This window comes from Talpa europaea, assembly GCF_964194135.1.
Source record: "Talpa europaea genome assembly, chromosome: 5".
Taxonomy (NCBI): Eukaryota; Metazoa; Chordata; class Mammalia; order Eulipotyphla; family Talpidae; genus Talpa; species Talpa europaea.
In genome coordinates this window covers 22768265-22912443 of record NC_140071.1, presented here as the reverse complement: position 1 = coordinate 22912443, position 144179 = coordinate 22768265, and the positions used below count along the sequence as shown (strand labels likewise).

At 36.1% G+C, this 144179-nt stretch overlaps 1 protein-coding gene across 1 annotated transcript; it reads left to right on the top strand.

Annotated features, from left to right (window-relative positions):
* Positions 1–32324: 32324 nt before the first annotated feature.
* FGF10 (fibroblast growth factor 10) lies at positions 32325–101451 on the top strand (the record flags this gene model as incomplete). The annotated part of the gene is made up of 3 exons (XM_084233071.1): positions 32325–32652; positions 96240–96343; positions 101254–101451. The coding sequence occupies 3 exons, from the start codon at positions 32325–32327 to the stop codon at positions 101449–101451; spliced, it is 630 nt and encodes a 209-aa protein (XP_084089197.1).
* Positions 101452–144179: the final 42728 nt, after the last annotated feature.

Below are 144179 nucleotides of genomic sequence, written 5' to 3'. Positions count from 1 at the left end.
CTGTGTTTGTGTTCTATTCCTTTCTTTGGATAAGTTATTCTGACCAGGAAAAAATGAAAATGTAATACACCTTCTTTCCATAATCTCTTCTCTTCCATTTTCATAAATCTTCCTCTAAGAAACTTTCATTTATAATTAGGTAAGTCCCTGATTTTTCCCTGGCCCCTTGCTATTGATGTTTCTTCCCCAATAAGTAAAAAAGACTTATAGTATTAACAAACCACTGAGCTCAGAAATGCTGTGTGAAATGTCTTCTCTAACATTTTTTTCTTAAAGTAGGAATCCACAACTAGTTTAATAGCATATTACCAAATCCCACTATAGCTTCTTTATCCTGTTGGTTTTACAAATATTTCATCTGTTCCTCCAACAAGCTTACTATAAAGAGTAGTTGCTTTCATTGACTGGCCACAAAAAGCCATCATGGTTTATGCTGGAAGGTTTCACAACATTAAGAAACTATCAGCATATACAAAATGTCCGATTTTCTTCTTTTTCCATGGTGCTGGTCTGTGTTGAATTTAACTGCTATTGTGTTGTTCAATTACTCTTTCTAATTTTCCTCTGGGATATTTTTCCCTTTACTCTTTGTTAGGCTAAACAGTTTGTCATCAACAAATTCTTCCCCCTTACTGTTCTCATGTTGTTCATGTATTTGGCTTATCTGATCCAATTATTCCCACAGGGATACCATTATAACATCTTTGCATACTCAGAATTAGTCAAGCATTCATACTATTCATTTCTTATTTCATAATAAATACAAAATCCATAATTTGACCTCTATTTTTGCCCCTGTGGTTACCAACCACCATTCAAATAGCTCTTCTAAAGACATTAATTTAAAGCAACCTTTCAACATTACCATAAATTCTATTCATGAATATTCAGTAGTCACCATTATTTATTCTTCTCAGAAGATTCTAACACCTCATAGAATCATGAAAACAAAAATTATTCTTCTGAGGTCATATAGTCCATGTTCTTTCCTCTTAGATTATACTATCCCAAAGCCATTAATTTCCCTATGCTTTTAATATGAGGCAAATAAATAAACTCATTTTCAGTTCCTATTTTTGTCTTTGGATTCCAAGACTCTGGAAGAGTGTGGGTGTGAAGTATACTATATGCCTTCCTGTGTGCTTCTGGTGCTAGGTGCTATTGTCAGGACACCAGACATAAACATGATTCTGAAATACCACAGAAGTCTTGTATGTGTACTAGAAATGAATGCTAATAGAGATAACATCACTTCCTTTCTGTAAATAACATCATCAATAATAGTTGAAAGCTGGATTATTTCATTGAGTCAATCAACTAACCCAATTTATTTATACAAACTAATTTGCCTGTTTCATTACATTTGTCATCAATTTTATTTTGCTCTCTCAATGTCCCAGGTTGGTTGGTCATGTCTCCTTTGACACCACCAATGGTTAAATATGACTACCGTTTGTACATAAAATGGAGTTATACATACGGCTTACATATAAAGTCAAAATTCTTAGAGAGGCAAATTTGCTGCAAACAGAATATGATAATACCACACTTAATACTAATTCTTACTAAATCCACCTCATTCTATTTTTCTGTTGAAAGGATGACTAGCTATGCTTTGCTTTAAGTGATTATCTAATAATAATAAGGCTACTTGTGTTTGAAAGCCAGTAGCCAAGATGTACAAAAATTATAAAAATAAATATCAAATTGGAATTAAATAGCATTCAAGATTCTTAGTTTACAGAACCATTTAAAATAAAACTGATTGGGATATCAGCAAAGCCATCTCTTACCCGATGCTTACTACTGGGTGTGTGCCTACATACACTGAGAGAAATGCCAGGCAGAATTGCCATACTATTTACACTAAAATAATCATTCTTACTACTATTATTATTTGACTGAGGGCATCTGACTGAATTCAACTAGGTAAAATGCACAGCGTATCTGCATCATAATTTACTGGGATTGCCCACACATAAGCCACCAGTGATTACCAATGTATTATAATTCTTACTTACTGGAACTCTATAAGAGTTGACACTACTAGCCATTTCTGTTTTTATTAATACTATTTTCCCCAGTATCTTTTTTGAATTACTTCTACTGAATCATTATGGACTTCTTTTCTGAAACCAATTCATAAATATTACAGTTTCCTTGATTCTTTTCTTCTACTTTTCTTACTTGTGTCAGTTCCATCATACCACAACTGCTAAATGCATAATCTGTAACCTGAGGTTTTTTACTCATAAGTCTTTTTGTCCATTTAACATATCCATCTGGATATCACACAGACATCTCAAAACTAAGCTGATGGTATTTGCTCAAAACCTTCTCCAAACATTTCTTTTTCCATTAACAATTCTAGTTTGTTTGATTACTCTAAGCCCAGAAAACACAATCATTCCAATTTCTTTCATTCTTTGGCATCAAACCCTCAATAAAATTAGCCTCTACATCGTGTAAAAGTGACCTCTTGAAAATTTCTCTGTGGCTATGCTCTGTGGATATTGCATTAGTTCAAGCTAACATTGTTTTCTTTTTTGGATTATGACAAGACATCCATCTCTGTCCTCACTGATAACCAATATGTTCCTGGACTAGCCAACTACACTAATGTCACCAGGATAATCTTTTGAAAATTTTCAATATAACACAATTTTTATGGGTTGAATTATCTCCCAAAAATCATATGTTGAAGTTCTAATTCCTAGCACTCAGATTGAAAAGTTATTTGGAAATAGATCATTGTGGATATTAATTCGTTAAGATGAGGACATACTAGAATAGGTGGATCATTAATCCATTATGACTGGTGTTCTTGTAAAAGGAGGAAATTTGGACAGGGACCTAGGTATGTACCTAGGGAGGATACCATGTGAAATGGTCAAAAGATCAGAAACAACTACAGGGAGGGTGTGGAGAAAAAAATAGCCCTTGTCCTGTTGGTGGGAATGTGGACTGGTCTAACCTCTATTGAAAACAATACAGAGGTTTCTCAAAATATTGGTAACCTCTTTTTTAGACCTGGTGGTTTTGTCTGGCTTCTCCTTCAAACTCTCTTTAGAATATGGAGATTCCTGATGTCTTTATCCACAACTTTAGGAATTTAGTTGAAATCCAGGTACACTACACAACCCCCCACCATACACATAAACACACACACACACTTCAATAGCCTTTTTTATATAAACATGGAGAAGCAAATTTACCTATTCAGGACTTATTTTTACTTTTTAACCAAGTATCAAAGCCACAAAGACAAATGGGGAGACATTTTGAGCAGAAAATGAGGCATTTTGATACTGCATTTATTTGCATATTAGTAAAAAGGGTAGAACTTCCTTTGAAAAGCTCAAAACACGTTTTTGAACCATTGAACTTTTGCCTTCAGTTTAGAATGGCATTTCATGCATCCAACAGTACCAATCAAACATGTAGGTCCCCATTAGGCCAATTTTAAAACCCTTCCAATTTTGTGAAAACCATAATGCTTATGCCTCAGAATTTTCCATCCTCAACAACTCCTTTCACGTCATAAGAAATATACTTCATTTAAAATAAAGAAAAGATTTTAAATTAAGTCACAAAAGATTCAGAGAATTGTAAATTCAGTCCAGTTCTTTGAGACCACAATTGATGAAAAAAGTTATTTTGCCAACTTCGGTTTGTGTTATATTCTTAATTTTATTTAAATGTAGGTATTTTGTAATTTCCGTTTTCTTTCATATTTAAAAAAAAAAGAGCTGTCCGCGGGGGATTATGAACAAAAAAATTTTGTGAATGAAATGCATCTTGCAGAATCCAGTTAGTGCACATGCTTGGCCTTTATGAATAGCTCAAAATAAATTTTATCTGATACAGACACTCTGGGGCTACCATCTACCATCGTCTTGTATTCAAAACATATAACTTTAAAAATTCATACGTTACAAATTACAAAGGGCACATAAAGTGAAGACTCAACTTCCCACTGAAAAAATATAGGAACATTTCTAGTTTACTTTATGCATTGATAATCTTATTTCAGGCTTTATAGAGGATTATTTTCCACTTCTGAAACAATATCACAGTAAACTTGTCTCTGTTTAACATGTTCCCTGCCACCTCTGTATTATGTGAAAATTCCCTTTTAATATTATCAATCCTCAATTGAGAATATGTAATTTTCAGCTACATAGTAGCTTAAGTGGTTCATAAATATGCACCATATACTAGGAAGTAACATTTAAGAGTTGGAAGGAATTTAGGTCAACTAGGAGCTGGTGCAACAGGTTCCAGAAAAGTAGAATGAGTAAAAGAAGAGGGAAGAATTGGTATTTTTAAAGGTTAATTAATTCCCTCTTTTGTTGGTTGTATTTAATATTTGATAGTTTTAAAACTACCATACTAGTGGTACGTTATCATCAAATTCATACAGGAAGCTCAGAAGGTGAGAATGCATAGAGTAACCTGAAACAGTTCCACATCCTACTTGTTTATTCATGTAGTTATCCGAAGGCTTGGGCAAAGGGACAGTTAGTATAAAGACAATGTTAGTTTTCTTTCTACAAAGAATCACAAAATATATTGGTAGTTGCAACTGATAAAATTTATTTTTCTATTAATGAAATTAAGAGATCAAAAGTAACCCATTGTCCATTGTTATAGTAAAAGAGAAAATTAGTTCCTGGGTAACATAAATAAACAGCCTAAATAAGAAATGGAATGGCAAGAGGTTATGAGAGAGCAGAAGGGAATCAAACCAGATCAAGTACAATGAATAGATGAATATTACACAAAGGAAGAAGGGAAGAAGAGGGAAATTTAATCCATTGGAGAGATCCTTTGGGAAGAGATGTATAATTTCTGTAAAGAAAGCAATATGCCCTATTTCTTTGAAAAGACAGAAAGGTCTTCTAGAATTTGGAAACATAAAGAACTTAGTTAATGAATCTACAAAGAAGAAATAGGAGAATGGAGATTGCCATTTGTATAACTTACCTGGACAATCAGTGATTGTTCTCTCATTCTGAAATAAATACCATCCTCTCCATAGAGAGTCAACTGGGACTCACACAATTTACTGGCCTAGCACTGTACCTGAAACAAAGTTCAGTCAATAAATGTAGCTTGAAGATGAATAAATAAATGAATGAATCTTCTGGATCACTATCACTTACTTAAAATGTTGAATGGGAATAAATGATAGAAATAGAAGAAACTTGGGATAAACGCTATAAATTATAAATACATAAGCAGAAAACAAAATCATTTATTGATAGCATCTTACCCTATTTTAGAGTTGGAGCATTTTTTTTTTGGTAGAAGATGGGAAAAATAAGTCAGCTAAATAAGTAGAGGTACAGAAAAGGATCTGGTTGCAGCATCAGGAAACATTCTACTAGATTAATGGCTCTAAAATACATTATCCAGAATTATCTGGAAATCTTCCAGGTTTTTACTAATTTTAAAATCAAAGTCATGGGGGAGGAAAATCATTATCAGATAAACCTAAAAAAATTGGATATAATGAAGGACATCAGTCATTACAATGAAACAGGGTAAGCAAGGGCTGCAGAAAAAAGGATGCATCGTCAAGAACTTCAGAGAGACTCCTGTGTGCTCAAAGTCCACACCAACATTTGGAGTATAATTCAATGCAGTAAACCCTTAAGAGTTATCATTTGAAAACATGACCATAACAATGACAAGTTTGTTTTAATAATAACTTGGAAGAACTAGACGAACTCTACATATCACAAAGATAGAAATTTCTTCTCTAAATCTATATTCTGCTTTTTGTGGCATTAAAGAAAACATCTCAGAAGGTAAAATAATAGAGAACAAGGGAAAATGTTACAGAGAAGGTTAATGGCTTAGCTACTGAAAGGGAGTCTTGTAGAATGTAGACTCTTGGATTGTGCCTAGAGGTGGTTTCCAGGGCTAGTCCTATCAAGAATAGTATCTACAAAGAGAGTTAAATGCCTTATAAATTCTAGAAGAATCTGGATCTTATTTGAAAGGAAAACAATACTGAATGGCAGATTTAAAGATCAAGACAAGGCAGAAAAAAGGGGTGGTCAGAAGCCGGAAGGATTAAGGGTGAGGTAGTATGTTATGGAAAAGTTTATGACAAGCAAATCACAAATAAAGCAATAGACAGAGAGCAAGAGTATTTGGATTTCCCTTACAGAGGATGTTTAGTGTGAAAGGGGTGGGTGTGGGCAGGAATATTAACAGGTGTCAGAGGCAGCAGCTCAAAAGAATCAGAGAGCAGACTTGGAAAAGAACACAAATATAATGGTGGGGGGAATTTTCAGCTTCCTGAAATCTGTTCAAAGTGTCATTTAAGAACAAACAAATATCTTTATGATATCATCACATAAAGCATAGATTTTAGAATCAAATAGGTTTAATTTGGAACTTGGTTCCTCAGGCCCCTGTGAAGTTAGGTAAGTGATTAATCTCCACATTGGCCTCAAATTCTCATCTGTAAAATAAAAACTATCATAACGTATTTACATGCCTGTGATATCAGGAAGAGTAAATAAATTCAGAGTTGAATCATGCATATAGTGATATTCACGTAGATGTTAGCCTGCTCTTTTTTTTTTTTAAAGATTTATTTATTTATTCATACAAGCACTGGGTACAGTCACAAGAGCGGGAGGGTGACAGAATTCACCAGAGCCAGAGTGGGGAACAGAACAAGCAGACTGATGAAGTACATTGCTGAGGGGAGCAGCGGGTGGCAGGAGAGTTCTGCGCGCCATGTGGGACCCTAGCCCAGCGGCCTGGGATTGAACCGGCGCTGCAGAGGCTGCGGGCAGCTTCGCAACCCAGCACTCAACAGCTGTACCACCGAGGAGGCCCAATGTTAGCCTTCTCTTAATATTTTCAACTAAAACAAATGATCTAAAAAGTCTTTATTTTGCCTTTAAGTAATTTTTCCACCAGAAGTCAATCTGATTATTAAGGAAGACTTGGTTAAAGAGGTAGAAATGAGAACTCTGGAGAAAGTGATGTTACCCTGTCACCTTAAAACATTGCTTCTCTAATTCAATGTAGCTGTGAAGTATCTGAAGTTCTTTTGAATATACCCATTCTGACTCAGTTTACCTAGCATAAATGTGAGTATTTGTTGTGAGCGCCAAGGTGATACTAACGCTGCCTGTCCCTGTAGCACATATTGAGCGTCTGGGCCACAGAAATTCCAGAAGTTAGTAAAGCAAACATGCAGGAAGTCACACATGTAACTTGGATTTTAGGAAGGCAAATTTCAGAGGCAATAGACATACTGATAAGATTTCTTAGATAAAGACCTAAAAAGATGACTGAAATCCCAAACCAATGATTAAGAGATGAAGTTCTCAAAAATGAACTCACTGTTTATATGAAATTCAAACTTTACTGACCATCTTGAATTTTATCTGGCAACTCTACACTTAGAAAAAAAAATCTGAGGGCAAAATTATGGGAAATCATCAATATTTGCTTAAAATAAAGGAAAAAATAAATTTTCTTCTGTGAAAATGTTGATATCAAGAAACCACAAGACATATATTTAAAAATTAAAACTAGAAAAACATCAAGAGGGATAAGGGCAAAGTCTCTTTAAAAATAGTTAGTTGTTAAAACTTGCCAGACTTCTCAACCTATTTAGACCTATCCTGTCACGTGTGTATGTGGGTGTATTTTGGGGTAAACCCTAAAACAGCTTTTAAGTGTTTTCTATACTTTGTCCTTCCTACTTGGAGGTCACTAGTGGTAAGTTGTTATTGTTTGTGAGTATGGCCCTACCCATTGGGTTTCATGGTGGAAACTTAACAGAATTACAACACTAAAAGTAAAATAAATTTTGATCCACAGTGCCAAACCATCAAATAGAATTCTCATTACCAATACTGAGATCTCTCTACCTGACAATTCTCTAAATATTAAACAAAACCCTGATATCAAGTCTAGTGACACTAGCTCATTCTTCAATTTAGCAATTAATAACAGTAAAAAATACTATTTGTGAAATTACATGTCTCCCTAATATTATCACAAATTTCAGAAATACTAGGAATTAAGTCTGAATTGTTCACATTTTGTGTACCTGAAGTTAAGCATAGATTCCAACATATAATGGGGACTCAATTATTTTTGAATGAATAAAATTTTAGGACAAAATGAAATGTACACAAGAGCATCACCTATCTTTTCTGTCTTTTTAGTTGGCTTTTCATAAGTATGTTCCCTCACACCTTTTTAATATTTATTAAATGATAAAGTAATGAACTCTTATGTCTCAGTTTCTTCATCTCTGAAATGGGGACAATAGTGTACCTATTCCAGGTTGGTTATGAAGATTAAATGAGTTGCATAGGAGAATGCTTGGAATTCTGCCTGGCACATAGTAAATATCATCCTCCATCTTCATCATCATCATCATCATTGTCACCATTAGCTGCAGCATTAACATAGCTGGGCCTTTTTTCCAGTGAGAATTCAGCCCCTGACTCTTTGGTCCTTGTTAGTCACTTCTCTGTTAGAAGATTGGTCTCAGGCTGGATTGACTCTTCTTTAAAAGTCTTGGAAGAAAAAAATTATCCCTCTGGAAGATGCTATCCTAAAGTGTTTCCATGAAAAGTAATGTTTCTCTCTTTATTTGATTGTTTACTACCACCAACCTGCTTTAGAATCTTCTCCTAGCCATTGGTTATCATAGTTTAATTGTGCCACATGCAACCTCCTCACCCCCACAATTTTCCCCTTTTATTCTAAAAGCCTATAGTGGTGTCATGGTCTCTGCTCCTGTTATTCAAACTGGATCAATTGAAAATGGAGAATGAATCACAAGTTTTCTTTTAGAGTTCAACTTGTTTAACACGAGACAGCATGTTTTATACTGTACTGACCATTTAACTATTATATTAGAATTCTCTGCCATCTATTGCTTAACAGATAAACAGATTCAGATATAACATTTCGTATATATTAGGGCCTGAAACATATGGAATACTAAGCTACTTAATAATCTTGTTGTATGTATCTCATTCCTTCAGACCAAAGTTATACTAATAAATGTAATTAATGTAAAACCTGCTTAACAACATTAATTGTGGTCATTAAATGAAATCCCTAAGCTCTTTCCCACATATTACCAAAAGCTCCCCCCTGAATCACCTTATAGAATGGTTAACCACGCAAGACTATTTCTGTTGGGCTTTGGTGCTATAGGAACATGTCTTCCTGATGAGATCATGTTCCAACCTGTCAAAAACGTGTGTTAGATTCCCTCCTTGTTACCTCTTGGAATTGAAGGATGGTGATCCCCTCATCTGGCAAACTTAATTTACTCCTTAGTTTCATATAGGGTTTTCTCCTGCAATGAATATATAAACATATGTAATTTTTTAAAATATTTTTTAATGCTAATAAAACTTTCATTTTTTTAACCTCTAATTAAATTTATTTTCTTACATCATTGCTCACTTTCATACATTATATGACTGCTCCTCTCAGGTGTAGTCCCCATAGTTTTCCCATCACCATAGAACATCCCCAAAGTCCTGTAGTCTTCTGTAGGGTCAGGATGGACACAGAGCAGATTTTCTCTTCCCATGCAGACCCGGTAAAGGAAGAGTCAGAGTCCTCGGTGGTTTTGCAGGTTTTTATTGGGATTACCAGGTACACGGCAGGCAGGGGCGCTGGGGGGCTGGTAGGCTGGCAGGCCTCCCAGCCCCCAGCAAGTCTTCACTCTGGGCTCTCCTGCATTCTCTCACATTCTCTCTGCTTTTCTCATGGCTCTGCTTCTCTCTTGGCTTCTGCTGCTTTTTTCTCGGCTTCTCTTTCAGCTTCTGCTGGTGTCCTCATGATACCGCCCTTAAAAGCCCAGTCTTAGCCCAGGTGAATCCCATCTACCTATGCCCACACCCTATTCCAAGTGCCCGCCATCAGGCATGCATTCAGGACCGCAAGGATCCATCATCTATCCTGATGGCGTGAGGGCAGAAAAGCCTGACATTTTTCACTTACCCTACATTTTCCCTCCCCTGTTTTACCCTCCTTCATCCCCTCCCTTGTTGAATGCCTCAGATCTGTGGTCAGATTGCAAGTTTTCTCTTTGTTTGGTTTCTCTGTATTCTACATGTAAGTGAAATCATCCCACATTTATCTTTTACCTTCTGAGTTACTTCGCTTAGTAATGCTGTTTAGTTCTTGATTGTAAAAAATATATAAAATAATATATATATAAATACATGGTAATGGCCATTTAATTAAAAAAATATGAATGCATTTTTTAAAAGTTATTTGAATATGTAAAATTTTCATTTTTATAAAAATGTGGAACTGTATCTCTTAATGTTCTTAATTATCCATAGTCCAGATTATTTAATCCAATAGCCCTCAACCTTGATGGTACAGCTTCTTAAAATTGCAGATGTTCTATCTGATCCCAGAAAAGTCAACAAAAATTTTGAGGATGAAAGCGAGGCATTACATTTTTTAGCCCTAAGCCATATAATACATTCTGATGATCAGTCATGAGACTCTTTCCATATCATGCTAATTGAAAATATTCAACAAATCAACAATATTACATTGTTTTATTACAGGTTGAAAATAATAATAAAGATAACAAAAATAATCAGAAAAAGTCAAAATCTAGAAATGAGAAAAAGGCATAGATCACCCTTATTCCTGTGTATCCAAACACATCACCTTATAACTGGGAACACTTTGCTCTTAGAAAATCTTGATCTCTGGTAAGAAATGGTGGGATTGTAACGTTGGAAAATTGCCTGTAGTACTCTAAAATACTCTGTACATGAATGACATTAGAGTTTTGTGCTTTGAATGCCTGGTTTGTTTTTTCTGGCATAAGTATTCTGCTTGATGAAAAGGGGCAACCAATGTAGCAGTCACATTATGATAATAAAGTTCTCTAAGTTAATTGCTAGTAATAATTTGAAATCTGATGAAAAGATGTATTAATTTGAATTCTATTGATCAGTTTTTCCTTATGTAATTTAAAAATAATTCACAGCTTAAAGGAAAATAGAATATATGACTGCATTTTAGAATCTTTTTCTTAATCCCAAACATATTGCATACATTTTAAATAATGCTAGACAGAAGATACCATAATGTGATGCTTCAATTATCCATTTTAATCTTAATAAAAATTCAGAGAATTTGCTAATCAATATGCACAATGATTAAACAGATATATTCCTAGTAGTTTTAGAGCCAAAACTTCCAGAAGGATCTTAGTAGGGGGGAAATAGCCTTCTTGGAAAGGTTATAGCCCTAAGTTTAAATAACTATGACTGTTCTGAATCATTTAATGTATATTAATATCTATGTGCTATAATAAGACCTTAAAATGGAATGTGGTCTGTCGATTCCTAATATCTATTCAAATATGTTATTAACTCCATTGTTCAGAGAACTATTTTTCAGTTTATGAATTATTTATTTCCTTTGTCTTGAAAAGGTTATTACAACTATTGGGACCAAGACAATATTAAAGGTCCAGACCTTGACGATAATGCTCAGGAGATATTTAAGCATGGAAGAGAGGCACTGATTACAAAAGCAAGTAACTTTTAATTTGAATGAAGAGCCATCACAATGTTCTTCAGAATTTCAAAGACATTCTACATGGATTATTGAACAACAACATGAAATGAACTCTCTAAGAACCCCCATGTGCTTTTAGTTTGATGTGAAATACAGCAGACAAGATTTTTGCCAACATTAGATCTAGGGAATGGGGTGATATCAAGAATTATAGCCTTGACTTTTACTTGTTATCTTTTGCAAACCAAACCAAAGTTCTGACCATTAATTGGCTTGAATGCGCTGAGTTCATTAGATTCCAGGATGATTTAAAATTTTCCAAAGAACATTCTGTATGGCCATAGGACATAAACCCTAATAGATGCAATAGGATTTAACCCTTTATATAAGAGAGAATTTTGAACTTGGGGTCAAAATAGGTTTAAAATGAGAAACTCATATCAAAAATAACAACCAAACCATGTACTAGCCACTACTATCATTAAAATACAATTTGTTGCTTTGTAGACACAAGATTGTACTATTGGCAAGTGTTTTTTCATGGCAAGAACCAAGCTGATATAAGGAAATTCTATATGACTGAAATTTCTGTGAATGATGTTCAGCTAAAAGCTATCATCCCATGGTCAATTAAAGAAGCTATGAGATTTGTAACTAACTCAATTTTACATCCATTATGTTGTCATTTTATCAATGGCATCTGAGTACCATTAAATATTAAGAAGAAGGATTAATAGCCACACATTCATAGGGAAAGTGTATTTTCTATTAGAAAATAGAATTGACACATTCTTTATTATAATACAATTTCATGAAACTTACATAACAAATGAAGAGTAAACTAATAGCTGATGCAATCCTGTTTTGGAACATTCGACACCTCCTCCATCATCATCAGAAAATCAAGATCTTCATAGTATTAATTTAAGTATGTGAAACAGTTATTTTAAATTTCCTTGCAACCTCCTAAATATTAGTAAATTTCAATTGAGACACTTCTAGTGAATCATACATTATTCTGCCTCACATAAAGCATTCTTACATGAAAAGCATAATGACAATAGATTATTCATGCGACTGAAGGAAGAACTCAAAAATAGGTCACTTATCAGGCATCAATAACAAATTTTATTGCTGGACTAATATAAACCTAGAAAACATCTGTGAAAAGTGCCCAATGGAGTCTGAACTACACATAAAGAACTTGGTTTTCTTTAAATCCTTATCCTGGAAATACTTCTTTTAAAGTTTATGGAGTGAAACCAGAGATAGGTTTTACCTCTTTTATAGTTCTATTATCCCAGCAAAAGTAGATACTTAAAGAGTCAGCTATTATTTCAAAAAAAATAGCTTCAGCAATAAATTGTCAATGATATCATTGCCAAAATTAAGCTGTCATTAAAGTTCTCTGTACATTTTTACCAGAGCATTTAATTAAATAAAATATTGTGACTATAATACTAAAAGTAGTCTTTTCTCTCAGATTTCAAAACCAGTGAACATTGACACATTTTGAGTGGAAAATTATAGACCCTTATGATAACTTAAAAGAATCCAATAAAAATTAATAAGTGCATAAGCTAATTAAGATGTTTAAGTGTTAATAAAGAATCTAATAATATATTTTCGAAGACATCTATTTCAACTTCCTATTTGCTCATTCAGGAATTCAAATGCCTTGACTTTCCCCACTGCCTCAGCAACAAGGGCCATTGTCAGTATGGACAATAATCCCCCTCTGTGCTCTGCTACTCCAAATACTACTTTCACCATAACTGCTAATTTGATTATCTCACAGGAACCTCTGTTCCTTTTTATTTGCAATATAAATTCTCTTATCCCTTACAGTAACACAATGTATTAGTAACCTTTGTGATGTTTCACTATATCAAAGTCAATTGGAAGCAGGTAAGTTTCCATAGCAGGATGGGTTGGGCATCTGTACTAGTAACAGTAAACTCACAATAATTATAACAAGTTGACTCAAAACTGTATAAGATTCAAAAACAATAGAAGTGCTAGATGGTATAAGATGAGACATTTCTAGATGATATAAGAGGTGTGGAGGGGGGTCAGGAGGGCAGTCATCTCCCATATCGTCATTCAGAGACCCAGAGCGATGAAAGTTCTGCCTTCTCCAGCATGTGCTTCCAAAGTTTTCTGGGAGAGACCCCCCCACTCCCTATTATAGGCAGGTCCACTGAAATAGTCACTGCTATGAAGTGATTTCAAACTTCAGTAAAAGGAAATTTTATTAAAGTTATTATTCAGAGTCAAACTGAAGGCCCAGACCCAAGATATTAATATTATATTTCTCTGAGTGAATGATGCCAACCCTATAGTTGTTGGCTTCAGTTATATAGTTAAGTTACAAACACAGAAATAACACATAATTATTTTTTTCCTAACAAAGGAAAGAAGACTTCTAGTTAATTTCTAACATTTTCAGTTAACTAAAATTGTCATCACCAACAACTCAATTAACTTAGTTAATTGGTAAAGGAAAAGCACTTCTCATAACTTCAAAGCAATCCCTTCATCTTACAGAGCTAATTCAGTCAAAGCTATCTGTGTTTGTAAAGGTGCAAAGACCTGAGATTATTTGAGTATCTTATCCTAAAACTACCTCTATAGACCTGAGAGCACAGTAAGTCTTTTATCTCATGCTCCTTCTTCCTGCAAAAAAACATGACAGGAACTAACAGATTTTCCCTACATTTCCTTTGTTTCCCACACAGGATCCTTCATTGTGAACTAATCACTGCCTCAATCTCTATCTCAATAACTCAATCTCTAGAGATGGTCTAGGTGAGACAGAGATCAAAAATATGGGATTTTCTTTTCTTGGTCCACAGGCAGCAGGAAGGGGGAGCATGGAGTTATACCATGGGCATGTATGAACCAAACCTGGAAGGAGCATCTGCTGTCATATTTCAAACAATACAGCTGAGTCAAGTGGTAATACCTAATGATGAGGAAAGTTGGAGAATGTGTGCTTTCTTGGGAAATCACTTTTAAGTATGAATTTTGAAGGATAATTGACTACACCTGCCACAGCCCAAGGTGCTTTAGACTGCAGCTCTTCCAGTCCACATAAAGGACTCTTCATGTCCCCAAATCTGCACATGCTTTTAGGGCAGTCAGACTACAACTGATTTCCAAACTAGGCACGAGACCTACTTTTCCACTCTGATCTCTCTCTTGGTAGCCTTCTATGGTATGTATTCTAACTTAAATATGCTAAATTATATATCTGTTTAACACCTTGGACCAGGTACTGATAGCCATCCCCAAAGAAACTCAACCTCAAAAGAATATAGGAAAAAAATAAATTTTCTGATAAGTATGTTCTTTTAAATTACAAATTAGACCTAACTCATATCTCAACTCTAACCCATCTGGTTTCCTTGATAGGAATGTGAGGTGATTTTGAATATTAGTTGGAATTTATGCAGGCATAGGAAGTAAAGAAAGAGCTCTAGATATCAGGCAAAATTTGAGCAAAAACTGACATGAATTCATTCATTTATTCATTCATCAAATAGATACATTGCTGAATCTCAGAGAAAACACTGACTTTTTTATTTAAAAGCTCAGATATTATATTCTTTACATAGACTATAAACTACCTTATGGCTGGTGCTATTTGTTATTCTCTTGGTAATGTTCATAGAATTGATTGCAAAGTCTTTGTCACAAAAATTTTGAAAGTACAACTTAGAGCTTAAAAATAATTTATTGGTGGCTTTACCTACTAATTCTATCAATGAAGATCCCTTGAAATCAAGATCAGGAAGAAGATTAGAACAAATTCAAATAGATTATAGGTATTTTCAAGATTCAGGAAGCAAGCAACTAAAAATGAGAGTAATGTATTTTAGATTTGTATCCATAGGCAAGAGCCCAAGATTCATGAAACTCCATCTTCAGAATACTGGTTAAGCAATGACATTTGGAAACATCAAGAACATCAACTCTCCTATAATCCTCCTCTCTGAAAAAGTCTTGGCTAGGCCCAGCCCAGCTGACTGGATTTGAGAGGCTGCCTCAGAAGGTAGATGTGCCTCTTGCTTGCATCTGTAATGCAGGATGCCTTAGCACAAACACCACTAGTGTTCCAAGAAGTGATGCCAAAGGTCAATTTGGAGAAATGTGTCCAAATGTGCTGTAAAACCAAAGAAACCTGAGACTCAAAGCCAAGACTGCCAAGAATCCAGGCAAAGCTACACCAAGAAACAATGGGTAAGAATTGGGAACTGGTGGTTAGTAACTGGTATCTAATGCCTTTGGCTATCCTTGTTCTATATGGGTGTAAGGTGAGACAAAGCCACTATGACAAAGGACCTAGGCCAGAGCGGAAAAAGCAAACTGACTTTAAGAAATTAGCTAGGGGCCTCCCCAGTGGCGCAGCGGTTGAGCGCTGGGTTGCGAAGCTACCCGCAGCCTCTGCAGCGCCAGTTCGATTCCCGGCTGCTCCCCGGCCACCAGAGGAGGGTCCCACATGGCGCGCAGACCTCTCCTGCCGCCCGCTGCTCCCCTCAGCAGTGTACCTCGGTCCTTCTGCCTGCTCTGCTCCCCGCTCTGGCTCTGGTGAATTCTCTCACCCTCCTGCGCTTCTGACTGTACCCAGTGCTTGTATAAATAAATAAATAAATCTTTAAAAAAAAAAAAAAAGTCTAAAAAAAAAAAAGAATTTAAAAAAAAAAAAAAAAAAAAGAAATTAGCTAGGATAGAAATAAGTGCCACCAAAGAAGATTTCTAGGATGAAATCTGTAGTAAGTTCTAACATGAAATAAGTGGTAACAAGTATCACTTGATTTGAAAAAAAGCTGATAGATCATGGCTATGTCCTAAACATATTCATTCTTTTTTAATTAATTAATTATTTATTTATTTAGTTTTTAAATCATTGTTCATTTTTAAACAATGTTTGCTTCTGCCCCTCAGGTGTAGTCCCCACAGAAATTGCTTCACCAATGCACCCGTGCACCATCACCACAGCCTCCTGTGTTCCTCCCTCACTCTCTCTGATCCCTCGCCCTCCTCCTCCCCTGCAGGATGTCTCTGATTTTTTTTTTGACGATTTTTTTTATTTATGCATACAAGAGCTGGGGCACAGGCCAGAGATGTGGGGTAGGGGGCCGGTGAGAAGATTCACCAGAGACAGTGTGGGGAACAGAACAGGCAGACTGATTAAAACACACTGCTGAGGGGAGCAGCGGGCGAGACAGAAGTGGTCTGCTTCACCATGTGGGTTGCTTCCTGGCGGGCTGGGGATGGAACTCCTGTGGTAGAGGCTTTTTCGGATTGCTTCATAGTGCGGTACTCAACCCCTTGCGCCACCAGGGAGGCCCAGGATGTCTCTGATTTATAATTGTCTGCTTGTTTTTGTTTTGTTGTGCTTTGTATTAAACATATTCATTATTGACTCAATTTTCAAATAGAGTTTTGAATTTTAACCATGAGAATCATTGGTATAAAGTAAGCAAAACCTAAGAACATTAATAGTCCTGAATCCCCTTTGAAACAGTTTAATTGGTTGTCTGTCACCTAACAATCTTATCAGTTATGACAAGATAGGAATTTATAGCTTTTCCTTCCTTTCTTTTTTTTTTTTTTTAGTGTGACTTTCTTAGATTGAGTTTCCCTAAAACAGGCTCAGATACACAAATCTATGGGTGAGTGATTTATGAAGAAAGTACTCCCAGGAAAAACCAGTAAGGGAGTGGGAGCCACAGGACAGGGAGGGGGAAAGCCAAACAAGAATGCAATTTCAGCAAAGTTCCCTGCCCCTCAAGAATAGGTGCAACTTGATTCCCCAGGGGTCTCTGGAGTGTAGCTATTGCTGAGTTGTCCTGTCTGGGGGCAAGAGAGCTGCCTTTCAAACCCTTGCATTGCACAGACCAGTACAAACCAAAAGTTACTCTGAGCTGAAAGAAACACCAGAAGCTTTGTCTTGCCCTTTTCACAGCAGGTGAAGGTCGTCCTCTTTTGAACAGTCCTAGGGACAGCTGTTGGCAGCAAGAGTGTGACGAATTCAGCCCGGACTCACCAAATACTAAAATGATAACCGAGGGAATCTGGACAGAAGACTGATTTGGAGAGTACTACACATGATTTTAATTTATATATGTAAACTCTATTCCATTAAAAATGTTTACATCACAATATGTTCATTTTTTATAAGAAAAAGCAAAATGTTTGTTATCTTGTGTTTATATTCACAAGAATATAAAAACAAAAAAGTCTAAATCTCCCACAAATTCTTCTCCATTCTACTCCCTCATTAAAATTGTTATACATATATATCTTTACATATATATGTGAATAAATATATGGTCATGCATGTAAGGTTTGTTTTTGTTTAGTAAAAATATCAAGAGTATGCTCAGTACATCATTATTTTGTCTACTTAAAATTATCACTTGGCTATCCTTCCAAATAAATAAAAAATATATGTATTTAACTTATTACCAAAATAAGAAAAACATTCAATGAATGGATGACCCAAAATATACTAAAATGTTTCCTTATGGGAAATAAATGTTTCCTAATATGGAAAAATATTTACTTAAGAATAGTAGACATTAAAGATGATTTTTAGGTCACTATAAATAATGCTACCTATGTCTTTCTATGGAAGTGTTTTATTTCTATAGGATAGATACCAAAAAGTGGGATTTCTGGGCCAAAGGGTAAGTAGATTTCTAATTTTAAAAGGTAAAAAGAAGATTAGCTGCTATTACCTTGCTTTCTATTTCACTGAGAAAACAGAAGCAATCAGAAGATAACCCTTGCAAGCAGCCTCAAGCAATGTACCACTTGCCAGGATCTTTATCATTACACTATGTGCTCTTTCCTATCAGCAGTGGACTGTCTGTTCTCCTCCTTAAGTCTCGTCTCTCCTTCTATACGCTACAGAAATCCCCCTTTACTACACAAGGTCATTTTTACTGCAGCAATTCTTCCCATTTTTTTCTCTCTCTTATATTACTTCAATCTTTCCACTTGCTCAAGACAAAAAATCTTGACAAATAGTGCCATCCATGACCATTCTTTTTTTCATGCTAACCATACAATGCATCGGCAAATCAAGTTGATTATAGTTTAATATATGTCCAGGACATAAACACGTCGCACAGCCTTCAATGTTACAATCTTTGGTCCATACAATCTTTCCCACCCCAGATTATGGCCCTGCCTGCTGAAATAGTCTCTCTGTTTCCTCCTTTGTTCCCTTACAATCTAGTCTCTACAGAGTAGCCAGAGTAATCTGTTTTCATTAAAAATAAATTAGGTCATTCTTCTGCTCAAAAAATCCCAATGGTTTCCTGCTTCTCTGAGTAAAAACTAAAATATTCATATACACACACCCACAGGCCTTATATAACTGCCAACCTCCAACTCTTTACCTCTCTGATTGGATTTTTGCTTACTCTGTACTCATGGCTGATTCTGTTCCAGCCATGCTGTTCCCTGCATTCTCTGTTGAATATTTGGTCATGCATCTACCGCTGGATCTTTGCACTTGCTATTATCCCTGACTAGAACAATCTTCCCAATTTCTGTTTGCCTAATACCTCCTCTCACCTTTAATTCTCAACTCAGATGCGATCTTAAAAGTAAAGACCCTACACATTCTTTAAAATTGTAATGACTGCTTCTATTTTGTAACCCTCATTACATTCAAATACAATGTGCAATTAAATCACTTTGGATATTTTAGGATTTTCAGAATTAACCATAACACCTGCGAATTAAAGGAAATTTTATTTTTTTCCTAAATGATCTTTACATCTTTAGATTTTTATTGCTGATCTTATTCCAATGACTACGATTTACCATCAATTTTGAATAGAGATGATAACCGCATATTTTTTACCTTGTCTCCAATAACTGGAGGAAAATAATCAATACTTTATCATGGTGTATGTTAGCTATAATTTTTTACATATGCCTTTTATCAGATAAAGGAAATCTCCCTTGATTCCTAGCTTGCTGAGAACTTTAATCATAAATGAAATGCTTTTCGAATGCTTTCTCTGCACTTACTGAAATGATCATAAAATTTTTTTCCCTTAACCGTCTAATATGGTGATTTAGATTTATTTTAGATGTTAGACCAAATCGGCATTTCTAAAATAAAGACTGTGTAGTGAATATTTTATTATGCTAATACCCTGATAGTTATTTTTGTGTCTATATTCACAAAGGATATTGTCTGTAATTTCTTTATTTTGCAACTCTAATCAGACATTTTATTAGCATTTTAATTTGGGAGAAATTTGTTCTCTTTTTCATAAAATATTTAGCATAGTTTTGGGGTTATTTCTTCATTAATGTTTCTCAGAATTCATTAGTGAAACTATCTGCGCCTGTAATTTACTTTGTAGTAATTTTTTTTAAATAATTCGACTTAATTAAGACTTATAGGGCTACTTTTCATAGGCGTTTGGGAGTTATAAAGTTTTTGTGAATCTATAAATTTCACAATTTTTGTTATTGTTTCTTCTTCTTCTAGCCAAATTTTATCTCTTCTCTCCTCTGAGACAACAATTATATATATATTAGAATTTATAATATTATGCTATAGATCCCAGAGTTTCCTTTGTTCTTTGAAAATAGTTTTCTATTATTCAGACAACTGTCATCGACCTAATTCAGTTTCCCTTGAAATCTCCAGTCTATTATTAAGTGAAATTTTTCTTGATAATATTGAAGACAGTAGAAGATACTATTAGTGGAGATAACTAAGGCACAGGTTTTCAAGTATTTGTCATTCCACATCTCAACCTTCATCTGGATAGATTCAGCATTCTCCAGCATATGAAAGCTTCAAAGGTAAAAGCTGAGGAAATGTAACTTTCCTATAAGAAACAACTCCAGGAAATACAGCTTTCTCAGAAAATAAACCCGGAATAATAGTACACACATCTGCTGAGGCAAAGACTGATTTGAGTTTTAAAATATTGCCAGGCCTCCCTGGTGGTCTAGGGGTTGAAGTCTCAGCGCTACCACTACATTATTCAAAGCAGCCTGCGTTCCATCCCAGTCAGGGAGCTGACCCATATATGAGGCAGCAGACCTCTCCTATCTCACCCGCTGCTCCCCTCAGCAGTGTATTTCAGTCAGTCTGCCTATTCTGCTCCCCACTCTGTCTCTGGTGAATCCTCTCACCCCTGCACCTCAGTTCTATGCAAAAATAAATAATAATCTTTACAAAAAAATAGTGCCCAATACAGAACACATTACTTTTGCATTCTATAAATTTTAAGAATTCACTTAACAAAAATGTATTAAGATTTTACTAAAGATTCTTTCCCTCTCTAACAAAAGCATAGTACTTTCACTAACTTTCACAAAATACCCATACAATGCTGTTGAAAATAACACATTATGAAAAGATAAAGTGATGGTTATGTAAGGCACCTTAATGACATGGCTTTTGGGTCTTCCTGCCTAAGATACCAGCCTCTCTCACAGGAACCTCACACACTCAGGGAAGGGAGCAGAGCTTCGCCCATTTCTCTCCACCAAAGAGGAACTTGACTGGGCTCAGACCTTCAGTCTTGCTGCTGCTTTGAGGAAAGGCAGGGATCTGATCATGGTCATTGGTCATTTTCAAGTAAATGGAGTAGTTAGGTAACAAAATGCCCCACTTTACCTCCACCATCCCCTTCAACTATAACTTACCTCCTCTGCCCTTTCCTGATGGAAGCTGGGGGAGACTAAGCTTTCTCTTTCCCCTCCACTATCACATTATCCAAAAATTTCCAATTTTCCCTAATAGTTACTCAGTGATGTGGCTTTGGATAATTCATTTGATAATAAAGACAATTCAATAGAACAACAACAACAAAAAAGATTCCCTCCAAATGACTGAAGCAAATATATTTTTTGAGATTTATTTTTATTTATTTATGCATACAAGAACTGTGGTGTAGGCCAGAGGTTGTGTGTGTGTGTGCGTGCGTGTGTGTGTGTGTGTGTGAGAGAGAGAGAGAGAGAGAGAGAGAGAGAGAGAGAGAGAGAGAGAGAGAGGGAGGGAGTATTCACCAGAGACAAAGTAGGGAGCAGAACAGGAAGATCTACTGAAATACATTGCTAAGGAGAGCAGCAGGCAAGGCAGGAGAGGTCTGCTGTACCATGTGGGTTAACTGCCTGGCCTGGGATCAAACTCCTGCTGCAGTGGCTGTCAATAGTTTCTTAGTGCTGAGACTTAACCCCTTGTGCCATCAGGAAGGTCCAACAGAAGCAAATATTTTTAAGACAGAAAATATTGCAAATGAAACTGGCTCTCCAAACTTTATACAACAATTAATTTCTTCCTAAAACATTTATCTGCTGTCATGTGGCTATATCCTTGTGTATTTTCAGTAAGCCTAAAAGGGTAGTGTTTATCAATAAAACGTTCCTAAGTACTAAAACTAATTATACTTTATATTGCTAAATGTGGAAGTTGCTTTATTTAAAAAAAAAAATCTGAGGTTTCTATCTTTACCAAATATGTGGCTTCCTTGCTGTCTGTATTTCATTTCCCTTGCTTATTTACCAAAAGATAAACTAGTCACTTTTCCCCCGGCTTTGCTTAGCTATAAATTTTTTTTACCCTTATGGACAATTTTATTTTGGATTTTGATAAAGGGAGATCCTGTCTTTAGGTATACTGTGTTTGTTCTAACTTAACATTTTACTTAATTTACCAGTGCATTAACAAAAATTCAATTGACAAACTCAAAATATAAAAACAGAGTTGAAAATGACGGCAGTTTGTTACCAAAATTGTAACTCTTAAGCAATCAGTAAGTAGGGATTTTTTTTCCCCTCACAGCCCCCTTTGTTCCTTAAAAAAAAAAAAAAAAAATGTTTGGCATCACGCCTCAGAACTTTAGTGGTCAGATTGGGATCTTGTTTTAGGAATTCTCACTGAAGGACGCTCCAAATGCTCACTGGGAATGTCCTCAAGTAGCTTGAAAAGTTTTTTCTCCACAAATGATGTAGAAACTACACGCAGTTATCCACCAGAGCAAAATAACCACATTTTTTTCAACTTGGCACAAAACAAGCACAAGAATCAGGTCTCCACCCCAAGGGAAAAAAGGAGAAAGGTAACTTGACACAGAGCACGGTGGCCCCCAAGTTAAAGAAAAAGATTCCTTGCTATTCCTATTAGAATATCGATAATCAAGTGAAGAAGCAGATGCACAGAATGAATCTCTGCTTTTTGGAAAGGAATAGAGAAGCAGAGGACATGCTTTTGAGTATACATTCACTACTCAGAACTTTCTGGAAGAAGTACAATCAGGCATTTTAAAGAGAAAAACACAAGAAGACATCAATGCAAAGATCCTCATCCCTTAGGATCTCCCAAAACAGATTCCTAAACTTCACTCCCTGATGTTTCTCAGGTTGAAACTACCAGTCTGGGCATTCAGGCCTTTTTTATTCAGAATATTGTGTCAGAAGCTGAGACTAAATCCTGGTTTTCCCATTTGGTCATGTTCCTTTCCCTCCTGGATTTTATCTAGCAAAGGAGATTACCCCTTTCTACATCTTCCTCTGTCTTGTTTGCCAGGGACAAAGAATCTGTATGTCTATCCTTGTTACACTCCAGTTTCTTTGATAAATCAAGTACCTATAGCTGCCTTCCAATTACAGCAGACGAATTCTCCTGCTCTACAAAGCAATTCTTTTCCTGGGGTTATTTCTGTCAATCCAGAAATTGACTTCTAAGACAAAGAGAATCTAGCACTGATGCGTATAATTGCCATTAATTTATTATTTGTAAAATTTAACTTATACAAATGAAAGTTGTTTATTTAAATCTTTGGGCTTTTTAAAAAATATTTTTCAGTAATTACAAATGATCTGACAGGCTTTATTTTTCAAGGTTAAATGTGGAGGGGGATATGTGTGTGGTGTGTTTGTGTTGTGTGTCTGTGTAAATGTGAACATGTCTGTGGGGAGTGTGTGGTGAGTGAGTGTATGGTGTGTAAGGGTGTGGAAGTGTCTGTTTTGTGTGCGCTGTGTGCATGTGTATGTGTAAGAGAGTATGTTGTTCATGTAGATGAAATGGCAGGAATGAGTAAAGTCATTTCCTACAATTATTTTCTAATTTCAGAAAATACAAGATTAAAATATTGTTTGTATATATTTTTGGATTTTTACCCATGGCAAATATAGTTAAAATAGTAACTATAGGTAAAACAATATCAGCTACATAAAAAAATGCAGAAAGTATTACTCCCAGAACTGTAAACTAGGAAGTATACTCTAATCCATCCACAAAGACCACTACTTTGGTTGAAGGCAAAAAAATATTTTTTTCTCACAAATTAGTAGAAGAAATATTTCCATGTCCTTTCTCCCTATATGTCTGTAAAATTTCAATACAACAAACCAAAATATGCTAATCTCAATGGTAACTGAAATAGGAATAGGAAAGCCAAGTGGGATAGACATAAAGGAGGCCTGATACATTATTGATACATTATTGAGCAGAAATGAATTTTAATTTTTTATCTATTAATTATTTTAAGCTATTTTTCTGACATCAGTCTCTTTATTTCTTAAGTGGGACTCAAGGGATTTACTGAAGAGCGCTCCTAATTTAGGGGTAGGCAAGAATGTAGGAGATGCTCTATGCTAAATGTCTGGGAATTCTTAAATGGGGTCCCTTTTTCCTTCTGTGCCACACAACCTCAATCAGGGGCACTGTTGCTCTTGCAAGTGTGTTATATCCTTTAAGTACCTAGAGGCTGAAATCCTTGCAGTTTATTGGTTTAGTGTACGTAGAAGCTCATCATTACTGGCTCTGTCATGTCAGGCATCTTGTTTTGTCCCAGCCTTTTTTTTTTTTAAAGATTTATTTATTTATGCATACAAGAACTGGGGTACAGGCCAGAGATGTAGAGGGTGAGAGGATTCACCAGAGACAGAGTGGGGAGCAGAACAGGCAGATCTACTGAAATACACTGCTGAGGGGAGCAGCAGGTGAGACAGAAGCAGTCTGCTGCGCCATGTGGGTCAGTTTGCTGGCTGGGGATCAAACTCTTGCTACAGTGGCTGCGGATGGCTTTTTAGTGCTGTGATTAAATCCCTTACACCTCCAGGGAGGCCCTGTCCCAGCCTTTTTTTCCTTCAACTTTGGTTGAAGGCAAAAGAATTTTTTTTTCATAAATTAGTAGAAGAAATATTTCTGAGTTCTCCCTCTATGAAATTTAAATATACCAAGTCAGAATATCCTAATATCCTTCTTCTGTTTTCTAACTACAAAGTAAGGACAGTAGAGCTAAAGTCTTTTTCTAGCAGTAAAGTTTCAAACTTTTAGCATCATTCAGTGTGTGATAAGGATCTGGGTTTCATAATTCTAAACTATATTGCTTTCTGTAAAAAATCATTTATGAAATTTGTGGAATTGCCTGCATAGCTATCAACCCACAAAATGATCAGTTTACGTATTTCATCTTGGTATTTGGTCCTATAGACAGCTTTTATGCTTGACTGTATAATTTAAGGCTGCCTACCTCTCCATTTTTAAAGAAATGTCTTCAATAAAACAATATAGGTTAAAAGACAATATTATTAATTTCCCCCCTCCCATTCTATACTAAACTATAAGCAAAAATCAGTATAATATACTTACTCACAAAGAAATTAACGATTTTAAAGATTAGTAAAAACATTATATTAGAAGACATTTAAAATTTTCATAGTAAATTAAAAAAAGAGCTTATTTTAGTATGGAGCTTTTTACTACAGCTTTCTAGAAAAGCCATTTATAAACATAATTTCTACTTTATTGAATTTATTATTAAAAGTTATACAAAAACATTTTATCAAACATTGAGCAATTAAAATATTTTACTCGTGATTTTAGAAATCAACATCATTTATTAAATAAGAAAGCCTCTGCAATATTTAATCAAAACTCAAATCTAAAGGATGTATTCCTTGAGGACAAATGTCATGTGTCATTATCTACTCTACCACTCAAAGGAGGTGTCATGTCATCATGAAAGCAAGTGATGTTCCACATTGTCCTTTGTATTCAATTATACTCCCCCATTCACAGATCTCAATACACACCCTTATTATTATGCACTGCTTGCTTACTGTGGAAGATGTACATTGTACTCAGTGCCCTGATAAGAACACAGAATTCACCCCAATAACCCCAAATAAATTCAGAAGAGATTTCAAAGGAGCTACCAGTTTCAGGTAGGTAACACATGCAAAGGATGATGGCAGACTAGTAATACAGAGTTGCTGTTTCCACCCCTTGAGGATAGGAGACAAGGGGAGGAAATATTGCAGGGACTCCAGTGATAGCTGGAGCCTCAGAGGAGGGGTCGCCCAGCGGGAAGTGTGACTCTGGAAAAACAGCCACTGCCAGAAAAGTGACACTGAAACAAAGAGAAGGAGAGGAAGAAACACCCTCACAGAGCTCTCTCCTTTTGTGCTCTCCTGCTCTGAATATCCCATTCTCCAACTGACAAAATCAGCTGCAAGTTATCTGTCCAAGGGACACTGGTGATGCACAGAAGTCAGCACAGCACTTAGCAGAGAAGATCAGAAAACAGATCTGCAGACCTCGCCATGCAAAATCAGCACTGTGACTATTGTATTCCCCCAACACAATGATATTCCTATTAATACCAATTCATAGGGAGGAAAAAATCTTGTCAAAGCCTATCTAACAGAGGCAAAATTTGTCAAATAGGAGGAACAGATATCAGGTTAAATTATGTTTGAAAATATGTATGTTTTAATAGGAAGCACATAGGAAAGCAGATGTGACTTAGGGAATTGTTGTTGTAAAGGAACTGAAATATACTTGTAGGAATATGACAGTAGATGGGAAGGAGAGTGAATGAAGTTGAGCTGGCAGAAAGGATACAACCAAATCCCATGACTTCAGGAGAAATCTATGAGAGATTGTGCCAGGGACACACACACACAAAAAAAAAAAAGCAAAGAAAAAAAATCCTTTTGCCCCTTCATGAAGCCAGGAATAGAAGTCACGGTTTCCTTCAGCTCATTTTCTAGGGAACAGAAAAACCAGAAAGACACATTAGGGACTCTTATTCTTCCTCCAAATCTCTCCATTTGTATTCTATGCTCTAAGATAAACCTATTTTCTTATACCAAAAATAATAAAAATGCCTAAGGTAATTCATTCATTCATCATTCATTTTTCTTCCTTACAAGGTAAGTTGCTCTGTCTTAATTTTTGGTAAAAGGCCGCACCATGTACAATGTCTAAATATTACTGAACATTTGTTAAATAAATACCAACTAAGTGAATGGATGAAAAAATGAACATATTACAAATGTTTGTTGTTGTAAGACATTGAAACTTTAAAGATTATGACCTGCCACTTAACTCAAAAAATGTAAATGATTAATATCAGAACTTTTAAATTTTTCCTTTAGGATACAGGGCTAAGAAACCTAGAGGGCTTAAAGTGGAAGTTGGCACAGATCTAAAAAGGGACAGCTGGGACCACAGAAAACAAACAGAACCCTTCAAAGACTTCACAGCTTTGTCAAGGAAGGTTCTGTTTACCATCAGCTGGGAGGAGACAAACAGCAGGTTTATTGAAATATATTTGTTGTGTTGGGTGCCTAGATAGAGAGTTCAATTTCCAGGAATTTTTAGTGATTTATTATATGACTTAAACATTCTTATATAGAAATATTTTTCCCTTTGAAAAATCCTTTTCACCCATCCCGGTCAATGATAGATCATTAAGTCTGTTTGAAAGCTAGGGACAGAAAATTTACCTTCAGTTTCAAGCTCAAAAAATATTTTTGTTTATTAAATACGTATGCTTTAAAATATTAAGTTGCTTTATGGAAACTTAACATTAGAACACAGAAAGTGGAATCAAATTAAAAATATACTTTTTTATAAATGCCATAAATTTCCTCAAGGAAGTTTATATATTCAACTTTTATAAGAAAAAAAAAAACTCCTTGTATATTCTAGAAACATAAGGTATGTATTGTGTTCTAATTGTGTTCAATTCATAAGCTTTGGTAAAATAGGCCTCCTTGCCAAACATATATCAATATTAATTTGGCTAATCAACTGGTACTTAATGACTCAACGCGGAACTATTTTATTACTTTTCTCTAGCTAATCTATTGCGGCAAAGATATATTGGTTTTCCATGAGTAAAGCCTTCTAACTCTTCTTATCACTTCCACCCTCACATCTCAGACAGAGTGATGAGTGGTCAATGTAAAGAGATGAGAAGCAGGGAGGAGAAAATGGGACAGGTGTTACCAAAAATGTGAGGACAACAAACTATGGCCTAGCACTGGAGCCCTAAACTGTTCTCTGCATGATCTGGCCATCAGCTCTTCCATCTATAATATGAGTAAATTGGATTCAATTATTGCATTTCCCACTGACTCTGAAGTAGTGTGTTCTACTTTTGTTTGAAGGTCCTCGTTTAAAAAGAAGATGTCACTCTTTTACTTGCTTCAGATGTCACTAACTGTAAGAATCATGTCTAGCTATATTCTGGAAGACCACATTCCCAAAAAAGACTTCACAGTGGCACCGTCCCTATTCAAAAGGGAAATTGAGCTGAGACATACTAGAAAGATCAATACCGAGGGCCTGCATATGTCTACATTGTACAACAGCCTGGGTGACTTTTGACCTGAAGCAGCTTACTGACACAGCCAATAACATCACACATAATAGAACACACATCTTGTACGTGACCCACAGCTAGTGCTGAGCACCTTAAAGAATCCAGGAAATACATACTTAAAATGTAAACTGTCTAAACAGAATAGCTACCGAAGGATCTGAAAGCACATATCCAAACTACTTCTCTGGGGTTAAATAGGCACAATTTAGGATTCTTCAATGGTAACTACAGTAGTCTTGCTTTTAAAAGCCTCAATAATTTTTCAAGACATGTTTACCAAAAGACCACACCTATTTCCTCTAATAAAAATTTAGCCTAATATTACTGGATCTGTTTAGGGCATAGAAATAAAGCATGCCTTCCAGAGATTGGAAAAAAGGGAGAAAAACAGCCTTTTAGAATTAGAAGGTACCACTCTAATCTGAAGCTTGTACTGTCCTTTTCAATCGTTGCTGAGAAACAATTAATAAAGGAACCCATTAAGACCTGATTATTGCCGCTAAAAAAGGAAGGTAGAATTTCAATCCTTTGAAGTAACTGAGAATGATTCAGGCCTCATTACAGAGATATAATCTACATTCATACATTTATGTTAGTGATTCAAATCTATTGGGAGAGATTGAATTCCGTTAAATAGTGCATCTTTCCTGTGGAACTTTTCTCAGGCTTTCTAGGGCTAACCTAAGAGGCGACCTAACAATGCAAAGCGGCTGAGTATTTAGGGATTCAACTGTGCTATAAAAGAAAGGCTGTACAGAAAAGAAAAAGAAGAATGAGATATAATCTAAAAAGCTATGTCAGCTTTTCCTTTGGGCTATTTTGTAAATGCCCTTCCTGTCATCACGCTGTACAGAAGAGAGGCAAAAGGCTCTAGAACTTTTAAACACTGCACCTGCTGCAAACTGATTTTAATATGGAAGTTATGAGGATGCGTGTTCCCCATTTCAGACAGAATAAAAATATAAAACTTCTAACTTTAATATCTGAATAGCTTCTTCTACTGGAGAAGAAAGTCGGTAGGCTTGTGTGTGTGTGTGTGTGTGTGTGTGAGAGAGAGAGAGAGAGAGAGAGAGAGAGAGAGAAAGAGAGAGAGAGACTAAGGATGTAGTGAGGGGTTCCATTGTAAGTTAAAAAAAAGCATCTCAAGTTGGCATCAATAGTGTTGATGCCCAGTGTAGAGAAACCTCAAAATAATAACTTCCTGTGTTTTGTAACTTTTCACAGTAGAATCTTTATTGTATGGTTTCATCAAACATAACTTTAAAAAAAAATGTAGTTTTAATTAGTTGCCAATTCGACATTGACTTCTGCTGAACAATTGGGCTGAAACTCAAGTCCCTTAGAAACACTATACTCTTTCAAGCATTTGTCAGCTCAGGTACAAAACTGTGAACTAGAAAATTGAAATTAACACTAAGTGTTCATCTTTAAACATCTATGTTTTAATGAAAGAACAAGACTTGTTTGACGTATGCTCTTTATTTGCTTAACTCTCCAATTAACAGCTACAGAAATCAGAGCTAATTGTATTAAATTTAAAAATCGACTGTGGTATTCACCACATTGTTGAAATCCTCTGAATAAGCACTGCAATGGGTAATAAATAATGCAATTAAAATGCTGATTCTACTATTCAATGGTTCTATTTCAAAGACTGAATGCACAAGAAGATATAAGGGCAATCTAAAGTAATTTTTCAGGTCACTACACAACATAATTGGGCAACTATTCCTAATGTCCATCGCTAAAGCGAGCTTTTACATGTCTTTCTATTTTCTCCTTTTCACAATGAAGACCGAGAGAGCAAATGCACACTAGGGGGATTCTGGATCTTTGTATATACATTAACTCTTCTGATTGGTTACCTTGGGATTACAGTTGCACAAGAGAAACTTCCACCTTCACCTTGAAGTTATTCTCCCTGTTAGACTAGCATTCTCAATATTAAGTTGAACCATATAAAATTGCCACTTTTAAACGTAGAAAATTATGAACTATTGGCAATTTCATAGGTATCAACATAACACAATGTTCAGCTACTGTATATAACATAAATACTTCATATCAATACATCTTTAGGTATAAACTGTCTTCCCCTAGTTGAGAGTAATTAAAAAACTGATCCTCCAGGAACTCTCTTAGGCAAGTTGGTAAACATGACCACAATATTTCCCTCCTGTGCCTCTTAATTACTGACAAAGTCTTCCTAGTCAGCACTTGGTTCTGTCTATACCAGGGTGGGTGTGAACAAGTCTCTCTTAGCCATGAGGGAGTGCGATGAGGTGGTGAGTGCGTGGCTGGCGGTGCAGCTACAGAGTGAAGCAGAACCCCTTAAACCTTAACTTGCAAATAGAAAAGAAAGAAAGAAAGAAAGAAAGAAAACGCCCCTTTATGGTAAAGCTCAAAGGCAATTGCACAGAAAAGATAACAGTCTGCAGAATATTCCGCCCAATGGTGCGGTTAAATCATCATCTCAATAAAGTGCGTTCGCTTTGAAGTGGACGCGTGATTCAGTAACGACTCATGTTAGCAATTAGAAATCGGTCATTTCGGTCCCCGATTTCATTTGGGCCAAGAGGGAGACGACTTTTAAGGGTGACAATAAATCTCCCGGAGCTTAAAAGGCAGAGAAGGCCAAAGTGTGAACTTTTTACTTCAGCAACGGAAGCGAGAAATCAGTGATTCATTAAAGCAGAGACCTCCTTGGAAGCTGGCAGCAGCGGAGGAAAGGAAGCTAATTATGTCTCCCTTTTCTGTGCTCGCTCCCAACAGTTTAAAATCTGCCGCTTTGCAGGGTTTTAGCCTCAGCATCCTCTGCTTTCTCCCCAGCCCTCCCCTCCTCCTGGGAGCGAGAAGGGGGTGGAAAGTCAGCCGCGCACCAGGCTCCAGGTGGTTCTCCAGCACACCCCTGCCAAAAGAGGGGCGGGGGGGGGTAATCTACGCTGGAAAACAAGTGAGGAAGGGCTCCCCAAGAGGGGATTGGTTCAGGCTGGAGGACGGCAAAATTCGGAAAGCAGGAGCTCGCAGCGCGCGCGGGCGGCCGGCGCGGGGAGCACCAGGAGCCTCAGCAGCAATTAGCCGGGGCTGCAGGCGCCGGCCGAGACCGCAGCGGCGAAGACCGGACCCCGCGGCCCCCCAGCTCCGCGCCGAGGCACCGCGCTCCGCTCTCCCGGCTTCCCGGCCCTCCCCGCCCGCGGCCCCCTCCCCCCGCCCCGGCGCTCCCGGCAGCCGAGGGTTTCAGATGTCCCACCGCCGCTTGACCCCCTCCCCCCGCCTCCCCACCCCTGCAAGGGAGGCTTGACCAGCAGAGGCAGAGCCCACCTCTGGCTCAGAATCACTGACATTTAGACTCCAGGCTGCAACCTGTTTACAAGCGGGCTTTGCAAAGCAGGGGGGGGGAGAAGGAAAAAAGGCCAAACAAAACACCCACCGCCACCCCACCCCCCCACCCCCAAACAAGAAGTGACTTTCTGGAGACTTCACATCAACAGGCACCACCAAAAAGAGAAAGCAAGACGGGGAAGAAAACAACGGAGACCGGGCAGCTGCTCGCAGCTCTGACAACTCCAAGGGGACGCGCGTCCAGAGCTGCCGGGCAGGCTGGGGCTCTGCAGAGAGCGGCCAGAAGGTGCCAGCAGCAGAGGGGCACGGAGAGCTCCCCCGGCCTCCCCCCCTGTCCCGACCCCTCTGGGTTTTGTTCACCGTGCTGTCATCTGTTTTTCACTTTTTTTTTTTTTTTAAACATCTAACATGGTGAAGAAAGGAGTGAAGAAGAGAACAAAGTAACTCCTAGGGGAGCGGACATCGCTGGTCACCAACACCATCACCGCCACCACCAGCTCCTGCTCCTGCGGCCACCCACGTCCACCATTCACCCGAGGCTGGAGAGGCGCAGAGGACCCCAGACAGGAGCCCGGAGAGGCAGCCGGCCCTTCTGAGGAGTTATGGATGTTGGTGCATTCACTTCTGGCCAGATCCGTGCCCAGAGGGAGCTAACCAGCGACCACCACCTCCGGCTGTCTCCTTGCCTCGCACCAGGTCTTACCCCTCCAGCATGTTCCTTCTGATGAGACAATTTCCAGTGCCGAGAGTTTCAGTACAATGTGGAAATGGATACTGACACATTGTGCCTCAGCCTTTCCCCACCTGCCCGGCTGCTGCTGCTGCTGTTTCTTGTTGCTGTTGTTGGTGTCTTCCGTCCCTGCCACCTGCCAAGCCCTTGGTCAGGACATGGTGTCTCCAGAGGCCACCAACTCTTCTTCCTCCTCGTCCTCGTCCTCTCCTTCCAGCGCGGGACGGCATGTGCGGAGCTACAATCACCTCCAAGGAGATGTCCGCTGGAGGAAGCTATTCTCTTTCACCAAGTACTTTCTCAAGATTGAGAAGAACGGGAGGGTCAGCGGGACCAAGAAGGAGAACTGCCCGTACAGTAAGTAACAAATGCGCGTTCCCCTCCTTCCAATTATCCACCCCCACCCCACACGGGGGTAAAATCTGTTCCAGATGTGGCCAGCTAAATATTTACGTCCCCAACCCCTGTAAAATGATTAAGTGGAATACTTTCACACTAAATCACCCCCCCCCCCAGTGTATACATTGTGCTGCTGCAGCCCCTCCCTTAGACCCTTAGACCCTTAGACGTGCTCCCTCCACTGCCCCCATCACACACCCAGTGCCACCCTAGCTGCCCCTTCTCTCTGGCTTGTCAGTCTCCGGACCACGCAGGGCGCCCTGGAGTTGCTGCAGAGCTTGGATGCCCTTCCTGGCCCTTCCCCACCTCATCTGAAGGTCTACTCTCCCTCCCTTCTGGAAATGACTCAAGTAAACACATTTTGTTTCTTTTCCCTGGCAATCTTATTAAAAGTTTTGGGACAGGCTCCTCAAGCTGAAAATAATTATCTGCTGTCAATTATAGGGGCTTTATGGGAACTTTAAGAAAGAAAAGTCAATTCTACTCACTCCCCACCCCCACCCTCTTTACCCCACCACCTCTCTCTAGATAGGAGCTAAAGCATTTTTCTGGTTTTGATTTTTTTTTTTTTTTTGGTCCCTCTCGTTGGTTTGAGTGATTGCAGTCCATGAAGTTAGCTTTTCAGGCACCACCGCTGCTATTTGTCTTCTGCCTGCCTTCTCTGTTGGTAACATGATGCTCATGTCTGCATTGTCAATAGCATATGCGCTGCTTTGTGGTGTCCTGTTGTACTCATTTCTTCTAAAACCTCTCATATTGCAGTGCTATACTACGACAGCATTGTAAACATCTGGGGCTGGATCCACACAGACCTCACACAAATTTCATTGTCATTCTTTTATTTTCAAAGTAAAAGTCATAAGTCGGTTTCCATGGCTATAGTTTATCCCATAAGATGAAGTTTTCTCCTCAGTACAAATTACGCCTCGGATCCCTGGGTTTCTTTCTTTTTTCCTTTCTCTAGCTCCTTCTCTAGTTCTTTTTCCTCTTTCTTTCTTGAAGGGGCGTGGACTGGGCAGGGGGCAGGAGAACCAGAAGAGGAGGGATGGATACTGTGTCTCTTCTTGAATCAGTCCAGCAGAGCCAGATTACTGTTGGTTTTCTTTCCTAGTTTCTTTCAAGTGGAGAGACTTATTCATCCTCTATTGACTGCTGTTTGAAAGGTTCCTGAGGCTATGTAATGGCGCCCTGAAGACAGTAGACAATGATATTTAAACATTTTTTAATGACCATTTAGCCTTATCAAAATGGTACTTCCAAGTCACCTTTCCAAGGAACTTTTCTGTTTCTGGTTTGGGAATATTTCCCTCATATATTTGTGGCTCACTTAAATACATATTTCATATATCTCAAGACTCCTTGGTCATTCATGGGAATGACAATTAGCCTGAATTTAGCATTTTCTTCTTAAATAAAAATTTGCAAGAATTAAGACTAGTGTCCTTCTTTCAGGACTCACCTCCATTCAACATTAACTTGCATTCTTCTTCAACTGCTACCTACATTTACTAAAATTATCAATATATTTACAAGTAATAAGCATATTTACAGAACTATTTAAAGTGTTCCATTCATGTTTAATATTAGAGCTATTATATACTGAATTGCCTTTTCTCCCATTCTGATTTATACAAAGTAGTGGCGATAATGTTATTTATGATGAAGAGGTTTCTTTTTCAAAAGCCATAGGTTACTTGAATTCATGGGCTACTGTGTATAGATGTTATAGTTGTTGCTTGAAAATTTAATACCAGTGTTTACTTCTAGAATGAAACAGACATGGTATCATTCAGGTAGGATGATGAGGAAGAAATGGTTCAAACAGTCACTGAAGGGTGAGCCAGGAGTTTTAAAAGAATAACTATTACCTTGGACTGAATTTTTTTCTTTTATTTTTAGTTCAAGGAAATAAGACAAAGAAATATAATAAAATTTCAGTGTGTTCACATTAAGAAAACTTTCTTCCTTTTCCCACTAATTATTGCTATATTGTGTCTCCATTATGCGATGTAAGGACCAATCTGCACTAGTTTATTTATGCAACATCAATTACTATTTCCTAAAATAATGATCACTGCATGATTATTTAGTCAAATGATTTCTAGGATACACATTTTTACTTTAAGAATTATCTGCAAGGAGAAAAGTGTACAATTTTTATTGAATCAAAAGCAAGTATGGAGAGTTTTCTATCCTACCTGTTCAAAATATATTAATATCTCTTCCATATAATAAAGTATACTAATAGTTTTCGTTAAATGACAGTATCTTATATGGTAGTACAATCTTAATCAATGCTTGAAAATGAAAGTGGAGGGGCTTACTGTGCTAAATAAAATCAAACCATAAATAATTTAGGTTTTCTAAGAACATCTGTATCAAAACATAGCAAGTGAAAAGTGGAGGTTGAAAAAGCCTTAATTTTACATGTGGCAGGGTAATCAGAATGCTGCTACAATTTCCAGCTGGACTGATTCAGCTGAACTACATGGTATCATTAAGATATTGTCTAAATGTTGCATAATTACATGTGAACAAACTTTTGCCATGCCTGCAGGGTACCAGCCAGCCAGCCCACCAAATGGTAGCCTGTTAAATATTAGGGTATCTAACCTCTGAAGAGTGTCAGTTCCTTGTCCAAAAACCACATTTCAGTAACATTTTCCTAAACAAGTTATTAATTATTCTCAAAACACAGAGCTGTTCTTTTGAGGTTTGCTTATTTGAAGCTTAATTTTCTTTGTTACTTTTGACATTAATATTATTGCTGCTAAAATACAGTAATAGCTTATCTAAGAGGTTACATGTTTGTGATGTCCTGGGTAATTAAACAACCGTTTTATTGGCTTGTTGCCAGCAAAATGCTAACATAAGGGAAATAATGAAATCACTCATAAGCATTGCAAAATCATTTTTAACTTCTACCTCCAAAGCTGGTTCCCGGAAATTGGATAGTTCTAAAAATATTACATGTGCTAAAGAGTGGAATAAAGGGAGCAGAGATGAATTATGTTTCTCCTGTTAGAAGTCTGAGAAAGCTTGAATAATTTAGAATAGCTGTGGTGTATCTGTCACTAGATATGTGCAGGCTCATTTAGGTTTTGCTTTATCATTCTTTACATCTAGAGCTTTGCCCTTGAAACATTACCACTCCAGTTCTAACCTCAGAGAAAGGCTGGATACAGCTGTTAGGGACCCTTGCAACTGGGACTGGTGGACTTATTTCTGGACATAAGTAAAACAGCTGTGGGTGTCTCCCATGGCTGTCAACTTGCAGAAAAGGGGAGTTGAGTGAAAAGAAAATGTATTTCTAAACTCCCAAAGTGAAAAGCCATAGAGTGTAAGTGTCTTTCCAGGAAAGGAGGGTGGGCCTCTAAAGAGAAATCAGTGGCTAGTATGTGCTCTGTCTCCTGGACTAAATATCTCCTCTGACACAACAGTCCTATGATTTAAACACAACTAGTCACAGTTTTCAGAATAAAAATTAAACCTGAAAAAGTACATTGCCTAAGGTCACCCATCTAGAATTTGGCAGAGCCCTTATTCAAGTCTAGGTCTATTTGGTTATGTCATGCTTTCTTTCTTTTACCTCTCTGCTACTGGCAACAGTGAGGTCAATATATTAGGAATAGATACCCCCAAACCTTACAAATTATCCCACACCTTAACTACTTCTTACTGTGAACACCAACAGTTCCTCAAAATTAAATTGGAACAGTAGTAAAATGATAATGGAACAGAAATGAAAAGGTATCATTACAGGTGATGACATGGTATTAGGCAATATCTGTGCATTCTCTAGGTGAAATATCTTTTGAGATCTTATGCTTGGGAATATAAATGCTTCTGGACACACACAAAAATCACAAATATCAGTTCATTTTTATTTTAAGAGAGGGCATTAGAAATACATAACTATTTAAGAAAAATCCAAGTATGTCATTATATATAGTAATTGTTTACAGCTAAGGACCAAATATTTAATTGATCCCACATGTAGTAAAATAATTTGATTGTAAACACTAGTGTGAAATTGTACTATTGCAGAAACTTCTGATATATGATTCTAAAAAGGGCAACATTCTTAGAAACCTAAAACATACACACAGAGGGAGAGAGAGAGTGTGAGACAGGGAGGAGGAGAAGGATAGAGAAAGGGAACCTTAAATTAAGTCTGCACATCAAAAAGGTGCTTCACCACATAAAAGTGACAGATTATTGTCTAGGATTAATGATTTGCATTATTTCATTTTAATCAAGACTAGAGTTCATTGCAGAGAGTTAAATAAAGTGAGAAAGTAATTGTAAAGAAAAATAGGGACTCAAATATTTTCTCCTAATAAATATACCAGAGTTTTCTGGGAAGAACACTTATATACAACTTTTGACTTCCACTTGTGTCTTATTTAAGTTGTGGTTATTTCTAGTCTTTGGTTGAATAATTTATAACCAGCAGCATTTAATCATGAGCATGGAGGATTTATGAAGGTGGAAAGCACTGTATTTAATGTTTACGTGACACTGTCCTGTTACCTTCACAGCATCCCTACCATATGGACCCTCCACTTGGATGGCCTTATCATAAATCCGTTAAAATGCACAATTACAGAGAGTTTCCTCTTCATAAACCTGATTTATCACCATCTACTAGTAGAAACCCAAGAAAACAGTTGGCAGTGATCACATGCAGATTTTGGAGCATGCCTTTGGCCTCTTGGCACCAAGAGTGTGCACCAAGCTTTTAAAACAGGTGTTTTCAGAATGATGTTTAAGATCAGAATTTAAAAGAATTATGTTTTGTAGCATGATGGTGACCCCAGAGGATGCATTTTTTTTCTTCTACCTTTTTTCCTGCAAGTTTAGAGTGATAAGTCTCACTCCAGTTCCTTCCTTTCATGTTTAATGAACTTATAGAAGAACATAAATGTTCACTTAAAACTCCTGTGCAATCACCTTATGTTCAGAGGCAAACCCCATTTATTATCCAAATATCTGACTTTCCACAAGTCATAATGTTGGGGAAAAGTTGACAGCTCATTTGAAATGGAGCTAATGTTCCTCACATTTATGAGCTGCTTATGAATACATCTTTCCTAAGCCTTAAATATCCATATGCATATCCAGAATTGTAATATAAATGATAATTCTCTATTATGCTTCAGGAGAATAGTACATGTATTTAATTCAAAGTGATTTTAATCTATCTTAACATTAATTCTGTGAACATTGCAATCAAGACTAATTCAGATGACAGACATTTTTAGTATTACTGTTCCAACATTTGTCAACATTAGCAGTTGATGTTTTCCTAATGTAAGTAAAATATTAGCATTTCCATTCAGAAATTAAAGATCTCTTTCAATTTTCCAATAATCTGGTTTATAAGATTCAAGCTTATATAATTTTAACAAAGTCTGGAAAAGCAATGAATCTCTTGTCTTGTCATTTATGCAGCATATCTCACTCTCTCATAATATATTACAATGATTTAAGAACTTTTACACTTACTAGCGGTGATTATGACTCAGTTTTGCATGTTTTCTTTTGCAAAATTGGCATTTTTTTCGATGCTTGGCACCTTTACCTGTGTCTGTCAGTCAACATAACATGTGAAAACCTGGATATATGCCTTTAAAATTAATGAAGGAAAATATATCTGCATCTTGGGAAGCAACCTGTGGTGCTCTGATACTAACTGAATGCATGCAAAACATTGCTACTTCACATAATCCATTTAAAACAAATTATTTAATTAGTAAAGATTTTACACAAATAGAAAGTTTCAAGATATCTAAAAGGGAGCCGGGTCACCCACAAAATAATGGCCTTAAAGACTCCCTTGCTTTTAAATCAAGTCAGTTGTGTTCTTTCTTTGAACACTGTGTTCTAATTGGAACAATAAATCAAAGAAGACACTCAGAGTAGATTCCCATGTAAGGTGGACAACTGGACAATGACTTTTTACTGCTGCTAACACGTGCATCCAATTACCATTTGATAGATTCATAGTGCTGGCAGTAAAGCATTGCCTCATTTTATAGTTCACCTAATAATTCTTCAACCTAAATCTGTCCAACTTTACCTATATCTAATCTGTCAGTGTGTGTGTTATCATTAATGAGGAATTTTCAAATGTTTGGCATGCTTCCTACAATGAATGATGACACTGAGATATTAATGAATTATTTATTTAACCTTAATGGGAGAGGTATTAAGTGACTAATCCCCAACTTTGAGTAATCAACTAAACATAACCTAATAATTTCACTATAACTACAATTTAATTATGAATAGTGTGAATTAATTATAATTAAACTCTAAATGGCAAAATGAAAAGAACTTTTTAAAAAAGGCATTTTTCTATAATTGTTTACTTTTGAGAATCTTGTGTTAACAGGATTTACTGAAAAACACATCCTTATCCTCATCCTTAACCTTTTCTTGAGACATTTCCTTTGTATGAGGACAGCTTGACATACTCATAGTCTTTAGAATTCAAGACCCACCGACTGCTAATAGTCTATCTTGAAGCACTTATGCACCTGAAATGTCAGTCATCTGTAACAAGCCCACTTCTGAGTTGTATAAATCCCTGCTACTTTATCATCCCTTTACAACTCCATTATGTTTTTTTATTTTCTTTTTTCCCTTTTCCCTGACTACTGAACTCTTTTTATGCCACTGAGACCAGAGAAAGTCATCCACTCCTATTGTTTTGTATTCCCTATTACATTTAAAGCCAGTGGCCTAGACTTTTTTAGATGTACAGCCTCTGAAACATATAGTTTTATATACATAAAAGTTGTTAGCGATGTAAATTCAACATAGTCCGTTAGCAAACACCTCTTATTTTGAATTTCCAGAGAGTTGTCCCTTGGTCAGCGCTTAGGCCTAGATTCTTACAGCTTTACCTTCAGTGGACAACCCACAGATAAGCATCTTTCTGAGAATGGATGTTGTCTGATTAAATATCCTATTCTCAATAACTCTCCCTGAGGTTCATTTTGCCTTTCTTTTAAATTGTTTTAGTATATGCAACATTTACTAGCACTTTGTCATTTCCCTTATTTTTTTTGCATTTGGACTCTTGTAAGGGAAAGTGAAGATGATTTAGGATTCCAAATATTTATTTTCTTCCTACTTTAGTCATCATTTATTTCAAACAAGATAAATACTTGTTTGGTCTTTAGTATTTCCAATTTCTAAAATTTCACTAAGATTATGAAACTTCTCTGTATACCCCTGCCAAATGTAGTTCTTTAAAATGAAACTCATGTTCACATGGTACTGGTTATCATTGAGGAAAAATGTAACATATGCAAATATACTCTGGGTTGACCACATATAGGAATACACATATCTTTATTAGAAAGACACTGAGACAGAAGTTAGACTCTGAATTAATAGCATACGTGTGTTTACATGCTTCTTTCAAGGAAAAACCTTTTGGCACTGATTGCTGAGTTAGATTTATTTTTATTATATGCAGAATCTGACTTTACACATATGTTACATTGATCTGTACTATCATAATCATTAGAGGCAAATAAATTTTATAATTGATTTCGAATTATACACACATATCATTATGTCTCATATATATCCAAAGTCTAAATAACTTTAATTTATTGATAGATTAAAAGAAAAATTAATATCTATAACATGGGGTAAAGAGTAACATATGATACCAATTTACATAGTATTTATGATCTAAAGTGAGATACATTTACAACATTATTAGTAACAGTAGTTACCAATGTAGTAAAACAGATTTCTGGGGCATTTTTTGGAACATCTCTCAGTAAAAGGGTAAGTTTCCATAATTTGAAAAAAGGGTACTGTGGATGTTAATTAAATTATGGTATAAAAACATGATCAACAAAACTAAAGAAGTTCTACAAGGCTGAAGCAAAGGAGATGTTAAAGAACATATCATTTAGAAGCCAGAGGGAAAATAGAAGAGGCGCTACAGCATTTAGACACACACTGTGAAAGGTGGAGGAGATGCTTTACTGGAGTGATGAGGACAAGGGTTTTGAACTCCCCGGAAAGATAGCAAGCAAATGAGTAGCACTGAAAAGGGCTGACACGACGAGAAAGGTGTAAGAGAAATATAACCCAAGCCCTGGCATTCGACTGGATGTTAAATTAACTGAAATAAGAACCTATGACCTAAAAGGAATCACACAGAAGTAACAGCAGCCATGGTCTCAAAGTAAGAAAGGCGCAGTCGGAGTCCCTGCTAAAGAGGGAGTAGAACACAGGGATTAAAAATGTGGATATTGATTAAAAGTGATTACAAATGTAGACCTGGATTGAAAGTGGGTTTTGAAACCAACAGATATGAAAGCAAAGTGCCAGATGAAAGTGTATGACTTGGACAAGTTGCCATCAATAGAATAAGGATATTACAATATCAATACCTACCTCTTTCCTACAAGGTAAAGATTATATGTGATCATGCATTCATTCATTCAACAGAAATATACTGTCAGCTACCGCATGACTCTTCAGTACAATACTGAAAAAAAGATTCTAGCTTTGTTGTCACAAAGGTTCACTCCACTGACAGTCCCATAAAATAAACAAATAAAGATATCTGTGATGAAAAATTGGGGCACATGCTATGGAGTAATCTAACAACAACAAAAAACAATTGGAACCATCATGACTAGAGGAGGCTTTTGAAGAGGTGGGATGAAGGGAACAGTATGGAGAAAGTTGGGTGTCTCCTCCCAGAAACACACTAAACATAGGATTTGGTGAAGTCAGAGCTGATGCTTGTAACAATCGAATAGAGCCAAGCACTTAAGACCCATCGAATGGGTCTTCATAAGGAAAAAGTACATGTGATGTTTCCCCTTGTTTCAAGGAAAAGCACCAGGAAATCAATCGTTTTTTGATGAGGTGGAAATTTAAAATATTGGAATGAAAGAAAAAGGCAGAAAAGAGGAACACACCTGGCATTCTCTAAGAAGGAAAATACTAGAAAATCTGAAGTTATTAAAGATTTGGAATTACAGTGTTTATAATATTCTGAAGTTTAGGAGAAAGAGTTCTTTAAGAGACTGGTAGCAGATGGTACTTAAAAATTAAAGATAACTAAAGAGAGTGAAGAATTGAAGAGAGATGACAAGATAAATGTGTATAAAGACAGAACCTTAAAAAAGAATAAAAGGAAAAAAATAGGGACTAAATAGATAACCATGGATACTGAAAAGAAAGATTATTGCATAAAAGGCAAAAGGGAAATCAATTTTTGAGTAGTTCCTCCAAAATCTTATATTTCAAGCTATGATACAGGTTTTGAACTGGGATTATCACAGATGTTCAGCTCTCAGTAAATTCTGTAAAGTTTCTTGTTTCTCATCCCATGACTGTGACCTTTCCAGCTCATAACTACTAAGGGCTTGCAATCTAGGGATAGAGGCAGTGCATGGTCACAGGGAGATGAAAGATAATATAAGCAGTTTACACCAGAACAAAGAAGCAAGAGAAAATGGAAGTAAAAGGCAACCTCTTAACAGCAGAAACGCGAACAACATAGGGAGAGCGTCACACTGAGTATCGGGGACTCCAATAACACATCAAATTAGATAAAAAAAAAAAAAAGAGGAGCCAGAGGATTCTAAAAGAAGGCACAGAAGTATGTGGGTGGAACAGAATTCACAAATGGGTAGGTATCTCATGAAATACAGACAAAATATATTAGAATGAGCACTCATGGGAAAGATCTGTAATATTCTTATACCTAAGAATTTAATATTGCATAGGGTATTACATTTACACAGTTGCCATATAAAGTCAGTCTTCTTTCATTGATTGATTTTTTTAAAGATTTATTTATTTATTTGTTTGTTTGTTTGTTTGTTTGTTTGTTTATACAAGCACTGGGTACAGTCAGAAGTGCGGGAGGGTGAGAGAATTCACCAGAGCCAGAGTGGGGAGCAGAGCAGGCAGAAGGACCGAAGTACACTGCTGAGGGGAGCAGCGGGCGGCAGGAGAGGTCTGTGCACCATGTGGGAGCCGCCTCCGGTGGCCGGGGAGCAGCCGGGTGGCCAGGGAGCAGCCGGGGATCGAACCAGCGCTGCAGAGGCTGCGGGCAGCTTGGCAACCCAGCGCTCAACCGCTGCGCCACCGGGGAAGCCCTCATTGATTGATTTTTTAAAAAAACTTTTTGCAATAAAGAAAAAACAGAAAGCAGGGCAATATTTGGAAAAAGTAGAAGCTAGAGTATAAGTGACCTAACCTAAATATAGTAGAATTGCAGCTTGACCAGAAAAACTAAAAACAGAATTTTATATGAGGTGCATGAAAAACTAGTTCTGATTCACACCAAATGATTTGCTAAACTATCACTGCTTAAAAAATGTAAACTAGGGCCTCCCCAGTGGTGCAGCGGTTGAGCGCTGGGTTTCAAAGCTGCCCGCAGCCTCTGCAGTGCCAGTTAGATACCCTGCTGCCAGGCGAGGGTCCCACATTGTGTGCAGACCTCTCCTGCTGCCCGCTGCTCCCCTCAGCAGTGTATTTCGTCGGTCTAACTGTTCTGTTCCCCACTCTGGCTCTGGTGAATTCTCTTACCCTCCCGCACTTCTAACTGTACCCAGTGCTTGTATAAATAAATAAATATATATATATATAAAGTAGTCCATACTGCAGAAATCTTACTATATTCATATTATTGGGAAGAGGTTCTGAATTTTCCTAGCATATTTCCAAAGGGAAGCACTCAAGTGTTAGTATTCCTTGCTCCAGTTGTGTATTTTTTCTTGTCATTTCTGTTTTAAATTGTCTTAGATTTACTGGGTTTAGGTGATTAGGAAAAGAAACATAGTAGATTACGACTATTTTTCTTGCAAAAAGGTATACTTAAATATTTTAAAAACAAAACTAGGAAGGGGATACAGACAGGATAAAGACAACTACACCCGCTATTAAGATCATGAACAATGGAGACAGGTGTCCAGGTGTAGAATCTGGGATTCTAAAACCATAGCTGGGGTGGCCTTGACAAATTACTCCCTGGATCTTGATTTCTGCAGTATCAACCACCTCATTGCTATTGGAAGTATGAGCTTGTAAATTTACAAATGGGACTCTAAATGTAAAGCTGACAATATAGCCTCTTTTAAGAGCTCAAAAATGTTAACTCAATTTACTGTTTTATACTATGTATTTTTTTTAAGATTTATTTATTTATTTATACAAGCACTGGGTACAGTCAGAAGCATGGGAGGGTAAGAGGATTCACCAGAGCCAGAGCGGGGAACAGAACAGGCAGACCAACGAAATACACTGCTGAGGGGAGCAGCGTGTGGCAGGAGAGGTCTGCGTGCCATGTGGGAACCTCACATTGGCGGCCGGGGTCGAACCGGCGCTGCAGAGGCTGCGGGGAACTTCGCAGCCCAGTGTTCAACAGTTGTGCCACCAGAGGAAGCCCTATACTATGTATTATTTTTAACTACAAAGACAATCAGACCAGGGCCTCCCTGGTGGCATGAGTGTTAAGACGTAACTTATGAAGCTATCTGCAGCCACTGCAGCACGAATTTGATTCCCAGCCAGCCAGGGAGAAACCCACAGGGCACAGCAGACCTCTCCTGACTTGCCCGTTGCGCCCCTCAGCAGTGTACTTTGGTCAATCTGCCTGTTCTGTTCCCCACTATGTCTCTGGTGAATCCTCTCACCCCCCACCACGCCTCTGGCCTATACCCCAGCTCTTGCATGCATAAATAAATAAATCTTTGGGGAAAAAAAGACAATCAGACCACAAAAACTGATATAATACCACCTTACTTTATTTTATATTTTATAAAGCATTGGCTCAATTGTGTCTCAGAAAAATTCTGTGAAATGGGCACAATAGTCCTCATTACCCCCATACCATATTTAGTTGAGAAACCTGAATCTAAAAGTTATTGTGCTTTTAGAAGTTAGTCATTATACCTTGAGTCAGGAATAAAACCTAGGCCAGTTGAGCTAGGCTGCCCTTCTGTCTTGGTTTGCTTGGGATAGTCTCATTATACACATCTCATTCTGGCATATTTATAAAAAGCATCCTATTCATAGTCTAAGCACCCTGTCACAAAATCACTCTGGTCTTATTCAGTCTATTCTGTGTGAGGCACAAATCTAAACAAGTCAGTTGCCTAAAGAAACTTCACTTTCCTCCTAATACCCTTAGGATAGTATCTCCATTCCTTTCCATGCCATGTAAGGTCTTCATACTTTATTCCTTTTATACCATACTCTCCATTATGAACAGAGAAAGCATATAAACTACAAAGTTGAGTTTGGTTCCAGAATATGCCTTGTCCCCTGGTGTGTACCATGCCTGGTTAGAGTGATATTGCTGCCTTATCCCCAGCATGCCATCAAATTTCCATTACATGTCAACTCTAGGAAATCTTCCCGATCACTCTATTGTCCTCACAACATCCTGTATATCGTATATTAATAAAATTCATATTTATTTACTCATATATTTTCATCATACACAGAAAGTTTCTCGAAGGCAATATCTATCAAATTCACTTTTGCATGTGAGTTCTTAATGTGGTGTCTGGCATATAATGGATCCTTTCTCTATATTAATTAGGTTACTGTTCTTTTAAACTGCATGTCCTTGATCACTTAAGACTCTCAATGGTTCAGTCATCTCGTCTGTAAAATGTGATTAATATGCTATCTACCTAGAAAAAAAAGACCTGAAGTAAATTCTCTTTTAAAATTCCATGCATTATCTTTAATATTCCAAACTTACTTTCTAAGTTCTACAATTCTGAGAACTTAGAAAATAAGTTAGGGCTAACATTACTTAACCGAATGTTAAGTTTTTAAATTCATACAGACTTCTGAATGGAAATATTGTGTAATTTTTCACATGGGTTGATTCCATGTTTCTCCAATTTGCCCAAGGCTACTACTATGTTCAGTAGAGAGATAAATGATGACTTTACTCTCTTTTAAACTTGAGGCTGACTGTGAGATAGTTATTTATGGGTTCAGATTTGTATTTGGGTTCTGGGGTAATTTGGTGACAAGAAATGAGCAATTCTTGGTAATACATTTAGAGAAGAATAATTACTGTAATGAGTGGGAGTAAAGGGATGTGGTTCATAGTCTTGGCTGTGTCAAAACATTAGCTGTGTGATCTTGGGTAGGTCAGGTCATTTTATCTTGGCTTCAGAGACTTAACTTATAAAATGAGTGTATTAAACGAAGTTATTATTAAAATATTTTTATTTCAATCTACTCATTTCCTAGGTTAAGGACAAGTTTCCAGAAGCATACCAGTATTATGAGTTTATAACTGTAGTATACTGAATTACAGCTACTCAAAGATATCAGGTCTTAATCCCAGGAACCTGTGAATGTTACTTTTGTGATAAAATGTTTGGATGTATAATTAAGGATTATGAGATGGGATTATCCTGCATTATGCATTTGGGCCCTAAATAATATCACTTGTTCTTATAAGAATGAGACAGAGAGAGATTAAACATGGAAAGTAGAAGGTGACCTGATGATGGAAGCATTTGAAGATGTAGTGCTTTGGTTTTAAAGACAAATGAAGGAGCCATGGGCCAGGGAATAAGGCTGTACAAGTTGATTCTCTTCCTAGAACTAATGGAGGGATCTTAATCCCATCAATACCTAAATTTAGGTATGAAACTAATCTTGGACTTCGGACCTCAATAACTGTAAGAAAATAAATTTCTATTAAACCACCAACTTTGTGGTAATTTGTTACAGCAACCATAGGAAACTAACACAGATTTTGATACCTCAAGGTGGGGTGCTATTGTGACAAATACCTAAAAACGTGGATGTAGCTTTGAAACAGGATAATAGTATAAGCTGGAAGAATTTTGAGACATATTATAGAAAAGGCCTAGATTGGCTTAAATGGATTTCTGGTAGAAATATGAACATTAAAGGCAATCTGGGGCCTCCCAGTGGTGCAAGGGTTTAAGCACCACACTGTGAAGCAATCCACAGCCTCTGCAGCACGAGTTCGATCCCTGGCCAGCCTGGGAGCAACCTACATGGTGAGGCAGACCTCTCCTGTCTCACCAGCTGCTTCCCTCAGCAGTGTATTTCAGTCACTCTGCCTATTCTGTTCCCCACTTTGTCTCTGGTGGAGCCTCTCACACCCCGCATCTCTGGCCTGTACCCCAGCTCTTGTATGCATAAAAAAATAAATCTTAAAAAAAAAATAAAGGCAATCTGGTGAGAACTCAGAAAGAAGGGAAGAGCACAGTAGAGAAAACCTAAGTCATCTTAGAAAACATGTATCTTCCTTTTTTAAATGGTAGAAATATTAACATTGAAAACTTTTCCAGTGTGAGAGTCAGAGAAAATGGGGAACATGTCATTGGAAAATGGAGGAAAGGCAATCCCTATTGTATAGTAGCAACTGTGTCTTACGGTTGTATAAAAAACAGAACTTGTATGTGCTGAACTTGGAAATTTGGCTGAGATTTCCAAGAAAAGTGTTGAAGGTACAGCCTGATTTCTTCTCACTGTTTTTAGTAAAATGTGAGAAAAAACGGAGTGAAGAAAGAAGTATTAAGCAATATAGAACCAACACTCGATTTGGAAAATTCTCCGCCTATCCTGATTGCAAAAGATGCTCAATTAGGCATTCCCTGTTAGGAAAGCCTTCTCTGAAGAAAAGATCAGAGCTGATCAGTAGCTGAACAGCCTAATGCTATTACTGAAGAAATTAGATATGTCAGTAATGGCTTCCTTCAGCCATCTCCACAGAAGCTGGAATAGAAATAAGATTACTCAAGAAAGATCTCAGGAGGACCCTCTTGCTTAAAGACATGAATTCCTGTGGTATACACAGGAGATACAAAATATTTTTGAGAATGTTATATCAGCAAACTCAGACTGAAAGAGATAGAGAGAGGAGAAAATGAAGGAAAGCTGTCAAACTCAAAATTCTATAGCCTGATTAAATTGTTAACTGTCAACACATGCTAACTTTTAAGAAAAAGGATCACTATGAAGATAGAGCATTGTACACAAAGGACAGAGCCACAGGGGTCAAGGCGGAGATCCTATTTGTGCATTTAGATACAGGAAAGCCACGTAGGATCACTGCAAATTCCCAGTGGAATTTGCCCTCCTGAATTTTTAAATTGGTTGAGATCAGCTGACTCATTTCTTTTTTCCATTTTCCCCCTTTTGGAATGGGGATGTCTATTACTGTTGTAATATGCCTGTCCTACACTGTACAGAAAACTTACATTCTAATTTAACAGATCTGGCATGGGGAGGGGATTTGCCTCAAGAGGGATCAAGTCCAGAGTGTCACCCATATCTGACTTATTTAGATGAAGAGACTTGGGATTATTGACATGATGATATTTAAATGAGAATTTGGATGAATGTAGATTAAATATGTCAATTTGGAGTTTCTAAAAGTAGACTGTGTTTTGCCAAATAATGACCATCCAGGGACGACTAAATCCCTAGAACTTGTGAATGCTATTTTAGACAGTTAAGTACTGCAGATGTGATTGAATTAATTATTGAGATGAGATTATCCTGGGTTATCTATGTGGATCCTAATACCATCACAAATGCCTTTATAAGATACAGAGGGAAATCAGACATATACACAGAAGGCAGAAGGTGGTTTGACGATGGAAACAGAGAGGAAGAGATTTGAAGATGCTCTTCTGTTAGCTTTGAAGATAGAGGGAGGGCCGTGAGCTCAGGAATGGAAGTTGGAAAAGGCAATAAATAGTTTCTCCCCAAAAGAGCCCTCCCAGGGAATGTGACCCTGCCAACTTCTTGATCTCACCCCCAGTGAAACTAATATTGAATTTCTGGCCCCCAAAACTGTAAGGGAATTTAGTCCTGCTGTTTTATATCACCAACTTTGTGGTATTTTGTTACAGTAACCCCAAGAAACTAATAGATAGAATAGGCAACAAGAACTCACATGGCCCAAATTAAATGTAATTTGTCAAAAATAAAGCAGCATCTTATGGTAGAAAGCAGTGAGCATGGACTCAACTAGATATGTGTAAATTCAGTTTATCTATCTTTAATTAATTTATATATGACTAAGTCACTGAGCATCTGTTTCTTCAGCTGATATGATAACTAAAATAATTTCTGTAATGATATCTAGCAGAGCTTCAGATTCATAACAGAACCTCAAATTTTATTTGACTCTAAATGGATGACAAGTTTGAAAAGATATAGTTTATTTGCACCTAAGTGCTTTGATTGCTGGGCACTACAAGAGCAAAGGAAGGGCTTTGATTATTAGATGCAGAACATGGCTATAAAGGTGGTCTGTTTTTCCAGTGGGTAATAAATTCAAGCTGGATTAAAGAGTGTTTGTTCTCTTCCTCTTCTGAGCCCAGAGCTGCACTCCTGAAGATGCATGCTAAGCCCGTGGGAACATTTCCAACTTTAAGTTTTATAGTTAAGGATAAAAGAAGTTCTGTTTAATGAATGAATAATTAGTATCTTTAAAATATAAGTACTTCAATGCTTAAAATTTGCAATTACTGTATATGTGCTATTTGAAACTGCATCATATCTTCTTTTCCTGAATAGAATTCATATAACCCATATTTGGACCCATTATACCTTAGAAAATTTCTATAATAGTGCAACTCTCCCAAAATTAATCACCTAAATTTTTAAGGTTTACAGAAAACCATGATGCTAAAACTGGCATTTCCTCTTGCAGAAATTAGTTTCTCACACAGTAATAAAGTCTTAAGTTGTAGACAATAGAGAAATATATTGTTGGCATAGCTTAGCATTAGATTTTTTCCAAGCTGCAACTGATAGTGACAACTTCCAATTTAGTGTTATGGAGCTCAAGCCTTTGTCTCCGAACATTCATTGTTAACTGAGGGCTGGAGCTATCGTAACTTGAGGAGCAAGGTAATGGTGTGATATTGAGAAAGGCAGGTGCAATTAGGAATAGTGTTCTGGTGTCAGGGAACTAAATAATAGCTCTGACCCAGGGTTACCTTGAGCACAGTGAGGATCCACGGCATTCAAAGATTTTCACTTACAGAGACCAGACAAATAACATCTAAATCTACAGGAGTTTCTGACAGTTTTTTGTTTTAGTATTAAAATGGCCACAGAGACAGTTGTGAGTTATAGCTTGAGATCTTGTCACTACTCTTTTCTCTTAATAAAAATAAGATTCCTTCTAAGTACTTTGAAAAGAAGGAGAACAAGAGGAGAGGCAGGCCAGATTTGAAATAGCTAATAAGAAGAGACAGTGTTTCTCTAAGTTGGGGTTATGATCAGAATGAACCATAAGGTTTTGCCCAGAATGCAAGTCATAAGGGTTTCTGTTCAAGAAGTACTACATGGGAGACAAGGGGACAGATAGAGGTGCATGCACAGGAATCTGAACTTTACTAAACACCCCAACCAATTTGTAATGCCAGCAAATCTCTAAGAAACAAGAAAATAAAGAGTGATGCTATGTTATATATGGGGATGATGGAAGGAAAAGGTGTTCTGAGCTTGAGATAATCTGAAAAGATTGGCAGAATGAGTTTCACATACATATTCCATGTTAGTTCATTTCCTCTCATTTTTGCACATATTCTGGGAAGGGAGAAAGTGCCATGTATTCTATAAAAAGGAACAAATTTTTAAAGTAAGTTAAAACAAATGCTTAAGTTTAAATAGTCATCTGTTGATGGAAGATTTTCTCATAGATCGTAGATCAGGTCAATTTTCAGCTCACTGTTGTAAGTGCCTGAGCTGTAAGAGGGCTATCTGGGGGGAGGGGAAGTAATGGGTCCCATGGACTTCCTCATGGCAGAGAGCGCTGCACTGCAGTTTATGATAAAGAGCTAGAAATGCTACTACCAGTGGCAATTGTGTAAACCAACTTTGAGAGCTGCAGGACTCTGCCCTACTTTTTTTAAAAAACCATAGGAATTCATGCATCAATACGTGCACTCCCAGGAGTGTTGGCTGGACCTAGTTCTCAAAGTCATCACTTGAGTCTGTAGCACTCCTTCCAAAACTGGAAACATCAGAAAGGAATCTTGAGATTCTACAGTTTCCTTAAACTCAAGTCACTCTTTAATGTCATGCATTATTGAGAAGAGTTCCTCCTGGTTTGAGGGATTATTTCCGTTGTGGAAATTGAATTTCAGTTCATGCATGGACCTTTTGATCAGATAATTGGGGCTGGTGCTACAGGAAAGTCTGGGACTAAGTCCACCTTGGGTGTTCCATGAATGCAAACAGGCTCCTCCTGGTGTCAATGATTTCTTTATATTTACAAAAGACACCTTAGACTAAATTTATAATCTATATACATCATGGAATGTCTCTTGCAAAGTCACATGGAATATGAACTTGAAAATGTTAATAAAGAATTGACAACAAATGCTCTGATGTATCATTTTTGTGTCTTTTGGTACATATTATAGTGTATTATATATGTTAAACTGTATAACATATATACATTTTATGTTATATGTACACATATGACATATAACACACATGCATATTTATATATAATATATACACGTGTGTGTGTATAGGCTATTTGTACTGAAGGCTTCAAAGGGCTTTAATAAGATTAATAAGAATATTCTCAGCTGAGCTTAGCAGTATGTAGCCAATGACCTAGTCAATGATTTATTAGTGTGAAAGATTATCGTACTGATGAGCAAAGTTGGGGTTTTGTAACCCAACAAGATTTTATGGGGTTTGAAATCATTTGTTTTATCCCGTTGCACTATATGAGGCCCTTGGTCAAAGGCATTTTTGCTATAATGTATGCTCTGAAGAAGGCATTGAATTATTTCAGCTATTAAAGAATCTGAAATTTAGCACTGTATTTTATTTACCAGGAAAATGCCATCCACCATTTATCAATATTTTCCCTTTTGGTCACAATGATTATGGAAGTAAAGCATGTTGGGCTAAGCCTCCCAACTATCCCGTGTCCTTATGCAGTGACTGAAATTTAATTGAATTAGCAAAGTTTTCAACTAGTAAGAGTGACCTTTTGTTATGCAACAGAGCAGGGATCAAGAAAGGGAAACATTCAAAATTTAAAATTGTATTGTTAAATTAACTCTCATTTTATATTTAAAATAAATGAAGTGGGCCTCTCTAGTGGCATAGGGATGAAGTCTCAGCATTATCACCACTGCGGCCTGAATTCAATCCCCAGCCAGGGAGCTGACCCACATAGGATGCAGACCTCTCCTGTCTCACCCACTGCTCCCCTCAGCAGTGTATTTCTGTAGATCCACCTGTTGTGCTCCCCACTCTGCCTATAGTAAATCCTTTCACTTCCCCACAATCTCTGGCCTACACCTTAGCTCTTCTACAAATAAATAAATCTTTAAAAAATAAATGAAGAATTGTGTAGTATTTTTACACTCTTAAATTAAATGCATAAATACCCTTGTTTTCCTGTGAAAACATGAAAATATTCAAGGCAGTTTCAGTTTTAGAACAGGTAAATATTTATTAAAAAAATAAATAACAAGAATTTTAGTAAGCACCACTGGATGATTACTGCAAGCTGAGTGAAAAGTCTACACTACTGATATCCAGCTCCATGATTTTAGATGTTGTTCCAGCTATGTTTTCAGAATGTACTCAGAACACATAAAATAGTACTAGCGAATGGGATTAAATTTTTAATTAGTACTAAATACTTCAAATGTGTATTCACTTAATTTTCAAAAAAAAACCCTAGGAGATGAATACTAGTCATTTCATTTTACAGATGGGAAAAAAATGAAGCCACTAAGATCATGTGACTTCACTGAAGTATACAGTCAGTAAGTGATGGACCTAGGACTTGAGGCCTGCTAAGGTAGCTGCAGTACACATGAGATGAATCACTATATCATTGTGCCTTTCAATAAGATAAAACATATAACCAGTCTAATTTGAAATCCTTTAGCCAGGCACAGGCAAAATGGATACTGTAGTATATCTGCAAATTAAACTTTATAGGTGGAAGTCACTTACTTTTTCTTGATTTGACTTTATATAAAAACCAAAAACTATCTCTTCTTGCCTCCTCAATATATACCTGCAGCTGCAAAAATATCTGGCTCTTGATCACTTGTCTTGATGCTCATGATGGATAACAGAGAAAAAGATCAAAAAATATCTGTACTATTCCAGCAATAACTTTTTCAAAGGATGATAAACTGGAAATGTTTCTGTTTTCTTGCAGTTTGAGAAATATTTGTTTTGATGCCAAACTGCCTGAACACATACTATTTCACAAAGAGAGCAAAAACATAAGAGCCATTTACTTAGGATTGCTGAGCTTTCCCTTTTATTTAATGTTCACAGAGTTCTCAAGGTCAAGACTTAAAGTATTCTCTTTTTAAAAGAAAATCATTCATATTAAACTCCTACATCTCTATGAGCCATTTTTAAGACCAACTATTGAATCAAATAAAAGATTTATTTCCTCATCTTAGTAAATGTCTTTTCTAATGAATTTCAACCAAACTAACCTAGAACCAGCTTTTGGTATACTTCATGCTAATGGTAGATTTGCTTTCTGCTTTTGAAGGCGAATTGATATTCACAAATCAAATGTCACAAGCTACTAAAAGTGTCAGAATCCCACAGCAGGCCCTTGGTGGCTTGTTAATCTCTCCTGTTTAAAGGAAACAGACTAATTCACTTAAATATAATGAAAGCCATGCCTGCTCCAGCCCAGTCCCTCAAAGAGTGTCAGCTGATGCAAGTCCTGCCTTCTTTCTTCACCTCCTTTTCTGGCTCTGACAATTAAACATGAAACTAAGAAACAATGATTTTCTTAATGTTGCCATGTCTGAGTTATTACAGATGTCACATATGTACAAAGTGTAGAATGCCATTTTTTTTTTGCATTTTTGTGTTGAAAATGTATACAGGAGGCATCCACCTTTCAGCATTGTTCTCAACAAAGCGTAAAAGATAAACCAGGAGGTTAAATGGAAGGTCCAGATGTATCTATAACCTTTTGCCCTCATTATTCTAATTGGCTTCCATTAAGGGGAGGGAGGGAAAAATAAAACAGTACAAAATGGGAAATAATTGATATACACGTGTGAAAGGGAGCTTTTACAGTGGATTGACAAAAATTGGAAATATTATGATCAGAATGCTAGATGAGCAGTTTTCAAAAAAGATCAAATCAGAACAGATTGGTGTAATATCAATAGAAGGGAGGGGAATAATTTATTAATTCTTTGCATTCAGTAATTATCCAACTGAGCTTAATTGTGCCCAAGCTACATTATTTTTAACATTTCTCATTTTATATTTATTTTTGTGCTTTGAAAAAAAGAGTCAAATATTCTCCAACTCGTATTGCCCAGATACACACCCCCAAAACCCACACACTTTTGGTTAATTATGTTTGTAGTTAGCTTCCCTCTTCTAATTTTGGGTATTTCCCCCTTCAAAAGAGCATTAGCTGTGGCTCTCTGTCCTGAAACTAACTGTAACACCGAGATTAGTTCTTCCTATCTAAGACCCTTACACAAAGGAAGGAACCTGGGACTCAGATGAAAATTTCCTAGGATGAAACAGATTTTACTTTTAACTTATGTCTTAATCAAGGCTTAGCAGCATAAGAGTGAAAATCTGGAGTTAGGATATTTAGGGGGGGAAACGATTTTCACTGCAAGCATACTGTACAAGTTAGTCATGGCTCAGTGGAGCGGGGATTTTATGGAGCAAGAAGGGGGAGGTGCAAGAAGACGGTTTTGAGTTTCCCTCCAAGTGTATTTTTAAAATAGCATTATAGAGTAACGATTTAAGAAAAAAAGGAAGACATTAACAGAAAGAGAGCTTTTTTGGCAAATTATTTGAGAACTAATTTGACCACCAGGAAGGGGCATGAAGAAACCAAAGGACATGACTGACTGAAGAGTTCCCAAATGTGGCAATGTCTGGATTCCCACAAGACAACCTGCAGGAGTCTGTTGACAGCTAATTTTGTGGTATAAAGTCTGGGTGGAGACTGAAAGTATGGAAGCAGCCTTCAGAGGTCATTTAGTTCACCTCTATCCTCTCTCCACAACCACACTCTTGGTCATTTTAGATATCTCATACCCACAGTGATATTTGACAATAATGATCAAAATCAGAGAACCCACAGTACTCATTAATAGCCAGTTTAGTCTTTGGACATAATATCTGGGTATTTATTAAAATATTAAACATTGATCTCTGATTCTTTGAATATAGTTCATTTTGTCTTGGTTTCTCTTCAGTGAGCATAAGAAACATTTTATTCTAAATAACCTACTAAACATCTTTACATTTTCCACTTATATGTGTCTTCCTCAATTCTATCATGAATGTCTTAATCGTTTTCAATATCATCTTCTTGATTAAATCAACTCCTAAGTATTTTATGACTTTCGATGTTACTGGTAATGAGATCTTTTTCATTTCTTTTTTAGTTTGTTGTTAGTGACTTTTGTGTTATAGTACACTAACAACAAACTAAAAAAGTTGACTTTATATCCTCCAACTTTACATTTTTATGCAAAAACCATCTGCACACATTATATTTCTATGAATCAAAAAAATCATATTCTGATTGAATACATTCATTTACCTTATTTAGTTTGCCAAATATTTCATTTAAATTATTTGGGATACTTTTACATATAGGATCTTCTTTGAGTTTAACAATAGCTCTATCAATTAAGCAAAGTAGGTGGCAGTATCTTCTTTAAGTATGTGAAAAAAATTAGTCATTTGGCATTTAAAGTAGAATTCTCTTTCTCTGAATTTTAATAAACATTTTTTCTACTCCACTGTATTTCTGTTTAATCAGGGTTTCTTAGCGACAGCACTATTGATATTTTGGATTGGATCATTCCATTTGTATGTGGAGCTACCCTGTGCATTGTAGAAATTTTAGCAGTATCTCTGGTCTTTATCCACTAGATGCCAGTAATACCCTTTTTCCAGGTATCACGACCAAAACTTGTCTTCATCACAGCACTGCAGCCTCCCCCTGCTGCCCAGGCATGTCATTTCCAAGGGCAGAGGAGACAGTCCCTTGAAGCCCATATTTTCTGTGACTCTTTGGTGATGCGTATGCCCCTCCACCTTCCACTAAACAACTTCCTATCCCTGTCCTGCTGCATGGTCTGGAATCTGGGACCTTCTTGTTTCTTTGTTATTTATGACCCTGTTTAAAGAAAAATAAATATCTCCCAACCTTTAAAAAAAAAAACAAACCACTTGTCATTATCATAGGCTATGGATTGACTGACAATCTGATCATATCTAGAGAAAAATGTGTTGAATTACTATTTGATATCATGAAATTCTCTAAATATAGGATGTTTTTAAATATAGCACATTTTTTATAAAGAATGTTACCAAATCAGTAATGCACAAAAATAATGCATGTTATTTTCCCATTTTCAGAAGAATTAAAGGATATTTGTTTAAGTTGATAAGGACAGTGAGTAACAGGGAGACATAATACCAAGCTAGTTCTGCTTGAATCAATTCATTATGGGATATTGTCTCTTTCTTCTATGTGTGTTAGCTGGTTTGGTAAGATCTTTAAGAGAGAGTAGGCTTCTCAAAGGACCTTCAGAAATGGAAGCAGAGGTATAAAGTCATGAGATTTGTCTGAACAAAATAAATATGGATCATCTTTCTGGTTATGGGAGCAACTTAGGGCTGGTAGGAGGTGGCTTTGTATATATGTGTATTCGAGAACAAAGTTTTTGTAAATGAAGATAATAGGAAATGAGAAATGGTAGGTGCTTAGGAAATGGAGACCACAAAACTGCTGAGCGGACAAACCAAAATCAGTGAAAATTTTCAAATAAACTTACAGAAAATATCAAATGCAGATTTATTAAGTGCAATATAGTAATGAGTTTGTAAGGCACAAAGAATCTGTAGAAGCCCAATGTTTCTAAGTCTTGCCAGACTATGCAAGACAGACTTCTCTCTCCTCCCTGGCTCAGCTCCTAAACAGAGCTATTATCTGGAGAGATAATTCCAGATGCTCTGACCCTTCCAAATTCTTACTTGATGATCAGTCATCTGGAGTAGAACTCTTACTCTCCATTGGATTTTCAGTGATACACCACGCTTTGCTCTCCTAATTAACATTATGGGTCATCTCCATGCACCCAGTAGTTCTTGGAGACTGTCAGATTCTCAAATCTATGACATTGCCCCTGGGAAGGAGAAGGATGGGTGGACCCCTTGAGTGGCCTTCAAATGCCTCAGCATTAAAATAGAAGTCTCTTGTGAGTGTCTGAAAAATCTCAGCTGTTATTTCTCCAACTTAAAAATTTTTTGAACTCAGAAAGCAATAAACTACAAGCTAAGAAGGTCCAGAGAGCTTCTGTGGGAAAGCAGAAGCTGTTTTTAGCTGAACTAGCAAACTCTCAGATTGTCATCATTCCAGTCAAGATTTCAACACTGAGGAATAATCTTGACACAGAGTTGCCTCTGCAAAGCAACTCTTTCCATTTAAATTCATTATTGTTGCTTGTAAGTGTATAGAGTACCCTTTAATACACATCTCATGGTGCTTTGGTTGGTGTTCTCTACTGTGTCAATGAGATAAGTAGGAGGACATGCTTTCAAAAAAAATCTAATTTAAGTTGGGGAAATTAAGGAATTTCTCATCTTTCATCTTAATCAGGAGTCTTTAAAAGATCCAAATATTAAAATATCATTAAGACAGAATATGTTTGAGATAAAGTCATGCACTTAGACTTTGGCAGTCAGTTGGTGATAGGGTTGCTATAGGTATCTTGCTTCTTTTAGCAGTGGTGATAATGATGGGCATCATGTGCTACAAACACTCATTAAAGTGCCTGCAGATGTAACATAAAGACATACATGACTACAGCCCTCAAGCATGAGTCTTGCCATCTAATTTAGGAAACAAGGCTATCAATCCAGCAATAAGTATCTATAAAAATTACTAATTGTTGAGTACAAATGGAATCAATACAAAGGCAGACATGAAGAAACCAAAGAGGTAGATAATGGAAAGATGCTTTTTGAAGAAAATATGCAATCTAGAAAGTGGCTGAGAAGGGAAGGAATTCAAAGTAGTGACTATAGCCTAAACTAGAAATATGGCAGTATATTCAGGGATAAAGGACCAGATGCTTGTGGTAGCATGAATATTTGCTGCAGGGAAGGAAATTTAGGATATTAGAAGGAGAAGCTGACTGGGTCTATTTAAATCCTTCAGAAATCTCAACTGTCAGGCTAAGTAGGAAAATTCAGTTAACACATTAAATGTCTTCCCCTTCAAACCTATTTTTCTCTGAGGAATATATTTTTAAAAAATAAATGAAATATGTTTTAATGAAAGATGACTCTTATGTCATTAAGATAATGTCATTTTACAGTGAATTATTGAATTGCAACAATTGGGCTTCAAAATTCTCTAAACGTGTCTTGGCAGATGCCATCCCATGAAGTCATGCTGTGTCATTATGAACCAAAACATTGAATGAACATTGGTTAATGTCAAGCCTTCTTGTGGTTTTGAGGCTGTTAAGTATTGAGATGATTCGAAAGGCAACTCATAGAGTTCATAAAAGGATACAGTTATCCAAGAAGGTGATTCAGTGAAGAGTATGGCATTTTCTAAACAAACACAGGGCTAAACATAGATCATGTGTATTCAAGACAGAATTAAGTTTTCTAGTCTAGTCAAACTAGACCATCATTAGCTAGGCCACATAAGCTACCTTGGGAAAAAAAGACACAGTAATCAACCATTAAAGAGTATTTGTCATATACAAATGATTTACATGGGATGTTGGCTAGGCCCCCACTGAGAAACACAATGAATAACACCCTCCTTCCATTCAGTTTGTAGGATTAGCTCAAAGATTTATCTAATCTAGACTTCCCCTCTCCCAGATACTGTAGAATATTTTGTTGATTCCCTGGAAAGCTGAAAAATTGCAAATGCAGGTAAAATAATTAAGGATTATTTCCCCCAAGAGATCTACAATATTGTATGGCAGTATCATTGAATACACATTTGACTTTTACAATACAGGTAGAATGGTTTGACTTATTTTTATTTTATAATAGTGCAGAAGTTATGTCTTCTCAATGGAAACCTTACTTTGAATTTCAAAGTTTAACCTTTTCCCAGGCCAGCAATAAGCAGTGTGGTCCTCTCTGGTGGTGCTGGATAGCAGCAGCTCGCCACAGCTCGCAGTCAGCTGCATGGCCACAGGGGAAACAACACATGTGCTATAGTCTATTTTTCACTTTCAATACAGTAGTCCATAAATTACATGAGCTATTCAACAGTTTGTTAAAAAAAAAAAAGGCTTTGTGGTAGACAATTTTGCACAACTATAGGTTAATGTAAGTGTTCTGAGCATGTTAGGGTAGACTAAGCTAAGCTATGATGTTTGGCAGGTTAGGAGTAGTAAATGCATCTTCAGCTCATGATATTTTCCACTTGCCAGGGGTTTATTGGGATGAAATCCTATCATAAGTTGAGTAAGATCTGTTTGATGTATCTAATATGCATCAATTGTAAAATCCCTATGTAGATATGTACAGGTTTAGCGCATACCTAAAACAGCAGGGGAGAAAAACCTTAAGACGTCACTAGCATATACACTAAATATAATTCCTTTACAAAGTACTGTGGATGGTTCAAAAAAAAAGAACAAAAGATGTATTTATTAGATGTTGAATCTTGATAGGAAGCTCCATTGGGGTATAAGATGGCATATATAATCAGTTGTTGAAAGGCTCGAGCCTTTGTGCATAGTGAGGTTTGAAGGATTGAACCTGTGTGTATTGCATCACAGAAATAAATGTACCAACTTTCTCAGAGAGTATCATTCTGAAATTCTCTTTTTGGGGAAACTAAACCTGTTAATTACATAATTTCAAATTTTTCTTGCTTTTAAATCCTATTTATCAATTTAAGATACAGTGTACTAACTCTCAGTGTTGTCACGGGTAGAGAGTGTACCATTAAAACTGATGCGTGGAGATAATATGCACCACATGGTTTCTTACTGTCTATATGTCTGGCTTTAATCACAGATTCTTCATGAAATGTTGCAATCCGGGGTAAGCTAGCTGTGAGATTCTTCTGGGGTACAAGCTGGACTGTGGAGTATAGGTGAAACTGTATTACGAGGCTACTGAGGTTAATTGCATCTGAAAGTTCCCAGTACAATCCACATCAGTTGACACTCTTGTGCACTACATAAACAATCTGGAGGGAGTCCTTTATTAGCAGAGCAAGAAAGCAGCTAGCTGTCTGTGTTCTATAATGTCCGTTTGTTTTTTAGAGCTTCTGACTCAAATAGCTCTTCCATTTGCTTAATGTATGTACTCTTGTGTGTTTATAAGTCAAATAAGACACAAGAGGATCAAATCTTGAACATAAATTCTTTATCTCAAAAAAAAGTTCTTAATTTAAGATTGTGTGCGCCAGGATAAAGGCCTATTGCACTACAGGGGAAGCATCCCAGCATTTACCTAGAACTTGAAAATACATGGGGTAATGCTGGAGCCTGCCTAACCTGCAGTAGTCTTCTGAAGTTAGTGAATCGACATAAGTTAAAAATTTCCCTTGAGTATGCTGTAGCTTATCTTCTGGAACTTCTGCCACAGACAAGCCTCCTAATTCTCAAGAAGGCACAATTCTCTTATCTGTAACACTCTTTCAGTTCTTCTACAAAGTCTGGGGACCCAATAATCTTAGCTCACCAGGAAATGCTATTGCTTTCCATTGAGCCTCTTGACTCTGAAATCGCTCAGCTTCTGGATTGCACCCTGTTTCACTTTCCCTCACAGGGCCCTGCTTCATCATCTCATTATTTGATGGTTATGGGAAGTTCCATTAGAGGGAAATGTATAATCCCTATAGGGCTTCTTACATACCTCCATCAGAAAAGACTTGGAAGTTTTAGGGTCCCAATAACTTTGTAAGTGAAAGGGCACTATATTTAGCAATAAAGGGAAACCTATATTCACCAAGATGTTTAGAAAGCTGGAGAAATTTGTCCCAAATTGGCATTTTTGACATTAAACTACTTAAGCACCTTACAAAGAGAGATAAAATAACGTTTAAAAGCAGAGGACAATGGCTTCAACCTTTTACCAGATATGTGACCTCAGACAAGACACTGCACCCCTGATGTCTCACTATTCAGTAAAAGAGGGTGCCGATAGTATCTTACTCACAGGATTGTTAGATGATCAAATGTCTTGATATGTGTCACCTCGTAAGTTAAAATGAAACCAAAAATTCTCAGTCCCATCGGTTTTTTGATGTCAAGTTCATTGCTGGTCATTTACATAAAGATACAATTTTTATATCTGTAAATTAATGAGAAAAGAAGTACACACCAATTTCAAGATATCACAGCACTGGGAAGCTGTGTGTGCAATTAATTCATCTTTTGGGGTTCATCTCAGTTGTAAAATGAGGGTGTCAGAGTAGATATTTCTACAGGCCCTTTTGGGTCTAACATTCAGTTTCTCCAACTTTAGAGTTTTGTTGTTGCCAGGCCAAAATAACTCATGCATCCAAATTGCCTTCAAACGATTGCTTTTTTCATAAAATATTAAGAAATTAAAGGTAATGTTAGTAATATAAATGGCATCCCTTACCTGCACACACATATATATATGCTTCCTTTTTAACAATCCTTTTTCTAAAAGTTTTGGCAGTTGGAGCAGAGAGAAGTGAAACATTAGAGTTTTGAAAGCCAAGTATATTGAGGGGAAAGGGTTATAAGGTCGCCCAGTTAGTCTGAAGTGTGTAATTCTTTTCTCTCTCACCTCATTCTTGCTTCTACAGAGTAGCAGTTGAGTAATATCGCATCAGTTTGATAAGGCTCTCTTGCCCTTCCTAACAACTAAAACCATCCTGGACACCTTTTCATGGACACTCCCTCCATTAAAGTATCAGAGAACTTTAGAGCTGCTTTTAAAAATAACAGATAAATTAATGATTTTCTTGAGAAACACTTTTCACTAGGATAGTCTGACCGAGACACAAGTTGATAGTGACATAGATACTTATACTGAATAAAGATATGGAGCATTTCTGCCTCCAGAATCATGCTCAGAAAACATCCCTAGGACATTGATATTAGAAACGGAACAGACACAAACTCCATTGCATTTGGCTGCCAGTAAAGAGCTTGTTTTGTTTACATTATTACTCTCCAAAGAAGACAAGATGAGATTGTCATTATCCAAATGTTGTCCAGTGTTTTCCAACTCAGTTCCTGAGCTAAAGTAAGAGACTGCCAAAAATCATGTTTACAACATTGAACGCATTGTGTAATAAAGTGTTAGGTAGATCAGTTAATAAAATTACTTATTTTAGACTTAAATCTAAGTTGAATTTGGGTCTAATTCTCTTCCCCATAGGGAAAAAGAGAGCCGATTTTCCAATAAACTGAAACATGCCCAACTTTTTGTTGATAATAGGGGATGAGATCTCTTATCTAGAGAATGCTCATGGGAAACACTCCTTTTCAAGTGAGAGAAGTTGGCCAGTCTCAGCTGAATTACTATTGGTCATCTATCTATTTAATTTTGATTCTCAAATTTGTTAAAATGAAGTTGGCAACAAATATTCTATATTGTCCCTGTTGGCTGACCTATGGACTCTGAGCGGGAATGAAGTTGGTGAAAGTTTTGGAATGAAGCTGAAATTGAATCCTGAGATTCCCATCACTGATTTCCTCGGGGAGATTGTAACAACTTCACCTCCCACCCCTTCTTGACACTGAGAGTTGTATGATCAGCATTCCCTTGTTAAAGCATTAGTGGATCAGGCCTTCTGGGAAAAGCAGTGATGTGCTTTCAGAATTTGGCCCAAAGTACAACTTAGGATCATTTATCTCAATTTGTGCCACTTATAAAATGTAGAGTAGGAAAAATAAATCGTGATACTTTAAATGTAATTGCACCCTACTCTCAAAACAGCCATGCAGCATATGTAAAGAGGTCTCCTCATCTGTGCTATGCTGTACTTACTTCTACTTACTGCTACATTTTAGTGTTGCTAAAGTGCTGCAGAAAAATATAAGCCATTGTCTTCTCCTTGTCTTTTATATGTACCACCACATCTAATTAATTATGCTCTGGAGCTCAGGAATCTAACGTGCTTGTTAGTCTTCTACTTCCATGATAAACTGATATCATTTTAATGTCATTGTGAGTATATAGCTGGATATATCTACATATCCAAGTCCATTCATGTCAGATCCTTACAAGTTGTTTTTTTTTTTCTTTCTGTTCACTCTATTATCATGTTCATAACAAAGACATTACCCTAGATAGGCAGAGAATACACTTTAATCTTTTAGGAGATCCCTTGGATATTAGATTGGGACCACGTAATCAGTGTTTGGTATGAGGTTTTCCACATGAAGAGTCCAGAAGACAATGGCTATGCTTCCTGAATCAACTGTCTTCTCCCCTACTCTATTTTCCCAACTATAAATACAAGTGAAATTAATGTTCTTGTAAGTCCTGTTTTCCTTTTCTTGCCATTGAGACCATAGTTTGGCATTATAGTATGGATACATGATTTAAAGATTGGGTACATGCAAAAAGGTGAAGTCACTTTGTGAAATCTGTTTACATCGACACTACTTAGACAGATAGGAAGTATCATGAATGGAAACGGGAATTGGTATTACAATGGTAGTTAATCATGAAAGCTAATGAAACCAAGATATGCCAAAGCTGCATCTGGGAGTGAGGTTTTAAGGAGCAGGCAGGAATGTGTACTAATTATCAGACTGTTAATATGTTACATATGTTTTGGAGAGGAGATAGTGTGACTCAGGTCAGGCAGTAGCTGAACTAGTAGCCCTGGGTTTTATCCATCACAGATTTAATATAGAAACACCAGCTGCATTATAACTGTTTTTTTAAAGATTTATTCATTTTTTATACAAGAACTGGCGGGGTACAGGCCAGAGGCGCCAGAAGATGAGAGGAGTCACCAGAAACAGAGTGGGGAACAGAACAGGCAGACCAACTGAAATACACTGCTGAGGGGAGCAGTGGGCAAGACAGGAGAGGTCTGCTGCACCACGTGGGATTCTCCCTGGCCGGCCAGGATCAAACCTGCGCTACAGAGGCTGCAGGCAGCCTCACAGCACTGCACTCAACCCGCTGCACCACCAGGGAGGCCTGCATTATAACTTTTTAATGGAACAAATTCCCACACATGACCCAGTGCTTCAACCAAACACACTACCACTTTCAAAGATTTCAACATTTATTTGAGGACTAGGGTCTATCTTGGGTCCTTTGGAACAGAATGGAAAATTTAGATGTAACTATTGGGTGATGTTTACAGCTGTGCCATGACAATGAACAAAATTTGGGGACTCTCAAGACTTCAGATGTCATTAGATTTAAGAGTAAATTAATAATCTGAGTTTAAAAAGGCCAGTGTAATTGACCTTGAGTATGAGATAGAGAATCAGGTAAGCCATAGTATATTAAATGTAATATAGTACAAAAATATTATATTTACATTTAATAAGCACTTATTAAAATATTAAATTAAAATCTAAGCCAGTCTGAGAAATTCCACTAATTACAATATTAAGACAAACATTTTAGCAAAAACCGAGAACATTTAACATGTTAACCATTCTCTAACTTCTGTTTAAGAATTTTACTTGAAAAGCAGATTTAAATATTACTAGAGATGTAATTTAAGAATCTTGCAGGTTCTTTGTTAGTCAGTTTCTTTGTATTCTCTTAAAAATATCTTTCTAATATTAATATCTTTCTAATATTAATATTTCTAAAAATATCTTTCTAATATTCAAAAGATTAGGCTATATGTTAGAAACCATAGAAACAAATCCCAGAGTTATAGCTCATTATTCATCATCTTACTCAATTCTATTGCTTATTTGTTTGGCTTAATTTGTTGTATTGCTACCTGTGAGACAAAAAGCAGAACAAAATATCTTCAAATTATTTATAGATATATTTGTTACAATTTCATTTCAGCTGGATGAACTAGAAGTACTCTTTTCGAGCTTAGCTGCATTCTAGAAAAAACTGTCTTTTTTTCATGACAGTTTACTGTCCTCTTTTCCCAGTGATGACTTAGTAGACACTTCATTTTAATTTGTTGAGATTATGGTGCCTCCACAAACTTTCTTACTTCCCAGTTCTTTTGCTGAAGAAAAAACTTTAAGATAGATCCCATTTTCTAATAGAATCTTCCAATTTAATAGGTATCTGAGATGCCCTCATTATATTTGGTAAGTACCCTCAGGATTTCTTTCCTTTCCTTTATTATTTCTACATCATTACCAAAGGATTTGAGGCAATTTTAAATAAAATACAAATCCAAAACAAAACCACTAACATAAGGAAATAAAAATAAGAATTATATAATAAAGATTTGGTTACAATAGTTATATCAGACACTATGCTAAGGGTTGTTTGTGAGCATAATATTTAGCTCTAAGCTCATTAAAATGTAAAGAAAAGAGAAAAACAGAAGAAAGCATATAGCTCTCAACAAAAAGCTAAACAAAAAAACCCTCTAATAATAGAGAAATCATCTGGACAATAAACATGTCTAGGTACTATAATCTTTTAAAGACACTAAAGAGGGAGTCTGAAATACAGTTATGAAAGCTAATATTAACTATGAGGAGAGTATCAATTAGACATATTTCCAGATGCTTTAGCTATATAATCTAATTTATAATCATCAGAAGATCCCTATGAAATGAGTGATATTTCCATTAGAAATATGAGGACACAGAGTCTATTATTCATAGCACTATATCTCATTTAAATAATCCAAAATATTTTTTCTAAGAAAGTTTGTTACCCATTGTATGATAAATCAAGGCTGTAAAACTAAGTATAAACCTAAATATTTATTTTTATGGTAACAAACTACTTCTGCTAATATTTCTAAGCATATACTATACACTAATTTAAATCGCAAAAAAAAACTCTTGTGTTAGGTACTATTAACATCCCTATTTTAAATTCAAAGTGTACTAGAATCAGCATTCTTTAAAAAAAAAAAAGATTGATTTATTTATTTATACAAGCACTTGGTACAGTCAGAAGCGCGGGAGGGTAAGAGAATTCACCAGAGCCGGAGAGGGGAACAGAACAGGCAGAGTAACGAAGAAATGCACTGCTGAGGGGAGCAGCGAGTGCAGCAGGAGAGGTCTGCGTGACATGTGGGACCCTCACCGGTGGCCGGGGATCAAACCAGTGCTGCAGAGGCCGCGGGCAGCTTCGCAGCCCAGTGTTCAACCGCTGTGCCACCAGGGGAGGCCCAGAGAATCAACCGTCTTTAAAAAGATAATTATAATCTCATTTAAAGCATGAGTCAAATCAAGAATTACTATGATGATTTCACAAGTTCTTTGTTAAACCCAGATGCTGATATTTTTTCCATGTAATGGACCATGAATAAAGATATTCTTTCATTTTTAAAAAAATTGTGAGTGACCATTTTAACCTAAATATATTTTTTAAATTATATATAAGATATATATAATTATCTATAAGATATATATATAATTTAAGAGCATATATGTATATTATGTATACATACTAATGGGTTACACATGTGTTTTATACATACATAGGTTTATATATAACACACACATTTTTTAATTGCCAATAATAGTGCATGTTCACTTCTATAAATATGTAAGCTCCCACTTACTATTTTTCAATCAAACAGACAATATATTGTCAATAATTCCCCACCTTTTGGCTTTTGAAGATCATATTGAAAGTTAAGGTATTTTGCAGATTCCCACATGGAATCATTATACATAAATAATGATAAAAAGGTAGTATGAATGCTTCAAAGTAGATTTTAACTTTTTTATCACTAAAGATTATCCAAGTTTTTGAAAAATAGTGTAAATGCACAAGCTATGATGCTAATTCAGGCTATCAACAATGTGTGTGATTGTTAAAATTCACAGCACCTGAAATCCTTCAGGCATAAATGGCTACATATTAGAGGCACATATACAGTATGGAAAGAAGGTAGCCAACAAATGGTTGTTATACTACTGTGCCGGAATCAAGGAAGTTAGTAGGAACATGAGTGCTTTTATTCAAATTCAAAAAGTTATTTTTCAAGTGAAATCCTTTGAAAGTCCAAAAACTTCCTTTCCTTTACTGACCCCTAGAAATCACTGACCCAGTACATACCATTACATTAGAACAATGCTGAAGCGGACTGTTATTATTAGCAAATGTTTCAAAGAAAGTCATCTTCAAGGAAAATATCTACTCTCAATTCTGAGCACTGGAAATACAAAATATTTGTCCCTAGAAGCAGAAGTGGGTCATGGAGTTGGTAAAAAGAAAGTCAGCAAAATCCTAATTTTGGTAAAAAGAGAAAAATATTTAACCTTTGGCCAAATTATAACTTGGCTTAAATCTGACATCTTTACTATATTCATTTTAAATTTAGAAACAAAAGCATTTATTTTAATAATCAAATTATATATCCTGTGGTTTTATAGAAGCCTAGGGAAAACAAACACTACAATTACTATTTTCCTAATTGTTTTTCATTGAATATGGTATCATCATCTTCCTGAGTTTATCCCCATACAGGAATGAACTTCAGTTAAGACTCAGAACTGGAGCATGATAATGGAATGCAGTAAAGTCCTTGATCCGGGAAAGGCTCTGCCTCTATCATGGAGTTGATGCACTCTGCATTGTCATGCCCACCTGGCTCAATGTTCTCTAAGGACGTCCCTTTGTTTGCTCTCTGACCAGATTTCTGATCATTCAGTTTGGCTTGTCCTTTTGGTTTCACATCTGTCTGGCTCACTTCTCTGGCTCCTTAATCATAGCCTTGCCCTGATCTGTCTGCTAACAGCAGAATGTTTCACTATAAGAGTGTAAAAGGTGACACATTGAAATTTCTAGACATCACTGCAATCTTCTACAGAGAAAGATCCCTCAACCTAAATCACCAAAATAGTTCAAAGTATGTAACCAATTTTTTCAGTGTAGTTGAATTTTAACACAGGCAAAGTTTTAAAAAAAATTCTTAATATTTTCTCTTTTTTTTCTGTAAGGGTTCCTTAGTTCCTTCCTTCTCCTGTCTTTTACTAGAATGCTTGCTAGTTGGCATCGTTAAATATTTTGAATAATGGAGTCTGTCTTTTCCTCAAAACCTACCGTAATCTTCCTAGTCAAAACTCCTTCTTCCCTTGAACTCTAAATGAAGTTATTATTTATACTATTTGACAATGTATATTTTATAGATAGCTGTGGATCTGATTCACAGAACACACAAAAAAGTAACATAATATGGTCCTTTATATATTCAGATGATTAGGTAGGTAGGTAGGTAGGTAGATAGATCAGTAGAAAGGGAGGTAAGGAGATAGCTAGTCTGAACTAGTCCCAAAGAGACCCACAATTCACCTCCCCACATTAGAAGGCCCAAAGACAAGGACATAAAACTTACCAGAGTTTACATCTGTGACATCTATACCTAACATCTGTTAACTTTTCACAAATCGTATTGCCCCTTGACAGGATGTGCCTACACAGTGCTAGGTGAATTTCAGTGACTGAATTAAGAGCAAGATCCAGATGCTAGAGTGTGACTTCAACTTCCTTGTAACCTGTAGTAAATGCATAGTGGTACTTGACAAGTGGTCATTTGTCTGTGATGCTTATTAAGATTAAACTGATGACTAAAATAATTTTACTGAGGAGACAATGCATTAAGGAATAAATAGCAAGTGGCATAAAATGAAAATATAAATTCATTAACTTCTAAATAGGTTTTACTCACAAAGATTATGGTATAGTGGGACTACTAAGGGATAAATACCTACTTGTTTTTTAAAGCTTATGTTAGAAAAGACAATGTTACTTCTTAACTCTCACTCCATCATCACCAATTAGTATTTTGACAGAATCCACTAGATTAGTTAAAATATAGAAATAATAATAGCCATTCTTTGTTGAATACTTCCATGAATTAAATGATAATGTATTCCTTACATAAACTCTATGAAGTACAATGTTCATTATCACCCAAAACATTAAAAGGAAGACCTGTATGCGGGTCTTGATTTGATTTTAAATTCTATGATCAATCCACTGTCCATGATTTCTCCCTAATTATTTCAGGTCATGTTCAGGAATGTTTAATTTAAGATATATACTAGTAGTACTAAGCAATCCAAATAGTTGCCTAAGTCAAATCAGGTCTTCAAATAATGGTGCTAAATCTTTGTCAACATGATTCTCTTATATTAAGGGTGGCCTATAATATGGACTTCATAGAGTTTTCATTGTTTTGCCCAATGTCCTGGGTTTTAAAGTAACTTACCTACTTGTAAACTCTGGTTAAGTTTTATGTCCTACTCTTTGGGCCTTCTAATGTGGGGAGGTGAATTGTGGGTCTCTTTGGGACTAGTTCAGACTAGCTACCTCCATACCTCCCTTTCTTTTGATCTATCTATCTGCATACCTACCTAATCATCTGAATATATAAAGGACCATATTATGTTATTTTTTTGTGTGTTCTGTGAATCAGATCCACAGCCTAATGAAGTAGAACTGAGTGATGTAGTTTTAGATTTTTTAAAACTTTGCTCATTTATTAGAATTCCTTAAAAGTTAAATCTAACCAATGTTTATTTAGCCCAGCATTTATTACATATATGAGATTTCCAAGAATATGTGTTCCATGAATCTATTTAATATTAGCATGAAAGAAGCGAATGTTATTTTAAAACATTACAGTATAATAGTTACTAGGCCAGCAGACATTTGTTGCTATGTATTTCACCTAGAACTCACACAAACTTTTACTCTGGAGTTTAGAGATCAGACAGATCCCAGAGAAGCCAAAAAATAAAAAAAAAAAGGGAAGAAATTTTACAAATAAATTCTCTTTTACTAGTCAGTCTATTTTAGGGATCATCACATCAAACTATCTTTTTTTTAGAAGTGGGGTACAGGCCAGAGTCACAAGGGGTAAGAGGATACACCAGAGAAAGCAGGGAGAAGAACAGGCAGATGTACCCAAATACACTGCTGAGGGGAGCAGCAGGCAAGACAGGAGAGGTCCACCACGCCATGTGGGTAGCTCCCAGCAGGCCCGGAATAAAAACTGCACCACAAAGGCCACGACAGCTTTACAGAGCTGTTCTCAACCACTTGTGCCACCAGGGAGGCCCACATCACTCTATTTTAATTCAAGTGCTTCTCATATTAATTTCTAGGATTCATATAGGAGTTATTTTTGGGACAAGTCTAACTTTGACTTCCACAACTTTTTATTGGGGGGTGGTATTATAAAAAAATGCATAAAGTCTTATTCTCTTTTCTTCTTTCAGAATTTTTCCAAGGTGATAGATTCCAGAAAGAGGATTAGCTATTTATCAAAACAAACAAACAAACCAGCTATTCCATTGGAGTCTAAATGGTTTCCTATTTGGTAATACTCTCCAATTATAAAGTGAGTGTTACAGGCTAACAATCGTTTATGTTAACACTGACAGAATATGAAAAGTAAAACTGTCATACTGACAAAAGACAATACATGTAACCATCATCATAAAGAAACATTTAACTGTGTCCTAGGATTAACATTTCTTAACCTAATGCCAGCACATGCCACGTTCTTTAACTTTCAAACTTTCATTGTCTCAATATTTTGACATTGGGTCAGCGCTGTGTGTTTTTAAAGACTTAAAAAAGAACATCTACAAGTAAAAAGATGGGCATTTATGGACACAAAGGTAGATTTCAAAGGTTTATGACTCTCAAGTTTATAACCTAGGAATCCTGGCAATATTGGGAATAAAACAAGTCCAAGAAATGTAATTTCTTTTTTGGGGGGCCAATTTAATTTTATTTTCCAGGCTCTGTGCTGATTCATACTACTGCTTACCCCCACCCATTATTTCATCTTATCTGCTGCTGTCATTTTTAGTATATCCCTGTCCTTTCTATTGACAATCCTCCTCAACTGCCGAAAGCTGTAGATGTATGTAAACTAGAAAAATTCTATCATTTTGGCAGTGGTGTTGGTTGGTGTTGGTTGGTTGGTTCCCTACATTCTGATTTCTTACCATTTTCTGCCTGTTAACAAAACAGTAGAATAAGAAATGTAAAGTTAAGGGAAATGAACAGTTATAACTTACTCTAAAGAGCTGTGTAAGAACAGAAACCTGAAGTCTCAGAAGATGGGTGTGCATAGTAAAAATTGTGGGCGCAGAAATCCTGTAGTGGTAGTCCTTTGTTCTAGATAATAAGGAGCCTATAAGAGAATTTAGGCAAATGTGAGAAGGTGAGAACTAAAGAACAAAAAGCAGAAAGCAAGATATTGAACATTGGTGTCAAATGGCCAAAGGAATCCTTGAAGATAAGACGACACCATTTAAAGAATCACAAAGTGGAAAAAGAATAAGTAGAGATTTCTCAGCATGGGCCTAATAAGTTACTGTTTCACATTTAGAGTGTTGATAGGAGGTTATCAGCACATTTTAGATAACTTGCAAATATACAACAAAGAGAATTCTCTTGCTAGAATAGAACATAGTACATTCATATAACGAAGGATAATTTCCCTACCAGGATGCCTTATGCTCAATTTTTGTTTTTATTTTGTGTTTTGTTTTTCTATTTCCTGAACCCCATAATATTTTTATTAAAGAACAGTGCTATCATTCATACATTTAAAAATTAAAACCAATTAAATTGTAACATATATAACATTTAAGAGGGGTGTGTAAATTCCATACTTGTATTACTGAATTCTAATATGTTTAACTATTCTGGACATATCTTTACAACATTTAGAACCTACCAAGAACAGACCTCAAGTCTAAATAATGAAATAAATTTTAAAATATTCTTGGGCTTGAATTTTAATATCGGTTTTGGGATAGAAATGTTATAAATTTAAAAGAAATACTATTAAAAATCATATTCATTATTTGCTTTGATACTTTTAGAAAGGAAAATAATGAAAGGGGAATTTTAAGACTAATTATACTGGATCCTAGATGTACAGGAAATTAGATTCACTGATTTGGTTTTACGTGAACATTTATCCACATTCTAATTGACATTCTTAACATGCTATAAATTCATTATTAAGTAGCTGGTTAGAAAATGACAATCTAAATATAGTTTGCTTTTCTACATTAATTCCCTAAGTTATCTTCTTACATTCCTTGGAGAACCACAGTAAAATGTCTCAATTATTTGTCTTTGATACTTGAACCAGAACATAAATCACAAACAGCTAATGAAAATTAATAGAGTACTTTAACTCAGCTGTTGGGGCATTTATGACAAATAGTTATAGATAAACTTTACATTGTAATTCAAAGCTGGGGAGGGGCTTTTTTTGAAATTTAGTCTCTTTTCATAGTAAACATTTCTTTGAACTTGTGCTGCAATTAGGAAAAGCAAAGGCAAAGCTGGGCTGATCTTCAGGACACATTAAAGTTTAGGAAGTTAAGCACGGTGGACAGATGCTTTAGTCAATCTGAATGGGGTACATGTCCCATCTTCCTATGAAGATATGAAATTCATCCTTTCTAAATGACAGAAAGTATCTCTTATCACTGCATGATCTCTCAGACAGGTACACAGACAGAGATTCATATTTTTTTTTTCTGTTGGCATCCCTTGACTGATTACTAAGTATTCTTTTCTGAAAATTAATTCCATTACTCAGAAGAAAAATGTTCTAAGTACTGATTGTAAAACAAACAGAAGACTATAAAGGAAAAAAATAATTATCAATAAAGCTATCACTCAGAAATAATTGTTCCTTTTTAGATTATTGCCTTACTATCTGAGATGCAACTATATATTACATATAAAATATATGTTGAATTGTAGCTTTTAAAAAATTGGAATCATATAGCATCCGTCTTAAAGCTTACATTATGAGCATTTCCTCAAATCATTAAGTAATGTTACTTATAACATTTAGATAACATAATTTCTATGACTGTTAGTGGAAATATAATAATTAGGTGTTAGAATAACAATTCATTCAACACAGACATTTAGACATTCAAATTTGTTTATAGTTTGTCAATATTGCAAATAATGATTTTGATGTACTTTTCAATTAATACATTTATTTGAGGCATTTCTGAACATTTCTTTAACACAAATTTCTAAAAGTGAAATTATTTAAATAAAGAGTATGACAGTTTGAAGTCTAATCTAGCAAGTTCCCTAGTCACTTTAGAATGTTCCAATTTACAGATCTATCAGTAATTTACCAAATTCATACCAAAACTATTATTGTATTTTCATTTTATCTAATAAGTATTTCATTTAAATTTTCTTTTAATAAAGTATTCTTAATATGAAGAGTGCTTTTTAATATAATATGCTAAGTTATATACTAATAGAACACTAGTTATAATCAGGGTTGGAGATACAGCCAAAATAGAAGCGTTTCCATTATCAAAATTTCTTGATATAAAAAAAGTCTAGAGACTTCTATTTAATAACATTTGTTTGAGGGATGGTAACATAGGTCAGTTCTTCTCATCCTTAAAATGCATGAGTGTCTCCTGATCAGCATCCCTTTTTTTGCTCATTGTTATGTTGTGATCTACACACTCACACCAGGAGGCTTGAGTCCTTGTGTCAGTGCGTCAGTGGTTAGGAAGATGAGTTATTTAGATTTTTAACTTACTCTTCTGCTGCTATTCACCACTCTGCTGGAGTTATTTTCTGAGCCTAGCATTATGTGAAGAACATGAAATTAAACCAAATACAATATCACATCTTTAAAAACCCTTTAATGCTAATGGGGCGAGGGATGTTCTAGTGACAATGACTCGGACAGATAGAGCTAAATTTTTGTGTTATAGTTTTTTCTCATGCTCAGTTAGGATTCTCCTCTTCCCTCTCCCCCATACCCAGCAGTTATGATCAATTTCTGAGGAGCCTTCTAGGGTTTCTTTATAGCCAGTGTAATTATTCCCCACCTGATGAAATAATATGATGTGTAATTACCATCTTAGGGGACAGCTGAGGTATACTTTGCATAGCATCATTCTTCTAGAGCTAGTAGAAGGGACATTAGACTAGGAGTGGAAAACACTGGGCCAACCACCAGTTGCACAGAGCTACGTAATTCATTTAAACATTGGGACTCTCTCTTCCACCCAGTCCAAATTACTGACATTTTAAAGGCATTTCTATTGATAGTGGAGTTTCAAGGAATCTTTGTAGAAGAAGCCTACAAATATTCCTAGCACTTGAGGAAAAGGCTAGAAGTAGTCCTATTTTTCAAATGGGCCCTCACTCTAAAGTACAGGGATAATATGATAAAGTAGAAGATGGAAAGCTTAAAGTTATGGACAAAGTAATAGGGCATTTCTATCCTCATTCAAAAGACATTTGGGGCATCACAAAGTTTCAAGACAACTGAAGCTTACTCAGAACAGAACACTAGGAAGATAAATTCAGAGTAGCGTTTACCATTATTGTAAGGGGGGGGGGGTCTCTTAGCTGTCAGAGCAAAAGAGATGAGAATCACCTTTAGCACCATGTGACTGTGACCAGAAAGAGAATATGGCACATAAGAGTTAGAGAAAGGAAATTCAGATGAAGGCGTAGGATAGGGAACCAGATCTAAAAGACAAAAGAGAGTGTCAGGCTCTGCTTTCCCTCCTCTTTCCAACTCCTTGTTCCTCCCCACACATAGACTACAAATGCAGAGATAGTGGCAGCTAGACACACATCATTTATTATTAAAACTGACAGCCTCAGCATCACCTCCTTCCATTGCACCAAAGAGGCAGCAGTTGAGAATATGCAATCCAATCACCAGAGGACAAGGACCCCTTTCAGCTACTAGTCAACTGCAGTTAACATAATGAAAATGAATGAAATGTGTAACATAGTCCAGTGGTTAAGAGCCTACACATTTGATGTCATGTAAAAGTTTCGACCTAGACTCAGAGATCTCTCAGTTGCAGCTTCCTTATGTATGTAATGGGGTATATAAAGGGGTCATCAGGATAATGATCTCAGTATAATTAGCACAGGGTCAAGTACATAGAGGAACCCCATAAATTGGAACTATTATTAATCTCCGATAAGTGCTGTTGCATCCTGTCATAATTATTTGTTCATTTTTCTCTTCACCTCTATGAAATCAACATACGGTAAAACATCACTTCTGCCTTCTTCAGGTCTATGCTTTTAATACTTAGCACAATGGTTTAAATGTATATATATATTTTTTTTTATTAAAGCCAAACCATTTCATTGCCTGGACAGAAATCCCTCAATGCAAGAGTTCAGTGAATCTAACCATATGTGTTCAGTGTTCCATCAACACAGCTAACTTCTGTAATAAATTACACAAAGATGGTGAATATTTTCTGTCTAGACGGACTTTAATGTGTTTTACTTAATTACAGAAATATAAAATCTTGATTTAGTTTCAACTAGATCTAAATTTGTGTAGACCTGATTTGTTCATTGAAAGTTACTAAAATATAATAAAATATTAGAGGGACACAATTTAAGTCCAGATGCACATACTGTCATATTAAACCTAGACTTAGGGGTCTCCCTCGTGGTGCAAGGGGTTAAACACCACACTATTAAGCAATCCACAGCCTCTGCAGCATGAGTTCGATCCCCAGGCCAGCCAGGGAGCTACCCACATGGCGCAGCAGACCTCTCCTGACTCACCCGCTGCTCCCCTCAGCAATGTATTTCAGTCAGTCTGCCTGTTCTGTTCCCCCGCACTGTCTCTGGTGAATCCTCTCACCCCCTGCATCTCTGGCCTATACCCCAGCTCATGTATGCATAAATAAATAAATCTTTAAAAAAAAAAAAAAACCCTACACTTAGACAGTGAGATGGCCAGTGATCAAGAGCAATGTGACTTTGTCCCATGAGCCCGTTCAATCTGGTGACTCAATTTTCTCCTTTTCCTTCTCCATCCCACCAAGTACCTTATACCCCTGCCCCATCCTCCTTCTCTTTATTCTCTTACCTAATTCATTTCATATTCTACTAACTAGAAACTTACTTAGCAAATGCTGACATTTCCTACCTTACATGAACCAGTTATGTACCAAAGAACACCAGCAACTTACTATTTAAAAGTGTGGTCCCAGGACCAGCAACATTGAAATTACCTGCGAGTTTGTAATGCTGAGACTGAGACCCACCTCAGGTGACTGGTATCAAGTTTGAGAAGTGATGTCTTCACCCATCTTGTGGGTGATCTACAGAAGATATGGTTTCACCCACTAGAGGGCAGTAGGACATGTGCACCATTAGACTTTGCATTTATTTTCCAAGCATGATTAAAAGTTCTTTTAAGAACCACCTGCAGTTGCCAAAGCGATAGTATGCTTAGCTCCTTTAAAGGAAAAGCAAAGTCAAACCAGGTTACACAGAGAAACTCAACATGTGAGATTAATGAAATAAGCATTTCCATGGCACTAGCATAGTATAAAATCAGGTGCCAAATCCTAAATTGTAATTTTGGCACTTGTTCATAGATCATAGACTTGTAAAGCGAGAAAAGGCTATGACAATCATCTCTGGGGCAACCTCCTTATTTTACAGATGAGAAAGGGGACTCTGAAAAGTTAACTGACTCTTCCAAATTCATGCAGTTCACTGTTTGCTAAGCCAAAGCTGGCGCGACTAACAACAGACTCCCCACCAAGAGTAAAAAGAGAATTTCACAAGACAGTAAACATATCTCCACAGCATCCCATGGCAAAACAGAGATTACATTTGTACTTTACACATAGAGTGGGTGATGCTGATAGTTTTTTCTTAAAAGGGGAAAGATAGGAGAGGAAAATTGGTCGACTTTTCTCTTCAGTTATTTATATTCAGAACAGATCTAGATGTCTCCAGCAATCCAGACCCAAATTGACCACATGTGAATATCAACCAATCACTAAGTATTGAGTAACTGTAATATTCATGGCACAATTTCACATTCCTTTTAGCTTGATCTAGCATGATTTCTGCTCTTGGTGGTCTTTGGTTGTATTTTAGAATAACTTGGCTAGTAAATGCTTTTTAATTTCAATCCCACATGGATTTTTGCCTACAAAATGGGATCACGAATATTGTGTCATACCCGAAGACAGAGAAGGTGGTGAAAACTGAGCTAGTGGATCTTCATTCATCTAAGAGGCTGGCAAGGCTTTACAGAGAAAGGAAGCCTAGCTGCACATACAACACCCAGCATGACTTGCTCACATGTCTCCAAAATGACCTTTTAAAGAATGCTTTAAATGTCAGCGATTTTTTAGAAAACATTGAACCAAACATTAATATCACATGAGAAAAATTTCTTACTCTCCAATTAAAGACAGAGTCACATTTTCAATTTCCTTTTCCTATTTTCTTTCTTTTATCAATGCAATTACTTCATAAAAGATAAAATCACATACAGTTAGTAAACAGAAGTGGGCCTCCCCTGTGGCGCAGCGGTTGAGCACAGGGTAGCAAGGCTGCTCGCAGCCTCTGCAGCGCCAGCTCGAACCCGGCTGCCAGGTGAGGGTGCCACAAGGCGCGCAGACCTCTCCTGCCGCCTGCTGCTTCCCTCAGCAGTGTACTTCATCAGTCTGCCTCCTCTGTCTTCCGCTCGGACTCTAGTGAATTCTCTCACCCTCCCACGCTTCTGACTGTATCCAGTGCTTATATAAATAAATAAATAAATAAATAAATAAATAAATAAATAAATAGATAGATAGATAAATCTTTAAAAAAAGAAAAAAAAACAGCAAAACTCTGTAAATTAAAAAAAAAAATTAGTAAACAGAAGCACCTGGCTGTTGATGGACACAATGCAGTTTTTTAGAGAGAGTCCCAGATGTTAAGCAAATTTCCAAGATGAAAAAATGTGATGAAGCAAATTCGTGATAGCAAGAAAGAAACTCCTAAAATGTGTACTCATTTAGGTTAGGAATAGCTAATCTTGATTAATTTCTACTTTAACAAAGGAATCAAAATCTAGTCTTCAAGTTTCAGTCACTTCCCATCTATACATCTCTCCTTTTACCTTTAGCTAGGGTATATAAATAATGCCTTTATCTGCCGTCATAATTTTACCAGTCATAAAGTTTATAATGAGTTGTACTCAGAAACCCAATTTTAATATGCACAATATTAATGCAAAATACAGTCTCTAAGATTTAATCAGTGGCAAAAGTAAAAAAATCCAGGTAGCTTTTTTCTATTTTAAACCACAGAGGCAATCATCTTAGCATAAAATGATGTCTGAACAGTTGAGCAAGTAATCCAAAATCTCTAAAGAATATAAGCTATAATTTTAATATTTTTCCTAAGGGATAGACCAGATCATATAATATTTGCATAGCGTACAAGTCTTCTCTACCATAACAATACAACAACCATAAAGAAAAACAACCGTATTTAATAAACTTTATTTTTAGCATTCACATAAAAATGTGTATTCAGTTATTTTAGGGGAAATGTTATCATTTGAACCTATTCTATCTATTGCATCTGAAAGTATCCCTTCTTTCTTCCCCATTATCATAAAAGAACAGCTCTCAATTATTGCCAGTATTATTAGTGGCATATTCATGTTTATATCTCAAATATGTTTTTAATTTTCTGAAGCAGAGGCAAATTGCTGGTGATATCTTAATGTTTTAAGGTAGTTAATGCCAAAAGGCTTGGACCTGATCTTAACCTGAATATTTCCCAGATGTGTGGCAGGGTGAAAGGTGGAACATCTAACAGAAACCAACATCCTATTTATGTTAGACTTACTTAGGTGAATTTTAAGTAAGGATTAATTAGACAATGAGACCTTATAAGCAGTCAACTTCACAGTTCCCAGAGATAAAAGCTGGGGCCTGCTCCTTTGTAACATAAGCAAATACGTTGAGAAAGAGAAGTATCAGCTACCTTTGTCTCTCTGCACCTTGTTTATAATGTGCATTTTAGCCAATTTTCTTTTTGAAAACCCAATACTTTTGGAAATGTTGAAAAGCTTAAGGGCATAAAGATTAAAGAACTTAAATTTTTTGTATGAGTATCAGGTAGATATGGAAGTAACAAAAATATATGCAAAACATTTAACTCACATGGATGAGCTCATCAATATGAAAGACCAGCTTAAGAATGACAAGAGGAAACTGCTATTAGTGTGGCGTTTCCTACACCAATTTTGTACTGGCAGATAACGTGAGGGCAATGAAATTCTTTGTCTCCATGGGAAGCCCTACTGCCAATTTTAGGAAGAGGAATTTGGCACAAATTCACAATTGTTTGTCCAGATTCAGTAGAGACTAACGATGAATTGGAACAAGATCTTGCCAATTATCCATTCTTAAGAGTTGGGGTGCTTTAGTTTGACAAGATTTTGCCACCTAAAACAGCTGTTTTGTGTCGGAGACTAGATGGTAATTTTGCCAGAACTACTTGGAAGGTCTGAGCCATAAATGTCATAGCAAATGTTTCTGCTATTGGGTGCAGGTTCCTTTTGAGATATTTTTCATTTAAGTTATCCTGTGGCTATCGTGCTGGTTTAGGTTGGAAGTGTTAATGAAGTAGAAAGCAATGATGTCTTGTCAAAAGTCTATGATCAAAATACGCCAGCCCATTAGGGATTTTCTTCAACAAATAAAGAAATCAAGACAAGGTAAAGTCAAAAGAAATCGATGAGCTGTACCTCTTGCCGACAGTAACAGCAAAATCTTCATCAATGTAGCAATTCTTCAAATATTTCAATAAGTCATTTTGGATAGGAATCTCATTGAAATGTGTTTTCATATATGGTTTTCACCTTCTTAGATTTTTAAAGAGTATTTGTTATTACAGGCTAAATTGTATAGGAATAATAAGGATTAAAGGAAACAAAGATTCTATGTGAGAAAGTACCTTGCAAAGAAAATTGCTGGTTATAGATTTTTTTCTCTGCCTATAAAAATTTGCCAGAAAATTCTGTCTATTAAAGGAATTAGTGTGTCAATATTTTGCTTCAATTTAAAAGTCAAAGATATCTTTGACTTTCCAAAGTGATTACCTTACATAGCAGTTAGCTAGGAAGGGCAATGAAAAAAGAAAACTATCAGATTCCAATGAGTGATACACTCTTCACTCTACAGGGATGCTGATATTTTTGGAAGGGTTGAATGAAGGTGAACAAAAAAAAACATAAAAACTATTTTCAAGTACGGCCCTTTAGCAGTGTAGTATGCTCATCTCTTGAAGTTTGTTGAGTGGGAAGAAGACTAAGAAAATGTCTGTGAAGTGCTCTTTTTGGAAATCAAGTTTGTGTAACTGGACAAGACATGTGGCACAAGTCTGTGCAATTAGATCACATAGCCTCGTACCACAAACATAATCATTAGCGGCTGTTCTTGTCAACTGGCAGGTTAGAGAAACAATAAAAAGAGGAGCTGATGATGATGAAAGAGGAAGGGTGTGAAATGGTCATACTATTCCCAGGACTTTTTAAAGTTTTGACATAAAGAGAAGACTGTCCTCTTCTCGGGACTTAAGAGTGTTGATTGAGAAGGCAAAGAGGGATGAGAGAGAGGACTGTTTGTTGGCTAGAGGAATAAAGACAGGATCTCCCACCATGTCAGAAAGCCGTTAAGCACTCAAGATGAAAACATCCATCAGGGTTTTAAAGTCAACAAGTGATTGTTTATATTTGGAATCTGCAACAGACCTCGTTACCTTAATCCCCATGACCAAGTTTCTGAGGCAAAAAACATCCAGGATGTTGGACTTTGTGGTCAGGGCACTTTTTCTTAACTGTTTTTACACAAGCTCTGATGACTGCACATGGTGTGTAAGGAAAGGGAACAAAGTAGTTGATGGTTTTGTTGTGGTTGAAGCAAATTGAAATTAGTAGGAAAAGATTGAGCAGAAAAATTCTGGACTTGGGCTTCGAGTCCATTTGTTCTTTCTCTGCCTATAACATTTGAGTCACATAGCTCCTCTTTTTTGTTTGTTGGTTCATTTGCAAATCCAGCCCATGACAGCTTATTCTCATGATATACAGTCAAATAACACTAAGAACACTATTAGTAAAAGCGTAACTACTGAAATCAATTTCAAAGTATTTGTTATATTATTTTTAATTTATTCAATCCAGTTATTTTTATTCTTAGTATATATGATATAATTACGATTTTTTAAAAATTTATTTATACAAGCACTGGGTACAGTCAGAAGCATGGGAGGGTGAGAGAATTCACCAGAGCCAGAGCAGAGAGCAGAGCAGAGCATGCAGACTGACAAAGTACACTGCTGAGGGGAGCAGTGGGCACAGCAAGAGAGGTCTGCGCGCCATGTGGGACCCTCACCTGGTGGCCGGGGATTGAACCGGCGTTGCAGAGGCTGAGGGCAGCCTCGCAACCCAGTGCTCAACTGCTGCGCCACCGGGGAGGCCCTATAATTACTATTTTAAATCACGGGAAATAGTGCCTCTTTGTTAAGCTATGCTGCTAAATCAGTGTACAGTTAGATAGGTATGCTTGGTTCATTTTTTCTTTTGGTTTTTTGGTAACTTTTTATGGAAGTAATGTTGGTTTACAACACTGTAGATGATTTAGGGGAAGAGGTTCACACCCCTTCAGATGTATGTTAGCATAACACCTTACCTCTCATGCTCAGTAGTTTTCATACACATCATAAAATATTTGTCAGTCTTATTTTTCAGTTTCATTTGATAATCAATTTCTCGGGGTGACTTTTATTACCTTAACTTGAATATAAATACCCAAAATAATGTGAAGTCAGTCTCCACGTTGGAAGCCACTTTAAAGATGAAAAACAAATGTGGGACACCAGGGTATTCTGTATTCTTTTTACCCTGGAAGGAGAAAATTAACCAGATGCTGATTTTACTCCACTAAGTATCCTGCATAAAGTTGGCACACTCAAATTAAGAGGGGTAACCGCTCAATGGAGAATAGTTTTCCTTTCTTCTTTCTAGAGATAAATATTAATACATTTGCCAGAGTTGAAATGGGTAATTTGCACATAAATTTCTTCAGATAAATTAGTTCTTCCACGACTATAACTTGGGCACCTGCTGTGGGCCCACAGGAGCACAGTGCACATGTGGCCCATATGGAGAAGTAGAAGAATTATACTTTCTATTGTTTTTTTACCAATACTTGATATTTTATTTATTTTGCATCATTGTTCATTTTTGTAGATGGTACGCTTGTATGCTTCTTCCTTTTAGGTGTATTCCATGTAAAATTCCCACCACCAATTCACCCATGAACAATCACCATAGTCCCTTGAGCTCTTCTTTCACCTGTTGTGATTCCTCTCCCTCCCCCTCCCCTGCATAATGTCTCTGATTTATGATTGCCTGCTAATTTTGTATGTATGTATGTATTATTTTTTGTCCTGATTCCTTAATTGGTTCACTTATATTCTCCTATAAGAGAAACCATCCAATATTTTTCTTTTTCCTTCTGGCTTATTTCACTGGACATAATCCCTTCTAGCTCCATCTATGTTGCTGCAAATGGCATGAGTTTGTATTTTTTTGATTGCTGAATAGTATTCCACTGTGTATATATACCACATCTCTTTGAGCCAGTCATCTATTTTTGGGCATTTGTGTTGTTTACATATCTTACCTTTTGTAAATAGTGCTGCAATAAACATAGGGGTGCAGATATCCTTTTGAATTAATGTTTTTGTGTCCTTTGGATAGATTCCTAGGAGTGGAATTGTTGGGTCATATGGTAGCTCCATTTTTATTAGTTTGAGGAAACTCCACACAGCCCTCCATAGTGGTTGGACCAGTTTACACTCCCACGAGCCATGTAGGAGAGTTCCTTTTTCTCCACATCCTTGCCAACATTTGTTGTTGCGTGTTTTTTTAATGTGTGCCATGCTCACTAGTGTAAGGTGGCATCTCATTGTGGTTTTGATTTGCATTTCCCTGATTATAAGTGATGTTGAATATTTTTTCATATGCCTGTTGGCCATTTGCATTTCTTCTTTGGAGACCTGTCTTCTTAGTTCTTCTGCCCATTTTTTGTTTGGATTGTTTACTTTGTTTTTGTTGAGGTGTGAGCTCATTGTAGATCTTTGTGTCAGTCCCTTATCAGTTGTATTGTGTGCAAAAATTTTCTCCCAATCAGTAGGATGTCTCTTTGTTTTGGTTAGTGTCTCTTTGCTGTACAGAAGCTTTTTAGTTTGATGTAATCCCAGTTGTTTATCTTTTCCTTCATACTTTCAATAAACTAAGGGCAAGTTGAGTGTTTCAGTATCCAGCAAAATTCACTGTCCTATTTCTTCACCATAGTTCTCATTTCTGCCAACTGATCAGATAAGAGTTTTGAAAGGATTTGAAATCTACATACTGAACATTTTTCTCAGTGAAAATGTGCCTAGTTCTTGTATCAGCATATTAACAAAAAAACTTAGCCTCATAAGTGAAAATTGACAATAGAGTTTGATTCCAAACTAACTTAATTAAAAGCTTTTAAAGGTCTTATCATTTTTGTTCTTTAGTTGGATTCTTTTATAATTTTTAAAATTGTTTTTCTCACCTGTTTGTGTGTAAAAGTGTTCATGTTTCTATTTATCTATTTAATTGTAGTGATTATGAAATAGATACTTTAGTATGGGTCCTGAATTTCTGAATCTGTTTTAGTAAAATAAGACTTCCAATATCTCCTTCTAAAATTAAATTACAGCACTAAACTGGACATCTATTTGGACATCATTCATAAAGATTCTTATATGGAAACAAAAAGGGTTTACTTTGAATCTTACCCAAGAGTAATCTATACTGAATAGTAAATTCAATTATATTATGATCAGGTGTTTTTTTTTTAAACCAGTCTTCTAAAATTAGTAGAACAGGAGGAAGCATTTGTAGTAGAAATTGAATAATATTTAACTGTTGAATGTTTCTCATTCCACTTTATAAATGTTTCTATTATTTTATTAACCTGACTGCCTGAAAATCCCACCAATTTATTTGGAATAGCTTTGCTATTTTGATGGCTATTTGGCAAATTATTTTCAAATTTTATGCTCCACTTTAGCTTCTGATTTTCTTTATTCCATATCTATGCACCAAAATTTTAATCAACATAAATTCAATTAGTTATTTTATTTCAGATAATTGAATATTTATTTGACCGTACTTTATAAGCTGGTCAGAACTGAGTAAGTCAACTCAAATTCCTCCTTGCAGCTGATTATATGAGTTACATAATATTTAGAGAGACTTTTTGAGGGAATGTTTTCAGTATTGTCAAATAAATGAAATATTTCTTTAAAATATACTGTGTGAATTTCAGCCAGGTGAACTGAAGTATATTATAAAGAAAGTTAGGGTAACATTTCTTTGAATATTGTTCCTTTTTTCTAATTTTAAAGATTCAGCAATTTTGGATAAAATGCAATTGGTATAATTAGGTAAGATGAGACCTTGCAACTTGCATAGTTTAGATTTGTATTTAATGCAAAACCAAGTCAGTCTAATGTTATTCTCTGTGTTTCTTCTCTGTTATCTTTTAATTTTTGGTTTCCTTTTTATCTCTTTTTTGGCTGGAAATAACATATGAATGAGAACTCAAGTACAGAGTAGTGAAATCTTAAACACTGAATATTCAGCATGTTTTATTCAGAACAGTTTACTCAGACTTGCTCTAACACAAGTATGAAATGACCTTTGTATGAAATATATTCTTCCATTTGTCTCTCAGCATTTTTTAAAGCTTTAAGTGTTTGGTTGATTATTTCAGAGCACAACTTACATATATAATGTTCTCTTATTCATCAGTGTTCACTTTCAAACTTGAATCAGAAAGATTCTAGTTTTTCATAAAACATAAGTGCATTTTCTCAAGAGCATACTCTTTTAAAGGAATTTAGACACTGGGTTTTTAAATTTATTTTTCACACTGGCAAAAGTTTTATTACAACTGTGCTCAATAATCTGTTTTTTAAACAGGACACAAATATATATATATGTATATATGTATTTAAATAATAATTTATTCTTTTATTTGTGGCAACATTAATATTCTCTCCATCAGGTATCAAACTGTAGGGTTTTCACCATCAAATCACCCATTAGTCCACCACCATACTCCATTGTGCTTCCTTCCCTCTTTGTTCTTACTCCTCCTTCACCCTTCCTTGCTTTGGCTGCTTTAGTTCTGTAGTCAATTTTCAAGGGGTCGCTTTTATGCTTGATTTTCTCTGATTCTCACTTTGGTTTCTTTATATTCCACTTATTAGTGACACCATCCAGTATTTATCTTTCCTCTTCTGACTAATTTCACTTAGCATTAGCTTTTCCAATTCCATCTATTTTTGCTTCAAATGTCATGAGTTTATCTTTTATGATGGCTGAGTAAAATATTCCATTATAAGTAAATATACCAAAGCTTCATGATCCATTCATCTCATTTTTGGGCATTTAGGCTGTTTCCAGATCCTGGCTACTATAAACAGTGCTGCAATGAACATGGGAGAAGCACTGGTTTTTAAATAAGATGTGATGAGATAATTCCTGGTCTTTGTCCACCATGAGGGAAACAAGTATAATGTGTCTGGTAGAAATTAGCCTTTCTGGTAATTTCTTTATAAAGTGCTAGCTAACTCAAGACTTAGTAATGTGAGAAAAATACTCAGCAAGCGTTAAAGAACTATGCATGGCATTCCATTTCTATGTATAATTACGAGGTTCGATAAAGGATACATATCAGCTCTAATAGCAATGGTCATTAGCATCTCACTAAAGAAAAAGGAACAATACACTTCCCTCCATATGTGGTTAAGGTAATAATCTGTTCTTAGAATATCTCTCTCTCTTGTCTAATATTGTTTACCCCATGTTGTCTATACTAGAAAGTTTGACTCTTATACTGAGTTTTAATCTTTGTTTTTATTCTCAAAAATATTATTTTTAGTTCTAGTGAAGCCCTTAACATTTATTTCTGTAAAAATACTCCCTTTAGAATGTAGACTGGTTCAGCCCCTATGGAAAGAATTGTGGAGATTCCTCAAAAGACTTAAAATGAATATACCAAATGACCCAGTAATTCCACTCCTAGGTATCTATCCAAAGAGCACATAAACACTAATTTGAAAGGAAACCAGCACTGCTATGTTTTTAGCTAAGATATAGAAACAATGTAAATGCCCCAGAACAGATGAGTGGACGGAGAAGATGAGGTATATATACACATTGGAATACTACTCAGTGATCAAAAAAGATAGGCTCATGCCATTTGCGGCAACATGGATAGAAATGGAAGGGAAGAGAGGTGGGCCAAAAGGAGAAATACTGGATGATTTCACTTATATGTGGAATCTAGAGAAACTAAATGAAGGATCAGGAAAAGAAAAACTGTAAGACTGACTCTTGAAAGCGGACCTTACATCTGAGGTATTCAGGAGGGGGTGAGGAGGGGAAGGAAGAAGAGGAAAGTCAAAAACAGGGAGAGGAAAGCACAATGTAACTACAGTGAAGGACTATAGATAAAAATAAGGGGCAATCCCTGCATGCCTATTGCTGCTGGAAAAATATTTACAAAGTGCAAAATAATACTAGAAATGGTTATGCACTAATACAAGCAACCAACTCTCTCGGCATTATAAGTTATTTTGAGAAACATCCCTTGTTTAATAAATACTTCTAGTCAGTCTAATTTAAAGCAGAGTTTCTAAAGTCTATTACCAAAATGAAAACTAAGTAAGAAATCCTAGTATCCTTTATTTTAATGATAAAAGTCCAGGCCATTAAAGGCTTACGAGAAAGTTAGGTCTTATTTGTAGTGTTACAGAAAAGCTTGACAAAAATCTAAAGATTGCCTGTTCATCTCTGATGCCCTTCTGTAACAGATGATACTAGAACAGCCTTGGACATCAGGGGACTTGTTGAAGCACCTCTACACAATTACTTAGAGCCTGAAATAAAGTCAGCAGATGTTCCTTCTACCACACTATTGGGTGCCTATAAACATTTACAAACTGTTGGCAGTCAGGCAAAGATTTTATATCTACTTCATGTTTTATAGACTAATTTATCTTGTTCATTACACAGAAACAATTCATTCTAATGTTATGTCAATGGTATTACTATCTGTTCAATTAAATTTAACCTTAAATTGAGAAATGCTTTAAAATTTGCCATTGTATTAAGCTATGAGGCCAATCTAATGACTGAATTTCAAAATCTATCCAATCACTTGAAGTATGAGGTGAAAATGTAGAAAGTCAGTTTGGTTTTTGGCTGATTGAAAAAAGATGTACCTTCTTATGTAGAGGTAGTAAGAATTTTCTGATAATACAGGTCCTATTTCTGTCTACAATTCTAAATGAATATCAAGGGTATCTGAAAGAACTCTTGGTTAATACAGAAACTTTAATAGCTCTGTAGTAATATGCTGAAAAAGCAGCAGAGTCTATGACAGTATAAGGTAGGTCAGACCTAGATTAATGATTAGCCTGCTCTGTATCCTCCTTTTACAGATGGTTAGATCTCTGTAGAGCAAATATATACCTTAAATTCTGGGTGAAATAACAGTGATCAAATGAATCCCTATTGAGTTGTAGCAATTTTTTGTATATCAGAATAATTTTAAGAGATGCAGGTAGTCCTTTATTTCTAGAGTGACAACACACTTAGTCCTATGAAAATGATTATAAAATATTTAAAGAGTAATTGAAGACACTTAAGTTTCTATCTACATTTCTACAATCTGATTAAGGAGGAGAAAATAAAGAATCTAATAATAATCTTATTTAAAGTCTTTAAAAAACTGACAATGGAAAAAAAATATATAATTCCAAATCCATATTATCACAGCAAAGTAGATACAGTCCCACACCTATCCAAAACAAGCAAAGAAACCCCCTAAAATTTTTCTTTGACGTTAAAATGCTACCATTATTTTTGTCTGTTCCTGTTTGTCATTCTGTTTCTCTGCATATGTTTCTGTCAATGCTCTTTATATCAAAGACTTTTCTTTCTCTGAATTATAGTGTACAGAACAGTGTGTGGTCCTTGGACAAGGAGAATCGTCATTGCTTGGGAAACTACTAAAAATTCAAATTCTCTGGATCCACCCTAGATCTACCAAGTTAAAAATCCCAGCAATCTATGTTTAAATAAGCTTCCCAGATGATTCTGATGCATGCGAAAGTTTGAGAACCACTGGTATACAGATTGGTTAACTTGCCACCATTATGATTCAGCAGCTAGTCAGTACCTACTTAATACCTGCTCTCTAAGATCCTCTGAAATCTTGTAAGGTATAGGCAATTTGTCTCAATTTGCAAATGAGAAAACTAAGATTCAGGAAATATATAGTTGTGCATCCCTAATGGCAGGGGTATATTCTAAGAAATGTATTGTTAGGTGATTTCATAATTGGGTGCACTTCATACAGTGTAATGAAACAAAGCTGGATGGCATAGCTGACCACACACTGAGGCAGCCTATTGGGCACCATGTTGTATATTTGATCTCTCTTTGACCAAAATGTTGTTAACCAAGGCATGACTTAATTGACTTGTCAAAGGTCACACAGCTAGATAGGTAAGCAGAGCTTAAGTTCTTCTACTCTTTTAGAGCTACCACTTCTATCCCTCTCGCTTATAATTTCACTGCATGAACTGTAATTTTGCTGATATGTGTTTGGGGGGATAGAAGGTGAGGGAGAGAACTGAGATGAGAAAATAAGCAATACAAAATTTAAAATATCCAAAATGTTGCTGCTATTCCAATGACTCTCATCACACAGCAATTATTAGGTACATTTTGACATTCCTTTAAGACAGTTAAGCTAGAGTCTAAATACATTACTTGAAATTCCTGAATCAAGCAAATATAAAACCCCAAAAGGGTCTTTAAGTGGATCCTTAAGCAAATTAAGAGAACCTAGATTTCTTACATAAAAATTTATGTCCTGAGCCTCCCCTGGTGGCGCAGGCAGTTGGGCATGGCGCTGTGAAACTGTCCACAGCCTCTGCAGCACTGGTTTGATCCCGGCTGGCCGGCAAGGGTCCCAACATGGCGAGCAGACCTCTACTGTTGCACCTGCTGCTCCCTTCAGCAGTGTATTTCGTCACTCTGCCTGTTCTGTTCCCCACTCTGTCTCTGGTGAATCCTCTCACCCTCCCGCTCATCTGGTCTGTACCCCAGTTCTTGTATAAATAAATAAAAATAACTCTTTAAAAAAAAATTCATGTCCTATCCTTGGAAAAGTGTTATTCCAAATCTTGCTGATATTTTTTGACTCATTTCTAATAAGATCCCATATTAGTTATCAGCTTGTTTTAATATAGTTGCTTCCTATTAGACCTCCTGAGAATATTCTACTTACAGAGCAGAGAAAGTTACCAGAACTAATGTTGATGGTCCTGACTCATCAAGAAAAACAATGATTTTTGATTATTAATATCTCTATACATACAAGCAAGGAAATGTGTTAACTTGAAGATTTAGAGGACAAATTATTTTGTTAAATAAATAAAATTTGAGTTCTGTAAAACATTGGTTACCTGGTAATGAATCTACATGAAAGTGAATGCCTTGTGTTGACTAAATGGTATGCTTTTCTAAAATAGGTTTGAAATTTAATAATCGGTGTTTGCTAGCATATGGGGGAAAAAGTGTTTAAAATAGGTAATGTTATCTTTAGCACTATTAATTTAAAATTTAAAGCTTTAGTCAACAGATCTGAGGGAGCAGAAAGCAGATGGGCTTTAGATGGAAACAACAAACATCAAATTCACCATACCCCACTGAAAAATTTTTTCACCAATTTATTTTATTTCTCCAATATCTATAGAACATAATGCTTCCCTAATATATTTTGTGAAGATTAAATGAAAAATGCTGAGATATGAAATGTGAGAGCCACTATACTAGTGATTTTAAATATTTTTTAAGATTTATTTTTGTATTTATACAAGAGCTGGGGTACAGTCCAGAGTCACAGGAGGGTAAGGGGATTTACCAGAGACAGAGCTGGGAGCAGAACAGACAGACAACCAAAATACACTGCTGAGGGGAACAGCGGGTGAGACAGGAAAGGTCTGCCTCGTCATGTGGGATTCTCCCTGGCAGGCTGGGAATCAAACTGGTGCTGCAGAGGCTGCAGACAGCTTCACAGTGCTGCGCTCAACCCGCTGCACCACTGGGGAGGCGCTATACCAGTGATTTTTGTGCTACTACACTCTTTACAGTTTCCAAATGGCACTTTGTCTTGAACAAGAATGTTGACTTGCCATGGGACCTCATGACCTAGATAGCCTTTCTGATTCATATTCAAGATCTCTGTTTATAGAAATTACTGTTGCAGAGTAATATTATTTAGAAAATTCTGACTTATAATAATTTGCCTTTACATAATATTAAATGTTTTTAATTTTCTTATTTTTCCTTTAAGCATATAACATTTTGACATTTCCTTTTAGCTCATTTTCATTTTATTTGAATGTGGAATTAGTAAATCATCTGAAGGTTTTGCAAATACAACCATAATGATAAAAAAATTCTGTCTTTAATGAATACCCAGCTTTACATTAGCCAATGTTGATGACTCACTGATTCATTTATTTATTTAATAAGCAATAAGCATATATTCCATATTCATATCATGAACTATGCATTTGTTCTAACAATAAAAAAAAGACAATTATGATTGCTATGATTCTTTGAGACATTAAAGATAGAAGACCCTCAGTGATTCTTAACTACAGGCCACATTTGAACTAGTTTAGTCACTATTTGGTAGGGCCACATAATTTGCGAGGTATACAGGATAAATGTGTTAACGACCCTAAGGAGCTCTGTGAGACTTCATTAGGATAGAAGATGTCTATTTGTGATACAACAACAATCTGTAAGAGAGATTTAGCTTGGAGAGGTTGGTATTTATGTATTATATTACACTAATCATGGTATGTTTCAGCACATTGACGGAAACTATCAAACAATATGACATTATCATCTAGTTTGCGTTAAAATATTTAGAAGAAAATAATAAGACACGATTGATTTGAATTCATGAGTCTCTGACATTTATTAAGCTGCTTCTAAGTTTCACAAGAAATCTTTTGAGAAGTATATTATTCACGGGAAGCACCACTGAGACCCAATGAAGCAGAACGAATACTTTCACCTAGAGTGGCTACCAGAATGTGCACTCCATGGGGCAAGGAAAGCGTGGCCAGAACACACACTCCACCATTCAGCTCTTTCCAGTAATCTGCAGGTTACTGGTTTTTTTTGTTGTTGTTTTTAAATCATTCACTTTTCTCTGCCTAGAATAATCCCCCTCAATTTTCCAAATTTCCACTTCTCAAAACCTTACCCCTAAAAGGTTCACCTCAAACACCAACCATATTCTTTAGGAGGGTTTATTAACTATTTAAAGTCATGACAACATATTATCTCTTTCATATAGTGCTTTATATATTTTCTTTGAATTGTAATTATTTATATCCTTGTTCTACTCAGTCTTACAACTCCCTGGAGATACTGTGTCTTGATTGTCTTCACATCCTCCATAATGAGAGCTAACACAAACCTTTCACAGTGGTGTTTAATACATGTTAGTCCAATCAATTTAGTCAGTCTCAAGACTTCCTTTATATGTTCATACACTTCTTATATAGGAGCGGATAATAGGAATTTGTATTTATCTTTTATATCTAGTCTCCCTCCTGTCTGTATGCAATTTATTAAAGTATCAAAGTTTCACTTGACTTTAACTTTCTCCTATGGTGTCTATGGGGAAAAAAAAAAAATGAGGAGAGAGTTAGAAGGCAAGCCAAAAGCTTGTTCTAACAGCCCAAAAAGAGAAATAGTCTTAGTCCAACATGATTGCTAGGGAAAACAAATCAGATGTTTCTCTTCTGGAAAAGGACGAGAAGTATAAACTGGGAAAGATAATTCTAAATGGTCATCTCAGATTAACTATTCAGTGATTCATTAAAACAATAACACATGCCCTGCAAGTTAAAAGGAAAGATGATTTACATGACAATTGTAATTCTAGGTTATTTCCATTTGGAGTTCATCAGTTTGCAAAATCCTCCCCATGACTAAAGTGACGATGCATCATTAAGTAGAATTTGCTAGTCTGGAGCTGATTTTTGTCATAATCATTCTTGGAATATTGTCAAAATACATTTTATTTTCTTAAAGTTACTTGCTATCTATTGCCTTTTTTCTAATTTGTTCTTTTAAAAAGATAGATTTTTTTTAAAGATTTATTTTATTTATTTATATAAACATTGGGTACAGTCAGAAGCACGGGAGGGTGAGAGAATTCACCAGAGCCAGAGTGGGGAGCAGAGCAGGCAGAAGGACCGAAGTACACTGCTGAGGGGAGCAGCAGGCAGCAAGAGAGGTCTGCGCGCCATGTGGGACCCTCCTCCGGTGTCCGGGGAGCAGCCGGGGATCGAACCAGCGCTGCAGAGGCTGCGGGCAGCTTTGCAACCCAGCACTCAACCGCTGCGCCACCGGGGAGGCCCAAAAGATAGATATTTTTATAAAATACTTCCTATTGCCAAAATCTAAAATCCATACAAGATGCTTGATAACTTGAGTCTGACTTAATTCCACAACCTCAATTTTCACAGTGGGCTGCCTGTTCTTTTGTTTTACTTAGTAAAGCAAACTTCCTAAGATTTTTCTCAAATACAATGCTATTTCACCATGCTTTGTCCATGTCTTCCCACCTTTCCCTTAGATGTTTTATACAGTTAACCTTCAAAACTTAGTTCTGGTTTCATTACTGAAGATAAGTATGCCTTGGAACTCCAGCCAGTGTGAACTATCTTTATCTTTTCCTTTCTTGACTTCCCTCTTAGCACTGCCTACCACTAAATGTCTTATTTTCATTCTCTATATTTGTCTTTTATTCCTGACAAAACTTGTCCTAATTCACTTGGCATTATATTCTCATTTCCTAAAAGTGGGCCCTTCTCCTCAGGTCCTCCCATGTGTTTGAATTAAAATGTCTGAAAATCCTTACACAGATTTACACCACCACCTTGGATATTGGTCTTTGAGATGTAGTTACAACAATATAAATAATAAAATTTCACAGCAAGAATATGTCCTAAAATTGATAGACTATCTAACATATGAATGGAAAATAAATTTATTGATGATATAATTTTCGGGTGTCATTTCTTTGAGTAGCAAAACAATACTTTAAAATAACTTTAACCATTCCTCATAATAAAATTTCAGTTACTTTTTAAATTATAATTTCAGAACATAGGCATATAATATTAGAATGCTTTGGTACTTTGGACAAGAAAACTATTGAAAACCTTTTAAAAGTGAAATTATACTCTTAAACCAGTATGTTATTAATATTTGATTTGAAAAAAAATGAACTTACTATGTCCATTAAAGCTGTGATGCTAAAACATTAAAAAAATAAAATAATTTTTAGTTTGAGGTAACTGTAGACCCATATATGCTGTAAAAAATACATATGCCCTTCACTCACTTTCCCCTTGGAGACTGTGCTTCAGTTGGCATTTAACTGTATATCAAAATATATATGTCACTAATCTTGCAATTGTCAAACAAAATTTGGCCGCTCCTTTCCAAAAATACTTTCATAGGCAAACTTTACCATTCTCACCAAAGAACAGAGAATACTGGAGTCTTTATGAAAAACAGGGAAGTCCTCTAAGCAGGAGCCCCTCAGAAAGTAACTCTCACATTCACAAATGTTTATAATAAAAGCAGTCATTGTCATTTTCCAATTACTACTTATTGACATGGTGCATCCAAAAAATCATTTTCAAATTTTGAAAGGCCCTTAAATTATCTAGGTCTTCCCTCTTTCCAGTTTGAAGCATACTGAATCTTTTCAAGGTAGCCTTAACTGGTTAAATGATTGGTAGATGGATGATTGGAGAATTTCCTATTTGTACAAAGCAGAAAGAAACCCAGGAGTTTCTGCGCTAACTATGATCTACCATGTGCAGTGCAATCTCAGAAGTAATTGGTCAAAGACTTAGTAATATCTATATCACAACAGTTTTCCTTTTGCCAGACTCAGTCTGCTATGTAGCTTAATCCTATGACTTTTCATTCACCTTCGAAAATCTTACTTTTGCTAAAATTATCCTTTCTTCCTTTTCATTCTAAGAATTTCCAGTTGTAAGGAACACCTTGAAATGCACTGTTACTGGCCTCTTGGGCAGGCAAAGTAAACATCAGGCTAAATATTTTGCTCCAGATTTCTACCTCCTGCTTTATCTGTATCTTCTGCTTATGTCATAAATTATATTAGATTTCCTCCTCAGAGATTCAGACATTATCCTCTGTGGCATGCCAACATCTTTGGGAGGAATAGCACATTGCATTGTTAAAGACTCATCCTACTGAGTCATTTCCTAGTTTCCAACAGGACTCCTTATGGGAAAGGGAAAGAAGATGAAGATATGATGGAAAGGCGAATTAGTCAGAGATGAATATTTGTATGTTCTGTCCATCATTACTCACATATATCACTATATCACTTATACGCAAATGATATAACCACAGTAACCTTTTTTTTCTATGTAATTTGGAATAGAAATGCCTTTTAAAAAATTATTTATTTATACAAGCACTGGGTACAGTCAGAAGCATGGGAGGGTGAGAGAATTCACCAGAGCCAGAGTGGGGAACAGAACAGGCAGACTGAAGAAATACACTGCTGAGGGGAGCAGCGGACGCGGCAGGAGAGGTCTGCGTGCCATGTGGGACCCTTGCAGGTGGCAGGGGATCAAACCGGTGCTGCAGAGGCTGCGGGCAGCTTTGCAGCCCAGCGCTCAACTGCTGCACCACCAGGGGAGGCCCCTAGAGATGCCTTCTTTAAGAGCTGCCACGCTAAAGAAATAAACACAAGAAAGTATCTTTTAAATATGCAAATACATGTATTTACATGTGTTTGTAACCTGGGGTCAACTAACAGCATAGGAAAAAATGTATTAAAAACACAGATACTGTCTCCTTCACCTTTTATAATCCTTCCTTGGTTTGAGCTTGCCAGCTGGGATCTGTCTCACTCTATTGATGAGGAAATGTGCAGTGTTACGTCAGAGGCTTTCTGCAGCATACAAGGGTAGACGCATCCATGGCAAGTAATTCTAGCACAAGTCTCTCTAGTGATGACAACTTCACAGTGGGGGAACTCAAGCATTTCTATTGGCCTCCATGATTAATCAACCTGAGATGAAAGAAAAACTCACACTTTCCCTGTGAGGAGAGTAAAAACACCATTTGTCAATCACATTTAGGGTGGTGGTTCTCATGATAGATGATACAGGATAAATGATAACACATGATCAAGTTTCAGATTTTATGGGCTAAACCAACAGAAATTTGTATATTCTATTCAAAATTTACACAGTTTGTTGGAGAGGAAATTCCAAAATCTACAACAGTTGGAGGGAAACCTCCCTATAATAATTATTAAGGAGGCACTAAGCACTAGGCGAGTTCTATTTTCTATGTACTATCTCATTTAATCCTTACAGCAAAACTAACGAAGTTTCTATTGTTGCCTATTTTATGAATGAAATTGAGACATGAGCAATTTAATGACTTCTGTGGTCATTTGCCAATCAAATCTGAGATCAAACCCAGACTCTCTGGATCCAGAGGTATTTCCTAATCAAAATGCTGTTTCTCCACCCTGAGAAAACCATACCAAATGTTGTAAAAAAAAAAATTAAAAAAAGTAGTTTTAGCCCTGAGGACTTCTTAATGAAAATCGATTGGCATTTTGAGTAGAATATCCAATGCCTTCTCTTTAATTACCTCAAAATTTTCAGAAAAAAAATATCTTTAGATGTACCAACTAAAACTTATAGAGGGAGAGATCTATGGGTTACTAACTTCCATTCTTTCTAGACAATGCTGATGGGTTTTCACCCAACCCAAAGTAATGATTCTTCTATTTTAAAGACAGTGTTGGGGTTACTCTCTGTATCTCAAAATGTCCATATATTTGCCAAAAATGAATTTATCAGTTAAATGTAGCCAAGAGATTCCATTTATCTAATTGTCCTATATAAAAAAATAGTTTACCACTGTTTTTACAGATTGAGGCAAATCTGACATATTATTGACATATGCTATAGATTTAATTTAATAGCATGGTACAGATATGTGCTCTGATAAGTTTTTGTGAAAAATAGGCTAAGATGAGTAGAGTTGTTTCAGTATTTATGGGGTTGAAAATGCAGAGTTAGCAAAGGAAGCATTTTAATTAAAACAATATTTCCCCCTATATGCTCAGAGTAAATGCAGGGGAATTCTATTAAAGATTTACTACTTGTTTCCATTTATTTTACTGGGTTTTTTAGGCATATAAAAGAGGTTGGGTTTTTTTTTTCAATTTTTAAAAAATCTTTTGATTTTAGAAACATCCAAAAATAAACAGTTTCTCCTGTTTTTCTTTCAACCAAATTTATGTGACTCTTCAAGCTTAGTCTTTTCAAATTGTATGTTTCAGGTATCCTGGAGATAACTTCGGTGGAAATCGGAGTTGTTGCTGTCAAAGCCATTAACAGCAACTATTATTTAGCCATGAACAAGAGAGGGAAACTCTATGGCTCAGTAAGTATTCTGCTTTTATTTTAAAAATTCATGGCAATAAATCATTATCACAGTTTTGGAATGTTTCCCCCAGACATTGAATAGCTTTATTATCTTTCTGTTGCTACTAAATAGAGCTACAGTGCACTGGTCAGCAGAGTCTCAAGGACTGTTGTTCACCCATTAGTCTACCACAGAGGCTGCTGCTGGCATCCATCAATGTTCTGAACTACTAACTGGTCAGACTCTCACGGAAGCATCTTGTGAGATTGGCATGGGTGCTGCAGACACTTTGTAAACAAAGATCTTGCATTAAGTAGAAAATATACTGAGTGTGTTACAACAGAAGATAAAACAGGGACTCGGGTGTTTCATGCTTCTGTTAAAATAAATGAAATAAGTGAACCTATCCAGAAAATCATCATTGTATGCCATTCAATCAAGTCAAGTATTTATTTTCCTAGACTATAATCAGTTATTCAATTATGGAGCTAGTATCAGTGCTTTGGGGACAACCACCCCTGTGTTGTATAGGGAGTATTAAGGAATGTCACTTTAACAGTGTAAGTAACTTGTTTTATTGCAATAAGAATTATTGCAATGAGCCTGAAGGTTTCAACTTAGATATTATCAGAATCACTGGGGGGTGGGGGATTCATTAAAACACAGTAAATCTGTAGTGGAGTCTAAAAATTTGCATTTCTAGAAAGGTTACAGGTGTTCCTGTTACTACTGGTTTGAGAAGCATGATTTGAGAAGTACAGGGCTGGTAATAGAATTGCCCTTCATTTCACTCACATCAGGTCCACTTATAATTATGGAGTTAGATTACTTTGGGTTGGTCCTGGCAGCTAAGGTAAATGCTTCTTGCATGGGGGGAATCAGGAATTTTACTTAAGTTGTTTCACTAGATGTTACTGTTAATGTGCCTACAAGAATAATAGACCATTTTAAAACATGGTCTCAATTAATGGTTCACAGTTTCATTTTCAAATTGTATTATTTTTTATTGCTGTAACATTGGTTTGCAACATCATACAAGATTCAGGAGGGTAGGTCCACATGTCTTCAGGTATATGACACCACACCACACCCACCACCAATGTACCCATGATCCTCCATCATAGTCCACTGGGCCTCTTCCACACTTTGCCCTCTACCTTCTCCTCCCCTTCTCAGGGCCTTAATTCTACAGTTAAGAGCTTAGGTTTGTTTTATTTTGGTTTTGTCTAATCATCTGTTTTGTTTCTGTTTATTCCACATGTGAGTGAAATCATGTGGTATTTTTCTTTGTCCTTCTGACTTATTTCTTTTAGCTAATCCCCTCTATTTCCACCCATGTTGTTGCAAATGACAATATTTTGTTTTATAGCTGAGTAATATTCCATTGTGTATATACCATCTTTTCCTTTCAGTGAACATGCCCTGGGTCTTCCTTTTATATACTGCATCAATTTTACTGGGTAAACAGACATGGTACAGTTTCTTTGAAAAGATATTAATATAGGGGCCTTCCCTGGTGGCGCAGCGGTTGAGCACTGGGCTGCGAAGTTGCCCACAACCTCAGCAGCACCGATTCAATCCCCCACCACTGGCGAGGGTCCCATATGGCACGACAGACCTCTCCTGCCGTATCTGCTGCTCCCTTCAGCAGTGTATTTCGTCACTCTGCCTGTTCTGTTCCCCGCTCTAGTTCTGGTGAATTCTCTCACCCTCCTGCGCTTCTGACTGTATGCAGTGCTTATATAAATAAATAAATCTTAAAAAAAAAAAAAAAGAAAAGAAGCTAATATAAAAACCCTTAGTCAAAACCAAAATTTTAAAGTCAAACTAACTAAGATGAGTTTAGATTGACAGAGAAAATGTAGATTTTAATTACAATAAAATATGGAACTAAATTTTATTTGATAAAGTATACTTCTTTAAAAGGTGATATCAAGGAGAAATGGGTAACTCTCAAATGAACTGTGTCATAAAAATATTTAATGCTTTTCTTTCCCTTTCCTTTTTCTTTCTTTTATCATAATGTAGTTCACACACTGTGTATGTGCTTTTTCTTAAGCTCTAAGGTGTGTGAATTATTTCATTCCTTGTTTATATCTAAAGTAGCTGCTCACATCTTATCACCCCTTTTTAATTATCTGCCATGAGATTTACCTCATATCTCTCTCATTTATTTATTTTGACTCTCTTCCCCAAATAGACCATCAAATTCAAGAAGCCACGGTCTCACCTGCCCCCCACTATAGCTTCAGCAATTAAAAACACCGAAAGCAGATAGTTATACAATGCTTGAATCAGCCCTCCTGATAGGTCAGCCCATCACAGTCTGCGGTCTGTACCTCTGCTTGTCTCAGAAATAAGCCCAGGCCCTAATTATAATGTACTATTCATTGTGACTTTGCACTATCACCAGGAAGACTAGAAAAATATGGCTTGTTCAAATTAAATAAAAAATCTACTCAAATTGAACATTCTGCTCAAGGTCGAGTAGGACTTGCAACCTTGCATAAAGACTATACCACCAAAATTCATGAATACATGCTGGAGATAATCTTTTGATGAGGTGACAACTCGAATAGTGCCTATCTTCACCACTGATTCCACAAGCCTTCTTGAAACAGCAAATAACCAGAATGATTACTTAACCCAGCTCTATATTCCATTCCCTCCTGAATATTTTCCCCTCTCCCCTCTCCCATTCTTACAGTCTTATCAATCATCCCCTGAACAATAGATCTATTGTATACCAAATTTTCTCCTGATGGAATTAAGTAATAAATGATAAAAATTGATTTAAATAGGACAGGCTCACATAGGGCATCATATAAGGACCAAATAAGTTTTCCAGGTATCCTGAGGAAATCCAAAACGTTTTTCTAAACTATCAAAACTCTACTTTTGAGGTCTTGCTCTAATCTTACTCTGTTTCTCAGACATACCATCTGAGCTATGGCCCAAATATTAAAAGCACTTGAAATGGGGGGTCTAATCCTATGTATTTTACTTTTAATAACACTGTTCAGTAAATTCATTTGGAGGAGGAAAATAATTAAGCTTTCACTGCTACTGTTCTATATACACCTTCATTTCAAACATAAAGTTGTCTAAAATAAATTCAGTCTTTCTAGTGCCTTTAAACTGAACCCCCTTGATTGTAATTAATATATTTATTCGTAAAAATAATCTCTTAGAGAAACATTATTTTGAACATTCTGAGTAGAAAAAAAATAAGTAAAACCATACCAGCATTGAAATTCCTGTTAATGCAGAACTTTACGTTATATTAAAATTCTCCCCTTAAATAATTTACCTTTTCTTCCTAAGATGAACTAAATAAATCATCATTTGAATGTTAAATTTAAATGTTATCTCATAGAAGCAAAGCACATAAGGTAAATACTTTCTAGGGAATAAAACTTAAACTGGTAATATTAACATAAAAATACGGTTTGTGATAGCTCTGATAATGTTTAAAATTCTGATCTAGGTCACAGAAACTTGGATATTTAAATGTACACACATTCAGTAATTGGGAATTTGATAGAAATCTCAAAATGTCCTGAGGTAAGAGAAACAGTTAGATACCTCAACTGAAAGATGTCTACAAGACTCTTGTGTGGGATGGATAAGGAAAAACACGAGAGCAAGCTCCAATTCCTTAGCTTCTTGGCTGTTTTAGTTTTAGGTATGAGGGAGAAGTCATATTTTTAAAGCAGTCTTGACATCAGTGAGATACCTTTTCTACTCCTTCGTAATTCTGGGTTGAAATCCTGCATTTTTGGAATGAATGGACATAAATTCTTGCCCCCGCCGCCCCTGGCTAAGACCTCTGAAGAGACACTAAGTCACATGAAATAAAGCCAAAGAATTATAACTATAGAGTGGAATTTCCCAGGATCAAAGTCTTTAGGGTTATACGAGATAGGTATGGTAGTCACCGTATTTGTAACTTCTTTGATATGGTAATTCACAAAGTAAGAGATCTGTGTCCTAGTTCTCAATCATTTTTAGACGTCAAAGTAAAATCAGTCAAAATTCCAAGTTATGAAAAATTGTAAATCATTTGCAAAATTGAGAAATACGGTATTTGGAAGAGAGGAAGACATCTTCCCCCGCCTATCACAGGAACTTTTGCTTATTTTGAACTATTATGGTTTTGCCATAAGATCTGCTTTTTTTTTAAAAGATTTATTTATTTATACAAGTATGGAGGTACAGGCCAGAGGCATGGGAGGGTGAGAGAATTCACCAGAGACAGAGCAGGGAGCAGAACAGGCAGACCGACCGAAGACACTGCTGAGGGGAGCAGCGGGCGAGGCAGAAGAGGTCTGCTGCGCCATGTGGGTAGCTCCCTGGCCAGCCGGGAATTAAACCCACACTGCAGAAGCTGCGGAAGCTTCACAGCACTGCACTCAACCTGCTGTGCCACCAGGGAGGCCCAAGATCTGCTTTCTTATCAGTGCATTTGTTGTATATTTATAGGTAAATTTTGCAGGCTTGACATGGCCCACCTTTTCTGGCAGTCCTATTTTTTTCTTAGGAGTCCTGGTCATTACTCTGAAAAAAGAATCAAAAAGCTGCTTTTCTATTGGCTCATCACAAGTATTATTAATGGAATATTTGCTTCTTGACAGCCATTCTAGGTACTTAAATCATGTCATAGTCAAAGCACACCAGCTTTTGAAAAAGTCCCCAATACATAGTGATGATAACCTATTAAGATGCATCATGTCCCTTTAAATGTAGGATCTATTTTTGTGCTTATGAGTTTTACTTTCCGTTGTTGACATTGTATATCAAGCATACAGCTTCTATACAAATGGTAACAGCAAACCAAACTTTTAAGGTTCTCAGGGTTCTCTGGGTGGTTGTGGCAAATAAAATTTAGTATCCTCACAGGAGTAAAAGATTTTGATTTTTCCTTGCAGAAAGAATTTAACAATGACTGTAAACTGAAGGAGAGGATAGAGGAAAATGGATACAACACCTATGCATCTTTTAACTGGCAGCACAATGGGAGGCAAATGTATGTGGCATTGAATGGAAAAGGATATCCCAGAAGAGGACAGAAAACCAGAAGGAAAAACACCTCAGCTCATTTTCTTCCAATGGTGGTACATTCCTAGGCGAAAGCAATCCTTGTGGCTGCAGTAGAACCAAAGGCTCTTTTGCCAGGAATTGTATTCTTCATGAAGACAATAGCTCCAAAGGCAAAGACACATGGCTGATGTCTACTTGCTTGAAAGAAAAGGAAGCCTTTGAAGGTTTTTGTACTCACTGCTGACATATGATGTTCCTTTAATTAGTTCTGCGTCATGCCTTATAATTGAGATATAGGCAGATCAAATGGGATTGAAGTTATTCCTAAGTGAACAACATTGTGGCTGGGTTTTTTTTTTTTTTGGGGGGGGGGTGCGGTTTAAGTTTTTGTTTTTTGTTTTTTAACCTCTGAGATAGAATTTAAAGGACATGGAACAATCTGTTGAATGGTCTTCGGGAAAGTTATTTATGGAATACGAACTCATATCAAAGACTCATTGCTCATTCAAGCCTAATGATTCAATGAGCAGTAAGACACGCGAGCATTTACTGGAAAGCACTTGGGTCATATCATATGCACAAGCAAAGGCGCTTTGGGCGTTGCATCTTGGAAGAATTGGTTAGGATTAAAAAATGTAAACATGATAGTGTAAAACTGTTCTAACAAAACAAATAGTGTATGGTATGCTTGTGCATTCTGCCTTCATCCCTTTCTATTTCTTTCTAAGTTATTTATTTAATAGGATGTTAAATATCTTTTGGGATTTTAAAGAGTATCCTCAGCAGCTGCCCTCTGATTTACCTTTTCTTTTTCTTTAGCATACCGCATGCATATTCTCAACAAAACGTTTTCAAAATTTGGCATACACTTCAAGAATAGGAGATGAGATTGGGGAGGCAGTATGAGAGAGTACTGTGTGCTATCAGTTGACTTAATTTGTAGTTCTGCAAAAAGCATCATCAACAATAAATAGGACAGTATCATGGCATGACTTCCATGAGAAATGTCTGCCATCATTAGTAAACATGTATCACTCTTAATCTTCCTTTCCTAAAAAAAAAAAAAAAAAATAGACCAGAAATCCAAATTCTTTTCTTGAATATATCAATGGGTCTCCAAGGATACACTAAAAGAAGGAAAAATAATTGGTAAATACATTTTGGTCACCTAGTCTCGTTATTTACTCACAATTTTTGCCATATGTCACAGTGGTAAGTGATGAAGAGGCTGTCTGCTCATAGAAGAACCCTTTGTAAGTCCCACATAGCGCATCTCCCCCAAAAGGAACTATCCAGGAACTTGGTATGAAGTGCAACCCTCCCAGGGGCTTAAACTGAGCAAATATATCCTAGTATATGTGTAACCATATACTGAAACCTGTTCAAACTGTATGATCTAGTCTTTACACCAAATAAAACTTATTTTCTGTAAATTTAAAGAGCTTTGGAAGGTTCCATAATATAACCATATCAAAATCATTTTGTTAGAGCAGGTATAGAAAACAGTACATAAGAGTGTACCAGTCATCATCACATTGTATTCCACTAAATAAATACATAAGCCTTATTTGCAGTGTCTGTAGTGATTTAAAAAATGTAGAAAAAATACTATTTGTTCTAAATACTTTAAGTGATAACTGTAAGATTATATTGATGCTGCAGTTTTATCTTCATATTTCTTGTTTTGAAAAGTCTGTTTATTGTTGGGACACAGTATTTTGGTACAAGGAAAAGACTCACCAAATGTGTCATTTTACTAAAGTTTAACCTCTAGAAAGGCTGGTGTGTTGTGATCCTCTTTTATAACTTAAATGTCAATGCTTAACCAGCACTTCCAGTTAATCTGCTATCTAAGAATTAGCTTTATTAAGAAACTTTTCCATAAAGTAATCCCCCCAAAAGGCCATATTTTCCTCATTCCTTAAAAAAGTTGGGATTTCAAAGAAATGCATTTGAGACAGAGTGTTTTTGGTTTATGGCTAAAGTTTCATTTCATGATGCTTGGCTTCCAACTTGCTTTTTGACAAATGGGATTCTAAAAATGTTTAATTTTTGTGGTTGGAGTCTATATGTTAAAATTCAATTAGGAACCAAGCAGAGAACTAGAATGTAATACATTCCTATATACTTAGGTTATCTTTGTTCTTTTATTTTAAAGTAATAATTGCACCTGACACATGAACATAGACCACCCACAACCAAATTAAACGTTCGGTGAGACAAATATAGTATTAGCTGGCCATGGTAACAGCAAATAGGGCACAAACTGAATTCCTATTCCTCATAGCCATTTAGATTACCAAAGAAACCCTGTGTAAACAATCATCATTATGTACTCAAAACACTCAAATAGCTTCTAGCAAAATGTATCAAAGATTGCAGAAGCCAAAAATAGAAAACATCTCCCTCACCTCTCCCTTACACACAAACACACACATCAACAGAGATAAAGACAGAAGCAGTTTGGTAAGGAGTAAGGAGATTCTCCTGCACTTAAAAATGGCATCTTTGCTCGATATTAGTATAGAATTCTGGCCCCCTTTGCAGTGGGACTGTGCTACTGAAGAAAAAGCAGTCCCAGCCTTGAATGTTAATGTCAATGAAAAGAACAAGATCTTGGGAACTCTTGCCTCTGTCAGAAGTGTGGGCCCTGGTAGCAATGACAAGATGTGCCAGCCACAAACATGTGTCCATGTGAGGGCTGGTTCCAAGGAGACTCCTTATAAAATAAAGAATCCCTTCCTCCTCCTACCTCCTTAAAGGCTGAACAGTGTATAGTATGTTACATTTAAATAAATCAATAAAAATGCTGGGAAAAGAAAATAAAAATATTGTCCTTGTGTGTTTTATGAGCCTAAAACACTACCTGGTAATAGAAAGAGAAGTCCCAGTGGTGTGTGCATGGCAGGATGTGGTTAAATGCCCGACAGCCCCAAACAACAACAGGACAAAAAAAAAAATCACTCAAACATTTGTAAGGTTTCTTTAATGTTTTACATGTGTGAGTCAGCTATCCTTACTCTAATAACAACCAAATGCTTTTGATTTTTTCTAAGTATTCAGGTCCACCAAGTTTACACAGTGGATAAAGAAGGATGAATTGAAAACAACGATGGCTGTGAAACAATGAATGGCTTTTGGAGCAAAGCCAAGAGGCTGAGAAATCTGATTTCAACGGGAGAGAGTAGACCCATGAATTTGATTTGAAAAGTAGAGAGAAAAAAAATACATAATAATGCAAATTGAGTTCAGGGCCCAGGTAAGGTTATAAACCCTATTTAAATAGATCAACATTAATGCTGCTCAACTCTAATAATTTGGAGGATGTTAATTTAGGGTTTATGATTATTCAGCAAAAGTAATACTTATATTTCCTTATCAGTTATGACTTTACCTTCTCCAAACTTTGTCTAAATAAAGATATCTATAGGAAGTCATAAAATATTTCAAAGATAACTATTGGATTAAAAACACCACATTTACACACGAAAAATATAGACCCTACTGATTAAGAAATCCTAGACAGGACTTTGGCAACTTAAGTTGCAAGAAAAAAAGAGGGAGATTTGGGAAGGGCAACGTAGAGTTACACCAGAAATGGAAATTCTTCTTCTTGAGCTCTCATTTCCACTTATTTTTCATTGGCTTTTTTTGCTTGGCTACTAGTCACCTTCTATTTACTACTTTCCAAACCCAAAACCCAAAACATCTTTTTCTCAAGATCCTAAACTGGAAACGTCTTAGGTATGACAAGTATTGGTTGGGCTGGATAACATACCAACCTCCATAGCAATTGATAGGACAAGGTATATGGGCAATGTGATTGGCCAAGATTCAGTCACATGACAACAGAGCCACAGAGTGTGGATTCTGGTAGCCCACACAATTGGAACAAATGAGACTATTGACTTATACATCCTTTCATCTTTTTTCACTAAAATTTTTCACTAGTTCTAATTAGACTTCAGCTGTTTATTCAAATCAGAGGTCTCAAATCTTTCCTATGCATTTTTAAATGACAAAGATTGTTTTGTTTTAAAGCCAAGGATAGAACCATGAATACAGCCAGGCCCACTGTCATTCTGCAAACTTTATAAAATAATTGAGATGAATGCAAGCTTTCATTGAATGAAAAACTGATTTTCCTACTAAATATCAACCTATATCACAACATGACATTACGAGTATTTAAGTTTAACCCAACAGTTTGTACCAATATTTTCAAGTACATCGACATGTAAAATACGATCTGAAAATCAAGTGCCATTTATTTTTAAATTTATGCAAGGAAAAGAATAAAAGCTCTCTTAATTCTTGTATCCATTTAATATGAGAACCAAAAAAAAAAAAAACCCTTATAACAAGCATTTCTCTTTTCTTTCACTGATTAGAAAATAAAACACTAAATTTTCTTGAAAGTGAATGATCTGCTGAAAACACCTTTATTAACACTATGTATTAGTTAAAATAAAATAATCATGATCAGACTAATAAGATCAAAGCAATCAGTCTCATTCCTAAGTGGCTAATAATGAATAATGAACATTTCCATGTGATTGCTCCATGATAGCAGCTAAGGGCAACAATCCCATAGTCAAAGAGAAAAGCCATATGCCAACCATATATGCATGTGGCATGTATTATCTTACACATTTTTATTATCCTTCACAAAAGAGACTATGTTCATTTTTTATTATAGGCAGTTGCATCCTCCAGAGATGAGCAAAGCAAATGAAGAATCAAAACATCCCATGTTCCTCATTACAACTGTAAATTGAACATATGCCTTTATACAACTTAGGCAGTGACCCCAGTTGTAGAATAACCAACTACAGTAAGGCCTTAACCCTCCTAAGGTTTGGTTTTAATTATCTTATACACATCTTAAATGCCTAAATAATCTTACAATTTTCTAAATTATTTAGTTATCATTTCTGTGGTCAATTTAAGCTGCTGACAATGCAAATATTCTCAGAGGTCTTTCAAGGAGAAGTAAATTAAAATCAGTGTTTCACGAGGTATTATAAATTAAAAAAGACTGCTTTTATGGTTACAGGAAGTATTTAGGTTGGAGGTCACTTATCAATTCAACATTAAAAACATTTTAACATCTGGTATTCAAACACCACAATATTCTAAACATTATTTTTTCAGTGGCATGATCAATATGTTCAGACATTGATCATATTTAAGTGAATATCTAAAAGATGATTTAAGAAAAAAATATACACAAGAGATTTCAAAGCAAGAATAACAATAAACACTAAAAAATGAATTACACATAAAGATAAAAACAGTATCTTATTTGCTTTTCTGATAAATTGAATATTGGATGTAAGATAAGAAAACACATCAAAATAAAAGTTTTTTTAAAGAGTTTTCTCTTTTCATTAAATCAGCATCAGGAATCATTCCTGCTCATCACACCCTTAGAAAGTTCTGCATTTCATTCTCCAAGATCTCCTAAAAATGTGCCAAATTAGCAAATTGCAATTATACCAGTTGATTTTTCTCTTTGTCCTCATCTTAAACACCAGGTGATAGTAAATAGTTATGTGAAATCTATTTCCTTATTAGACGCACAATTTTAAGATAGACTTTGATTATACTGATACTACTTCAGCTGTTTCAAATGAGAAAAGCCTCCATAGCAATGTCAAAGATGGTTGGAAGCAATAATATTTAGTATCTGAAATTATTATTATACTCTCCTTTCTATGATTTTTTTTAAAAGATTTATTTATTTATTTATACAACACTGGGTACAGTCAGAAGCGCAGGAGGGTGAGAGAATTCACTAGAGTCAGAGCGGGGAACAGAACTGGCAGACTGACGAAACACACAGCTGAGGGGAGCAGCAGGCGCGGCAGGAGAGGTCTGCGCGCCATATGGGACCCTCACCAGTGGCCGGGGATAGAACCGGCACTGCAGAGACTGTGGGCAACTTCACAGCCAAGTGCTGCTGCACCACCAGGGGAGGCCCTCCTTTCTATGATTTTTAAAAAACTTAAGTTCCTCTACAGACATATATTTCCTAATAGTAAAATGAATAATCTATAATCATTTAAATTATTCATTTCTACTATTGAAAAAATATTTAGACATAATTTGTTATGGGTTGAAGTCCCAACCCCAGTAACTTAGAATGCAACCTTATTTGGAAATAATGTTTTGCAGAAGTAATTAGTTAAGATGAGGTGAGCCTAGAATAGGGTAGAACCCTAACCAATCTGACAGATGTCCTGATAAAGAGGAAATTTGGACACAAACATGCATTTGAACAAGATTGGCATAGATTGAAGTGATGAATCTATAATACAAGAAACATCAACGCTAGTTCACAAACCACCAGGAGTAATTTACTCTCATAGCCCTCAGCATGTGCCAACTCTACTACTACCTTGATTTGAGACTTCTAGTTCAGTACAGTAAGACAAAGACCCAGATTCTGATACTTTGTGATGGCAGTCTAAGAAACTAATACAGGGTCTGTAGCTTAAGATCCACAGAACTCACAGCTAGTGTTGATTACAGATGGGATCATAAGGTTTTTGTGTCAATACAACAGAACTGCTTGACACCAATCTTTGTATCAAGCAAACTTAAGAAACTCCTAAGCATGTCACTGCAAAGTCAAGTATAGTTTTGCTGAATAAATCTTTACTTAAGCAACCCATAGATTTTTTGTAGTATCCTTATAATCATGTCACACTTTTCTCCCAAAATTTATTGTATAGCTTGCCCAAAAAAATAGATTCCCAAAAATAATAGAGCAAATCCCTATATTTGACAATGTAGAATTGTAAGTGAGAGATTGGACATCTCTTATTCCTGATCATAGAAAAAAAAACCTGTTTTTCACCATTGAGTAGAATGTTAACTCTGATTTGTCATATATGGCCTTTATTATGTTCAGGTATGTTTCTTCTATCTCCATTTTTGAGTTTTTTTTTTAAATCATAAGTGGATGCTGAATCTTTTGAAGCCTTCTTTGTATCTATTGATATGATCATATGAATCTTTCCTTTTTCTGATGTGAATGGCACTGATGGATTGATTCGTGGATGCAAATCAACCCTTTGGTTGCAACTTGGTTCTGATCTCAGCAGGATTTTCTAGCAGTGTCTTTCCCCTAAGCCTCAGGCACAAGCAATGTCCAGAGGATATGGACTCAAGCTGCAAATGGGCAACAAGGAAAGTTGCAGATTACATATTTGTTAGATTGTCCAGATCCCTGTCAAGATGGGAGAGGGTCTCATGCTTCTCAGAACAACTAAGCTAGCTCTAGAGCCCCAGGAAATTCAGTCTCATGCCAATCAAGCAGTATTCTCTTACTCTGGGAGGTACACTAGCCTCTTGCAATGATCTAGCAACAGAGAGAAATCAAGGAGTCCAGGCAAGAGTGGGTAGCCTTTCCCTGTACCCCCAATACCGCTCCTAGAGGGACTGTTTCTCAGACCTTCTTAGCCTTTCTGGACATCTTTGTCCCACCTCCTTGTGGAGATACTGATCATCAAGTGTTCAGGTCTCTTCCAAATGCAGTTGTTCCATGGCTAAGGCTGGCCAGCTATGTGTGTAGAAGAGATGACTGCAGGCTGCTGCTGCTCTATCATCTTCAATTGATATACCACTTTTAATCCTGACTTTATCATTTTCTGGCAGGTAAATGTAGGGAAGTCACTTCATTTAAAACACAAATGAATGAAAACTTGAGTAATAATTCCTATCACTTGGAACAGTTGCAGGACTGAATGTTCTCACACTTGGTAACTGTTTTGCTAATAACTAAGAAGTTATGTGTGTTCAATACCGGTTTACATTCTGCCCTTTTTTCAATAGTGAAGATTTATAAAGTATTTCCTTTAATGTGTTACAATAATGACTTGATTACCTTCAAAATTTCCATTCTCAAGCAAGAAATCTCTTCATTATACAGACTTTAGGTCTAATTTGTATATTATTTCTTCTTCAGAAAGTCTATACCTGAGCATTGACTAGGACATCATTACACATGAAAATCATGCTTCAATCACCTATGAATTGTTGGACTTGGGACCAGTTGATGCGATGGTAATTTGTTTCTGAATGACAGTTATCCCCTCTGGAAAGATGGGTTTTCTGAAGCATGAGAATGAAGGAGGCACAGATAATGTAAAAAGAATCTAAATTTGGACATAGCTTTCTTAAAATTGTATATCCTAGCTATGGTGGCCACATCCAATGACAACACAATTTGAGCTATAAAAATCTCGTGTTCTTGTTCAATAGGGAACAATGTTATGGGTTCATGCCTGTGGGTTCAGCTAAGACACTGATTATACCTTCATCTCAGATCAACTTTTCTCTCTGCCCAGCCCTGCTCCTTTACCTAAACACAGGTAGACCAAGCGAATTCTCCAGTAAACTTCCTATATACAAATCTTCACCACAGAGCCTCTTTCTTCTGCAATTAGAATTGAGAAGTCCTATGACTGCAACTTGGTGGGAAATATTTTTTTTTTCTTTGCTAAAATTTGTTTTCCCTTTCTTTTTTGTGTGTGTTTTTTTTTTATTTTTTTTACATCATTGTTCATTTTTATTTTTTTTTACCCCAATCCCTCCCCTCCCGCCCCCCCACCCCCCAAAAAGTGTCTCTGGTTCATAGTTTTTGTTGATTTTGATTTTCACTTTCTTATAGTTATTCATTTTCCTGGTCCCTTATTTAAGTTTTCTAGATTCCTGCTATGAGTGAGACCATCCGGTATTTTTCTTTTTCTTTTTGGCTTATTTCACTGAGCATGATCCCTTCCAGCGCCATCCATGTTGCTGCAAATTGCATGTGTTTATCTTTTTTGAATGCTGAGTAATATTCCATGGTATATATGTACCATATCTTCTTGATCCAGTCATCTATTTTTGGGCATTTGGGCTGTTTCCAAAGCTTAGCTATTGTAAATAGTGCTGCTATAAACATAGGGGTGCAGGTGTTCTTTGGAATTGATGTTTCTGTGTTCTTTGGGTAAATACCTAGGAGTGGAATTGCTGGATCCTGTGGAAGCTCTATGTTTAGTAGGTCCAGAAATATCCACACAGCTCTCCATAGTGGTTGGACCAGTTTGCACTCCCTTGGTGGGAAATATTTGACAAAAATGTAGGAAACAAGTTACCCCTTCCTTTGAATGATGATTGCCTCCATTTTAATTTAAAGAGTATACAAATTCAATAGAGAAAACTGAGGACACACAATACCTCCTAGGAACAAAATAATGAGAGAAGTGGCAATTTTAGGATTAGCTTGAGAATAGGCAATAACACAAGAAAGCGATGGATTTACCAGTAGAGTTCCAGGGTAAGATGCAGAGGCACATGGTCCACAAGCTAAATGCCAAAATGTGGCGCAGGCAAAATGGCAATTGTCTGATACCTTTTTCTCTTTATTTTATGAAGCAGCCAGCAGAGAGACTTCCAACAACAGTTTGGTTATGGAAAACCTAAAAGTCAGAAAAGTACACTCAGACATTTCAAAGGAACATTCCTAAATGTTTTCTTATGGGGAAAAAAAATAAGTGAGTATAAAGAGAAAATGAGAGATGTATAGATATTTGAACTTCATCGTAAGAGTTAATTTCAATTCATCAACGCTAAAAAGTAAAGGATACTATCTTCAAAACCCAAAATAGCTTGAGAGAAGCCTTTCCAAACAGTTTCTAGGATATAAGTATTTGCATTTTTATAAAGAAAATCACTGATAACAAATTGCTATTATTTTTTTCCCCAAAGTGCTATGTTGAAATTCCATTACTGGGAACCTCAGACATCATTATCCTGGACAATTCCCTATTATTATGTTGGAAATGGAACTTAATTTTAGGTTTCCAATTCCAAGTCCCAAGTGGGAACTAAATGTCACAGAACAAAATGTCATGCAATGAGATCGGATACTAAAATATGTGACAGTAACCAGATGTTTCCCTAACAATTACCACATAGCAAAAGTCAGTCAGAGAAATGAGGTACAGTGCTTCTCATAAGTCAAAGGGTACTCAACAGTGTTTTTTCTATGCTCGTATTTGCTGTTCTATATTCTAATGAGCACACCCAGAATAAAATGCAAACTATGATTATTTCTATGAAAGACATTTTAAAAGAAATTATTCAAGTAAGTCTCATCGGAAAACAATCTAATTCTACTTCTAATTAAAATAAAAATAGAGGAAAACAGGTCCTCAACTATTCTACCAAAAACTCCATCACCTTCATTCCTGCCCCCAAATTCTCTCATTAACTCTTTGTCATCTGGAAGGCATGAGAAGAGACATGGGAAGAGAAAAGGGACTTGGGAGATAGTGTTCATCTCAGTGATAAAGAAACAAAATCAGATCTGACCAAAGAATGACAGCTCCTTCAAATTTACCATGGATACTAATTATGACCATATCACTGAGTCTGGTCCTTGGATTAGCACATTATCAACAACGAATTTCCAATATCAGGGAGCAAAGGATTCATCTCAGGACAGATCTTTTTGCTTCTCTATATCCAGTTTTAATGGTGTTGTAAAAGGTAGCCAATACTGAAACATAAGCTGAAAGTCCTGTGCACAGGCCCAAACCTTCATGACACAAAGGTGAAGAGTGGTTTATTGGGTTACAGAAAATATTTCAGTAATCAAAAGTCAGAAATTGGCATCAATATTATAAAGACTTTTTAAGTAAAAAAACAAGATTATACAAATCATAAAGGTAGATTAACTAGCAGTTTGACCAAGAAAACTTAAAATGACATATTTATATTTGCATGATTCTTTTCTGGAGACTTTAAATATGTGGACTAATACATTTTTATATTCACATGTATGAGTTTAACATAAAACACAACAACAATTTTGGAAGTGTTTTAATTCTAAAATGCATCCTTGGGTTTTTTTCTAAGAGATCACTCTTAATTACATATCAGATATCACCAGTTGGCTAAAATATACAGTATAGACAGGTTCTCTCTTTTTATTCTGGATTTTCTGATAAGTGCTAAAATATAAAAGTGTACAGTGTTACAAATACAGCAAAAGCAGTACCAAGAGGTAAGTATATAGCAATACAGGGCCATATCAGGAAAGAAGAAACAGTAATCAAGTTTCCTCTTAAAAAGAAGCCAAGTACCAGACAGTTTCACTAGTAAGTTTTACCAAATCTCCAAAGACAAATACGTATCCTCTCAAGCTCTTCCAAAATATGGAGATATTTTGGATACTTCAAAATACTTTTTATAAGGTCAACATCACTCTGACATCAAAACCAGGCAAAGATATCTCACACACACACACACACACACACACACACACACATACAGAGCAATTTTCCTGGTGTACACAGACACAAAAATTCTCAACAAAATCTTAATAAACCAAACTCAAAGATGCATTAAAAGGATCATACACCATGACCAAGTTTTCTGTCCTATGAGTTTTCAGATGAGCTCATCTTTTTCCTCCAAAAGCTATTTTGGTTGATCTGAATGACTTCTGCTCTCAACTGGCTACATTACAGCTTGCCTTCCTACAAGAGTGTCAATGGATTTAAATAATCACTATGTTACTTTATTGCACCAAGGAGTAAATGTGCTTTATCACAAAAAAGGACAAGATGTCACAGGATATTTCATGCAAGAGAGCCTCTGTAGAAAGATGCTACAGAAAGGGTGTTGTGAGGAAGTTCAGTTGTCTCTAGCTGAACACTAGTATCATAATGTCAATTTTTAAAAAGATTTATTTATTTATTTGTTTGTTTGTTTGTTTGTTTGTTTGTTTGTTTGTTTATTTTATACAAGCACTGGGTACAGTCAGAAGCACGAGAGGGTGAGAGAATTCACCAGAGCCAGAATAGAGAGCAGAACAGGCAGACTGACGAAGTACACTGCTGAGGGGAGCAGCGGGCAGCAGGAGAGGTCTACGTGCCATGTGGGACCCTTGCCCGGCGGCTGGGGATTGAACCGGTGCTGCAGAGGCTGTGGGCAGCCTCGCAACCCAGCGCTCAATAGCTGCGCTATCGGGAAGTCCCCTCATAATGTCATTTTAATCTTTTAAAATTTAATGTTTATTTTGAGATACTTGTAAATTCACATGTAGTTAGAAAAAGCAATAAAGAGAATTTGTCTTTACCTTTATTTTCCCCTATGGTAACATCTCACTAAACTAGAGTTCAATATCACAGGCAGGATATTGAAATTAATAGTCAACATATTGAACATCTTCAGTTTATAGAAACATCCACTCCTTCCATCCTTCCCTCCTTCATAGCTATAAAACCATTAACATATAGAACTCCTTCTAGTTCTATGATTTTGTCCTGTCAAGAAAGTTCTATAATGAAATCATTTAGCACATAAACCTTAGGAAGTAAGGAGAGAGGAGGTGAGGAAGGAGAACACGAACATCATTTTGCTTGATTGTGATTGAATTGTTCAAATGCATAGCATAATTGGGGAAAATTAATTTTTTTCCTAAATGTGATGTTTAAATAAGCTTTCCATTTTTTCTTATGTATTTAGGCTTCTTTTTTAATTACATCCCTGCAACTTTCCTGAAAAATTTGGCAAAGGGAAGACTCTGAAACTGTAAACTTAGGAGGCAGAATCCATTCATTTGTACGCTACATCATGGTAGAAAACAACTATTTCAGTGAGCGTGCTGGTTACGATTTGTTTCATATACAAGTGTGTACTCTGTGGCCTCCCTGCTGGTGCAAGGGGTTAAGATGCAACCTTCGAAGCTATCCATAGCCACTGCAGCACAAGTTTGATCCCCTGACCAGCAAGCTACCCACATGGCACAGCAGACCTCTCCTGACTCGCCCACTGCTCCCCTCAGCAGTGTATTTCAGTCAATCTGCCTGTTCTGTTCCCCACTCTGCCTCTGATAAATACTCTCACCTCCAACACCTCTGGCCTGTACCCCAGCTCTTGTATGCACGAGTGAATAAATCTTAAAAAAAAAAAAAAGTGTGTACTCTGTACTCAGGAATTAAGTTTCTCTCTTGCTAAAGCTCTGAGCACACCTTTCACCATTCTCCTCCAGGCTTATTTTCCTGCATTCTTGTGTTGCCAGTTTATTTTTCCTTGTTATTTCTGAACACCACAAGCCAAAGTACATCTCAGTACTTTTGTACTTGCTGGTCCTACTTTGTGGGACACTTCCTCCAGGGTATCTATATGTCTCATTCACGCATTTCATTCAAGAGCCTGCTTAAATGTCACTTTCCAGAAAGGCCTTCCTAATCATTTTGTATGAAGTATATCCATAAATTCAGCTAATTTTTCTTCATGGCACCAAATGTAATATAGCGTATTATATATTTATTTTTTTAAATCACCATTAGAGGTTAAGGTTCAAATAGGCAGATAATTTTTGTTCATTGTTATAGCCCCAGAATTTAGATGAGCTTTAGGCATGTAGTTGGCAAGAGAATATATGTTGAGTGTATGAATAAATGAGTATAAAAAAATTTGCACACCTTTAGAAAGCTTGTGTATCCTTAGTGGTCGGGCATGGAAGATCGACCACTGTATATTTTTTTTTTGTTTAATATTAGATCTTTATTTAGATGTCTGTGATGTTTTGGTGGCCAGAAATATGTTGTAGAACCACTTGTTGTAGAATCATTTACCATTAACCTATGGTAAACTTGATTTTGTCACACATTATTTCATGTAAGGTCATAGTTTCAAAGAACCAATCATCATGAAGTGAGGACTTACTATGTAAGTTAGGGGTCATGTTCTGCTATTAGTAATCAAGAACTGAGATAACAGTAGCATAAGTTCATATTAATTTTTTTCTCCCATAAAAAACTGGAGGAGGTAGGCAGTCTTGGATAGGTTAAATGCTATAGTTTTACACTATCCTTGTCCTATAGTTTGCTTCCTCATGACTTGAAAAGGGCTGCTGAAATTCCAGCTCTTTTTTTTTATAATAAATTTTATTTTTATATTCCCCATACAATTTCAACCCCCCATTTTGACCCCAATCCCTCCCCTCCCTCCACGCCGACCACTGTATATTTTTTTTAATAAATTTTATTGTTATATTCCCCATACAATTGCAGCCCCCCCATTCTGACCCCAATCCCTCCCCTCCCACCCCCGCCCCCCTAAAAGTGTCTCTGGTTCATAGTTTTTTGTTGATTTTGATTTTCACTTTCTTATAGTTATTCATTTTCCTGGTCCCTTATTTAAGTTTTCTAGATTCCTGCTATGAGTGAGACCATCCGGTATTTTTCTTTTTCTTTTTGGCTTATTTCGCTGAGCATGATCCCTTCCAGCGCCATCCATGTTGCTGCAAATTGCATGTGTTTATCTTTTTTGAATGCTGAGTAATATTCCATGGTATATATGTACCACATCTTCTTGATCCAGTCATCTATTTTTGGGCATTTGGGTTGTTTCCAAAGCTTAGCTATTGTAAACAGTGCTGCTATAAACATAGGGGTGCAGGTGTTCTTTGGAATTGATGTTTCTGTGTCCTTTGGGTAAATACCTAGGAGTGGAATTGCTGGATCATATGGAAGCTCTATGTTTAGTAGGTCCAGAAATCTCCATACAGCTTTCCACAACCACTGTATATTTTTAAGATAGAAAAATTCAAAGAAAGAAATTGAAAAACCATCACAGAATTAATGGCAAAACAGAGAAGGGAAGGCCTCAGGATACAGAAGTTTTTATCTATTCCCTCATCCTCATAAAATCTCTGACAATTCCCTATTTTTATATTAGTCTCTAAATTTTTATTATCTGAAAATCTTCACATCTGTTCAACCCACTAGAAATTTCACAGACAGAACTTTTTAACATAAAATTTATAACAAGATATGGCTCCCTCCAATCAGGTCTAAATTACCCCCAAAACAAGCCTTCCCTATAGTATTTTGGCATTTCCCCTCCTGCCTTCAGGCAGATCACAAAAGCCAAAAGGTGTTTCAAAGTGAAATGTAACAGGAAGGAAAAATTAACCAAACTCCTGAAGCCTCCAAAACAATTGGGTCAAGTTGCATTTGCATTTTAGTGTGAATTAGTCATGACAGGTGAAAAGGAAGGGTTATTGTTTTATTCAGAGTAAGTTTTCAGGTTTGAGATATTCCTGTTAAGCTTTTCTTGGAATTTCTTTGTTTAAAATTCTCCTGTTTCCTGCTGACAACTGATTTTTAACAAAGTTTTCCTTCACATGTATTTAGAGAAATCTCTTAACGGGAGCCAGAACACATTTAACATAATCAGGATGGACCTAATTAAATAGGGGACAGATGTCGATCTTTCCATAATACATGGAAATCTTATAAGACTTCTTTTAATTGAGCATGAAATATACAACAGATTTGTTGCCACCTATGTAGAATTCCAGACTCAAGAATAAATATATACATGTACACAATAGATTTCAAAGATTCGGGAGGGTGGGGAAACACCTGTAGAAAATATTTTACATGTTACTTTTATGTAGGTCAGCTAAAACCATATTTACCGCCAAGTTTGAGAAAGAGCTATCTTCTATTCCTTCCAGCAATATGACACAAGGACACAATGACGAAAGTCATTATCCTATCTTGCCTCTTCTCAATGTTGCTCCACAAATCCTATGTAAAATAACACAATCCTGGTTTTCACCATCAGTTTCTGAGAGTAATTATCTAGCTTTCAGAATCTTGGTTTAGTGTCGACAATAAAGACATCGAACTCTGATATACCTATATTTAAATCCTGACTCAGTCACTCATTAGCCAAAGTTAATATCAGTTTACCTCTCAGAATAGTGATTGTAATCTTTTCTTGGTGGTTATTAGAAGACTAATATAAACTTCATGACACAGCTCCTGGCTTATGGAAAATGTTTAATAAATGAAAACTATTTGGACTCTGAGTAGAAAAACTGAAAGATTTCTTACTGATACTTGCTTCAAATGAAAAAATGGTTTGACCCTAAATTTTCAGACACATATACCTTTTATAATGTGAGTTCCAGAAGGGAACCTACAAGTCAATTATTTCAACTAGTTTTAAAGATGAAAATGAGGCACTGAGAAATTAAGTGAAGAGGGAAGGAATCTTCAGGAAGGCTGGTTTCAAAATAATACCAAAATTTCCCATTACAAAATGGAACAATCTCTAACCTATAGTTTTCATTTTCTGATGTGTGTCTTGCTCTTTTTCATATGGACATTCTTCTCAGGTATTGTAGTTATAGAATCAATAGATTTTCACAGATTTTTTTTTTCAATTTATGCTTTGGGAAGTGGGGCAAGAAAAATTGGAGTTGAAGAATATCCAGAAAAAGGATATTCTACACAGGAATTACTGTTATTTTATAGTCTTAAATTCTGGACAGTCAACTGTCTTTGTGTTTATATGAGGAAATTTCTTTCTTTTTTAACATCTGAATAAAAGATCACTGTTATTTAATGTCATGGTCCTCCTAGAGTCAGTGGAGAGGAAGTAATATATGTGTTGACCCTGAAGAAATTTCTTTGGTAATTCTTTATCTCCTCACCCTCCACTGACAATCACATTAATTCACAGGCTCTCAAAAAATGCAGTGTAAAATATGGACAACAATCTGTGTGCTGCATAAAAATGTTATATATTTTCAATAAAAAATTAAGATAAGACACTAAACTTCCCTAATATCTAGCAAAAACACAGACACTGTTGACCCCTCTTAGGTTTTACATCCAACAGTCAAGAGCATGTGCAGCAGAGGTGGCATGAGAGAAAGAGAAAAGGATGAGACCCTCAAGACTGGTTTGCTTTTAGCAAACATGGAGTTTACATGTGACCAATTAAGTAGATTTATGAGACTATCTTATCTAGCTATCATTAAATTAACCCTTACAAGAAGGAAAAATGGCTTTAAAAGTTTTTCATAAATATTCAGAAAAAACAGTATTGCAAATAATGAAAAAAAGCTAGAAAATAGTAGAACTGATACATGTTTTTGGCACAAGCTTACAAGGGTCAAAACAGTAACTTCAGAATGATGTGACAAGATACATGAGCATGTAATTTCTGAAAAAAAAAAAAGGATATATTTCTTCAAAGTGGAGTCTTATCAATAAGCCTAAAAGTAGTTTTTTTTTTTTAAATGTTTATTGTATGGTAAGAGCAATTTAAAAATAGAGGTGTAGGAATGTTTGCATTCTTACATGATTTTATTTTGAAAGTTATATATATTACTCATGAAAATTGAAGCTACATGAGCACACACACACACAGTGAATCCTTTACCTTGATTCTGTTTTTACTATTTTTATAGCTTTGCCCCTAAAACAATCCTGCTCTTTATATTTTGTCTAAAGTTTGAAGAAACACTATCTTGCCACCTCAGTATAAGGCATTGTAAGGTTTTTATACAAAGTGACTTATAGTCAAAATACAATGCAATAAAAAGAACATGAGCACTTGTATACACTAGGCCGTTGGTGAAAGGCTGTGAGGTCATAAAAGTTAAAGATGTATGATCTCTATCTTTGAGATGGTAGCAACATAAAAGGAATCACAGACAAGTCTATAAATAATCTCCTACCAACTGTAATGTGAAAAATAATAAAGTCATATTACAAAAAAAGACTGGTGAATTCTGAAAGGGGATCATGTAGAAAGGGCAAATGAATGTGACTATTAAAATTAAGATAATACTGAAGTAGATGAGTATTAAATATAGACACAAAGCAGGACAAATAGTACATCAATGGAAGGATCAAGAGAATATTAAGGGTAGAAATGTTGGGGTGTCAATGCCTCATTTTTTTCACAATAGCTTTATCACATTGTGATGTACCCCTAAGCAACTTATAGTTTAGCTTACTTTGGAACAATATATGAAATGAATCAAACTGTATATATTCTTCCTGTTAATTTTTTCACCAAATTTGGGTTTGAGGCTTAGTCATGTTGGTAAGTTGACTACAGTTAATTTATATTCATTGTTGCATAGTTTTATAAAGATATCACAAATTGTTAAAGGATGTAGGTTTTGTTTTCTTGTTTTTGTTGCTATGAAAACATCTTCTAGCACATAAACATATACTAGATGCTGAATTGTGGGGATCATATAATTTATTATTTTGCATGGTGAAGTGAAATGGCTTTCACAGAGCTGGTAACAGTTATATTCCCATGATGTTCCCATCACAACACATCTGCACAACACTTTGTATTTTCAGAAAATTTTAAACAGTATTTTTTAACAACTTGGTGGTGTGAAATAATAGCTTATTGTTGCCATGTATTCATAATCTGCAAGCCTTTCCATGATTTTTATAAAGATTAAGTATTCCATATGTTTATAGGTCATCCTTTAAGACCAAAACTATTTCTTAAATTAATGAATAATTGAAGAGTGTGAGAATTCTGTTAACTCATCAATAGGATCACTGTAAGATCCTACTGTTTTTCTTTGGTTACCAAGAATTTTGAAAATCAATTAATGCTATTTAAAAAATGATACTATATAATATCTTTAGGGTCATAGTTGATTCCATAGAAACAAAGTAGAATGGTATGTTTCTTATTTAACTCCATTTTTTAATTATTTTTGCTGGATCTATAGGAATATTTACTTCTAATTAGAATAACACTGAGATAACATTAGCTCACAATCAAATCAAACTGTTTGCTAGGCAATTTAAGATTAGATTTAGTAGTCATCATTTAATAAATCTGTAGCAATCATGCTAATATTTACAAATCACAACCATACATCAGTTCTAATTACCAGCTCTATATTCACTGTAAAAATACTCTTAATGTCCTATTAAATCAAACATAGGTTCTGGCCATATTAAACTTAATTCAGGTTTCTGAATGTTGCATGATCTTTGTCGTCTACTGGTTAGTAAATATGCAGTTCTTTCTATTAATTCCTCCACCCCAACCCGCTTTCAAATTTTTAAAATAGACATATGAACAAATAATATCTTTAATATCTATGTTAAACTAATATAGCATAACTTTGCAATTACCTTCTTCCTCCTTTCACACAATAATATTCTATTTTGTCTCCCTTCCTCTTTAATAACTGAGCAGATAATTATCATATTGAAAGGTGTTATTTTGAATTTATATTTTTCAAATCATCTTTTGTGTTTTAACAATAGTTATCCAGAGTCCAAGAGGCCAATGAATATATTTCTTATTAAAGACTTATTTTGTACTGAGACAACAAAGTTTGTTTTGTAACTATATATTGCCTATAGGTTCACACCTCTTCAAATGTATGTTATCACACCCACCACCAAAACACACATAGTTGTCTACCACAGTCTAATGGGGCTTCTCTCTCCTTTGCTACCCAGCCTTCACCCACTCCTACTGGTAGCCACAGTTCTACACTTATTGTTCTAGGATTTGCTTTGGTTTAGTCTATTTCTTTGTTTCTTTTCTCTACATTCTACATGAGTGAAATCATCTGATATTTGTTGTTGCCCTTCTGATTTATTATCATAGGATAATCCTTTCCACTTCAGTCATCTTGTTACAAATGGCAAGAGTTCATCTTTTTTTATACCTATTCTGTTGTGTATCGCTATCACATCTTTTTTATCTACTCATCTGGCTTTAGACATATGTGACTTGCTTCTCTTTCACATTCTGTATTAATCTCTAATATCAAAGGGATATTTGCCCCAAGCTAAGGAATGCTGGTTGTAGTATTCCTCTTGTTAATTATTGGATGACACTCTTGTAAGTGAAGCAAGGAAATTTCTCTGTCACTATCTTAGTCCAATCTCTCCCAACATCTATTTTTAAATAAAATTAGTGATGTAATCATCAGAAATTGTTTTTATGCCTTTCACATTTGTGAGCTTAATATTGTTTCCTAGACAAATTATATAAATACATAAAAACACACACATATATATATGTGATATATTTTAGTGATATGTACTCACTTTTTGAATGAATACTGAATACCATTTGGGGTTTTCTACTGTACATTGTGTGTGTGTGTGTGTGTATGTGTGTGTGTACTTAGGTAAAGGAAAATGTTTACCATTACAATGAAGTAGTAAAAATAAATAGCAATTTCCAAAAAAAAAAAAAAATACAAGGATCAAGTCAATGGGATTATGTGAGCACCAAATGAAATACTTTTGCTTATTCAGGAATGATCATATCATTGTTTACTTTAAAATAAAACTTCTGAAGTCAGAAGAGAAATGTTCTTGGTGAGCTATTCCCCCCCCCATAAAATACTGAGTGTAAGCATGTTTCTCAAAGCTTTCCTCTTTTATCTTGACTTTCATTTTCTTCCCATTGAAACAATGTGCTATTTTCCATGTTTTTCATCTACAGAATTTAATATGAGGACTATGACATTTTGAAAGTATTTGTATCTGTGTATTATTTACAACTTTATTCTGTAAGCATTTTTCTCAGCATAAAAGATCAATTTTGCACACTGGAGACAGAAAAATGGTTCACTTTCATCCTCCTACTCCCAAAATTCAAATTCTCCTCCTAGACTATAAAGAAGGCTGGAAAACCTCCTGGTAATTTATTACCTGCCTACTCATGAAGAGGCTGTTTCCTGTCATTTCAGTAATTATGAGGGTTGCCCTCTCTTAAGATACTGACTTTTTCTAAGTACAGAGTTAGGATTTCGTTCTGTTTCAAGAACAGCAAGGTTCACCTCCAAACCCCCTAAGTTTCTTCCATGGTGAATAACTTTGGTATTTTGAAAACATCATGTATTATCCCATGAGTGAAAGGGTGTTTAAAGGAAATAGAGGTGAGAGTTATAGCTCTTCCTGGCCCAGTGTGCTTAATGGAGTGGAGGTGCTGGTGTTTTGTATTGATGGTTCCTTCAAACTGACTGTCCTCATATGCTCTTCTTAAAAATACTAACCCATCTGATATCGTCCCTATGTCTATTCTAGTGATCTTTTTAGTCTGACTTTAGTAACCTGTAAGTTATTTTAAAATTATTGAAGTTTTGAATATTTTGTATTTCACCCTAAATTGCTAAATACTACAAATTATTGGTAACTTAGGATTATTTTATTCTATATTTAATAATATGGGTAGAAATGTCGAAGATGAAAAGATATTCTTCAGACTTTTTCATTATAACTATATCAACATATCTTGCTAGAACAAAGTGATACTTCATCATATCACAAATTTATTTGTGTATACAAATTACAGTAATCTATACACTCATATACACACATAAGAAAAGCAAATCCTGTTGTATGGGCAACACTTAATCATCTACATGTTTTATAATTCTCAATGAAGTAATTGATTTTAAAATATTTCTTAGATTTTTAAGATTTTACTTTATTTTGATATATTAAGGATTTGAAAATTTTTATTGTTTCAAGTTACCAACTTTCGTAGTTAGCAAACAATTTTTTGCTTTTGTTTCCATATTAGATAGCACTTTTACCACAGGAAGTAGAACGTAAATGAATTAGAAAATCCCCTAATTGTAAGTCAACCCTTAGCATAACTTTTACCTTAACTTTTTCCCAGGGGGAAAAAAGTATTCATTTGCATCTTGACAGCCTGTAGAAAAATTAGAACATTTAGGTTTTGGAGTTTCACTAGATAAGTTTTGTTGACTGGTTAGAATTTTTAAGTGTATTATTCTTGTAACCTCTCTCACTGTGATGTGAGTTGAATCAGTAAAATCTACCTATGACCAATTATTGGGGAGGAGTTGTCAATGGATGATCTACTCTAGAGTTACCACTTCTACCTTAAGAGTTTCTCTAACCAATATTATTTTTTATTATTATTATTAATCACTTCTCCCTTAAGAATTTCTCTAACCATTCCTATTTTGAGAATATGGCTAAATAGCTGTGATACTATGATATATAAGAAAAACATATTTTTCACATGTAATTAGTTCTCATCCATAATTCCTCACTCACACCTCTTAAAAACCTGGGAACTTCCTTAGTGTTAAAAGTAATGAAGGTGTCTTTTGCCATGTGAGTAATAGAAGCTGGTTGCCAGGGAAACCAACATGAATTGAGGGTGGGACTTGCAGTCCCACCTCCTGATTTCTTGGGAGGGGAACCAGGTCAGAGGTTGAGATCAACTACAAATGGCTGATGACTTAATCAAGTATGTCTATGTAATGAAGCCTCCATAAAAATCCAGCCAGGAGGGGCTTTGGCGAGCTTCCAGTTGGGAAACCAGAGCATTTCCAAGTGGCCCCGTGCTGGGTCCCAAGTTCCATGAGGACAGAAGCTCCTTTGTTAAGGACATCACCCTATGCATCTAATCTTCTAGCTTTTGAATCCTAGCCTTTAGCATCCTTTGTAATAAATTTGTAATCTAGTGAGTAAATGGTTTTTTTGTGTTCTGTGATTCATCCTAGCAAATTACTTGAACCTAAGGAACTGCTGAGAACAAATGAACATTTTTATCATTGATAAGCAGCTTTTATCAACCACACCCCACTGGCTCTCACATCCTTCACATTTGAAATTCATTTCTGATTTTTTTCTACTACTACTGCTATAATGTTGTCAATAATGCCTAGATAACTTTAGCAAACTTACTTTTCAAATATTTTCCTTCATGTTATTCTTGTACATAATTATTATAAAAATAATGCAAATTATTTAGAGCTCATATTTTTGTACTCCATTATCAACATAACATGCTAGCAATACATATAAATATGAATGAGACATGATTCATTTCTTAGGAAACTCATAATCTGGTATGCTTAAAATACAATGACATACTGAATAATAAAGCAGGATAAAAGAAAACCAGATATTACCAGGGATCCCAGTAGATCAAGCAATATGCTACTGCTTTTCATGATCTTATAAGTTAGGTTCTATAATAACTCATTTTAAATGTTAGGGTTCTATATTTACAGAGGCAGAATGTATCACCAAAGAAAGAATTTGTACTCCTGAGATCCACATTAAATTGTGCTCACTATAACCTACAACAGCTTGTACTTCTGGAACTCAAACTCTATCACACTGCTTGCCCCCAAATATTCTGCTTGTCTTGTCAGTCTTTTTGCTACTCTCCTTCTCATCCCCTTGTCTTAGAAACCAAAATTATCCAGGCTTACACACCCTTTGGTAAGAAGTTTTTAATATAGTAAAATTGGGCCTCCCCGGTGGCGCAGCAGTTGAGCACTGGGTTCGATCGATCCCTGGCTACCAGGCGAGGGTCCCACATGGCGCGCAGACCTCTCCTGCTGCTGGCTGCTCCCCTCACAGTACTTCACGGGTTTGCGTGTTCTGTTCCCTGCTCTGGCCTTGGTGAATTCTCTCACCCTCCCGTGCTTCTGACTGTACCCAATGCTTGTATAAACAAACAAACAAACAAACAAACAAATAAATAAATCTTTTTTAAAAATATAGTAAAATTCCATCTCATGACTAATGCAATCTTACAATTTGATTTAGAGGCCTCAATTCTGCTCAGTTCTGCATTTTAAGAAATGCAGAATTGGAATAGCAGTAAGATGGTAGAAGAGGGAAATTGCTGGGATAACCTCCTTCTTATACTCACAGATGAACTGTAGTAGAACAAAACTAATAACTCTGGAAGGAAAAAAACACACAATTATAGCACATACTCACTGCAATGTCCAGAGAAGTGGGGCCTCAGTGAGTAGTGGAATGGGCTAAGCAGGTAGCCCATGGAGGCAGAGCTCCAGAATCCCCATGGGCTCTGCAAGCAGGAGAGTAGAACTGGCACAAAAAAAAAAAATTGTGGCAGGCTCTGGCACACTCCAGTGAGCCCTGGGGCAGGAACTAGAAGCATCCCAGACTGCAGGCCCAAGGAAGTAGTGGGTCAGGCCCTACTGAAGAGCAAAGATACAACAGTCCCTACCTAGCAGAGGCAGTGGCAGGGTCTGGTCCCCACTGGCTATGATTCTTGGAACAATGAGCCAGAGGGACACTGGAGAGACAATCCTGTAGACAGGAGTAGAACTGATTAGCCTTTGGACAGTAGAGACCTGTGTATACGTCAACAGGGTTCGCACTGAATACAAGGAATTACAGGACATCAGGATAATAGAGTACGACATCATAAGGTGAGAGCAACTCTTTTTTCAGAATCCAAATACTAAGAGATGGAAGATTATATTTCCTTATCAGATAGAGTTCAGAACAGCTATGATAAATTCAAAGAGATAGAAGAAAATTCAGAAAGGCAAATCAAAGTCATACAAGAGAAGTCAGAAAGGCAAGTCAAAGGAATACAAGAGAATCAGTAAAGCTCAGTGAAATCTGGAAAAATGAAATAGCTCAGAAATAAAATCAATGAACAGAAGATAGAAGCTGAAACTTTAAATAAGAAAATAGTAGAAATTCAGAAGGTAAAGAGCTCAATAAATGAGATCAAGAATTCTAGAGAAAGCTATAGAAGTAGAATATATCAAGTGGAGACTCAAATCAGTGTCCTTGGAAATAGTAAAGCACTGAGGATCTAGGTAGGAGAGAGAGATGAGATGGAATAAAAATGGAGGATGGCAAGAGAGTAAGGATACTTCACTCAGCTCCTCCACATACTCACAGCTAGATTGCAGCAGAACAGAAGGTTTCTCAAAAAATTGAAAATAGATCTGCCATATGACCCAGAATTTCCACTGTTAGGTATCTACCTGAAGAATACCAAAACAGTAATTTGAAGGGAAACATGCACTCCCATGTTCATTTCCACTCTATTAAGAATAGTCAAGCTATGGAAACAACCTAAGTGCCCAAATACAGGTGAGGGGATCAGGTATATGTACACAGTGGAATACAACTCAGCCACCAAAAATGATAAATTCTTGCTATTTGTGGAAACATGGATGGAGCTGGTGGGGATTATGCTAAGCAAAATATGTCAAAATGAGAAAGGCAAATACTGGATGGTGTCATTTATATGTGAAATATAAAGGAAACCAACCAAAGGGTCAGATAAAGACATATTAACAATAAACCCTAGAAAGCTGACTATAAAAATGAAGCTACCAGAGTGGGTGAGGAGCAAGAATAAGGTGGGGAGGGAGCACAATGGAAAATGGACTCTGGGTGCTCTGGGTGTGTGTATGGTGTGGATACAACACCTGAAAGTGGAGATCTTCTATTTCTAAAACACATGTCTTAAACCAATGTTACACCAATAAAATTAAAATAAATTTTAAAAGTACTGACATAAAAATAAATCATCAGTTTAAGTTCATACAGGTTAAATTTAAATAAAAGTAAGAAATAATACCTGAATAAAACTTTAGTCCAAAGAAAACATACGAAAGTGATGTTTTCCTTCAGATCTTGGATGATTCAAATTCTTAAATTTGTCTATAAAATACTTTTAGGATTTACATATATTTCTATGAGTTCTATCTGAATTGAGTTCAGTAGATTGCAGGTTTTCAATCATGCACTCTGCTTACTGGAACCCCAGTTTTGAGTTACAGTTACAGTTTTGAGCTTAACTGTAAGCTCAAAAACACTTGTAAAAACTAACAGATGCCACTAAAGGCAACACTAAAGGCAGATGCCACTAAACACAGTTAATCCTTGCCTTTTGATTTTATAAAAACCTTTTCCAATGGCATCATTCATATAAAAGAAATGTGTTTAAGGATTTTTTTTCTTCTCCATATTGTGGTAACTAATTGTGGTAACCCACTTGTAGTTATTAATATTATAATACAGACAGTGTCCTCTGAACAATGGTGTGGCAACTGCGGCTGGAAACATATGAGAATTTGCTCACAAAGAATTAGTCACCAAAGTAAATAAACTAGTTTTGAACTATACATGCTACCCATAAAATGTTTCTGGGTTTTTTAACCTTGTTTTTCTTTTGGATAAACAGAATTGAAGGACATGAACACCAACCATTATTGACATAATGTTCTTAAACTTGTCTCACTGAGTCCTTCTTTTTCCTGTTTCTGAGCTAAAACTGCCTCTCCAAAAAGTAACAACTACCTCAACAGCCTTTCAAGAGCAATCGCACTTTCTTCTAGTTCAAGTACATTTTAAAGTTATTTAGATCAAGTAGCAGGTAGCTGCAAATCCTTTTACCATTCTAGCAACATTTTACATGTTAAATATTTTATATATTTAATTTGGCATTCTTCTCTGAAACAAAGAAGTAGGAGATAAAACAGACCATGAAATTCAGTCATAACAGTGGTAGTCTGTGGCGTGTGACAACTGTCTCTTACCCAGATGTTCTCCCTGAAAGACAACAGAATGGAAAGATTCCCTTATTTGTGGTTTTAGGGAACTAATCTGAGTATTTCATTGCCTCTGGATTTGTAGACTCCATTTCTTCCTGGATTGATTAGTGCTTAGAAATAATTTCATGTAACCTTGTTTTTCTCTGCTTCCTACAGAATTATTTGTGTATCTTAATTCAGCGTATGATACAGATTAAGCTCTAAGTTCTCACATATTTGAAGAATGGATAAATAAATGAATAAAATAATGTGTATAGGAAAATCAGAATCATATCATTATGGAATCCATAATGGCCCTCTAAAATAACTACTTAACCACCAACTATTTAACCACAAATGTTAGTGTGGCTAACTTTCTACTTGAATAGTGGATGTAGAAATACCATATGTTTTTACTTAAGCCATTGTGGTGGCCCAAAAATAATTATTTCCTCTTTGGGAGTCTTGAGGACCTGTGGCTAAGAAAATAATTTTCAAATCCTTGCAGCTCTAGTGGAAACACATATAACGGTACATCTATCATGAAGTCAGTTTGGAAGCAACACCTTGGCTGTTTGTGAACAGAACAATGCCATAATGTGCAATGCACCTTATAAAATATAGTCTAAAAATTCAATTATATAAAAAAGATGGGATCCACCATTTTTAAAATGTGTGGTTTGAAGATAATTCAACAGTTAAAAGTTAACAAAAGCCAAACCATGTCCAGACAACATCTATGCTTTACTTGTAAGATTTTTTTTTGTTTTTCATTTTAGTATTTTTTTCCATCCCTCAGGTGTGGTCACTATAGTTAGTTCTCCCATCACCAAAGCCCCATAATCTATCACCATAGTCCCTTGTGCTTGTAAGTTAGTATCTTGTTAATATGTTCATCCTGTAAGTAATTAAAAAAGACAGACACTATTTTTTGGAATGCAAAGTAACATATTGGGTTCCAAGAAATTGAAGTTCTTTTCAAAGTTGTTACCTTTCATAGTCCTGTTCTGGAAACCTTGTGTTTTCTTGCCCTACCTTATAATGCATTAAAATCATGCTTTTAAATGATTAAGATATCAGGAAGCAGGTCACATAGCTATACTGTCTACAGATTATATGGACTCAATCAAGGCTGTTTCAAATCTATTGAAAATAATTGTTCTTGTCAACTTGTACTGCATATAACTGCTGAGTTGTGATTGCATCACCAGAGATTTGAAATAAGGCTAAGAGTATGTTGAACCATGAGTAGTCCAACCCAATGAAGAAGTTATTTTCTTTGAAGCGTTCTGAAAATCCAAGTCAAATTCTGAATAAACTTCTTAGTGACATCTTATACAAAGAAAAATAAAGTAATTTTATTATATTAATGAGTTACCAGTCATTAGGTAAACTTCTTTCTGGGTTTTCAGTTCAATATCAAGTTTTGTATTATTAGCATGTACCAATACCACTGATTTTTGTGATTTGATCTTGTATCTTCTGAGCTTGCCAAATTCACTTTTTAGTTCTAACAGCTTTTTCATAGATTTTTTAAATGGAATTTTCAGACAATCATGCCATTCATGAACAGTTTTATTTCCAATACAGATGGTAGATGGTCTGTATTTATTTACTGATGTACTAAGCATATTCGCTCCGAAAAGATGTTTAGTGGGATGATGATGAGAGTGACCGTATCGTCTTCTTACCTAATGTTAAGTCAAAAAGAATTCAGTTTTTCATAACTGTTTTGTGAACTCTATTTGTTTTTTTTGATTTTGGGTTTTGTTTTGTTTTTTGTTGTTTTTTTTTTTTTGGTGGATGCCTTAATTGGTGAGAAGGCAAGCATTTATTTCTAGCGCATCAGGGGTTTTGTCATGAATGGAGACTAAATTTTTTCAGATATTTTGTTATGTTTATATTTTGTTTATGTACTGTCCATCTTCTCTCTCTCATTTTGTTAGGATCTTCCTGAAAGAGAATGGGAAAGGAAAAACAAAGGTCACAAAGGTAGAATTTTCCTTAGCGATCAGCAGAAGAGGGAGGATTGTAGATAAAGCTAAAAATTTTTTTATTTAAATTTTATTTTTATATTCCCCATACAATTACAACCCCTTTATTTTGACCCCAATCCCTCCTTTCCCCCCATAGAGTGTCTCTGGTTCATAGTTGTTGGTTGATTTTGATATTTTCTTTCTATAGTTATTCTTTTCTTTCTTTTCTTTCTATAGTTATTCTTCTATAGTTATTCTTCTTCCTGGTCCCTTATTTAAGTTTTCTAGATTCCTGCTATGAGTGAGACCATCCGGTATTTTTCTTTTTCTTTCTGGCTTATTTCGCTGAGCATGATCCCTTCCAGCTCCATCCATGTTGCTGCAAACTGCATGTGTTCATCTTTTTTGAAAGCTGAGTAATATTCCATGGTATATATGTACCACATCTTCTTGATCCAGTCATCTATTTTTGGGCATTTGGGTTGCTTCCAAAGCTTAGCTATTTTAAATAGTGCTGCTATAAACATAGGGGTGCAGGTGTTCTTTGGAATTGATGTTTCTGTGTCCTTTGGGTAAATACCTAGGAGCGGAATTGCTGGATCATATGGAAGATCTATGTTTAGTAGGTCAAGAAATCTCCACACAGCTCTCCATAGTGGTTGGACCAGTTTGCACTCCCACCAACAGTGCAGGAGAGTTCCTTTTTCTCTACAACCTTGCCAACATTTGTTGTTGCTAGTTTTTTTAATATGTGCCATTCTCATGGTGTAAGATGGTATGTCATTGTAGTTTTGATTTGCATTTCCCTGATTACAAGTGATGTTAACATTTTTTCATATGCCTCTTGGCCATTTGCATTTCCTCTTCAGAGAAGTTTCTTTTTAGCTCTCCTGCCCATTTTTTGACAGGATTATTTTCTTTGTTTTTGTTGAGTCTCATCAGCTCTTTGTAGATTTTTGTGATCAGTCCTTTATCATTAGTGTTGTGTGCAAAAATGTTCTCCCAGTTGGTGGGGTTTCTCTTTGTTTTTGTTATTGTCTCTTTTGCTGTGCAGAAGCTCTTTATTTTTTTTTTTTTTTTTTATAAATTTTATTGTTATATTCCCCATACAATTGCAGCCCCCCATTCTGACCCCAATCCCTCCGCTCCCGCCCCCGCCCCCCTAAAAGTGTCTCTGGTTCATAGTTTTTTGTTGATTTTGATTTTCACTTTCTTATAGTTATTCATTTTCCTGGTCCCTTATTTAAGTTTTCTAGATTCCTGCTATGAGTGAGACCATCCGGTATTTTTCTTTTTCTTTCTGGCTTATTTCGCTGAGCATGATCCCTTCCAGCGCCATCCATGTTGCAGCAAATTGCATGTGTTTATCATTTTTGAATGCTGAGTAATATTCCATGGTATATATGTACCACATCTTCTTGATCCAGTCATCTATTTTTGGGCATTTGGGTTGTTTCCAAAGCTTAGCTATTGTAAACAGTGCTGCTGTAAACATAGGGGTGCAGGTGTTCTTTCGAATTGATGTTTCTGTGTCCTTTGGGTAAATACCTAGGAGTGGAATTGCTGGGTCATATGGAAGCTCTATGTTTAGTAGGTCCAGAAATCTCCACACAGCTTTCCACAGTGGTTGGACCAGTTTGCACTCCCACCAACAGTGCAGAAGAGTTCCTTTTTCTCCACACCCTCGCCAACATTTGTTGTTGCTAGTTTTTTTAATATGTGCCATTCTCACTGGTGTAAGATGGTATCTCATGGTAGTTTTGATTTGCATTTCCCTGATGACAAGTGATGTTGAACATTTTTTCATATGCCTGTTGGCCATTTGCATTTCCTCTTCAGAGAAGTTTCTTTTAAGCTCTTCTGCCCATTTTTTGACTGGATTATTTTCTTTGTTGTTGTTGAGTCTCATCAGCTCTTTGCAGATTTTTGTGATCAGTCCTTTATCATTAGTGTTGGGTGCAAAAATGTTCTCCCAGTTGGTGGGGTTTCTCTTTGTTTTTGTTATTGTCTCTTTTGCTGTGCAAAAGCTCTTTAATTTGATATAGTCCCAGCTGTTTATCTTTGCCTTCACTATCGCTGCTTTGGGTGATGTGTCTGTAAAGATGTCTTTGATGTGCAAATCACGTAGTGTTTCGCCTATATTTCCTTCTATATATTTTATGGTTTCAGGTCTTATGTCTAGTTCTTTAATCCATTTTGAGTTGATTTTTGTGTATGGTGTGAGGTGGTGGTCAAGCTTCATTCTTTTGCATGTAGCGACCCAGTTTTCCCAGCACCATTTATTGAACAAACTTTCTTTGCTCCAATGCATAGTCTTTGCTCCTTTATCAAAGATTAGTTGACCATAAATCTGTGGGTTTATTTCTGGATTTTCTATTCGATTCCATTGGTCTGTATGTCTGTTCTTGTTCCAATACCATGCAGTTATGATGATTATGGCTTTGTAGTATAGTTTGAAGTCTGGGAGTCTGATGCCTCCATTCCCTTCTTTTTTTTTCAGGAGAGCTTTGGCTATTCGGGGTTTTTTGTGATTCCATATGAATTTCATCAATAATTGTTCTATTTCTTTGAAGAATGACATTGAAATTTTGATTGGAATAGCATTGAATCTGTATATTGCTTTTGGAAGGATGGCCATTTTAATAATGTTTATTCTTCCAATCCATGAGCAGGGGATGTCTCTCCATTTCTTTGTGTCTTCTTCTATTTCTTTTAACAGTGTTTTATAGTTTTCTTTGTATAAGTCCTTTACCTCTTTTGTTAGATTTATTCCCAAATATTTGATTTTTTTTGTTTCAATAACAAAAGGGATGGTCTTTTTGATTTCTTCTTCTTCAGATTTATTGTTTGTGTATAGGAAGGCTACTGACTTTTGCGTGTTGATTTTGTATCCTGCCACTTTACTGAACTGATTGATGAGTTGAATTAGCTTTTCTGTGGAGTTTTTGGGGTTCTCTATGTATAATATCATATCGTCTGCAAATAGTGATAGTTTGACTTCTTCTTTTCCTATTTGGATTCCTTGGATGTCTTTCTCTTGTCTTATTGCCCTGGCTAGGATTTCCAGTATTATATTGAAAAGCAATGGTGAGAGTGGACATCCTTGTCTTGTTCCAGATCTTAATGGAATTGCTTTCAGCTTTTCACCATTGAGAATGATACTGGCTGTTGGCTTGTCATAGATGGCCTTTATGATGTTGAGGTATGTTCCTTGTATCCCAAGAATTTCAAGGGCTTTTATCATGAATGGGTGTTGCACTTTGTCGAAAGCTTTCTCAGCATCTATTGATATTATCATATGGTTTTTATATTTCTTTTTGTTGATGTGTTGGATAACGTTGATTGATTTTCGGATGTTAAACCATCCTTGTGCCCCTGGAATGAATCCAACTTGGTCGTGGTGAATTATCTTATGGATACATTGTTGGATTCTGATAGCTAAAATTTTATTGAGGATTTTTGCATCAGTGTTCATTAGGGAGATTGGCCTGTAGTTTTCCTTTTTTGTGTTGTCCTTGTTCGGTTTTGGTATTAGTGTAATGTTGGCTTCATAGAACGTGTTTGGTATTGTCCCTTCCTTCTCAATTTTTTGGAAGAGTTTGTGAAGGATAGGCACTAATTCGTCTCTGAATGTTTGGTAGAATTCATTTGTAAATCCATCAGGTCCTGGGCTTTTGTTTTTGGGGAGGTTTTTGATTACCATTTCAATTTCGCTAATTGTAATTGGTCTGTTTAGGTGTTCTATTTCTTCTTTATCTAGCTTTGGGTGATTGTAGAGTTGTAGGAATTTGTCCATCTCCTCTAGATTGTTAAACTTGTTTCCATATAACTGTTCATAGTAGTTACTGATTATTCTTTTGATTTCTGCTGTGTCCGTTGTGATTTCTCCTCTTTCATTGATGATCCTGTTTATTTGTGCTTTCTCCCTTTTTTCCTTTGTGAGCCTGGCTAGGGGTTTGTCTATTTTATTGATTTTTTCAAAGAACCAGCTCTTGGTTTCATTGATCTTTTGGATTGTTTTTTTAGTTTCAATTTCATTTATTTCTGCTTTGGTTTTTATTATTTCTTTTCTTCTACTGGTTTTGGGGTTTTTTTGTTGTTCTTTTTCTAGATCTTTGAGCTTCGAGATTAGGTTGTTTCTTTGCGTTCTTTCTTGTTTCTTGATGTGAGCTTCTATTGCTATATATTTTCCTCTTATTACTGCTTTTGCTGCATCCCATACATTTAGGATATTGGTGTCCTCCTTGTCGTTCAATTCAAAAAATTTTTTAATTTCTTCTTTGATCTCCTCATTAGTCCAATGGTCTTCCAGTAGTGTGGTTTTTAATCTCCATGAGGTAGGAAAGTTCCTTGCCTTCTTTTTATGGTTTATTTCTAGTTTGATGCCTTCATGGTCAGAAAAGATGGTTGGTATGATTTCAATCTTGGTGTATCTGTTGATGTTTGTCTTGTGCCCCAGTATGTGATCGATCCTGGAGAATGATCCGTGTGCGCTTGAGAAAAATGTGTACTCCGTTTTTTTGGGGTTTAGTGTTCTATAGATGTCTGTTAAGCCCAATTGCTCTAGGTCTTTATTTAGAGCTTTGGTTTCTTTACTTATTTTTTGTCTTGTTGATCTATCCATTGTTGATAGTGGTGTGTTGAAGTCTCCCACTACGTATGTGTTTTCTCTGATGTCTGTTTTCAGAGAGGACAACAGTTGTCTGATATATTTTGGTGCTCCTTCGTTTGGTGAGTATATGTTAATGAGTATTATTTCTTCTTGAAGTATTGTCCCCTTGATCATAATGTAGTGACCATTGGGGTCTCTTTTTATCTTTTTGAGTTTGAAATCTGTTTTATCTGATATAAGTATAGCTGTTCCTGCTTTCTTTTTTGGTCCATTTGCTTGTAGGATTGTTTTCCATCCTTTAACTTTGAGCCTATTTTTATCTTTTGTAGCTAAATGTGTTTCCTGGAGACAGCAAAAGGTTGGGTTTTGTTTCTTAATCCAGGCTGCAACTCTGTGTCTTTTTATTGAAGAGTTTAGTCCATTTACATTTAGAGTTAATATTGATATGTTAACATCTGTATTTGCCATTGTGTTTGTCTTTCCTTTGATTTTATTTATTTATTCTTTTAATAACTTTTTTTTTTTTTTGGCCTTCTTTCATTGTTATTCGTCGCTCTGAGGTTCTGGCTTTAGGACTCCTTGTAGTATTTTTTGGAGTGGGGGTTTAGTTGCAATGAAATTCCGGAGTTTCTGTTTGTCTGGGAAGGTCCATATTCTTTCTTCAAAGAGGAAGGAGAGCTTTGCGGGATAGAGTATTCTTGGTTGGCATCTGTTTTCTTGGAGTCTGTTGACTATGTCCCTCCACTCTCTCCTTGCCCGTAGTGTTTCTTCGGAGAAGTCTGATGTCAGCCTGATTGGTTTTCCTTTGAATGTTATCTGTTTCTTCCCTCTTGCCAGCTTCATTATTTTTTCCTTGTCCTGGATTCTTGGGAGCTTTACTATTATGTGTCTTGCTGTATTTTTCCTTTCGTCGTGGAAGTTTGGTGTTCTTGCTTCTTGTATATCAATTTTCAGCTCCTTCTTCACATTTGGGAAGTTCTCTTCAATTATCTCTTTGAATATTTTCTCTGTTCCTACATCTCTCTCCTCTCCTTCTGGTATTCCTATAACTCTTATATTTCCTTTCCTCATGGAGTCAGATAGTTCCCGAAGTCTTTCTTCGTTCTTTTTCCTTCGTACTTCTCTTTCCTTTTCTGTTTTGGTTCTTTTTATTTCTGTGTCTTCAAGATTACTTATTCGTTCTTCCATTTCATCTATTCTGCTTTCATTGCTTTTCCCAGAATTCTTTAGTTCTTCCATTAATTCTTTGATCTCCTGCATTTCTTTTACTTCCCTCTTTAGGGACTCAATTTCTTTCTTCTGACCATTGTTTTCCCTCTCTAGGGACTCAATTGCATTCTTCTGATCGTTGATTATTTTTCCCTTATCATTGTTTTCCTTTATGACTTCTGTCAGTTTTTTAATCATGGCAATTTTAAATTCTCTTTCTGGAAGGCTCAGAAATTCTTCCAAGTTATTGTCGTTGCAATCTGGGGGCTGGCTTTCTTTTTGTGGTGTGCTTTTTCTCTGGAGAGTTGCTAGGTTGCGTGTGGTTCTTCTCCTCCCTACTGTCTGTTTTCTAATTTGCCGTATGCGTTGGGACACTGTGTTGTTGGGACTGGCCGGCATCTTGGGTGGGCTTCTCTGTTCCCCTCTGGTTCTTCCAGGAGTCATCTGTCAGTTTCAAGCAGCCTTTACTGGAGAAAGGTCCCTGTTCTAAAATGCCGATGTGGGGACACACTCCCCTGTGCGCCTGGTCTGCCCCGGCGGTGGGTTCCTGCTCCCCTCTGGGCTTGGACTGCAGGCCAGAGGGGGTCTGGCGTGGGCGAACTTCCCCCGCTCACCTCTGGCTCCTGAGGAAGCCTTCTGCAGGTAGTCTTTACTGAAGAAATGTCCCTGTTCTAAAATGGTGATGTGGGACACACTCCCTGCGCTTCTGGTCTCAGGCACACTCTTCTGCGCGCCTGGTCTGCCCCGGCTGTGGGTGCTCGCTCTCCCTGTGGGCTCAGACTACTTGTTCGGAAGGGGCCCGGTGTGGGCTAACTCCCCAGCTGGCCACTAGCTCCTTCAGGAGCCTGTGCTGGGGTCAAGTCGCTAGGTGGCACCAGAGATCTCTCCTAGAGCCCTTGGGGAGCTGATTTTCCACCCCGTGGGACAGGGAGCAGAGCGGGGATGGTAGGGTACACCTCAACGGCTTTGGGGTGCTGTGTCTGCCTTGTGCCCCACCGTCGTGGGGAACCCACGCCCCTAATTTCGTGCCCCGGGTCTCAGTTCCAAAGCCCTCAGTTCCAGGACGCGGGCTGTAGCCCAGATCAGTGGCGCGGGAATGGCGCCTTTTGAATCCCGCTCCCCTGCCTGGGTGCCTTGTTCCTGCTCACTCAGGGAGGGCCTCCGCCCGGGTCTCAGTTCCAAAGCCCTCAGTTCCAGGACGCGGGCTGTAGCCCAGATCAGTGGCGCGGGAATGGCGCCTTTTGAATCCCGCTCCCCTGCCTGGGCGCCTTGTTCCTGCTCACTCAGGGAGGGCCTCCGCCCGGGTCTCAGTTCCAAACCCTCAGTTCCAGGACGCGGGCTGTAGCCCAGATCAGGGGCGCGGGAATCAGAAGCTCTTTAATTTGATGTAGTCCCAGCTGTTTATCTTTGCCTTCACTATCACTGCTTTGGGTGATGTGTCTGTAAAGATGTCTTTGATGTGCATATCATGTAGTGTTTCGCCTATATTTCCTTCTATGTATTTTATGGTTTCAGGTCTTATGTCTAGTTCTTTAATCCATTTTGAGTTGGTTTTTGTGCATGGTGTGAGGTAGTAGTCAAGGTTCATTCTTTTGCATGTAGCGACCCAGTTTTCCCAGCACCATTTATTGAACAAACTTTCTTTGCTCCAAACTTTTCTTTGCATATTCTTTGCTCCTTTGTCAAAGATTAGTTGACCATAAATTTGTGGGTTTATTTCTGGATTTTTTATTTGATTCCATTGGTCTGTGTGTCTGTTCTTGTTCCAATACCATGCAGTTTTGATGATTATGGCTTTGTAGTATAGTTCGAAGTCTGGGAGTGTGATGCCTCCATTCCTTTCTTTATTTTTTTCGGGAGAGCTTTGGCTATCCGGGGTTTTTGGTGATTCCATATGAATTTCATCAATTATTGTTCTGTTTCTTTGAAGAATGTCATTGAAATTTTTATTGGAATAGTATTGAATCTGTATATTGCTTTTGGTAGGATGGCCATTTTAATAATGTTTATTCTTCCAATCCATGAGCAGGGGATATCTTTCCATTTCTTTGTGTCTTCTTCTATTTCTTTTAACAGTGTTTTATACTTTTCTTTGTATAGGTCCTTTACCTCTTTTGTGAGATTTATTCCCAAGTATTTGATTTTTTTTTTGTTTCGATAATAAAAGGGATTTTTTTTTATTTCTTCTTCTTCAGATTTATTGTTTGTGTATAGGAAGGCTACTGACTTTTGTGTGTTGATTTTGTATCCTGCCACTTTAATGAATTGATTGATGAGTTGAATTAGTTTTTCTGTGGAGTTTTTGGGGTTCTCTATGTATATTATCATATCATCTGCAAATAGTGATAGTTTGACTTCATCTTTTCCTATTTGGATTCCTTGTATGTCTTTCTCTTGTCTTATTCCTCTGGCTAGAACTTCCAGTATTATATTGAAAAGCAGTGGTGAGAGTGGACATCCTTGTCTTGTTCCAGACCTTAATGGAAATGCTTTCAGCTTTTTGCCATTGAGAATGATATGGCTGTTGGCTTGTCATATATGGCTTTTATGATGTTGAGGTAAGTTCCTTGTATCGCAAGAATTTCAAGGGCTTTTATCATGAATGGGTGTTGCACTTTGTCAAAAACTTTCTCCGCATCTATTGATATTATTATGCAGTTTTTATATTTCCTTTGTTGATGTGTTGGATAACGATTGATTTTTGGATGTTGAACCATTCTTGTGTCCCTGGAATGAATCCTATTTGGTCATGGTGAATTATCTTATGGATACATTGTTGGATTCTGATAGCTAAAACTTTATTGAGGATTTTTGAATCAGTGTTTATTAGGGAGATTGGCCTGTAGTTTTCTTTTTTTGTGTTGTCCTTGTTCAGTTTTGGTATTAGTGTAATGTTGGCTTCATAGAACGTTTTTGGTATCATTTCTTCCTTCTCAATTTTTTGGAAGAGTTTGTGAAGAATAGGCACTAATTCGTTTCTGAACATTTGGTAGAATTCATTTGTAAATCCATGATGTCCTGGGCTTTTGTTTTTGGGAAGGTTTTTGATTACCATTTCAATTTTGCTGCTTGTAATTGGTCTGTTTAGGTGTTCCATTTCTTCTTTATCTTAAAGCTAAAAATTTTTGTCTGAAACTATGTGTGAAAGTGATTCCAAATATTCTTATAATTTAATATAGCTTTATCTAAGCCCATAGTTCTCAAATTTGGCTGTGAATTTGAAACACATAAAGATCTTTCATTTCTTTTACCACTGAAGGATACTTTTGCTGCGTATAGATTTCTAGTTTGGTCAGTTTATCTCTCAACACTTTCAATATTGCATTCTCCTTTCTCCATTCTTGTATGGTTTCTGATTAGAAGTCTTCTGTAAGTTTTATCCCATTGTTCTGTGTTTAATTTCTTCAAAATTTTGTCATTGAATTTTCTCAGTATTAATGGGCTATGTCCAGGTGTATATTTTTGTTATTTAGACTATTTGGTGTTCTATGAGATTTCTGGATCTATGGCTTTGTATTTGTCACTAGTTTGGGAATATTCCATGCCATTATTATTTCAAATATTTCTCCTGCATACCTTTACATACACATATATAAACTATTTAGTGTTATCCTCCACCTCTGAAGAAAGACAGGCTTTTCACATCTTTAGGTTACCACCCCAGAACCTAAATCTCAAACTGGATTAATGACAGGATTCTGGTGCCCTAATATCATCTGTATTTAAAAACTACTTTGATGATTCTGTTACAAATCACAGTAATTCAGTGAGGTCTAGTGTTGAAGACTTGGTAGATACTAATGGGTCTCTGCTGAATGATAAGAAAATGCCTATCCAAAACTGCTGGGAATTTGATTCCACATATAATACACAGAAAAGATGACAGTTTTCTAAAAGATAGGAAAGTGTTGTATTGTTTTGCCTTTATTTTCTGTTTAGCAAATATGACATTGAATGAAAATAGTATATAACCTTCTTGTATTCATAGGTTCATTATACCTCCATTTTGGGGGAGCACATTTATTATAATGAGGCTTAGAGTTATTTTTGGAACATATAGTATATAAACCCTCCAACAACTCTCATTAGTTGACAGCACATTTCCCTATTTTGTGAGAGGTGATCTATTCATTGTTATTCAACATAATTCACAAGATTATCTGTAGCCTATAATTCATAAGATTCCTTTTCATTTTTTATCAAGCAAGTTATCATATCTCCATCATTAAGCATTACTCAATGTATGATCATATTCAGGAAAAATAATTTCAAATATGGGGGAACATAAAGTCTAGATTCCAATACCAATTATGAGTTCACCTTATCCAGAGGGCAGATGTTTGGAGAGGAGATACGTGACATAACCTTAATTTTAGCCCTTAAACACAGAAAGATGTTTAGTGGGCCATTATTGTCACAAATTACCTCAATGTGAGTAGCTTTACTTTATTTGCTTTATAGGGACAGTCTATACATCCATAAAAAAATGTTTCCTCTCTCATCTTATTTAAGCCAAGGTTGATGATTAGACATTGAATTTTAATGAGTGTAAGAATATCTTAGCTAAGATTAGAAGCTTTCATTTTCAAGTTTCCACTCTAGCTTCAGGAAAACATTTCTAACACTGTTCAACATAATATATTACTACTGCTCTGACTTTCATTCACCAAATAACTCCATTAATTACCAGCCACCAGACTTTACTTCCTTGTGATGTTTTGTGCACCTGGTTTGCAGACAGAATACAGTAACAGAAGCCGACAGAGCACAAGCAGACTGCAACAGAGGCCAAAACGTTGGCTACTCTCAACTAATTTTATGTGTCTGTGGAAAATAGAACTTTGGATTCCAACCAGCTGAAGTGACTGTTTGCTGTTTCTCTATTCAACACTAGTTTTATTCTGACAAAGTCAAAACAAGAAAAATGAATTTTCAAGATACTGATCAAGTCATTGTTTAGTTGAAGTACTATTCAAATAACTATAGATTCATATGTTGAAATTAAACTACATGGATCAAAGCCTCCCAATGATTAGGAGATTTGTAATAGCATAAAATCCTTCTAGTAATTCCACAGTAAAAGCTGAGGGCTCCTCTGGAAAAGCCAATCAAAAATGCCTTAATAATTTGCATTGTAACTTACCATTTATGTATGCATTAATTCAAAGAGTTGAAGTGTCTATTCTTAAAATGTCTTCTCTGCATAAGGTATGAACTGTATGTCTGTAGCATGCCCAATACATGTTTTAGGGGAAATAATGACACTTTGTTATTATTGTGAAATCAGAGTTTCTCTCACATCAATGTCTTTTACTATTTTCAGGGGTTTCCTGACAAGTTCTCAGTTACAGGGGTCCATCTTGCTTCCTAGGAATCTATTAATCTCTCTAGAAAAAAGGGTTAACAGTGTTCTAGTGAACTGTCCCAAAACAGGGTTTATTGAATGTGAGGGGTAAGTATTCCACAAAAATGTGGGAAGAAAATATTTCCCTCTTTGGCTGGGGGAATAACACTGTGGTAAAGAATAGATTAGGCAAAGAACATGATATAATACCTCAAAGTTCTCCAGCTCAGTGATAAAGTTCATAACTACAGATTGCTTTGAGTCACATCACAAATTCTTACAATGACTTCAGTATTCCAAAATGAAATGCAAAAATGTGCAGGAACTCTTGGGCCTAATATGCTGTCTCTGGACCCTATAAACATCAACTTAGGGGGTCTAGGAGCCTGAAAACCATCATCCCAAGACTGCCTGCAGGGTCACCATGTGACCCCTGGGAACTTCCAGAATCTTCTCATAATAATAAAACACACTATTTGGTCCAAATTTCTTTTAATTCCCATAAAGTTGCAAAGAAAAATGAAGAAACTCATGTTGATTAATTTTATTAGAGGGCCAGGGGGAGGATAAGACATGATAGAGACATTTTCAGACAAAAAAAAAATCCCTGGAAATTAAAAATATAGTAATCTCACTTGTTGATATGGCTACTTAATTTTACAGCTAAATACTTGGCTCCCAAAGGATTTAATACTCTATTTTAATTTTATCTAACTACAGTGAGAATATATAGAGAGCTAGAAAGTTGTTTGACTATACAATAAAATGAAACCTATAACATTTTCTCTAATATTGATTTCATCATTGGAGAAATAATTAGAATTTTTCCTCTAGAAAACAGACTTTGATAGAACTTTCAGAAAATTTTTGCTAACTTTATCTTTTAGTATTTGTAGCAATTATTCCCAGACTTTATTGTGGTTTCCTGCACAAAATTAAACCCTTAAGCAAAGCAGCCTTACATTTACTACAGGCCCAGGACAATAAAAAGTCGACAGCAGGAGAAAATATGTTTTATATGTTCAGTTAACTTTACACAGAACTGGAAAATATTGGCAAGTGGCACTTAATTATGTTCCTCTTGTTTCTTTAATATAGCTCAAAAAATGTCAACCTGAGCAGAGATTACGAATTTCTATTTAATGTGAATAACAATATTAGTACTTAAAATCTCTAAATAATAATCACTGTACTTAAGATTTAAAATTTCCTCCCTTATTCAATTTTGTTGCCTCATCATTTATTTTTTACTTGAAATGTCTTCAAGGTTAAAATAAATGAAATGTTATTTTGAGGCATAAAAATAAAAATAAACTAGACATGAATCATTCATATTTTTGGCAGGTTAGTTTGAGGCTTCTATTTCTTTAGTACCATTCAGATTGAAGACTTTCCCACCAATAGTAGTGTATGTATGTATTCATTATATGTTGCTATAAAAATTATTCTAAAACTTGGCTGCTTAAATCAACATATTTATTTCCTCACAGTTTATGCAGATCAGGAATTCAAAGGTGGCTTCAGGGAGAGGTTGTGGCTCAGGATCTCTCCTGAGACCGCCAGACAAGATGACAGGCTACAGTCTTTGGAGTGTGCACCTGGGGCTGTAGGGTCTTTCTCCAGGGAGGCTCACTCCTCCTGCCACTGGTAGGAAGCCTCAGTTTCTCGATGGTTCTTGGCAGGAAGCCTCAGGGCCATATGGACTTTTCCACAGGGCTCATGAGAGTCCTCACAATATGGCAGTGGCTTTTCCAAAAGCAATTCATCCAAAAAATCGAAGGGAAGTCTCAATGCTTTTTATCACCCAGCTTCAGAAGTCACATTCCCTCATCTCCTCTTTTTTCCTCCACTTTTTCCTATCCCCATTCAGTGTGTGAATACCAGGAGACAGAGATTATTGAGATGAACTACAATAAACTAGTCTAACAGAGAAGGAAAAAAACATGATGACAGAAAGAATTCTCATACCCATAAAAGATTAATTGCAAGATCATAGACAGAATTTCAAAGCATAACTAGTTGGCACATTTTTAGTATTGAAATATTTCTGGGAATACTAGACAAAAGCTACTCACACTTTAAAATGAAGCCCAAGTGCAAGTGACCAAAACCATGTGGAATTCAACACACACACACATACCTGTTCTTTTACTCATTTATTTTGAATTATTTTCTCTTGACTCATTCAATCATTGATACTTACCATGATCAGAACCTGGATTTCCTGCTTCCCCTAATTAACAAGACAGAGGAACATGTAGAAGAGGGCTTTATAAAATTTGATTAAGAGAAATTAAATTTAAATGATCTAATAACAAGCTGTTATCATTCAAATGATAAACTGACTCTGCTGGCTGCTATCAGCCTACAGTTATGTAATTTAACAGTTTGACTTATAAATCATAATCTGATTGTTCATATAAAAATAAAATCTGTGCTGGAAATGTAATATGTGTACCTCCCACAGAACAGAGACCATGAAAAATATAAGCCCAAAGCATTTTTGTAGTTTTCCTCAGTTCTATTGCATAACTGACTTATTGGTCCTACTTCTTTTTTGACAGGAAATCTTCAAAGAAACTACCATGGAGCTTGGAATGGTTTTGTGTTCTCAGGAATGACTTTCTACTGGCCCTCTAGGACACCATGCTGCCAGAATGACAGTGTCCCTTGATGGAATTAAGTAGTGTCCACTACCATCCAGAAGTGAGAGATCCATGTGACCAGTGAAGTCAAATACTCGATTAGCCAAATGTCAACCAGGAAATACACAGCCTTAAATGAGAAACAGACTTTAGATTAAAGGTAAACCAAGTGACTCTGAGTGCAAAAGATGGTAACAATGCCCAGTAAAATGAAAAGAAGACTTCAAGGGCTGAAGGTGGGGAGAAACAACAGCATAGGTAAGCTGAGGTTGCACTGAATAAAGAAATGACTGCACAACTTTGGGTGGAGAAAACACACACCAAAAAAAAAAGAAAGAAAGAAAGAAAATCAAGAATGTGGGAGATGAGGCATGAATAAGCTTTGTTAGAATTTGCATCCAGCATAAAAGATTACCGAGTAATACACCACAGAACATCGTACATGCAGAGAGAGCCTCTTACCCACGCATCATGGAAGGGGCAGAAGAGAGTTGTGATATTACAGCTGACTCAGAAGTCAGAAAAGAGAATGGAGTTAGAGATAAGGCTAAGCCTCACTAGAAGGCCATCCTGTAGATATGTGTTGGAAGGCAAGGGTAGGAAAAGATGATCACCTAGGGAAAGAGCTGGGGATACAGTCTGGCACAAAAATTTAGGAGGCCCCAAATAGCATCTTATGTCACAAATGGAGGAAAGGATATTAGAGAACAGGATCCAGGCACGTTCTGAAAATTTTACTCTTCCAGTTTTATTTCCGTAGACACAAAAGACAGAGTTCTAATACCAAATTTACCTGATGATACAGAGCAGTTCATCATAGGATGACCCACTGATCAAGAACATATGAATCAAACT